Raw genomic sequence first — 144,179 nt, 5'->3', positions numbered from 1 at the left:
ATAGATCCCATGTGGTGCTATGACCATAATCTATATGATCTTAATACAACGAGCATGTTCCAATAGTAGTGACCAGGTATACATATATGTCATGGATGATTACTGGGGACCAAAAGATTAGAATAAGATTGGAAGGGATTTGGACTGGTGAGTATGCCCTTGCAAAGGCCATTATGCCTTTTCCACATCCTAGCAGAGAATACCCCTGACCCAACGCTTGGCCGTAGGAGGAAACGAAAAGCTCCTTCTGGTAGTTTTGACCCACATGTGTATATAGATGCCATTGGAGTCCCAAGGGGGGTGTCTAATAAATTTAAAGCCAGAGACCAAGTAAAGCAGGCTTCAAATCCCTGATTCCCATGATAACTGTTAATAAAAATGTAGATTAGATAAATTACATATACTACAACCAACAGAGGTTTGTGAATTACACCAGGGATGCCCTTCAAGGAATCGTTGACCAGCTAGCCCCTACATCCTACATGACATTCCAGAATAGAATGGCTCTGGACATGATTTTAGCAGAAAAAGGAGGTGTCTGTAAAATGATAGAAGGAACCGGAACATGTTGTATATATATTCCTGACAATGCTGGCTCGAATGGTAAGGTTACTCTGTCTATGAAGAAATTGGAAGATCTGTCAGTTGAGTTGAAAAAGAATTCAGGGATCACAGACTTGTGGGATCAATATTTCAGTTGGATGAGTGGGTGGCAAAAGATACTTGCCCAAATAGGGGTAACTGTACTAATAATTCTGATTCTCCTGGTCCTGGTTGTATGCTGTGTTATACCATGTGTGAGGAAATTGATGAGCAAAGCTGTAGACAACAGAACACCTACCTTCCTGAACCAGGAGCAAGAGGATCCCCACATGATAGATGAAGAAAAACCTTATACCCCATTACGGTCCCTCCTCGCCAATAGTAATCTCACAATTTTGTAGGGATAGCATCTGACTTCCTTATGTACAAAGTCTGTGGCAAGGGAGGTGATGAAATAGTCATCACTTGTCTAACGTACAGCATAAAAGAGTTCCAAGGTACATAAGGACAGATGAGCTAGGCTTTATAGGGACAGAGTAAAATAGTCATTTTAAGGGGGGACTGTGATGGATTTGGTAAAATGCCTATTTCGTTTCCTATTGAATATATATATATATATATATATATATATATATATATATATATATACGCTATTTCTATAAGTTTTATAAATATTTACTTTTATACTTTAATACATATGTTGTGTGAATATTTTCTGCCTGCTGGGCTTTGTGGTACTATAAGAAATCCTTGCTTAAGAAATGTCTGCTCACACACACAGACCCCCTCCCACCGTGTGATTTGGGAAACAAAGGAATGTTTTCCTATGAGATAAGGCCTGGAAGAAGATCACACCTATACCATGACGGAGATTGTTTTCGTGTGGAAATGACCAGTCAAAGACTAATATAATGCTTATGCTGTTGTCACATGACTCTCGCATCATTCTGCATATATAAGTTCACTTTCTCATTATAATAAACTAGAAGTGTTCATAGACTGAACTTGTGTGTCAGCGTGAGTCCCTTCCAATGTGCGCACATTTCAAAAGCTAGCGTCATAAATTAGGACAGGAACAGATAAGCACTGGATGATTAAGTCCATGACTAAAACACTACCTTTTACATACCAGGAGGTGCACTGCTGTTTCAAAAGGAATACCGGACAAAATGTACATTTTACATGGTATTGTTCAGGTACAACAAAGACTTGTAGATATCCCCTAAAACATAACAAAACTTTATTTTTTGTGTTTAGTCCACCTTTCAAGGGGCTTCAGCATGGATTTTTGTTGTGTGCTGAGAGTACCCAGGGACTTGGGGCTGAAAAGCGATATGATGCACTGGGTGAGATTCACTAAAACTGGAACCAATCAGCTTCCAGGTTTTTTTTTTTTTTTGTCAAAGCTTAATTCAACAAACTTTCCTTGATAGATGGGTAACCTGTCCCCCAACTAACCACTCACAAAATGCACGCCAAACCAAGGAGCCAGTGTCTTACATAAGCACTGACCTCACCAAAGATGGCCATGGAGGGTAAGCAGTGCACCAGCATCCGACAGCTATGTTCCTGATTACCACAGGAAGTCATAGAGAACAAGGTTCCCCTCAACTTCCTTCCCCTTCTGCATTGCTGCTCAAACCTAGCACCACCTACAGAGGAGAGTACAGACTGCACCTGCATACATACAGTTGTTGCATGCTTCCTAACCAGATGTCACATTGGGAGCAGCCACTGATTTCCTAATAGACAACTATGGGAATGCCTGCCCTGGGATGCATGGAACACCTGTGCATCCCCATGTGGCTAAACATGGCTCTGCACGAGGCATTGATTGAAACAGCCCATGTGAGGGACCTACAACACAGCCATACGTTTAGTTCTTGGCTAAACTACACAGCTACATGTCTAGTCCTGGGCCAACGTGCAGTAATTTTGTCTATTGTCACTTATATTTTACATTCACACGTTTATTATGTATTACCCTCCTAGTTTAGCTAGGGGGAGCTATATCCTAATGGTTAGGCAGGAGCTGAGTAGCAGCTTTGGTGTAATAGCCAGAGGGGTCACATTCTGGTCAGGGCTAAGAGGCTCTGCAGGCTAGCCCCTGTGGAATGTCCCCCTGCTCTGAGGCTTTTGGAGGAAGGCCTTGGAGGCAGTGGTGGATCTGAGGAGTGGCTGGCTGCAGTCTTGAGGGACCTCAGCAAACCCCTAACAGAAGGCTTGCCAAGGGGATGGGACTCCCTTGGAAGTATTGGAGCCTTCTCAGTAGCAGGAGTGAGGAGTCAGTTAGGAGGAGAGAAGTGTGGAGAGCAAGTTGTGAGGCAGAGAAAGGAGGCTGCCAGGAGGTCTAATGGGATGGGGCCTGTCTGCAAGCCTGAAGCTGGAAAGGAGGAAAGCTTGGAATTTACTGGCCCCCTGTGTGAGGACCACCTGTATAGCCGGGAAGGAGCAGCCCAGCTGATAGCCCTGGTAGCAGCAGCAAATCCGCAAGCGGTACAGAAAAGAATCTGAATAAGTGCACCTGCACCCCCTGGATATATAGGGGAAGGAGCAATTTGGTGGGAAACCAGATTAGCCCCCTACTAGTGACTGTTCACCTAATTAAAGGGACAGGTGCCAGATCCCCTGCTCAGGAAAACCTCCAGATTGCTGGGTGAAGAGAAACATTTAATCTAGGGTCTGGAGTGGTAGTTCCAGGAGGTTTGTCTTCAGTTATTGGTTCCCCTGGACATCCTATACCCCCTTACCCTATCCCAGTTCTAAATCCCCTCAATAAAAAAAAAAAAATAAAAATAAAAAAAGCTCAAGGATAGATTTACGACCTTGAATGCAAACTTGTGTGGAGAATGCAGATTACCTGGCAGTGCAGGACTATAGGGGGGCCCAATTCATCAGCAGCCCCTAAGGAGGTAGTGCTACAATTATTTTATTTCCCATAAACTGCATTTCCATTAATTCTCCTTTCTGGTGCTGAGATCAGAACTGAGAACATAATCTGGAAAAACAATTAACAAGATTAAGGAGCTTCAGTATGAACTTCAACAGTTCATTGTTCTGTGCATGCAGCGTGTAATTAATGTACTTAATGTAATCTATCATTAACATTCTGGATTTTCCTAGAGCAATTCCATGCATTATGGGTACACAGCATCAGGTGACTCTTTTCCATACATTAAGGCAATGTAATGAAACTTGCCTACTGTGTATAAACAGAATTTCCTCTTTGGATAGAAATCCTCCTACCCGACAGCTGGCATCGCCTGACACTGTGAGCCAGCCGGCCTGACTCAGTTGGTATTGATCAATGAACAGGATTAAAAAGGACATACAAATCAGAACAATACATTTTATGTGGGGATGGATTCTTCCATCAAGGAGTAGACTAAACTGGATATTTTTCCAGTCTTATGTATGAGGATTATGACTGTTTATGCAAATATCTGCACTCTAAAAGAACTTAAATGTAATCCATTGCAGTTTACTAGTCCTTAGATGTGGTGGCATCATTGGTGTTCTTTATCTTAGTTTGATTATATTTTCTGCAAGTACAGAAAATGACAGTTGATCCTGCCAGAAACCCAATGTGCTTTTAATTTCCTTTGCAGTGAACTTGTACTGTATTTTAAAGTGTAACTAAAAGCAATTTTTTTTTAATTTTGGATATAGTAAGGGAGGGTAAAACCCCTGTCATTTTCTTTTTTTTGCCATCTGTGACCATTGGGGTGATTTCCCTTCACTTCCTGTCCCATAGCCAAAACAGGAAGTGAGAGAAAATCCATCCAAAGTGAGAGAATCTTAGGGTGTCACCAGGGTCACCAGAACTAGTGTCCCCATTGGAAGATTACCACTTTTTTACTGATCTGATGTCAACCCAAAATTTGGGCTTTTCTTTTACTTTTACTTTTAAAGATAACAATAAACAGGACAAACAGAGAGGGTGAATCTCCCTAATGATGATTCAAACAGCAATAACATCTGACAGGTATTCTAATCCCTCTCTACCCTGTCCAAAACTAGAAACAAAATTGCCTTTAGTGACACTTTAACCGCTAGCCTACAGGGCACTTATACCCCCTTCCTGCCCAGGCCAATTTCCAGCTTTCAGCGCTGTTGCACTTTGAATGACAATTGCGCGGTCATGCAACACTGTACCCATATGAAATTTTTATCATTTTTTTGTGACAGATAGAGCTTTATTTTGGTGGTATTTAATCACCTCTGGGTTTTTTTTTTTTTCTTAAACAAACCAAAAACCACTGAAAAGTTTGAAAAAAAATTTATTTTTTTTTATTTTTTTGTTATAAAATTTTGTAAATAAGTGATTTTTCTCCTTCACTGATGAGCGCTAATGAGGCTGCAGTGATGGGCACTGATAGGCTGCAATCATGGACACTGATAGGTGGCACTGATGGGCACTGATGAGGAGGAACTTGTAGGTTGCACTGATGGGCATTCACAGGCATCACTGATGGGCACTGAAAGGCAGCACTGATACATGGCACTGATATATGGCACAGATAGGCGGCACTGATAGGCGGCACTGACTGGCACTGTTAGGCAGCACTGACTGGCACTGTTAGGTGGCACTGACTGGCACTGATAGGCGGCACTGACCGGCACTGATAGGCGGCACTGATGCGCACTGATAGGCGGCACTGATTGGCAGCACTGATAGGTGGCACTGATTGGCATTGATAGGTGGCACTGACTGGCACTGATGGGTGACAATGAAAGGCAGCTCAGATGGGCACTGATGTGGCATTGATGTGCACTGGTAGGCACGGATATGTGGCATTGATGTGGCACTGATGGGCACTGGCACGAGGCACTGATGGGGCTACACTAATCATCAGGGCACACTGATCATCAGTGCCCTGATGATCAGTGTACATGTCCCCTCCGCGGAAAGCCGATTACCGGCTCTCCTCTCCTTTCGAGCTGTCAGCGTGACAGCTCAAGAGGAGAGAAATGCTGATAACCGGTATTTCCCTGTTTACATGTGATCAGCTGAGATTGGACACAGCCCATATGACCGAGCCGACATCTTCGGCTCTTTCCGTGATCCGTGATCCGCTGTGTCCGAGGGACACAGCGCACCGCTGATCGCTGCATGCGCATGCACGGTGAGAATGGGAGGACATCATACGACGTCCTGCCAGAACGAGAGAACCACCTTGCATCCGTCATATTACTATATGGCGGGCGGGAGGTCTTTAAACAAAAAAGGAACTTTCTGAGCTATCATCCATGAACTGCAAAACAACTCATCTCTGTGTAATGGAGACGAGGAGGGGTGAATGTGTTCTGTAGTCCTGTTCTGGATTGAAAATACTGCTTGTCCATTGATACAGTGCAGTGAGTGAGAGTTGTCAACTTAAAGTGTTTGCAAAAGCTAAAGATTTTTTACCTTAATGCATTTTTTGCATTAGGGAAAAAAACAGGTGCATCTCCCCCCTGCTCCTCTAAATATTTACCTTAGCCCGATTTCAGTGCAGTACTGTGCCCAAGAGCAACAGCACTGCTCTCTATCTCTCACTCCTCACTGGACTCAGTGAGAGCAGGGGGCACCATTGGCTCCTGCTGCTGTCAATTAAAACCAGTGAGGAGGGAGCAGGGGGCGGAGCTGAGCTATGTTACATAGTTAATCTGACTGAAAAAAAGACAAAAGTGCATACAGTTAAAAAAAAAATTATAATCCTATACCCACAGTTGATCCAGAGGAAGGCAAAAAACCCAGCAAAATATGATCCAATTTGCTCCTGCAGGGGAAAAAAATCCTTCCTGATCCCCCAAGAGGCAATCGGATATTCCCTGAATAAATTTTACCTATAAATGTTAGTAACCAGTTATATTCTGTGTATCTAGAAAGGAATTCAGGCCTTTTTTAAAGCAATCCACAGAGCTGGCCAGAACTAACTCTTGAGGGAGTCTATTCCACATTTTCACAGCTCTTACTGTGAAGAAACCTTTCTGTATTTGGAGAATAAATTTCTTTTCCTCCACATGTAAAGAGTGCCCCCTTGTCCTCTATGATGACCCCTTAATCTTCTCTTCTCAAGACAGAATAAATTCAGTTCCTCTAATCTTTGTGTCAATGGACAGTTTGGGGGCAAGCCTGCACCAGTATCTCCCCCCAACAAGCGGCTTACTGGAGGGGTACTAGAAGGCAGGTGGAGCCAGAAGCACTGGCAGGGACCCCATAAGAGCAGGATCAAAGCTGCTCTTTGGAAAATGTTGCACAGAGCAGGTAAGTATAACATGTTTGTTATTTAAAAAAACAAATCCCTCCCAACATTTTTCGATCAAAAACCTGAAGGAGCCTGGCAGAAACAATGGCTGCATCCAATCAGATGCAGCTGCTGTTCAGGTATTTTGAATACAAGAGTATTCGTTTATCTGCACTGTATAGCATGAATGGAGGAATCTCTTTGATTTTTTCATTCAGCCTACAGAATTAATGAAGAAGCTAATAGAGTATGGCTAGCATTAAGGGAAGAAGTGTCAAAATGCAATCAATGCCATTGTCAAATGTATTCTTAAACTGGTTATATTATAAAGGATTTATATTGCAGCAACTGTTTGCACAGGGCTTTACAACATGAGCGCAGACAATACAGTTACAATAAATGTCAATACAGGAGGAATCGGAGGGCCCTGCTTGTTAGAGTTTACAATCTAAAAGGAAGGGTCAGGTGATACACAGGGTAATAAATGCAAGGGATGAGCTGATGGAGAAAGTGGAAATACAGTTGTTAGGAGGAGGAGAAATAGGCTTCTCTGAAGAGAAGGGTTTTCAGAGATTGCCTAAAAGTGGACAGTGTGGGAGATAGTCTGGCAGATTGGGTAGGGAGTTCCATAGGATGGGAGAGGCTCGGGAAAAGTCCTGGAGGGGAGCATGGGAGGAGGTAACAAGGGAGCTAGAGAGCAGAAGGTCTTGGGAGGAATAAATAGAATGATTTGGTTAGTATTTTGAGACTAGACTAGTGAGGTAGCTGGGATTGTGGATAGCTTTGTAAGTTATTGTTAGTATTTTGAATTTAATTAGTTGGGTGAGTGGCAGCCAATGAAGGAATTAGCAGAGAGGGGTACAGAACACTGAACGGTTGGTAAGGTGGATGAATCTGGTAGCAACATTCATGGTGGACGGAAGGGGGGATAACCTATGTAAATGTAATCTAATAAGGAAGGAGTTGCAGTAGTCGAGGCAAGAGATGACCAGAAAGTGAATTAGAAGCTTTGTGGTGTCATTGGTTAGGAAGGGGCATATTTTGGAGTTGTTGCGGAGGTTGAGACAACAAACTTTGGAAAGTGATTGGATGTGGGGTGAAAGGAGCATTCAAAGTCCAGGATTACACCTAGCACCCTAACATGTGGGGATGGGTTGATGGTTGTGCCATTGATCTTGACAGAGAAATCAGGGGAAAGGGCACATGGGAGAGTAAATATAGATTGAGGAAGTGGTGTGACATCCAGACTGATATGTCGGTCAGTAAAGTTGTGATGCATTAGGAGGCTGATGTTGTGAGCTCAGGGGCAGAGCGATAGATTTGGGTGCCATCAGCATAGAAATGGTGTTGGAAGCAAAGGGAGGCTATCAGCTGACCCAGAGAGTAGATGTAGATTGAGAACAGCAGATACCCAAGAACAGAAGCTTGGCGGACCCCAACAGAGAAAGAAAGAAGAGAGGAGGAAGTAAAAATGTCAGTGACAATGAAGCAATTCTACATTTATCAACATTTAAATCTCATTTGCCACATAGTTGCCAAATTAAACAGTGCATTGAGGTTGGCTTGTGAGTTGGAGACATCCTGTAAGGACGTTATTCCACTGCACAGCTTGGTGTCATCTGCAAAGCCTGAAATGGGATTTTTAATCCCAGACCCTATATCATTTATAAATATATTAAAAAGTAAGGGTCCAATACTGAACCTTGGGGTACACTACCAACAACCCTAGACCATTAAGAATATGAATCATTAACCACTATTGTCTGAATACAATCTTTTAGCCAGTTTTCCATCCATTTACATACGGATTTTTCCAAGCCTGTAGACTTTACATTAGCCATGTGTGGGGAACTGTGTCAAAAACATTTGCAAAATCCAAGCATACCACATCCATCGCCACCCCTCTGTCCAAGATTTTGCTCACCTCCTCATAAAAAGAAATCAGATTTGTTTGACAGCTTCTGTCTTTCATGAATCCATGCTGTCTGTTGCTTAAAGTATTTTTTTCCAACAAGAACTCATCTATGTGGTCTTTTATTAAACTCTCCAGTACCTTCCCAACTATAGAAGTTAAACTAACAGGTCTATAATTACTTGGTAAAGATTTTGGTCCCTTTTTAAATATTGGCACCACATTGGCCTTACGCTAATCCAGTGGTGCTATGCCAGTCATTAAAGAGTCCCTAAAAACTAAAACACCCGTGGGTGTATGAAATCCTGTCCAGGTGCTTTATTCACCTTTATTCTGTCTAAATATTTTTGGATCATATCAGTTGTGAGCCAATGTGGATCATCTGGAGCTATGTCAATACCATGCCCATTATGGACAAGAGCTCCCCCATGCTCCTTTGTATACACATAGCAGAAGAAGATATTTAATACATTTGCCTTCTCTTTGTCCCCAGTCACCCACTCTAGATTATTTTGTAAAAGGCCCACATGCTCGGACTGGACCTTTTTACTATTAATATATTTGAAAAATTTTGGGGGGTTTGTCCTGTTATCTTTTGTAATCTGTCATTATTTTTCAAATTTTGTGGCCTTGATTTCCTTTTTATATATTCTGGTATATTCTTTTAATGTTTAAACAAAGATAGTGTTTCTTCATTTTATATTTCATAAAAGCTCTTTTCATATTATTTATAGCTTTTTTAACTTTGGCCTTAAGCCACATAGGTTTGATTTTTAGCCTTTTAAACGTGTTGCCTATTGGAATATATTTTGCAGTGTGTTCACATACAGTCTTTTTTGAAGAACTCCAATTTCTGTGTTGTGTTAATCGATGCCAATATTCCTTCCCAGTCTAGGTCTTGGAGAGCAGCTCTCAGCCTTGGAAAATTAGCTCTCTTAAAGTTGAGTGTTTTTATTTTTCCTGTATGTGCTTGCTGTTTACAGCTAACAATAAATGAAATCATGTTATGATCACTGCTACCCAGATGTTTTCTTATATGGACATTAGTAATAAGCTCTGCATGGTTTGAGTTTACCAGGTCCAGCAGAGCATCATTCCTAGATGGGGCCTCTATGAACTGTACCATAAAATTGTCCTGTAGTAGGTTTTTTTTACCCTTTAACTGTTCCTGTAGTGCCATTACTCCAGTCAATTTCTGGATAGTTAAAATCTTCCAGTATTATCACTGTCCCAGTCCTTGCAGCCCTTTCGGTCTGTGCAAGGAGCTGAGTCTCCACCTCCTCATTAACACTGGGTGGCCTATAACAAACTCCAACAATTACCTTTGTAGTACACACCCCCATCTGCAGTTCCACCCATAATGCTTCAGTCTCATCGCACTCTCCATCAACTAGGTCCTCTTTTACACTCACTCTGAGATCACTTCTCATGTAGAGACATACACCACCACCTTTCCTATTTACTCTGTCTCTCCGAAAGAGAAAATATCCAGGAATATTAATATCCCAGTCATGTGAAGAATGAAGCCAAGATTCAGCAATACCAATTAAATTATAGTTCTCTTCATGCACCAAAGCTTCCAACTCACTTATTTTGCTTGGCAGACTTCTGGCACTGGTGAACGAACACTTTAATGCACTTACACCTTGTGCACATGTATTTTGCATATTTTTTATTTTCGTACAAATGGTACCAATTACAATGATTGTTTGTAACATAGGAACCTTCTTATCACCTGCCATAGCCCTACCCCCATTTCACCCACCAATAAGGACTGACCCCTGTCTGATTTGTCTGCCCCAATATAATCTAATTCACCCTCCCCATGGATCCTAGTTTAAATACTCATCCAGCCATCCCATAAACCTCTCCCCAACACAGCAGACCCCCTTCCATTTAGGTGCAAGCCAACTCTAGCATATAGATTGCACCCCAAAGAAAAGTCAGCTTAGTGCTGACTAGTGCTCTAGAAACCGAAATGGCACAGGTAATATTTCAAAGAATATCACCTTGGAGGTCCTTCCCTTCAACTTGCAGCCTAGCTCTTTAAATTGATTCTTAAGGAGCCTCCACCTTCCATGTATTCTGTGATTGGTTCCAACATGGACCAAGACAGCTGGGTCACACCCAGCACCTCTCAGTAATTTATCAACCTGGTCCACCACATGTCGAACCCTGGCACCAGGGAGACAGAAAACCATTTGGATGAAGTGATCCTGCCGACAAATTATTCTATCAGTCCTTCTGATTATAGAATCCCCTATTACTGCCAACTGTCTAGGCCTTCCTGCACTACCCTCACCACCCCTCGCAGATGGTCTGCGCTCCCGGCTGTTAGGGATAGCAGTGACATCCAGGGCTGCCACCCCTGAGCTTGCCACCCCCACATCTTCACCCAACTTGGCAAATCATGCTTGGAAGAAGTTTGGAAGAGCATGAAGAGTGGATTGAAAAAGGCGGTTCAACAGTTTCATGAGAAAGGTTTGAAAGTGTCGTTGGAGAAATTACAGTTTTACCAGAACTCAGTCACCTACCTGGGACATGTAGTCTCGGCAGAGGGAGTAGCAAGATTGAAGCTGTGACCACCTGGCCTTGACACAACAATGACACTGAATTGAGATAATTCCTGGGGTTCTGCTTGTTTTTCTGCTGCTTTGTGGAGGGGTTTGCCAAGACTGCTGTACCTCTCACAGAACTACTGAAGAATATTGAAGGAGAAACCAGTGGACCTGGTGGGGCCCCTCCATCATAGGGCCCATGGAGACCTCGTAATCCTATCAGTGCGCAGTGCACTCAACAGTGTGAACAGGCTGTCACGTACCTGATGGGAGACTGAAATGATGAGGTCGGCCTCACTTGTGTCACTAGCCCTGACCCTGCTGAAGTTGGAACAGAGGGAGTCTAGGGACCAGGGGGACAAGAGCGCCAGAGGTTTGCTTGCAGCTCTTGCAGATGATGACCTTGGTAGGCAGGATATCCTCTGATTTGGGTACTGTAGCAATAGACCAGGCAGGTACAATGGATTGCCAGATGCACAGCAGAGCCAGGTATTTAGCCAGGACACAGGACTGGAGCGGAGTCGTAGGATAGCCAGGGTCATAACAGTCAAGCAGCGCGGTACAAGATCAGGAGGAAAAGCCAAAGTCAGGATCAGAGCCGAAGTCAGGAACCGGGGGCAGGAGAGTACTCAGTTGGGTCAGGAACAAGCCGGGTCAGCAACAAGGAAACGAACAGGAGCAAGCAGGACACGGGGGGAGCTGAAGACCAGTCAGCACTGAATCTGGGCAGAAGCGCACCTTAAATAGCCCGTCTGGCGCCAATCTTCGCCGTGCGTGTGCACGTGTGCGTGCATGTGCACGATCGTGCATTCCTGCGCGCCTGCGCACAACCGGCAGTTCTTCTGCGGGATCTCTTTCACGCATGCGCATTCCCGATTGCGATTCTTCTTGCAGGAACTCTCTTACACAGGCTTTCATCAAGCTGAAGCAAAGCTTAACTCAGGCTCCAGTGTTGCCTTCCAAGCCTGATGAATTACACGTATATGCCAGTTGAGAGGGCCTTGGGGCTGTGTTGTATCAGGAACATGCTGGATTACTTCAGCCCACAGTGTTCATAAGGCACAGTTTTTCCTCTATGGAAAGGAGCTACCCTACTCACCAGCTGGAGTTCCTTGCTCTGAAGTGGGCAGTTGTGGATAAGCTGATAGATTACCTGTATGGGGCAGAGTTCTTGGTGAAGAACAACAACAATCCGCTGACTTATGTGCTAACCACTACCAAGTTAGACGCCACTGGCACCGGTGGCTGGCTTCTCTCTCCGGATTTTGTTTCAGTCTAAAATACCACCCCGGAGTGGGTGACCTATCTAGGAGATGCTCAATACTACTGTAATGTGTCACAGCTGAAGGGTGGGGGACTACTTCAACTCACTACAAGAGACTTGCAGGGAGCCCAGAAATAAGACCCACTCTGTCAGTTGACAAAGAGAGCTTTTTCGTCAGCACAGCCTAGTCTATTCTGGGTAGACGATCCCCCAGACTCCAAGGTCATCCATAGAGAGTGGGACAGATGGAAACTGAGGAATGGTGTTGTCTACCAAAGAGACCCCTTGGACCGAAGTGACGACATATGGCAACTCTTTTGCCTTTCCAGTTTAGGAGAACAGTGTTAAAATTTCTGCATGATGAGCATAGACATCTAGGACCAGAGAGGACATTCCTGTTGATGAGAGATTGCGTTGACTGGCCTTGAATGAAGTCGGAAGTAGAGGAATACTGCCGTACCTGCATAAGCTGTATACAGAGAAAAACCCTGCCCAAACAGGTCGCCTCGATGGGTCACCTTCAGAGTCAATTTGAGCAAAAAAAGAAATGACCCCCCTGGGACTTTTTCAGTAGAATCAGATATACAACAGAATTTAAAAAATATCAATCTTTATTCCAGAAGGTAATTAAAAACCCAATTGGGTCAATAAAATCATGCTACACTGAGCAGCTCATAACAAAGCAAACAGCATGTGTACAATATATCAACACAGATGGCCTGATATTCTGCGGTAGACCACAAAACCTGGCAGCAAAATCAGGTTCGGTCAGTGTCGGTGATCAACAGATAAACCCGATGAATTTCAGAACCATATTTCCTTCTTCAGGGGATAGTAGAGGTATGTCAGGTCTATAATGCAATCACAACAATACAGCAAAAAACATTATATATCCCATGTACAAAGATATGTCATAACAAAACATACAGACACGATTGATACTTAAAGGCACTTACATTCTATAATGCAAAAATGTTTGAACATTGAGAGAGCAATCACACAGGGCTGCAGGACTGCTGTTAGAAACCACAGGGCCCCATACAACCAACCTGATGGGCTTCCCCCCAAATAAACAATTTCCTAGGCTTCAGTTATGAATGAACACAATGAGTGATTGTTACCGACCACTCATTGTGTCCATTCAGTAAAGGCTGGTAAGGGTGACATATCTACCAGATGCTTCCCCCTACACTCCATCCTGAAGGATCCTACTGCGTGCTTGAATCTGCCAGTGGGAAGGAGAAGAGGGAAGTTGGCAGTGCTGCGGTGGTGGGGGCACATAGGAGGGCCGGGACAGAAGAGGGAATTGCATCATGCACAGATACTTACAGTATCTCTTTTGTGGCAGTCTGACCATACTCTCCTTTTCTTCTTATACTTATTCTGAAATTATTTTTTAGTTCTGTTAATTAAGCATTTATTGTAACTAGAGATGAGCGAATTTCTCAAAAATTCGATTCGGCTGATTCGGCGAATTCCAGTGTGAAATTCGATTCGATGCGAATTTCTTCGCTACGAAGATGACTTATAAAAAGGGTTTCTAGGCTTCAGAGAGCCTTTAAATTAGTGCAGAACACTGTACCTTTAATTTAAATGCCCTTGGAGATGAGGAAAGAGAAGGAGAAGGAGAAGGAGAAGGATGAGAAGAAGGAGAAGGATGAGAAGAAGGAGAAGGAGAAGGATGAGAAGAAGGAGAAGGATGAGAAGAAGGAGAAGGAGAAGGATGAGAAGAAGGAGAAGGAGAAGGATGAGGAGAAGGAGAAGAATGAGAAGAAGGAGAAGGATGAGAATAAGGAGAAGGAGAAGGATGAGAAGAAGGAGAAGGATGAGAAGAAGGAGAAGGATGAGAAGATGGAGAAGGAGAAGGATGAGAAGAAGGAGAAGGAGAAGGATGAGAAGAAGGAGAAGGAGAAGGATGAGAAGAAGGAGAAGGATGAGGAGAAGGAGAAGGATGAGAAGAAGGAGAAGGATGAGAAGAAGGAGAAGGATGAGAAGAAGGAGAAGGATGAGAAGAAGGAGAAGGAGAAGGATGAGAAGAAGGAGAAGGATGAGAAGAAGGAGAAGGAGAAGGAGAAGCAGAAGGAGAAGGATGAGAAGAAGGAAAAGGAGAAGGATGAGAAGATGGAGAAGGAGAAGGATGAGAAGAAGGAGAAGGAGAAGGATGAGAAGAAGGAGAAGGATGAGAAGATGGAGAAGGAGAAGGATGAGAAGAAGGAGAAGGAGAAGGATGAGAAGAAGGAGAAGGATGAAAAGAAGGAGAAGGAGAAGGATGAGAAGAAGGAGAAGGAGAAGGATGAGAAGAAGGAGAAGGATGAGAAGAAGGAGAAGGAGAAGGATGAGAAGAAGGAGAAGGAGAAGGATGAGAAGAAGGAGAAGGATGAGAAGAAGGAGAAGGATGAGAAGAAGGATGAGAAGAAGGATGAGAAGAAGGATGAGAAGAAGGAGAAGGATGAGAAGAAGGACAGTTCTGTGACAGTTTCTGTCTATTTCTGACAGTTCTGGGACATTCACTCCATACAGCTGTTTCAACCGCTGTATGGAGGGAATGTCATGGAACTGTCAGAAATAGACTATTAATGACAGTTCTGGGACTGTCCTTCCATGCAGCGGTTGAAACATTGTATGTATTTGTTTCCATAAATGGATCCATTTATGGAAACAAATAGATACAATGTTTCAACCGCTGTATGGAAGGACAGTCCCAGAACTGTCATTAATAGTCTATTTCTGACAGTTCTATGACATTCCCTCCATACAGCGGTTGAAACAGCTGTATGGAGTGAATGTCCCAGAACTGTCAGAAATAGACTATTTATGACAGTTCTGGGACTGTCCTTCCATACAGCGGTTGAAACATTGTATGTATTTGTTTCCATAAATGGATCCATTTATGGAAACAAATACATACAATGTTTCAACCGCTGTATGGAAGGACAGTCCCAGAACTGTCATTAATAGTCTATTTCTGACAGTTCCATGACATTCCCTCCATACAGCGGTTGAAACAGCTGTATGGAGTGATTGTCCCAGAACTGTCAGAAATAGTCTATTTCTGACAGTTCTGGGACATTCACTCCATACAGCTGTTTCAACCGCTGTATGGAGGGAATGTCATGGAACTGTCAGAAATAGACTATTAATGACAGTTCTGGGACTGTCCTTCCATACAGCGGTTGAAACATTGTATGTATTTGTTTCCATAAATGGATCCATTGTTTCCATAAATGGATCCATTTATGGAAACAAATAGATACAATGTTTCAACCGCTGTATGGAAGGACAGTCCCAGAACTGTCATTAATAGTCTATTTCTGACAGTTCTATGACATTCCCTCCATACAGCGGTTGAAACAGCTGTATGGAGTGAATGTCCCAGAACTGTCAGAAATAGACTATTTCTGACAGTTCTGGGACTGTCCTTCCATACAGCGGTTGAAACATTGTATGTATTTGTTTCCATAAATGGATCCATTTATGGAAACAAATACATACAATGTTTCAACCGCTGTATGGAAGGACAGTCCCAGAACTGTCATTAATAGTCTATTTCTGACAGTTCCATGACATTCCCTCCATACAGCGGTTGAAACAGCTGTATGGAGTGATTGTCCCAGAACTGTCAGAAATAGTCTATTTCTGACAGTTCTGGGACATTCACTCCATACAGCTGTTTCAACCGCTGTATGGAGGGAATGTCATGGAACTGTCAGAAATAGACTATTAATGACAGTTCTGGGACTGTCCTTCCATACAGCGGTTGAAACATTGTATGTATTTGTTTCCATAAATGGATCCATTTATGGAAACAAATACATACAATGTTTCAACCGCTGTATGGAAGGACAGTCCCAGAACTGTCATTAATAGTCTATTTCTGACAGTTCTATGACATTCCCTCCATACAGCGGTTGAAACAGCTGTATGGAGTGAATGTCCCAGAACTGTCAGAAATAGACTATTTATGACAGTTCTGGGACTGTCCTTCCATACAGCGGTTGAAACATTGTATCTATTTTTTTCCATAAATGACATTCTGCAAATACACTTAGAGGAGCGCTGCAGATACACTTTTTGCCGGCTTGGAATTAATCTTATTTTCATCCTACTTCTTCTTCTTCATCCTCATCCTCATAAGAAGAAAAAGAAGAAGTAGGATGAAAATAAGAATAATTACAAGCCGGCAAAAAGTGTATCTGCAGCGCTCCTCTAAGTGTATCTGCAGAATGTCATTTATGGAAAAAAATAGATACAATGTTTCAACCGCTGTATGGAGTGAATGTCCCAGAACTGTCATAAATAGTCTATTTCTGACAGTTCTGGGACATTCACTCCATACAGCTGTTTCAACCGCTGTATGGAGGGAATGTCATAGAACTGTCAGAAATAGACTATTAATGACAGTTCTGGGACTGTCCTTCCATACAGCGGTTGAAACATTGTATCTATTTGTTTCCATAAATGGATCCATTTATGGAAACAAATAGATACAATGTTTCAACCGCTGTATGGAAGGACAGTCCCAGAACTGTCATTAATAGTCTATTTCTGACAGTTCTATGACATTCCCTCCATACAGCGGTTGAAACAGCTGTATGGAGTGAATGTCCCAGAACTGTCAGAAATAGACTATTTCTGACAGTTCTGGGACTGTCCTTCCATACAGCGGTTGAAACATTGTATGTATTTGTTTCCATAAATGGATCCATTTATGGAAACAAATACATACAATGTTTCAACCGCTGTATGGAAGGACAGTCCCAGAACTGTCATTAATAGTCTATTTCTGACAGTTCCATGACATTCCCTCCATACAGCGGTTGAAACAGCTGTATGGAGTGATTGTCCCAGAACTGTCAGAAATAGTCTATTTCTGACAGTTCTGGGACATTCACTCCATACAGCTGTTTCAACCGCTGTATGGAGGGAATGTCATGGAACTGTCAGAAATAGACTATTAATGACAGTTCTGGGACTGTCCTTCCATACAGCGGTTGAAACATTGTATGTATTTGTTTCCATAAATGGATCCATTTATGGAAACAAATACATACAATGTTTCAACCGCTGTATGGAAGGACAGTCCCAGAACTGTCATTAATAGTCTATTTCTGACAGTTCTATGACATTCCCTCCATACAGCGGTTGAAACAGCTGTATGGAGTGAATGTCCCAGAACTGTCAGAAATAGACTATTTATGACAGTTCTGGGACTGTCCTTCCATACAGCGGTTGAAACATTGTATCTATTTTTTTCCATAAATGACATTCTGCAAATACACTTAGAGGAGCGCTGCAGATACACTTTTTGCCGGCTTGGAATTAATCTTATTTTCATCCTACTTCTTCTTCTTCATCCTCATCCTCATAAGAAGAAAAAGAAGAAGTAGGATGAAAATAAGAATAATTCCAAGCCGGCAAAAAGTGTATCTGCAGCGCTCCTCTAAGTGTATCTGCAGAATGTCATTTATGGAAAAAAATAGATACAATGTTTCAACCGCTGTATGGAGTGAATGTCCCAGAACTGTCATAAATAGTCTATTTCTGACAGTTCTGGGACATTCACTCCATACAGCTGTTTCAACCGCTGTATGGAGGGAATGTCATAGAACTGTCAGAAATAGACTATTAATGACAGTTCTGGGACTGTCCTTCCATACAGCGGTTGAAACATTGTATCTATTTGTTTCCATAAATGGATCCATTTATGGAAACAAATAGATACAATGTTTCAACCGCTGTATGGAAGGACAGTCCCAGAACTGTCATTAATAGTCTATTTCTGACAGTTCTATGACATTCCCTCCATACAGCGGTTGAAACAGCTGTATGGAGTGAATGTCCCAGAACTGTCAGAAATAGACTATTTCTGACAGTTCTGGGACTGTCCTTCCATACAGCGGTTGAAACATTGTATGTATTTGTTTCCATAAATGGATCCATTTATGGAAACAAATACATACAATGTTTCAACCGCTGTATGGAAGGACAGTCCCAGAACTGTCATTAATAGTCTATTTCTGACAGTTCCATGACATTCCCTCCATACAGCGGTTGAAACAGCTGTATGGAGTGATTGTCCCAGAACTGTCAGAAATAGTCTATTTCTGACAGTTCTGGGACATTCACTCCATACAGCTGTTTCAACCGCTGTATGGAGGGAATGTCATGGAACTGTCAGAAATAGACTATTAATGACAGTTCTGGGACTGTCCTTCCATACAGCGGTTGAAACATTGTATGTATTTGTTTCCATAAATGGATCCATTTATGGAAACAAATACATACAATGTTTCAACCGCTGTATGGAAGGACAGTCCCAGAACTGTCAGAAATAGTCTATTTCTGACAGTTCTGGGACATTCACTCCATACAGCTGTTTCAACCGCTGTATGGAGGGAATGTCATGGAACTGTCAGAAATAGACTATTAATGACAGTTCTGGGACTGTCCTTCCATACAGCGGTTGAAACATTGTATGTATTTGTTTCCATAAATGGATCCATTTATGGAAACAAATACATACAATGTTTCAACCGCTGTATGGAAGGACAGTCCCAGAACTGTCATTAATAGTCTATTTCTGACAGTTCTATGACATTCCCTCCATACAGCGGTTGAAACAGCTGTATGGAGTGAATGTCCCAGAACTGTCAGAAATAGACTATTTATGACAGTTCTGGGACTGTCCTTCCATACAGCGGTTGAAACATTGTATCTATTTTTTTCCATAAATGACATTCTGCAAATACACTTAGAGGAGCGCTGCAGATACACTTTTTGCCGGCTTGGAATTAATCTTATTTTCATCCTACTTCTTCTTCTTCATCCTCATCCTCATAAGAAGAAAAAGAAGAAGTAGGATGAAAATAAGAATAATTCCAAGCCGGCAAAAAGTGTATCTGCAGCGCTCCTCTAAGTGTATCTGCAGAATGTCATTTATGGAAAAAAATAGATACAATGTTTCAACCGCTGTATGGAGTGAATGTCCCAGAACTGTCATAAATAGTCTATTTCTGACAGTTCTGGGACATTCACTCCATACAGCTGTTTCAACCGCTGTATGGAGGGAATGTCATAGAACTGTCAGAAATAGACTATTAATGACAGTTCTGGGACTGTCCTTCCATACAGCGGTTGAAACATTGTATCTATTTGTTTCCATAAATGGATCCATTTATGGAAACAAATACATACAATGTTTCAACCGCTGTATGGAAGGACAGTCCCAGAACTGTCATTAATAGTCTATTTCTGACAGTTCTATGACATTCCCTCCATACAGCGGTTGAAACAGCTGTATGGAGTGAATGTCCCAGAACTGTCAGAAATAGACTATTTATGACAGTTCTGGGACTGTCCTTCCATACAGCGGTTGAAACATTGTATCTATTTTTTTCCATAAATGACATTCTGCAAATACACTTAGAGGAGCGCTGCAGATACACTTTTTGCCGGCTTGGAATTAATCTTATTTTCATCCTACTTCTTCTTCTTCATCCTCATCCTCATAAGAAGAAAAAGAAGAAGTAGGATGAAAATAAGAATAATTCCAAGCCGGCAAAAAGTGTATCTGCAGCGCTCCTCTAAGTGTATCTGCAGAATGTCATTTATGGAAAAAAATAGATACAATGTTTCAACCGCTGTATGGAGTGAATGTCCCAGAACTGTCATAAATAGTCTATTTCTGACAGTTCTGGGACATTCACTCCATACAGCTGTTTCAACCGCTGTATGGAGGGAATGTCATAGAACTGTCAGAAATAGACTATTAATGACAGTTCTGGGACTGTCCTTCCATACAGCGGTTGAAACATTGTATCTATTTGTTTCCATAAATGGATCCATTTATGGAAACAAATAGATACAATGTTTCAACCGCTGTATGGAAGGACAGTCCCAGAACTGTCATTAATAGTCTATTTCTGACAGTTCTATGACATTCCCTCCATACAGCGGTTGAAACAGCTGTATGGAGTGAATGTCCCAGAACTGTCAGAAATAGACTATTTCTGACAGTTCTGGGACTGTCCTTCCATACAGCGGTTGAAACATTGTATGTATTTGTTTCCATAAATGGATCCATTTATGGAAACAAATACATACAATGTTTCAACCGCTGTATGGAAGGACAGTCCCAGAACTGTCATTAATAGTCTATTTCTGACAGTTCCATGACATTCCCTCCATACAGCGGTTGAAACAGCTGTATGGAGTGATTGTCCCAGAACTGTCAGAAATAGTCTATTTCTGACAGTTCTGGGACATTCGCTCCATACAGCTGTTTCAACCGCTGTATGGAGGGAATGTCATGGAACTGTCAGAAATAGACTATTAATGACAGTTCTGGGACTGTCCTTCCATACAGCGGTTGAAACATTGTATGTATTTGTTTCCATAAATGGATCCATTTATGGAAACAAATACATACAATGTTTCAACCGCTGTATGGAAGGACAGTCCCAGAACTGTCAGAAATAGTCTATTTCTGACAGTTCTGGGACATTCACTCCATACAGCTGTTTCAACCGCTGTATGGAGGGAATGTCATGGAACTGTCAGAAATAGACTATTAATGACAGTTCTGGGACTGTCCTTCCATACAGCGGTTGAAACATTGTATGTATTTGTTTCCATAAATGGATCCATTTATGGAAACAAATACATACAATGTTTCAACCGCTGTATGGAAGGACAGTCCCAGAACTGTCATTAATAGTCTATTTCTGACAGTTCTATGACATTCCCTCCATACAGCGGTTGAAACAGCTGTATGGAGTGAATGTCCCAGAACTGTCAGAAATAGACTATTTATGACAGTTCTGGGACTGTCCTTCCATACAGCGGTTGAAACATTGTATCTATTTTTTTCCATAAATGACATTCTGCAAATACACTTAGAGGAGCGCTGCAGATACACTTTTTGCCGGCTTGGAATTAATCTTATTTTCATCCTACTTCTTCTTCTTCATCCTCATCCTCATAAGAAGAAAAAGAAGAAGTAGGATGAAAATAAGAATAATTCCAAGCCGGCAAAAAGTGTATCTGCAGCGCTCCTCTAAGTGTATCTGCAGAATGTCATTTATGGAAAAAAATAGATACAATGTTTCAACCGCTGTATGGAGTGAATGTCCCAGAACTGTCATAAATAGTCTATTTCTGACAGTTCTGGGACATTCACTCCATACAGCTGTTTCAACCGCTGTATGGAGGGAATGTCATAGAACTGTCAGAAATAGACTATTAATGACAGTTCTGGGACTGTCCTTCCATACAGCGGTTGAAACATTGTATCTATTTGTTTCCATAAATGGATCCATTTATGGAAACAAATAGATACAATGTTTCAACCGCTGTATGGAAGGACAGTCCCAGAACTGTCATTAATAGTCTATTTCTGACAGTTCTATGACATTCCCTCCATACAGCGGTTGAAACAGCTGTATGGAGTGAATGTCCCAGAACTGTCAGAAATAGACTATTTCTGACAGTTCTGGGACTGTCCTTCCATACAGCGGTTGAAACATTGTATGTATTTGTTTCCATAAATGGATCCATTTATGGAAACAAATACATACAATGTTTCAACCGCTGTATGGAAGGACAGTCCCAGAACTGTCATTAATAGTCTATTTCTGACAGTTCCATGACATTCCCTCCATACAGCGGTTGAAACAGCTGTATGGAGTGATTGTCCCAGAACTGTCAGAAATAGTCTATTTCTGACAGTTCTGGGACATTCACTCCATACAGCTGTTTCAACCGCTGTATGGAGGGAATGTCATGGAACTGTCAGAAATAGACTATTAATGACAGTTCTGGGACTGTCCTTCCATACAGCGGTTGAAACATTGTATGTATTTGTTTCCATAAATGGATCCATTTATGGAAACAAATACATACAATGTTTCAACCGCTGTATGGAAGGACAGTCCCAGAACTGTCATTAATAGTCTATTTCTGACAGTTCTATGACATTCCCTCCATACAGCGGTTGAAACAGCTGTATGGAGTGAATGTCCCAGAACTGTCAGAAATAGACTATTTATGACAGTTCTGGGACTGTCCTTCCATACAGCGGTTGAAACATTGTATCTATTTTTTTCCATAAATGACATTCTGCAAATACACTTAGAGGAGCGCTGCAGATACACTTTTTGCCGGCTTGGAATTAATCTTATTTTCATCCTACTTCTTCTTCTTCATCCTCATCCTCATAAGAAGAAAAAGAAGAAGTAGGATGAAAATAAGAATAATTCCAAGCCGGCAAAAAGTGTATCTGCAGCGCTCCTCTAAGTGTATCTGCAGAATGTCATTTATGGAAAAAAATAGATACAATGTTTCAACCGCTGTATGGAGTGAATGTCCCAGAACTGTCATAAATAGTCTATTTCTGACAGTTCTGGGACATTCACTCCATACAGCTGTTTCAACCGCTGTATGGAGGGAATGTCATGGAACTGTCAGAAATAGACTATTAATGACAGTTCTGGGACTGTCCTTCCATACAGCGGTTGAAACATTGTATGTATTTGTTTCCATAAATGGATCCATTTATGGAAACAAATACATACAATGTTTCAACCGCTGTATGGAAGGACAGTCCCAGAACTGTCATTAATAGTCTATTTCTGACAGTTCTATGACATTCCCTCCATACAGCGGTTGAAACAGCTGTATGGAGTGAATGTCCCAGAACTGTCGGAAATAGACTATTTATGACAGTTCTGGGACTGTCCTTCCATACAGCGGTTGAAACATTGTATCTATTTTTTTCCATAAATGACATTCTGCAAATACACTTAGAGGAGCGCTGCAGATACACTTTTTGCCGGCTTGGAATTAATCTTATTTTCATCCTACTTCTTCTTCTTCATCCTCATCCTCATAAGAAGAAAAAGAAGAAGTAGGATGAAAATAAGAATAATTCCAAGCCGGCAAAAAGTGTATCTGCAGCGCTCCTCTAAGTGTATCTGCAGAATGTCATTTATGGAAAAAAATAGATACAATGTTTCAACCGCTGTATGGAGTGAATGTCCCAGAACTGTCATAAATAGTCTATTTCTGACAGTTCTGGGACATTCACTCCATACAGCTGTTTCAACCGCTGTATGGAGGGAATGTCATAGAACTGTCAGAAATAGACTATTTATGACAGTTCTGGGATTGTCCTTCCATACAGCGGTTGAAACATTGTATGTATTTGTTTCCATAAATGGATCCATTTATGGAAACAAATACATACAATGTTTCAACCGCTGTATGGAAGGACAGTCCCAGAACTGTCATTAATAGTCTATTTCTGACAGTTCCATGACATTCCCTCCATACAGCGGTTGAAACAGCTGTATGGAGTGATTGTCCCAGAACTGTCAGAAATAGTCTATTTCTGACAGTTCTGGGACATTCACTCCATACAGCTGTTTCAACCGCTGTATGGAGGGAATGTCATGGAACTGTCAGAAATAGACTATTAATGACAGTTCTGGGACTGTCCTTCCATACAGCGGTTGAAACATTGTATGTATTTGTTTCCATAAATGGATCCATTTATGGAAACAAATACATACAATGTTTCAACCGCTGTATGGAAGGACAGTCCCAGAACTGTCATTAATAGTCTATTTCTGACAGTTCTATGACATTCCCTCCATACAGCGGTTGAAACAGCTGTATGGAGGTAATGTCCCAGAACTGTCAGAAATAGACTATTTCTGACAGTTCTGGGACATTCCCTCCATACAGCGGTTTCCGGCAAAAAGTGTATGTGCAGAGTTCCTCTATTCTGCAGATACACTTAGAGGAGCTCTGCAGATACACTTAGAGGAGCTCTGCACATACACTTTTTGCCGGCTTGGAATTATTCTTATTTTCATCCTACTTCTTCTTCTTCTTCTTCTTCTTCTTCATCCTCATCCTCATCCTCTTCTTCTTCTTCTGAGGATGAGGATGAGGATGAAGAAGAAGAAGAAGAAGAAGAAGTAGGATGAAAATAAGATTAATTCCAAGCCGGCAAAAAGTGTATGTGCAGAGCTCCTCTAAGTGTATCTGCAGAATAGAGGAACTCTGCACATACACTTTTTGCCGGCTTGCAATTATTCTTATTTTCATCCTACTTCTTCTTCTTCTTCTTCTTCTTCTTCATCCTCTTCTTCTTCTTCTGAGGATGAGGATAAAGAAGAAGAAGAAGAAGAAGAAGTAGGATGAAAATAAGATTAATTCCAAACAGGCAAAAAGTGTATGTGCAGAGCTCCTCTAAGTGTATCTGCAGAATAGAGGAACTCTGCACATACACTTTTTGCCGGCTTGGAATTATTCTTATTTTCATCCTACTGCTTCTTCTTCTTCTTCATCCTCATCCTCAGAAGAAGAGGATGAGGATGAGGATGAAGAAGAAGAAGAAGAAGAAGAAGTAGGATGAAAAGAAGAATAATTCCAAGCCGGCAAAAAGTGTATGTGCAGAGTTCCTCTATTTCTGACAGTTCTCTCACAGCTTCTTCACATGTACAGCGGTTGAAACATCTGTATCCTAAATGGAAACTAATAGATACAAATTGTATCTATTAGTTTCCATTTAGGATACAGATGTTTCAACCGCTGTACATGTGAAGAAGCTGTGAGAGAACTGTCAGAAATAGAGGAACTCTGCACATACACTTTTTGCCGGCTTGGAATTATTCTTCTTTTCATCCTACTTCTTCTTCTTCTTCTTCATCCTCATCCTCATCCTCTTCTTCTGAGGATGAAGATGAAGAAGAAGAAGAAGTAGGATGAAAAGAAGAATAATTCCAAGCCGGCAAAAAGTGTATGTGCAGAGTTCCTCTATTTCTGACAGTTCTCTCACAGCTTCTTCACATGAACAGTGGTTGAAACATCTGTATCCTAAATGTAAACTAATAGATACAATGTTTCAACCGCTAAACATGTGTTCCTTCTGTCAGAGAACTGTCAGAAATAGCGGAGCTCACTGCAGGGACACTTTTGCCGGCTGATCGGGAAATGTTCGATTCGCGCACCCGAAGTAGGCAAAATTTCGGTTTCGCCGCAAATCGAATATTTCCTGAAATTCGACTCGAATTCCGGTTCGCCTGGTTCGATTCGCTCATCTCTAATTGTAACCTTCATTATAGTGTCTGTGTTTACCATGGCAGTTGTTTGGCTGGGCTGTGCGGTAGTTTACTTATCCTACTACTGATTGGCCGCATTAATCTGTTAAAGATGAAAATTCTCCCCAAATTTACGTAACTCTTTTGCAACTATCCTTAGTGACTCCCTAAGTCTTATTTTGTTAAGTTGAACCGATTGTTTCTTTCCTTTCTTTGGGGACCCAAACCTCCCAGATATACATTCACTACCCTTACCAGACCTATGGATAGGGGGGATTGGCTATGTCGGACTGTACTTCCTTGCTGCTCAACTCGTCACTGTGCACTGGTGGTTACAGCCAGATCTTTCCAATACCTCTATTCTTGTGAAAGCGGCGATTTTACAGTCCTTGGAAGCTCTACAATCTCTAGTGTTCAGGAGTTCTAAATCACCCCATATTCTCACACCAACTATGCGTACCACTCTTCGGGCCTGGGAGGCGGGGCTTAGACTGGAATCTCTCCCCCCTAAAACTTTGTCCCCGCATACCCCACTGTGGTTAATTCCTTCTCTTTCCCATTTTGCTTCACTCCCAGACCCTCAACTTTGGGCTAAATACCATATTAAAACCTTGGAGAACATAATTCACTATATGCTGTTATATTATTTGCCAGTGCTAAAGGAGTTAATATATTGAGCTCAGTGTATAAATACCTTCTTTCTCATACCGACCAATTGCTTGAGAAAGGAGCGATATCGCACACCCCTGTGGTGTACTGTGCATGCTCCGAAATGTGTTGCATCACCTCTAGCCCAGGGCCACTTCCAGTTCTAGGTGTTGCGGTCCACGCTGTGCTCCACCATTTAGCGCCCGGTATCCATCTTCCACAGAGTGATCAAATGATCTCTTACTCCTTGTCAACCATGACTCACTGCCAGCCAGGAACCAGCTCTGCCTATACAATGTGCCTTGTTTGTGCTGGAGACTGCACTGGACTGACTGGATCAGTCACTGCTTGTAGGTGGGTGGTTGCATGGGTGGGTAGGGAGAAGTCCCTCCAGTCAGTTGTACCCAATGGTGGATATTGGCAGTAAACCCTCTTAGAGTTTGGGCTGGTGCATTTCTAGTACGGCCTTGAGGTCGTTTCTACATGTATATTTAGAATAGTAGAAAAGAGAGTGCCTGATGTCCAAAAGAATGCACTTTTGATGGTAGATTAGGAGGCATTTATTCAGAGTAACGACAAGTACATCAAGCCAACGCGTTTCGGGAGAAAAGACTCTCCCTTCTTCAGGGCTATTAAACAAATAGGAAAAATGTAGAGAGAGAAGCAAATATATGAGAAAAAAAGGAGGTATATTAAAACCCCCCATAAATAAATAAATAAATAAATATATATATATATATATATATATATATATATATATATATACCTGTGTATATATATTTAGCAAAATCTATCTATATATGTAAAAAGTTCCTGATCATGATCAAAATAAGCAAAATAGAAATAGAATCAATAGGAATGATAATAATGGCAATAGTAATCATTGAGCTGAGAGGAAATCTGCAGATAAACCCAGTCAAAATAAAATAAAAATATTTTGAATAGTGATAGTAATACCATAACACTAATAATAGTGATCATCAAGCCTAAATGACTCTGCAATGGAAATGTGTGAATAGGTCAGGTCTTAAGGGATATAAATCTGTGGGGCTGCATGACTGCTGCTGGTGTTGGGGAGCTGCATTTCATTGATGGTATCATGAATTCACAAATTGAAGTAGAAGATGCTACCATCACTCTTTGCCCTTGGTCATTGTGCACTTTTCCAACATGACTGATCCAAAACACACATCTAAGGATGAAAGTGATTCAGTGGCCAATTATGTCTCTTGATCTGTGTGTGCGTGCGTACTATTATTAGCATTGGTATCACTATTCAAAATATTTTTATTTTATTTTCTCAGCTCTCACCTCTCAGCTCAATGATCACAATTACCATTGCCATTATTATCATTAATACTGATTTTATTTCTATACTGATTATTTATATTCTGATTATTTTGAACATGATCAGGAACTCTTGATTTATATATATTTTTTGTAATTTTAATATATATATATATATTTTTAATTTTTTTGCAGTTGTAAGACATATTTTACCTTGGTATTTTTGCTTCCACATAATCGACATAATGTTCAAATTTTTTAATAATATATATATATATATATATATATATATATCTCCTAGATTGTAAGCTCCAAAGAGCAGGGCCTTCTATCCCTCTTGTATTGAACTGTATTGTTGCTGTATTGTCTGTATTTATATTGTAAAGCGCTGAGCAAACTGTTGGCGCTATATAAATCCTGTATAATAATATATATATGAGACTGCTTTTTTTAATATACATACTTTTTTTGTTTTTTTTTTTGTTTCTCATATATTTGTTTCCCTGTATGTTTTTAGTATTTTTTTTAACAGCCCTGACAGTCTTTTTCTCCTGAAATGCATTGGTTTGATGTACTTGTCGTTACTTTCAATAAATGCCTTCTAATCTACCATCAAAAGTGCATTCTTTTGGACATCGGGTGCTCTTTCTTTTCTACTATTCCAGTTATATGATGTGCCTTTCACCTACTTACATAATGTGAGTTGCCACTTGTAAGGCCCGCCTTTTTGTTGAGTACATTTGTGATACTACACTTAGAGGTGCTATTTCTGTTCCTGTCTCCCACTGGCGACATAGAAACCTACTGGCATTTGCTCACTATCAATCCGTGTGTGGGCCCTTTAGTATTTGATACACCAGCTATCACCTATAGGAGGGTCCCCTCAGTGGGTGACAGATTGGTCCATGGTGATTTTAGGGGGCTGGATAGAAGAGATGCATGCAAAAAGGTTGGGGACTTTTCCATGTGGTTCATGTGCCTATTGTAGCTTCATGGACATATGACGGCATATTCAGTTACCTAATGGCAAAACCTTTTTCCCAAAACATTTTGCTAACTGCAAAACCCCAGGGATTGTATATTTACTCACCTGCCATTGTGGATGTTTTTATGTCAGCAAGACTAAGCTGCCATTTTGGCGCCGGGTCTTCCGACATACCACTAGCATGCGCAGAAGTGACCCTGATCTGCTTCTAGACTGTCATGTGGCCTATGTTCATGGGGGAGCTTTTCCCAAGGTTCAGTTTTTGGCATTAGACCAAGTCCACCCCAGCTCCAGAGGGTGTGACTTGATCAAGTCCCTCCTACAACTGAAGCTGAGATGGATCTATGGCCTCGATCCCATTAATCCACCAGGCTTCAATGAGGGCTTTAATTTCAAACCATTTTTACCAGGGTTCCATTCTGGGGGCTGTGAAATAGATTTGTGATTACATCATTCATTTTTCCTTTGTTTTTCCTTTGAGTGCAATTTTATGTCTTTGGATATCTGTGTATGGTATATAATATGATTCTAACCAACAGGAGCTGCTGCGTCTTCTGTAACCACTAGGTATCACCGGTTGGAGTCGCAGTGACCTCACTGCCCACTGCCTGGCGCACACAGGCTCCATCCGGGGGAGCCGTCATTTGTTGGCTGTGTGTGTTTGCCAGTGGGAGGACTTCCGCCTTTCTTGTTCTCAGAGGGCTTGGGTGGGGGTCTCCCCCCCCCACACACACTTCCTGTGACTTTCGTTGGTGTCCCCCAGCAGCTCTGTTCCTTACTGACCTGGGAGGCCACAACCAATCATGTGTGTCAGCGGCTCTCTCTGCACTTGAAGTCATCCCATCATGGGCTGGATGTGGATGCCACTAGGCCGCTCTCCATCTAGAGCGGTCTCGTTTAGGCGCCATGACTGCTACATCTAGGGAGCTCTGATTGGCTGGTTAGGTGCTGCTTTGTTACTATTTAAATTAGATATTTTACTGAGATATCACTTGTTCTCTCTTTGGATGAGCACACTCTGGAATTGATGCAGTCCAGTACTACACCATTTGGTAAGCAGCACCCACGGCCACACTTGCAGTATCTATTTTGTGGCAGGCTGGCCATACTTCCCTTTTCTAATTATATGTATTCTACAATGATTTTTGTAGTTCTGTCATTAAGCATTTATTGTAACCTTCATTATGGTGCCTGTGGTTCTGAAACGTATCGGGTCTTTCTGATGATCACTAACACTGACCAAGCCTGATTGTGCTGGCAATTCTATACACATTTCTATACACATCTGTATTGATATATTGTACACATGCTGTATGTTTTGTTATGGGCTGCTCAGTGTAACATTTTTTTATTGACTCAATTGGGTTTTTAAATACATTTTATAATAAAAATTTATATGGTTTTGTATACTGTTGTGTATACTGTTGTATATCTGATTCTGCCAAAAAATTTCCATGGGGGTTATTTCTTCTTATGCAAATTGCTTTATGGGGATGTTGGCAGTAGTGTATGTCATTTTTGATACCACACCAAGTCTTAATTTTTTTACCTTCAAAGTCAAGGACCAATGGAGCTGGAGTGTATTGATTTCCTAAGTTTGGATCCAGATTCTAGTGGATGGGGCGAAGTCTTAGTGGTAACTGACCACTTCACTAGATACAATCAGGCATTCCCTATAAAAATCAACAGGCCTCCACAGTAGCCAACGTCCTAGTAGAGAGATTCTTTGTGCACTATGGAATTCCACAAATAATGCACTCAGATCAGGGCAGAGACTTTGAGAGCAAGCTGATCAGGGGACTGTTAACCCTGTTAACTACAGTTAAGTCAGCATGTCGCTGCAGTGGTGCATGCATACAACAGCACCAAAAACAACGCTACTGGCTATTCACCTTACCATTTAATGTTCATACGGGAGACAATATTACCTGTAGGTCTAGCCTTTGGTACAGCCCCTTATCACACTGCCTGTTCGTCACATCAGGGGTATTTGGAGAGGCTGAAACACTCGTTAGAGACAGCTTTTGAAAAAGCAAACAGGCTTCTAAGGTGGTGGAACAGAGGAACGAATGACACTATGACTCTAGAGTAAAATTGCAAGATTTGCAGCCAGGGGATCAAGAAACCCTTGAGTCCCAGGGAAACACAAAATTTCAGTCCACTGGAAGTCGCAGCCCTATGTCATCTGTCGGAAGTTACCAGACTTGACAGTCTATCAAATCCATCCAGAAGGGAGGAGAGGCCCGATAAAATCATGGCATCGGGAACCATCTTCTGCCCCTATGTGATTCTGCGCAGGTTCCACTTTCAACAGAAGACCCTCCCGCTGACGGGACTCGCCAACCCCGACCTTCCCCATCTCTTCCCCATCCTGCCCAGGCTTTAGAAGAGGAGGGGATCAGAGAGGAAGAGGGAGTAGAGGTAGGGATATATTGGCGGCTGATCCTATCCACCATCAGAGACAGTATTCTGGCACCATGCTCCAGTTCAATTCTGCCATTCCTCTACCAGGCCCAAACACTGATTTCCTTACCCTTCCTGAGCCAGACCTTGTAGAATTTGTTGAGCCAACCCATCAGTTATACTCAGACCCTAGTGACCTTCCTGAGCCTGAATCAGATTTTTCAGAATGTCTTGACATGGAGTCTGTGACTAGTGGAAACTCTGGGATTGTGATGCAGCAGGATGAGAGGGCCACCGAGGCAGAAGATGAAGCCAACTCTCAAGCTAAACCAAGAGAACGGAGAGAGATAAAGCCAAAAAAGACTGAGAGATAAAGCCCAAAAGACTGATTTATGCCACTCTGGGTAAGTGCTCAGAAAAGGCATTTCATGCTAGCCAAAGAACTCTCGAAACTCCTGTGCGTAGTACAGTGGAGTGTATCCTAGAGCCTGCAAGCCCTCTTGCTGGCACCATCAAGGAGGAAGTTCTTAAAACAATGACCCTTCTTCAAAATCAGAAAGAGTCTCCTAACCCTTGGTGGGAGTCCTTTTTGCTAAATTTACTTCATAACAAACACCGATTATTGTACCTCCTGATTAAGAAAGTCATATTTAGGGGTGGAGCCTGGACATGGCGGCTGAGGGGAGCGAGCGGCACTAGCTTTCGGCTAGGTCCCGCTTCCCGACCTCCCTAGTGACCCATAGAGAACGACTCACCGGAGCCTGGAGAGCGTGAAATGGAGCCCGGAGAGACGGAGATGGGAGCAGGACAGAGGCTGCAGTGACGCGCCGGCTCCTCCGGTGCCTCGTGAGAGAGGGATCTGGACGGCTGGGAGGAGAGGTGACGCGGAGGGGGAGTGTATGCAACCGCGGAGGATCTCTGGGAGAAGCCGGCCGGCCGTATGATGAGACAGGGAGACGCCGGCTTACTGTTATCGGCTCCCTGTCGCCCATAACCCCCGGCCTATTGCTGCATACAACCCCCGGCTTGTTACTGGCCATGTCTCCTGGCTTGCTGTTGCCTGCGGCCCCCGGCCAGTAGACTGTTCAATCCGGGGAGAACTGGGAGTATTAGGAGACTCGCCCTGCATCCCTGGGACGAAGCCCAGAGAGGAAAAACGAGGCACTACGTGGGAAGACCAGAGGAATCCCCCCTCAGGACATGTGAAGGCCCTCCACTTATGCTTGGAGCCACCGTCTTGTGAAGAGAAGGGTGAGTGAGAGCTTTGGGGGGTCTATTGTGCAGTGGACTATTGAATGACAGTGGGATCCAGGGGTCAAGGAGGAGAGAGGAGGATTCCCTGGGCTTAGAAGAGAAAAGTCCCAGGTGCCCCAGGAGAGCAAAATACAAGAATAATCTGCAAACCTGTTTGGAGCACAAACCATAAAGGAGAGGTATACCCCCATCTAGAGCATATAGGAGACAAATGATATATAGAGGATATGAAGAATAAAGGTCCTAAGGGAGCAGGGCTCAAAGGGTCTCAATCAGGCACGCTAAGGAAATTTACATCATATGGTAATACTACCCCAGAAAGGCCCCAAGGAGACAGTGCTAAAGGGGAAATGGACACTAGACCCGGAAATAGTCCTAGATTGTCATTGGGTAAGAACAGCAGTAGAAGCCAACAAATAGAGGATGGCTTGGGAAAAAAAGAGCTTGATGGTGAACTACAAGTACCGAATAAGAAGGAGATGACAGAAATGTTTCAAAGTTTGGAGAAAATGATAAAACGTGAAATGACAGTTATTCGAAACGACTTAGGGCATTTGCTGTCGAGAATGGAAGAAATAGAGGAGAGAGTTAAAACCCAGGACCAAACCATAGATAGTCTAAGGAAAAAAACAACTCATTTGGAGAAAATCCAGAAAAAATTACTCTATAGGATGGAAATTCAAGAAAATAAAGAAAGAAGGTGTAATCTCAGGATGCGAGGAATTCCAGAATCTGTAAAAGGGGAAACATTATATGAACTAGTTAATAAAATCTTAAACTCCATAAGAGGCAGTCCTGAAACAGAAGTGATTGAACTAGACGGAGTGTTCAGAACAGGAAAGTTTAAACAAGAGACTGAGAGGGACAGATCGAGAGATATCGTTGTTATGTTCCAGAAATTTGGGGTCAAAAATGAGATTTGGAAGAAGATCAAGGGAAGATCATTAATTAAGTATAAAGATTGGACTATTCAAATTTTTGCGGACTTAACATCAGAAACTCTATGGAGAAGGAGATCCCTGAAACCCCTGTTGGAGCAAATGAGAAAACAGAAAGTGCAATATAGATGGGGTACCTCGGTACCTCTAATTGGCTGGAAAAATGGGGTCACAGCATATCTGAGATCCCCGGACGAACTGAGAGATTTTTGCGATAGACTGGACTTGCAAAGAGTGGAGATAGCTGGGTGGGAAGAAGAAGAAAAAGGAGATACGGTTAATGCAAGAAAGGAGGACTGGCAGCGGGTCGGGGGGAGGGTGAGGGAGGTCCTGGGGTTGGGGGGAGGGAGAATTAAGTAAAATATACGCTTTGCTTCTTCTCTCTCTTTTCTCCTCACCCCCCCCCCCCTCGTATCCCCCCTGTAGAAGCGAAGGTCCCTCTGGAAGCTCCGGTTAAGGGGGGAAGTAAAGGTATTGTAGAGCCCAGTTGATAGAGAAAGGGGAGCTGGGGAGGTTGGAGGAGAGGTGAGCCGTCCATGGGCGGAGCTTACGCCCAATATTTTAAATCAACCGTGGAAACAGTTCCACAAATGATTTGTAGGCAGTTTATAAGCCTAAAAATGGGTAGGGGGAAAATAAGAGAGAGGGGGTGGGGGAGGGGGTGGGGGATAGGGGTTGGGGGGTTAATACTCTGCAAGACAGCTGGGCCTAATAGGAAGAGACGAATTAGAAGAAAGATAGACAGACTTATGAAGGATGGAAGAAATACAGTTTATAACATATAATGTGAATGGGTTGAATTGTCCTGGGAAAAGATTTAAGTTGTTTAAAGAGTTACATCACAGGGCAACGTCAGTGGTATTTTTACAGGAGACACACTTTGAGATAGAGTCAAACGTGAAACTAAAATCTAAATATTATCCAACATGGTATTACGCTGACTCTCCAATTAAAAGAGCAAAGGGGGTGGCAATAGGTTTGGCAAAGAATATGAGATTTGAGCTGGAAGAGAGAAAGACTGATCCGGAGGGCAGATTCCTATTTTTGAAAGGTAAACTACAGGGAATTGAGTGTACACTAGCCAATATTTATTGTCCCAACAAAAAACCGGAGATCTTTTTGAAGGGTCTGTTGAAAAAATTGAATGATTTTAAAAAAGGGCGTTTAATTATAGCAGGAGATTTAAATCTTTGTATGGACCCACAAAAGGATACAACCTCCCTTGTGCAGAGAGAGGGGGGTAGGTCTCTGAGAGCTTTGAAGAAGGTGATCCACGAGTACCAACTGGTGGACTCATGGAGAATAATGCATATGAAAGACAGAGACTATACCTTCTTCTCTAATGCACATGAGATATACTCGAGACTGGATTACTTTTTGATAGATCATCAATTCATTGAACTGTTGGTTAAAATAGAAATAGAGACAAGAACTTTCTCGGATCATGCCCCTGTCATAATGAAAATAGGATGGGGAAGAAGGTGGACGGGAGGCTTGGGATGGAGGTTGAATGAGGCTCTTCTCTTGGATGAGGATATTGTACAGAAGATCAGGGAAGAGATCAAAGTATATTTCAAGGAGAATGAGACAGAGGAAGTATCGACAGCTACAGTATGGGAAAGCCATAAGGTATATATAAGAGGAATCTTGATTGCGATGGGAGCAAGGAAGAAAAAAGAAAGAAGAGAGAGGGTTAGCGGACTCCTAAAGGAAATCCTGGACTTGGAGCAGATACATAAGAAGAAAATAACAATAGAAACAAGACAGAAGTTAAAGGATAAAAAAGACGAACTAGAGAGACTGATGGAAGAGGAGAGGAGAAGAGTATATAACAAAGTATTAAGTGAAAGATATAGATGGGGAGATAGACCAGGAAAATACTTAATGAGAGCCCTGAATAAAAAGAAAAACAGGAATTATATAGAAAAGATAAAAAGTCCTAAGGGGGAGCTGGTTCATTCAACTAAAGAAATTATTAAAGTATTCACGGAGTATTATAGAAAGTTATATAATATTGGCCATCAAGGTACTCCAAAAGAAACTAGAGAAGGTATTAACGAAAAAAGGATGATATATTTAAAAAATGCGGGATTACCTAAACTCAGTGAAACACAATTGAACTCCTTGGACGTGGAAATTTCCCAGGAAGAAATAGAAGCAGCATTAAGAAGTACAGGGGGGGGAAAAAGCCCTGGCCCGGATGGTTATACAGTTAAGTACTATAAAAAATTTAGTGAATCACTGTTACCGAAGCTGAAGAAGTATATGAACGACTTGGGAGGTGGGATGGAGGGGAGGAGGGAATCCCTTCAGGCCCATGTAGTTCTCATTCATAAGGAGGGAAAAGATCCTTCTCAGTGCTCTAGCTATAGACCAATTTCATTATTGAACACTGATACCAAGTTGTACGCAAAGGTTCTAGCAAACAGGCTGAAAGAACTAATGCCTGAATGGATCCATGGAGATCAGGTGGGCTTTGTCCCAGGGAGAGAGGGCAGAGACAACGGGTTGAGAACTTTAATGCTTATGCAGAAAAGTAGAAAAGGAAAAGCCCCGGTGGTGCTCCTGTCAATTGATGCCGAAAAGGCGTTTGATAGAGTGGACTGGGGCTTTATGATGGACAACTTGGAAGTGCTGGGGATCGGAGAGAGAATGCGGGAGTGGATAGGTATTTTATATAGGGAGCCCACTGCAATCATTACGGTAAATGGGGAGAGGTCGGAATACATTGAGATGTCCAACGGAACAAGACAGGGCTGCCCATTGTCCCCCCTGTTGTACGTTTTGACACTGGAACCCTTGTTGTCAATAATAAGGAATAGTGGAGCGGTAAAGGGAATCCAGATAGAAAATATAGAACATAAGGTAGCGGCCTTTGCGGACGACCTATTGTTCTATGTAGGCAACCCCCGAATAACATTACCAAGTATAATGAAGACCCTGAAGGAGTATGGTGAACTATCAAATCTAAAAATTAACCCAACAAAAACAGAGATCCTGAACATCAATATACCAAAGAGCGAAAAAGAAAAGTTACAAAAAGAATTCCCCTTTATATGGAGAGAAAAAGATATAAAATACCTAGGAATAAAACTGGCTACTTCTTATAAACAACTGTATAGATTAAACTATATTTCTTTGATAAACGAGACTAAAGATGAGTTAAAAAGATTAGAAGGAGGAAATCCATCATGGTTAGGACGTATAAACCTAGTTAAAATGGTAATTATACCTAAAATACTCTATAGATTTCAAATGGTCCCAATTAAACTCCCAGAGGCGTTTTTTAAGATAATGAGAAGAATGTTAACAAGATATATATGGAGGAATAAAAAACCAAGAATATCATACGAAACATTGAGCAGGACTAAAGAGAAAGGGGGAATGGGACTACCTGACGTCAAGAGATATTATAAAGCAGTAATTTTAGCAAGAATATATGACTGGACATTTAACCATAAGGGAAAAAGTTGGGTAAAAATAGAAAACGAACTGAGTGGAATTAGTTTGAGTAAGATGATATGGGTCCCAGCACAATATAGAAGAATTAAAGAAAACACAAGCACTTTCACTTTAAATGTTTTAAGGACATGGGATAATTTACATAAACACATGAAATGGGAATTCAACTCTATATTAATGCCACTTGCAAACACAGAGTTTTTTCCTCCAGGAAAGGAAGAGATATCAGGGAGATGGTTTAAAAAAGAAGATATCCAATTGAGAGATGTATTGGTAGAGGGGGAATTGAGAACATTTAAAGAATTAAAAGAGAGGGGGGGGGATATGTTTAATAGAATAGATGAGTGGAAATATCACCAATTAAAATGTTTCATTGGAAATCTCCCAAAACCTTTGAGATTAAAAAAGGAGTGGAATTTGTTTGAAAGGCTATTAGAAACACGTAGGGATGGGAAACACGGTGTTACAAAAATTTATAGGATCCTCACAGAATTAGACACGGACACAAAGTTAATTTTTATAACAAATTGGGAAAGAGATATGGAGGTGGTGATAGATGAAGATCAACAGAATAAGATATTTAGATTGGTACACGAGAGTGTTAGTATGAGAGACGTCGAGATCAACTATAAATGTCTGACACGATGGCATATTACACCGAGCACTGAGCACAAGATGAGTGGGGAGAATTCAAAAATGTGTTGGAGAGGATGTGGGGAGGAGGGCACGGTGTTCCACATATGGTGGCAATGTCCAAAAATTCAGGTTTTCTGGAAGACAATAGTTAAATTAATAGAAATAATAACTGGAAATGACATAGGGTTAGACCCAACCATGTGCCTCCTGCATAATGTTGAGACAACAGTAAAGAAATATAAAGAATCAGGCGTATGGTATTACCTAAGTGCTGCAAAAGGGTTGATACCTAAGTTTTGGCGGAAGACAGAGGTGCCGATGGAGGAGGATTGGATTAATAGGGTAAACCAGATTAGCAGAATGGAAAAATCATACTATATGCAGGAAGATAGGTTGGAAATATACTATTCGCGATGGGAAAAATGGGAAAAATCAGGAATGAAAGAGAAATATAGAAAATTTTAAACTAGGAAATTAATTAAAGTTAGTGGGTCTTGAGAGATTGGTGATCTTGCAGAGGGGAGGGAGGGGGTGGGGGGTAGAGGTGGGTTGGGAGGGGAGGGAAAGAAAAGAGGTAATTAGAAGGGGGCAAAGTAGAAATGTTTTGATTATTTGTACGTTTGGTCCTCTTCTTATGGAAATTTTGTAATACTATGAAAAACTAATAAATATTTAAATTAAAAAAAAAAAAAAATAAAAAAAAAAAAGAAAGTCATATTTAAACCAGTTGTATATATGTTATTTCAAACGCTGTTGGTTTGACTGTTAGTTCTTTGGAAATCAAAGACTTTAAGTGGGGGGAGTAGTAACACCCAGCATTAAAACTGGTTGTAGGATATTAAGTGAACGCAAGATGGCAGAGTTCTGCGGTTCAGTTATGCAGACTCTATTGAAGAAAAGCCTTGTTGAACCTGTGTGCTGGTAGCAGGACTTCTGCGCTCAGACAGACAGACTACATTTCCAAGAAGAGTTAACAGGAAGGAAGAGGCGGAGGACGGTTGTGTGGAGAAGGCCGTGCAGGACTCTGGAGATCTGGGCTGAGTCGGAGAGGGATTGCAGACCGCTGGTATCGCTGACAAGCTGTTAAGTTCAATTGTTTTTCTCAGTTTAGTACACCTTACACTACAGCTTATCACAATGAGGACCAGACTGTCCAGCCCATTCTGTATGGCGGCCTACTGCTTTAGTACCTCATTACCATCCCAAAATCACAGAACTTTGGCTACAGCATATGCACCCTGCAGACGGGATTACATTATTATCTCATTTCAAGTCTCTTTCAACTTCAAAGGAACCTGCCTCACCAGACTAGTTCACCATTAGGGGATCAGCCTCTGCTTAAGTCTGCTTCCACCCTTTTCTACAACCTTAGTTCATTTTAACCTTCATTCTTTGTGTTAAAGAGACTATACCCAAATTCAACATCACTCAGGGGGGGAAGCTTTCTGTGATTACACCATCTTGAGGGAATCTTGCTCTCCCACAAGGGAGGATCTAAACCATAATGTGTACCAACCAGGGCTCCATCAAGTGTGCAGAAAGTTTGGCACATTTATTTAAAGAGGTACAAAAGCGGAATACTGCTACTTTTTATGCTGACCTGGGCACTATGTGTCATTTTATGCTTAGCCCTTACTGTTTATCATTTTTTAACCTGAACTGTGTTACCACACTTGCCATTTTATTTGTATTTGCTTGGTTATCAACTTTACTGAGTGATAATACATTAAGACTACATTTAATAACTGGTTTGGTGCCTGCTTTTGGTATACCAATATTATTGGGTAACAGGAATTATTTGCTGTGCTTCACTGTGTTTACTTGCTTTTATACTCAGTGTCAGAGGGGTTGAGACCCTTTGGAAGGTCAAGGTAAAGAACAGAAGACCCATCCAATCCAGTGGCTCCTACAGGGGTAGCTCTACATGAGTTAGAGATCTGCAGTTGACCCTATTGGTGGCAGTCAGGTTGTGTTGCTTTTTTGTAAACTGGTATCCCAAGAAAACAACACAGAGGTACACATCACAGTATAGGGAGTCTGCCCTGTAGAAGCCTATGAGAGCTTACTGTGATAAAGAAGATCTCATCTAGAGAATGGAAACATGGCAGAAGGCCACAGCTGTTTTTCCAAGGTAACTTTTAGGGATGTTCACATAATCTTTAATCCCTCCCAAGACCTAACATAGCCCACTCTTGCCAATGCAAAATGTATATCGTCTCCAGCCCCAGAGACTTCCCTTATTGAGCTGTACAGAAATTTACTCCACAGACGCATCTTATTCAAATGGAGGTTTCACGATGGAGGTGGACAACAGATAATTATACATATGGAGGTAGGTTACTTTAGGTCTGGGGGGATGGAAGGCCAAAAAGATAAGTGCACTTTCTATGAAGTTACTAGATCACATTATTAGTATATCTTTTATATAAACCACCTAATATTTTCTGGTTTATTTCTCGTGTTTACAACCTTGACAGAGGTTATTGTTCCAAGCTGATACAGTCCAGTGCCTCTGGATCATAACCAGTGGAGACAATAGTTATTCAATTTACACAAAGCCGTCATTAAACCGATTTTACCTAGGGGAGAAAACTCTGTTATCATATGTTCACTTCAGGCACATTTCATATTGCTTTGTTGAAAGGTTATGACACCTCCTTCTTAGGGACCTCTAAACAATATGCTGCTCTCTATAGCATATTGATAGAAAATTAAAAGTGGAATATGCTTTCATTTCAATATTAAATAAAATAATCATCCAGATTATGTGGAACAAGGTATGCATTGGGGAGCATTAGAAAGTCATGCTAAATCATTTTTAAATGAATATAGATATGAGGGACTGAGGGAAGAAAATGTGACCTTCAAATGTGTCTCAATGAAAATTTTTATCTTAACACCTTCCAGCCCATCCTATTGTAATATGACGGCCAGGCGGGAGCCCTATTATCCTGGGAGGACGTCATACAAAGTCCTCTCAGGATTGCAACTCATGGGCATCCCACAGGCCACGCTGTCACCGGCTGTGTTCACCGGACATGACCAATGACAGATTATCGGTTAAGCCAGTACCATGTGATCGCTGTGACCAATCACATCAAAGCTGTGTTTCATGCCATTCACTGTATAATATTGTGGTGAGCTCTGTGATTGGCCAGTACAGACATGGCCAATCACAGCTAATCACAATAATACAAAACGGAATGAACCATTTTCATTCAGGAAAAATGGTAGCTTATAACTGTAAAATTCAGTTATAGGCAATCATAAAGTATAAAAAACAAATCCTTATAACTTCCTCAGAGCAGTAAAATGTTACAATGGTAACAATGTATTGCTCTGGTTACTGTATGTGAAAAACAAATTGTGAAAAAAAATGTAATACAAAAAAATTGGAAAAAAGTGTCCTTGAAATTTGTCCCAGTGTCCCAGTTATATGATGACTCTGTAAAAAAATTTGGTCCTTCATTTCAGGCCTGTTCTTTAGTGTTCGCTGAAGTGAGTTGAATCTGGATAAAGCTTCTTCATAATTGTTTGGAAGTCTGACTCTTGTAGCACGAAGAGGTAATGGTGCAACCCAGTTGTTAGGTTCATCTTTGAAGAATTAATTGTCTATTATCGTGATGAACTCTCATCTTCGACTGACAAGGCTAATCTGTTGTCATCATGTGTAGTACAACACAATGTGCTACCTAAGTTGTCCTCACAGGGGATGGGAGTAACATCAGATACCTGGATGATGTCAAGAGGCTTCTCCTTTGCTTCATAATTATGAGGAATTGCCTGAAGTGAGATGCGCGCCCATTTCTTAACACGTAAATTTTGAAGGAGTTGATCTCAGATGTCGTGCACATTCTATTTAAGCATACATCACCCACTATTATCCAGCATAGATCAAGTCTTTGTGCATATATGGGACTTCGTCAGATCCATTGCACAGCTGGCATACTTTATGTACTCTGACAATGTCTCTTCCCAGCAAGTCTAAGATTTAAGCATCCATCTCCATTGGAGGAATGTCAGTAACCAGGTGCCTTAATTGAGAATGGTGATACACAACTTCTGGAGCAGGAATTTCTTCCCTGTTTGGTATTTGGTCACACTCAACTAATGCCAGCAAGGGTATGCCCTTCTTTGCCTTTGCCTTGATATGGGAGACCATGAACCCATTGGCCCTTCTGCCACAGGTTCCTACACAATCAGAACAGGTGTTGAGAGTATATAGCCCTTTATGCCAGTGATTTCAAAGAATTAAAGTTTAACCTGGGATCTGTTGCTCTGCTCATCTACAGTATTTTGGCATACTGTACATCCTGGTAGCTTTCTCAGGTTGATTCTTCAGATATATTTTGTCTAGATATACCCTGGTACAGTATTTGTGACTTAATCCTTCTCCATGGATTTCAGTACATGAAGAAGAAACATTTGTTGTGGCTGGAACATGGCTTTGTTGCTCCCTGCCATGATTTGAAGCAGAGTTTGATGAAGATGGCTGCTGTGGATTGTCTGGAAGTGGAGCAGGATGGATAGCTGTAATGTGTTTGTCACTACTGCAGTCTGTGCACAACTTTACACTTTTTATCAAAATAGTCATAGGAAGCACCTACTGTATAGCATATTCCAGGTTTCTTGAGAATCTCTTTGCATTCCTGTACAGTCTTTGCCCTAAGCCCACAACGTTTCTTAAGAGGGTGAGGTTTTTTGTGAATAGGGTAAAGCGCTGAGCAAACTGTTGGCGTTATATAAATCCTGTATAATAATAATAGGGAACTGACGATTAGGATTTTTATCTCTATCACCCAAAGTGCTCTGGGGAGCAGGAGAGGGCACAGGAGGTGAGATGTCTGTCTTTTTAGCAGATACTGCTTTATTTAAGTCACTATGTTTAGCTACGTTGTTATCAAACCTTGATGATGATGAAGCAGTCAAGCTAGATTCACTGAAGCAGAAGCTGGGATCATTTCCTGTCCACTGATGAACCTTCAAAAATATATGAATGAAGAAAAATATACATTATAGTCTCTTTTATATTCTGAGCCCTATTGTGCTCATTTCTCTTGCAGGTTGTATGGCAGTTTAGATACCACTGGATTCACACAATGAGAGGTATCCAGATAGCTTAATTCAGGTAGACAAGGGTCTGCCTTTGCCAACTCTAGTTCCATGAGGAGGTCACTTAGTTTTTGAAGCTTGCGATGATCTTTGTTACCCAATTTTGGAAAGTTTTGCAGTCTCTTGAATAGAGCGCTTTCTATGGCTTCAGAGCTACCATAGGTTTGCTCAAGTCTTGCCCATGCATCAGCAAGACCTGCATTTGGGTAGTTAAGAAGCACCACTCTCAGTGTTTAACACAATCTGCAGTTTCTAGCCCCAGCCACTTTATGAGCAAATCATGTTCCTCTTTGGTAGTAAGGTTGAGATCAACACTAGCAGCTTTGAAGGTTGATCTCCAAGCCCTATAGTTCTCTGGACAGTCATCGAACCTTGAGAGGCTAATGTTAATTATACATCTGGCGAAGTTAGACAGATGTCAGACAGATCTCACTCTTTGGTGCCAAAGTAACTTGTGGGACCCCTTGGGTGTGAAAGATATCTGGTGAACAAGGGTGAGGTATACCAGGATAAAGGGACATTGCAATAGCATTTAGTTGTGATTTCATCTCTAAGGCTTTTGCTGGTTGTTTCTTGAACTGTGGGTTGTCACTGGGAGTCACCTTGTTGTTAGCAAAAGCTGATGTGGTTTGCTATGTAGATGCAATTGAGTTGGGGACTTGACGAGGCTCAGGCTTTTGCAGGTTGGAGGTCGCTGTGTTAAGAGTCCAAACAGTAGTGTTAGTGAGAGGTACAGGTGGTTCTGTATCATTGAAAACATTATTCCTTAGCACATATTCACTGGTGCGTTCAACTGGATCATACAGTTTTGCTGGAATAGACCAGTCTGAATTAATACTTTCTCCCATTACTTGTTCAAGGACCTTCAGCCTTGCTAGGGCAACTGCTTCATCCCTTTCCATTTGCAGAATCTTTATTTGGGATTCCACCTTTGCTTTGTGAACTGCCATCTCTGCTTGGTGAGCTGCCATCTCTGCTTGAAGAGATTTGCTTTGAGCTTCTATTTCAGCTTCCATACTGGCAAAGGAGCTTCATACTTTATTTGCTTCCAGACTTCTGCAGGCCTCTATTAGCTTGTTGCTTAATGTTGATCAGCTGGAGCGAGAGAATCTAGAAGAATGTGCTGTGTGCTTAGTAAATGTGGATTTATGAGATCTGGTCTCCTGCAGTTGAGCAATGCGGATTTCTACCTTACCATTGGAGATCTCTTTGCTGGTTTAGTGCATCTGTCTCAGTTATATCTGTCAAAGAACACTCTATATTAGAGTCCTTTAAGAAAGCTGTATATTTTGCAGACCACCGCTGGTAGAGTTTGTACACTGCAGATAGGCGATCTATAGAGTCTCTTAATTCAGCCAATTGATCATTAAAGCGCGGTAAAACTGCCATGCAGTACGTAGTTCTGTCCCATAGATCTGACAGATTGTTGGAGAACTCATCCTTAGAGCTTTCATAGTATTCTCTGAGTTTCTGCATTTGTTTTATTGAGTGTTTGGGTCTTACACTTTGCTCTGCAATATCTGCAGAATTCGCTCCCTGTACATCTGTGTGAGGCATGATGTATATGCATCAATTCAACGATAATAGAGTGCTCAGAGCCCTGTCTAGACATTTTTCAAGTTTTGCAGAAAATGGTTACTGTCTCTTTAAGAAGATGAACAGCAGCTTAGATAGGTGGGATAACACAGTTCAATGCAGAGAAACAGTTTTCAACATTCACAGGTGATGTTCAGTAAGCTTCTTCGACCATGTGCTTTCACAAGATGGCGAATGGCACTGAGCTTGACTGCGGATTGGACACATATACAGTTGCAAGAAAAAGTATGTGAACCCCTTGGGATTACGTGGAGTTTTGCATAAATTGGGCATAAAATGTGCTCTGAACGTCATCTAAGTCACAACAATAGAAGAACACAGTCTGCTGAACATAATACTACACAAACATTAGATGTTGCCATGGTTTAATTGCACATAGCATGTAAACATTCACAGTGCAGGGAGGAAAAAGTATGTGAACCTTTGGACTTAATAACTGGTTGACCCTCCTTTGGCAGCAATAACCTCAACCAAACGTTTCCTGTAGTTGCAGATCAGACCTGCACAACGATCTGGAGTAACTCTGGACCACTCTCTTCACAAAACTGTTTCAGTGTAGCAATATTCTTGGGATGTCTGGTGTGAATTGCTCTCTTAAGGTCATGCCACAGCATTTCAATCGGGTTGAGGTCAGGACTCTGACTGGGCCACTCCAGAAGGCGTATTCTGTGCTGTTGCAGCCATTGTTTTGTTGAATTACTTGTATGCTTTGGGTCATTGTCCTGTTGCATCACCCATCCTCTGCGGAGCTTCAGTTGGCGGACAGATGGTCGTACGTTTTCCTGCAAAATGTCTTGATAAACTCTGGAATTCATTTTCCCATCAATGACAACAATCCGTCCAGGCCCTGAGGCAGCAAAGCAGCCCCAAACCATGATGCTCCCTCCGCCATGTTTTACAGTGGGGATGAGGTTTTGATGTTGGTGTGCTGTGCCTTTTTTTCTCCACACATAGTGTTGTGTGTTCTTCCCAAACAACTCAATCTTGGTTTCATCTGTCCACAGTATATTTTGCCAGTAGTGCTGTGCAACATCCAGGTGCTCTTTTGCAAACTTCAAACGTGCTGCAATATTCTTTTTGGACAGCAATGGCTTCCTCCGTGGTGTCCTCCCATGTACTCCATTCTTGTTTAATGTTTCCCTTATTGTAGATGTGTCAACAAAAATGTTAGCATGTGCCAGAGATTTCTGTAGGTCTTTAGCTGACACTCTGGGATTCTTCTTTACCTCATGCAGCATTCTGCGCTGTGCTCTTGCAGTCATTTTTACAGGACGACCACGCCTAGGGAGAGTAGCAACAGTGCTAAACTTTCTCCATTTGTAGACAGTCTGTCTTACCGTGGACACATGAACATCAAGGCTTTTGGAGATACTTTTGTAACCCTTTCCAGCTTCATGCAAGTCAACAATTCTTGATCGTAGGTCTTCTGAGAGCTCTTTTCTGCGAGGTATGGTTCACATCAGACAGTGCTTCTTGAAACCAGTAAACGCAACACAGGTGTGTGTTTTTTAAGGGCAGGACAGCTGTCAGCAACACATCCAATATCATCACACTGATTGGAGTCAAGGTTGGCTCACTCCTGGCTCCAATTAGCTCTGGGAAAAGTCATTAGGCTAGGGCCTCACATACTTTTTCCTCCCTGCACTGTGAATGTTTACATGTTATGTGCAATTAAACCATGGCAACATATAACGTTTGTGTAGTATTATGTTCAGCAGACTGTGTTCTTCTATTGTTGTGACTTAGATGACGTTCAGAGCACATTTTATGCCCAATTCATGCAAAACTCCACGTAATCCCAAGGGGTTCACATACTTTTTCTTGCAACTGTATATACACAACAGGCTGTAAGAATTCTACCATGTTTTGACTATTCTGACTCCAACTCTATGGCTAGCATGTATAAGCAGATACAATCACTGTGGACAGTCTTTATCAGATAGCTGAACTCACCAAATACCCTTTTCTCAGCCATGAAGGTCTTTTATTGAATGCAGCTTGATTACAGCAGACAACAGGATGTAACAGATGAATGAAAGGATGGTATTTGCAAGTCAAAACATGGTAATGCATTCCCCCATGCGAGCAGATTAACATGTGGGTGTGAGACATGCAGCCATCTTATCCCAAAATGTATCTGCAAGAAGAAGAAAGACATGCATCATAAAATGGGAGGGAACACAGAAAAAGATGGTGCCATAACCAAAATGACTACAAGATGGCAGTATATTATCCAACTATACTGTGGTCAATACCACCACCCAAAAGGGGAAGTTCTGCTTTAAGGCCTCCTCCCCCTTTCTCTGTTAAGGATTGGTACCTTTGGGGAGCGGATACCCGAATTTGACATGTACCCACTCCTACTTCCACTGTGATTGCCTAGGCGAGCAGAAGCGGAAGCTCTCCTCTCCTCCTCCGCAGTCTTCTGGGACACGTGACAGGTCCCAGAGCACTGTGCGACCATTCACAATGCGCAGCTCCACTCGTGCATGCACAGCAGGCATGAGGCTGTGAAGCCGCATGCTGTCACAGCTGGGTGCCCACACTTAAGATGCCAGCTCCGGGGATGGGAACCTGGCTGCAGTGAAGTCACCGCTGGATCCTAGGACTGTTTTTTAAAAGTCAACAGCTAAAGTTTTTGTAGCTGCTGACTTTTATTTGTTTCACTGGAGATTGGAGCTCCGTTTTAAGGAAAATTAACTGTATAAATTATCAGTTCACAGTAATGTCAACATTAACCATGACTATGCATTGTATTATATTTTTACACAAGTGTAACAGCACACTTATGTTATTGTGTTGATGGTGGAAACCCCTGCATGAGCAATGGTTTGTTTTGTTGAACATTTTCTTTCTTTTTAATAAAAGTGGACCAACAAGCCCTAAAATGGCATAACTGGTGTAGCACCCTCCTAGATAGCTAGGGGGAGCTTGATCCTAATTGTTAGGCAGAGGCTAAGTAGCAGCCTGGTGCAACAGTCAGAGGGAGGTAAAATTGTGGTCAGGGCTGAGAGGCTCTGAAGACCAGCTCCTCTGGAACTTCACCCATGTAATAGGACGCTCCAAAATTAGAACTATTCACAACTAAAGACACCTAGCTGATCTCTTAATTGAGCTCTGTTGAAGTCTTGGATGAAAACAGACAGCAGCCTTTTCTTTAGCAACAAGTAGTCAGAAGTGAGCAAAGTCCTTTTAGCAGTAGTAGTGGTAGCAGGGCTGAGCTCCTCAGGTACAAGCCAGTTATGACAGATTGCGACAGACCAATGGTGACGTAGCTGAGCAAAGTCCTATGCAGTAGCAACAGTTAGACAAGCTCTTCATAACACCCACCGATGTTCCCTTTTCTCAGACCTATGCTGATTACCAAGCACCAGATGGGTAGCAAGCACAGAGAATCCTCAAGATCTCTCAATGTCTGTACTCACAAGGCCCAAGGACAGAATTGTAGCCTCCTTCCAATCAAAACCCTCCAGTGATACCAGACAGGTCTTTGGCAGACAGCTCCTCTCAGTCAGCTTACTGTATGGTCACTCCTCATAACTTCTGGCCCTCAGGTCACCCCACCTGATGCCCACATGGTAGCAAGTGCCAGGCGAGGCAGCCTGCTTCCAGACTGGCTTGGTGCAATCTTCTCCAGGAAAAACACTAAACCCATGTGCTCACACAACATAAATACCACTCCCAGCATGCAATGGGGCCACCCTCCCCTGCAATTGGCCAGGGCTGCATCCATATTCATGCTGCTCATTTGCCTAGTTCTCTCCCAGGTTCTGGAAGGCTCTAGTTGCTTTCAGAAGACAGGCAGGACTCAGAAGCACCAGAGCATCATGAGCAGACCTGAATAATCCATCACAGCACTCAGGTAAGCAGAGAACTCAACTAGATTTTCCTAACAGTCTCTCTGGTAATCTGAGAAACACCGCTTACAAACTTATCCTAACTATACAAATCCTAGCACCTACCTAGGAGGTGCTATATACACCATATTGCCAAAAGTATTGGGCCAGCCCTCCAAATCATTGCATTCAGGTGTTCCAATCCCCTCCATGGTCACAGGTGTATATAATCAAGCACCTAGGCATGCAGACTGCTTCTGCAAACATTTGTGAAAGAATGGGTCGCTCTCAGGAGCTCAGTGAATTCAAGCGTGGTACCGTGATAGGTTGCCACCTGTGCAATAAGTCCATCCGTGAAATTTCCTTGCTACTAAATATTCCACGGTCAACTGTTAGTGGTATTATAACAATGTGGAAGTAACTGGGAGCAACAGCAACTCAGCCACAAAGTGATAGGCCACGTAAAATGACAGAGCGGGGTCAGCACATGCTGAAACGCCCAGTGCGCAGAAATCGCCAACTGTCTGCAGAATCAATAGCTAAAGACCTCCACAGTTCCTTTGGCCTTCAGATTAGCACAACAACAGTGTGTAGTGAGCTTCATGGAATGGGTTTCCATGGCTGAGCAGCTGCATCCAAGTCTTATATCACCAAGTGCAATGCAAAGCATCGGATGCAGTGGTGTAAAGCACGCCGCAACTGGACTCTAGAGAGCAGTGGAGACGTGTTCTTTGGAGTGACAAATCACACTTCTCTGTCTGGCAATCCGATGGGCGTGAGTGGGTTTGGCGGTTGCCAGGAGAACGGTACTTGCCTGACTGCATTGTGCCAAGTGTAAAGTTTGGTGGAGTGTGTGACGGGAATCACTTTGGGTGGGGGGCCCATGGAACCCAGCTCACTTTGTAGAGGTGGGGAGACCCCTGTGTCAGCTCCCCATAGCCCCCTTATGTGTAAATCACCCTGTGCCTGTTAGGAGCAGGGGCGGACTAACCATTTGGAAACTCGGGCACTGTCTGAGGGCCCGGGGTCAGTAGGGGGCCCCATGAGATGCCCCTGGTACCTTTTTCATAGGCTTTTTTGAGTTTGGGCAAGGACACAGGGGCCCCATGATCCCCTATTGCCCGGGGGCCCCATGAGTTGTCAGTCCACCCCTGGTTAGGAGTATTATTATTATTATACAGTATTTATATAGTGCCAACAGTTTGCTCAGCGCTGTACATTATAATGGGAGACAGTACACAAGACAGTACAGTAACAATACAATACAATACACGACGGGTTCGAGGGCCCTGCTCATCGGAGCTTACAATCTAGGAATACAGGGTGATATATCCTAATATTGTGTGGGCTTTGTCTCAGACTGTGTAGACATGTTTAGGAAATAGGTGGGGTGGGGGTTGTTGATTGTTTAATGTTATGTGGCTGCATCCCATTGTTCTATTGTTTGTCTTGCTTGGGAGCAAACTATTATGGGATGTATGTGTTTATGTCTATTAGCTTAGTAGGGGGGTGTCTCCAGCAGCCCTCCCTCCTGATGGGACTGTCTGCTGTTGTGAAGTTTGAATACCTGTGTGTCTCTTGTTACTAAATGTAGATTGCCCCACCCTATGCCATTATGCAGGGAGGGGGGATTGTCCCCTGAGTGTATATATCTTGTATCTGTGTTCAAATAAATTAGTCTACCTCTGGCCTACTTCAAATCTGGTGTCGTCTGGATCTTGGGGTAGCAATAGCCAGATTCACTGGTCTCGTGTTCCAGAGCCTGAGAAGCAGCTTCTTGACAAAGATACCCAGTCGTGGGTGTCTGGTGTCCGTTACAGAGGGGGGGATTATGGTGTGGGGTTGTTTTTTAGGGGTTGGACTCTGCCCCTTAGTTCCAGTGAAGGGACCCCCTAAGGTGTCAGCATACCAAGACATTTTGGACAGATTCATGCTCCCAACTTTGTGAGAACAGTTTGGGGATGGCCTTTCTTGTTCCAACATGACTGCACACCAGTGCAGAAAGCAAAGTCTATAAAGACATGGATGAGCGAGTTTGGGATAGAGGAACTTGACTGGCCTGCACAGAGTCCTGACCTCAACCCGATAGAACACCTTTGGGATGAATTAGAGCAAAGACAGCGAGCCAGGGCTTCTCGTCCGACATCAGTGCCTGACTTAACAAATGCGCTTCTTTAAGAATGGTCAAACATTCCCATAGACACACTCCTAAACCTTGTGGACAGCCTTCCCAGAAGATTTGAAGCTGTTATAGTTGCAAAGGGTGGGCCAACTCAATATTGAACCCTATAGAATAAGACTGGGATGCCATCTGGGATCTGTAGATTAATAAACAGAAAAATACAAAATGAAACACTGTTTCTTTGTATGTTTCTGTATTCGGTTAAACCTTTGATTGTCCCAGATGTTAACCCCTTCCTGCCCAGTGTCATTAGTACAGTGTCACTGCGGTGTGATTAGCACTGATCACTGTATTAGTGTCACTGGGGATGTCAGTGGCAATTAGTCAGTTTACCCCCGATGTCAGAATGCCCATTGCAGTCCAGCTATAAGTCACTGAACGCCGCCATTACTAGTTTAAAAAAAAGAAATTTCAGTATATATACCGCCATTTGTAGACGCTATAACTTTCACGTAAACCAATAAATTTACACATATTGGGATTTTTTTTATTTAGCAAAGACGTAGCAGAATGCATTTTATCCTAAATGTATGACGAAATTTGATTTTTAAAAATTTTTTTTTACTGGATATGTTTTATAGCAAAAAGTCAAAAATATTTTTTATTTCAAAATTGGCGGTCTTTTTTTATTTATAGCGCAAAAAATAAAAACCGCATTGGTGATCAAATACCAACAAAAGAAAACTCTATTTGTGAGAAAAAAAGTACATAAATGTAATTTTTAGTGTTGCATGACCGCACAATTGTCAGTTAAAGTAACACAGTGCTGTACTGCAAAAAATGGCCTGGTCAGGAAGAAGGGTAAATCCTGTGGAGGGCAAGTGGTTAAAGTTCATATGCGCGTAAAGGCAGGCGTCTCAATACTTGTGGCAATATAGTGTATATTTCAATGATTAAATGTATATATCTATAAATTATATAATATATATATACTGTACATAAATATAACTATAAATAATATACATATTTATTTCTAATTGAAATATATCTATAAATAGCTCTATTTATAAATATCTATCTATAAATAGTATATACATGTATCTAAATATATCTATAAAATATAAATGTATCTATAAATTATATATATATATATATATATATATATAAAATATATGTACTGTATATATATATATATATTATATATATATCTTAAATCATTTTAATTATTAATGATTATTATTATTAAAAACATTGTGATTACTATACATCCATAGTCATTGCACAACACCATGGAATCCCAAAAATCGATTGTCGGTGCGATCACACACACACAGAGAACACAATCAGCACACGCACAGATCGCTCTGTAGTCTCCTTCAGATCTCTATGGACGTTCCTATAGGACGATGTCTCGTATTGAAATTGAACATCCCTGGTCCTATGGGAGGGTACGTCTGCATGGAAGGCGGGGTGTGGTGTGTGGAGGGCACGCCTACAGAAGGGCAGGGATTGGGCCGGGGGCGGCGTGTGGAGGTGGGGTTAGTACTGACGACTGGAGCCTGGTTTGTCATTTGCCATGGCTCGTCGCTGTAGCTGGTTGTACGGGATTGGTCGGCGTGCTGTGTATGGTGGAATTCTCAGCCTGCCAACCACAAGATGTCCGGGTGAGACTGGTTGGAGGGGGGATGTGCGTTGTATGTAGTAGACGTGGTGAGGGAGCTCTGTATACTGTACATGTAATGTCCGTCCTATGGCTTCAATATATGACACAGGAGGTCCGCTGTCTTCATTCCAGGACAGCCAGGCACAGCACATGTTCAGGAGGAGGTGTCCCTGTGTGTGTGGGCTAATTCCTGGCCATGTCCTGTCTGTGGGGCTCAGCCCACCGCACACATGTCAGGGCTCCTCCACCCAGGAGGTGTGTGTGCTGTGTTGTGTGTTCCTCCTGTTTTACATCAGCCCATTCATAGATGGATCAGTTGGATTTATAAAATCACCCCAAAAAGCATATACACTCCTGTGTGCAGGATGCTGATCATAGCCACTTGCCCCCCCCCCTTCCTTTTTGCGTTACGGTGCTGCTTTACTGTTAACTGACAATTGCGCAGTCATGCAACGCTGCACCCAGATTAAATTACGTCCTTTTTGTTCTCACAAATACAGCTTTCTTTCGGTGGTATTTGATCACCTGTCTGTTTTTTTTTTCTTTGGCACAAAAAGTGACCAACCGTTTTGAGAAAAAACAATATTTTTGACTTTTTGCTATAAAACTACTGCTATATGTCCAGTAAAAAAAGTTTTAAAAATCAAATTTCGTTATAAATTTAGACCAAAATGTATTCTGCGACATGTCTTTGCTAAAAAAAAAAAAAATCCCAATATGTGTAAATTTATTGGTTTACGTGAAGGTTATAGCGTTTACAAATGGCGGTATCTATACTGGGATTTTTTTTTTTTTAAACTAGTGATGGTGGCGATCAGTGACTTATAGCCGGGCTGTGGTGGGCATTCTGACACTGGGGGGGTGGCTAACTGCCACTGACATCCCAATGACACTAATACAGTGATCAGTGCTAATAAAAAAGTGCTGACACTGTACTAATGACACTTGGCAGGGAGGGGTTAACATCTGGGGCGATCAAAGGGTTAATTGTGTGCTGTTTTATTATTTATGTGTGTGTTGTACTGTGGAAGCACATTGCTTTGTATGGCTGTGCTATGCAGAGAAATACAAAACAATGTGCAGGAGCTGACAGGAGAGATCTGTATTGTTTACATACAGACTTCACCCTGTCAGTGATTCTCGGCGATTGCCGGTGGGGGATTAACGGCCGGGACCCGGTGATCGACAGCTGAATCTGCCAATGGCGGCGCGGGTAGGGTGCGTGCCCCCTACCCAGAAATGCAAAATCACCTACATATATTCCTAGATTGTAAGCTCAAACGAGCAGGGCCCTCTGTTTCCTCTTGTTCCAAATTGTATTGTAACTGTAATGTCTACCTTCATTTTGTAAAGTGCTGCACAAACTGTCGGCGCTCTATAAAGCCTGAATAATAATAATATACCAAATTGTATTGTAACTGTAATGTCTGCCTTCATTTTGTAAAGTGCTGTGCAAACTGTTGGCGCTATAAAAATTCTGTATTTATAATAATATACGTGATTTTGCGCAGCCCTGCTGCCCTGTAGCAGTATTTCTTCTATAGGGCAGCAGGCTAGCGGTTAAAAAAAATACAATTTCTTCATAAATTTAGGCCTAAATGTATTCTGCTACATGTCTTTGCTAAAACAAATCCCAATACGTGTATATTAACAATTTTACGCCCGGCCAGTAGCCGTATGGCGTCCGGAAAAATGCACTAGCTTTCCGGGAGGCCGCCATATGGCGTACTCCCGCACATGCGCGGTCTGTCACCGGCCATGTACCTCGGACACGGCCGATGACAGATCTGAGTATCTGCCCAGTTGCCGGTACCATGTGACCTGCTGTGACCAATCACAGCAGGTCACATGACAGTTGTATACAATGGATGGCTTCATTCATGCCATCCATTGTATACTAGTGTCTAGCTGTGAAAGGTCACAGCTAATCTTATGCACCTGTCATGTGATTAGCTGTGGCCAAATCACAGCTAAGCACAAAAAAAAAAAAAAAACCTGAATGAATCGATGTCATTCAGGTAAATGCTTGCTTATAGCAAAGAAATTCTTTGCTATAAGCAAATTGTGTAAAAAAAAAAACAACCAAAAAACAAAAAAAAAAACTGATCACTTCTCCAAAGTAGTACAATGTTACTATGGTAACGTACTACTTTGAACATAGTGAAATATGAAAAAAAAATCTTAATAAAAAAGAAAAAAAATGTTAAAAAAAAAATATTTTTTTTTTTCACACTGTCACCAGTTAGTGTCCCTGATCACCGCCATGCAAGTTATATGATGACGCTGTACTGCACTGGTGACAGTATGTAAAAAGAAAATAGTGGAAACATTTTTTTTTTTTCATTTTCCGAAAAATTATGACAAAAAAATACAACACCAAAAAACTCGCCATGCCTCTTATGAAGTACGTCGGACTGTCTACTTTGCAAAAAGGGGTCATTTGGGGGATATCTGTACAGTTCTGACATTCTTGGACCTCAAGAAATTAGATTGGCTGTCAGTACTTCAGGATTGATCAATATTCAGATCTATACCATAGTTTGTGAACTCTATAACTTTCCTAAAAACTGAAAAATACATCCTAATTTGGGTTATTTTCACCAAAGACATGTAGCAGAATACATCTCGGCCTAAATTTATGAAGAACAATTATTTATTTGTAAACTTTTATAACAGAAACAAAGAAAAACGTGTTTTTTTTTTCTAAATTTTCGGTCATTTTTTTGTTAATTTAGCAAAAAATAAAAACCCTGGCTGTGATTAAATACCACCAAAAGAATACTCTAGTTGTGTGAAGAAAATGATAAAATTTTAGTTTGGGTACAATGTTGTATGACCGCGCAATTGTCATTCAAAGTGTGAGAGCGCTGAAACCTGAAAAATGGCTTGGGCGGGAAGGGGGTAAAGGTGCCCGGTATTGAATTGGTTAATTGGCTTACGTGAAAGTTATAGCATCTACAAATGGTGGTATGTATACTAATGACACTGGGCAGGAAGGGGTTAACATCTGGGTCTCTCAAACGGTTAACTGTGTGCTGTGTGCTTTACATTGTGTTGTGTTTTACTTGGGAGACATGCTGCTTTGTATTTTTGTTGTGCAGAGAGATACAAAGCAGCATGTCCTTGGTGACAGGAGAGAGATCTGTGTTGTTTACACACAGATCTGTCCCCTCTCAGCCCTGCCAACGATCACCGAGTCCCGGCCAGGACCCAGTGATTCACATCCCCAGTAGCGGCACGGGTAGGGCAGCACATGCGCACACCTGCCCCCTACCCAGAAATGCGAAATCATGTATATTTTACATGATTTTGTGCAGCCCTGTTGCAGTACATCAGCCATGGGATGGCAGGGAACTGGTTAAGAATAAATAACGCCCACACATGACTGCACAGCACAGCATAAATTTGTTTGCTGAGGGAAAACACAATTTTGCCATGTGACTCTGCACTGGAGCTTTGTGAACAGAATCTGAACCGCTTCAAACCCAGGCTGGTTCTGACAGCTTCTCTCCGACATGTAAAAATCAGCAATTTTTTGTGCTAGAAAATTACTTAGAACCTCCAAACATTATATATATTTTAGTGCTTTTTGCAGAAACACACTACAGTCCATTTAACATGCTTTCCTATGGAATATTTTCACATCTATACTTTTTTTAGCTGCTGCATTTTTGGAAAAGGTGAGAGACTTTTTCAAAAGCAATGCTTTTGCTACAATAGAGTTCAATGGAGAAGCTGCTGATATGCATGGTAGTGTGTTTTTGACACGATTTGCACTTTTATTCTGCCCAGCCACTGAAAAATTCCACTTTAACAAAAAAAAAAGCTGAACAAAACGTGGTAAAAATGCATGTAGAAAAGCACTGCAAAACAGACAAAAAGCAAATGTGTGAACGGAGCCTAATAGCATGGGCTGTGACAGGTCCTCCTTATGGAGAGATCTGGGGTCTGTGAGACTCCATATCTCTCCTCTGGCCTCCAAAGGTGCAGATGAAACTGGTTTAATTAGATGCTTTAAAAGCCGGTAACAAGTTGTAAACAAACAAATCAAAACTGGAATCGAGAAATACCTTGACTCTTCCAGGTTCATACGCTATGGAGAAGATTGGAGGATGGATGTTCCTCCTTATTCTCTAGGAATCCCCAGCACTGTTGAATGATACTAGGATCATGGATGCAGCTATGGTCCTGGTATAACCGCTTTCTGACAAGGATGCCTATATACATCCTGCCATGCAGGAAGTGTTTAACCACTTCAGTACTGGGCCCTTTCACCCCTTCTTGCCCAGGCCAATTTTCAGCTTTCAGTGCTGTTGCACTTTGACAGTTGCACGGCCATGTGTATACCCAAACACAATTTTTAGCATTTTTTTTTAAACAGAGCTTTCTTTTGGTGGTATTTAATCAGCACTGGGTTTTTTATTTTTGATAAACAAACAAAAAAGACAGCAAATTAAAAAGTGAGTTTTTTCTTGGTTTCTGTTGTAAAATTTTGCAAATAATTTTTCTTCTTCACTGATGCGCTGATGGGGATGCGCTGATAGGCACTGATGAGCTGCACTGATAGACATTGATGAGCAGTGATAGGCATCACTGATGATCAGTGTCCCGATTGTCAGTTTGAACAATGTACTGACAGCCTTGCTGGTTATTGACTCTCCTTTCCTTACAGACATATCTGTAGTTAAAAACAAACTGTACAGGTCTGACTAACGTTGAATGGTGTCCTTGCTATAGGTGTAGGCCATTTATGTACCTTTTGAGACAGGGAAAAGACATTGAGGACAGAGCCCTCAATCTCAATTTCTGCAGCCTCAGCTGCACTGAATAAATGGATAGCAATAGCCCTGTACAGAGCTTCCTCTCCATTCGCAAACAGAGTTTACTACATTTCAGTTATGAGTGGACAATGTCAATGATTGGTATGGACCACTGACACTCCATTCAGAAAAGGAAGGGGCCGGTAAAGGACATATTTACTAGCTCCTTCTCCGATCTCCATTCTGACAGATCTGACAGATCCCCCACAGCAGCCATCAGAAGAGGGGAGGAGGGAACCCCGCACAGCTGCGGGGGACGAGGGGGCAGGAAAGAGCACAAGGGGGCTGGAGAGCAAGGAGGGGGGCCAGGAAAGGGCACGGGAGCTGGAAAACACATGGAGAACAGCATAAACAAAGCAGGATAGGAGGAGTTTCAGGGGCAGCTGCATATAGAGCAACGGATCTCTTCATGTTCCTCCTGTAGCTGCTGATTCCCCACTTCTCCTCCTTTCCCACCCGCAGGTATTCAGCAGCTGCAGGAGGAACCTGAAGAGACTCCTCGAAAGGTTCCTCTATGCAGCCACCCCCACTGCTCATCCTATCCAGGCATACAGGGGGGCCGCACGGGCCCACTGCAGCATAGGGCCAAGTAGCAATTGTGACTCCTGATGTACCTCCTGAAGCCTCACTGGAATACTCCCAGGGCGATGCTCCCAGGCCATACATTATACACTTTTCTTGTTCAATTTCCTTCAACTATGTAGTGTGAGGGCCTGCCTGATTGCATACAAATTGAAAATGTTTAGATTTTACCTTTTTTTTATAATTTTATTATTTTGGTAAATCTAAAGGAAAATTGTATAAGGAAATTGTATAATCTATGGCCAGCCTTTCTGTTCACCCCCAACATCAGTGAGCTGTTTCTCTGCTTCAAGCTCCCTCACATGCTCTTTCTCTCCCCTGATACAGGGGCATTTGACAGCTCACTCCTGTAATGGAGAAACATCCTGAGAGCTTTCCAGTCAGTCTTCAAGAGCTATGTAAGTGGGCTAAAACTATAGCAAGGCCATTATTCAACTTTACTCAGAGCTGCACAGTTTGGTTTTATTTACAGACCCCCCTTAACCTGCATAAACAGTTTTTTGGGTGCAGGTGAACCAATCCTAAAGTGGAACTCCAGCTAACACAAAGTATGTTTGAAAATACCCTCCCCCCCCTCCTGCTACATATACTAAGTAACCTGTATAAATAAAATGTGTATACCTACATATTTTCAGGATGGCCCAGTTATGTGATCTGGGGCCGCCAACAGCAGTTGGGAATTCTGGGATCCATGACATGGGAGACCATAGGCTGTCATGTCCCAGCCAATTTCATTCTCCCTCCTCTCCCCTGCAGCCACTATTCGGTGACACAGAGGAGCCAGTTCATGTGGCAAGAATGGGCTGAAAATAGGTGTTTAGATATTTTTTGGTTTGTACCCATAGTTGGGTCCAGAAACAATAGTGCACATTTTGCTTTTCTTTATCCTACCTAAATCACCCTGATCCGGCTATTTTGTCTTTCTTCTATGTAGTATATTCATGTTACACAGCTTTTTTTGTTATTGTTGACAATCTCCTCCTCTACTAAGGAGAAAGATACAGTGTATCATCAACAGGAGAAAGAACACAGGTGGGCTTTACATTGACTGATCATAGTGCATGTTCAATTGGTCCTTCCATCACCCATTCATTAGTCTGAGATCTGGAGCTGTCAGAGACAGCTTGGTTTCTGTGCTGGGAGCATTCTGTCCTGCACGTGCTTGGCACAAACATAGGTACACACATCTGAAGACCCACTTGAATGGGGCCACATACTGTATGTGAATTTGCTCAGCAGAAAGGGGTAAAGGTTCAGTACACATGGCAATTTTGACAAGTTGGGGCTCATTCACATAGCAGTCTAAAATGCCACATTTGGATGTGTATAGTTTTGTTTGCATTTATACACAGCACTATAGGAATCGATGGGGCCACACACATCTGAGTCTACAAACAAATATGTGCACCACACTTAGGGCTTATTTACACTTGCGATTGGGGGGGGAGTAAATCAGTTGCAGTTCAGCTGCATTTTTGCCATCCCTCAATTGCTCCCTCTGTTGGTGTAGAGACAGCGGCAGGGGGTGTCCACATGCCATTGTGGTTGCAACAAGAATTGTGCCCCCGTGTTGCACTTGTCGGGCTGTACTGCTCGCTGAGCTCAACCCATTCAGGTGAATGGGGCCACACTGCAACTGTGCATTATTGTGGTACAGTTGTCCGGTATTTAGGTGGTTAAAACAGGCGGTAAGGAGACAGTACAACACCAGCTCACCGCATATCTATTGCTCTTTTGAAGAGCAATTTGAACACAAATCACTGTTCAAACGGCATAACAGATGTAAACGAGGCCTTAGCAGCATATCAAAAAATACAGAGTGTCTGTGGCTGTATGTATCTGTAGATTCTGTGTGTGGAAAGTCAGTAGAAGAATTGTATACATTTACAAGTGACTACTTTAGGCCCCATTCATATCTGAGCATTTTGTGCAAAATCACACCTTTTTGCATACGTTTACAAAAAATGTGTGTTGTGGTGCCATTCATTATTAATGGCTCTCCAAACACAGCGAGCAGCCATGAAATGAATTGCCCTGTGCTTGTAGCACAAAAGTGCAAACACACAACATGCACATATTCACTAAACACGTAGATGTGACTGTGGCCTTAACCTGGCCACACACAGGTTTGATTCCAAAATAATTTTCTTTCGAAAATCTTTTCTAAGAATTTTTCGTTTGAATTTTGCACCATTAGTAGGCCACAGCAATGGCTGATTTTAGAGCTGCCATTGAATTTGAGTGATTAAGAATGTTGGAAATTTTTTGAAAAACAAACCAATTTCTAATCAGTGATGGGAGAATTGTGCGAGAAATGTAATCAAAAAAGAAACGAGCATGAGCTGTGACCTAGAAAGAACACAAATTCTTGTCCACAAAAATTATTTTCTGTAGCAAAATGAGGTGAAATAAAAGGCTTGGTTCTTGGATTTTCGAAATCAGTGGTGACGCCATCGGATTACACAGCACACAAAATTTCCTATTTTCTAAAGAAAATTTGTTAGGAATTCGACCCATGTATGGACTGTATTAGACATGGATTTCATGTGCTAGATCTGCTAGCCAGACTATAACAGAATATGCAAAAAGGAAATAAAGGCCGCAAAAATTGAAAACGAACGACAGATTGCAAAAGATAGCAGGACCAACCCCAAAGAATTCTTCAAATCTGTTAATAGTAAAAGTCTGAGTATGTAGGCCCTTTACAAAATAATCTAGAGTGGGTGACAAATTTATTAAATACCCTCTTCAGCTCTGTGTATAGAAAGGAGCATGGGGGTGCTCTTGTCCATAATGGGCATAGTATTGACACAGCTCCAGATGATCCACATTGGCTCACAATTGATATGATCCAGAAATATTTACACAGAATAAAGGTGAATAAAGCACCTGGACCGGATGGCATACACCCACGGGTCCTTAAAGAATTGAGCTCTGTCATTTCAAAGCCATTGTTTCTCATTTTTAGGGACTTTTTAATGACTGCCATAGTACCACTGGATTGGCATAAGGCCAATGTGGTGCCAATATTTAATAAGGGATCAAATTCTTTACCAAGTAATTATAGACCTGTTAGCTTAACATCTATAGTTTGGAAGATACTGGAGAGTTTAATAAAAGACTACATAGATGAGTTCTTTCTGGAAAAAAACATTTTAAACAGACTGCATGGATTCATAAAAGACAGAAGTTGTCAAACAAATTTGATCTTTTTATGAGGAGGTGAGCAAAACCTTGGACAGTGGGGTGGTGGATGTGGTATACTTGGATTTTTGCAAAAGTGTTTTGCACAGTTCTCCACACACGGCTAATGTGTAAGGTAAAGTCTACAGGCTTGGAAAAATCCATATGTAAATGAATGGAAAACTGGCTAAAAGATTGTATTTAAAGAGTAGTGGTTAATGATTCATACTCTGAATGGTCTAGGGTTGTCAGTGGTGTACCCCAAGGTTCAGTGTTGGGACCCTTACTTTTTAATATATTTATAAATGATATAAGGTCTGGGATTAAAAATCCCATTTCAGTCTTTGCAGATGACACCAAGCTGTGCAATGGAATAATGTCCTTACAGGATGTCTCCAATTTGCAAGCCAACCTCAATGCACTGTTTAATTGGGCAACTATGTGGCAAATGAGGTTTAATGTTGATAAATGTAAGGTTATGCACTTGGGGGCTAAGAATATGCATGCATCATACATACTAGGGGGAGTACAGCTGGGGGAATCAATGGTGGAGAAGGATCTGGTAGATCACAAGCTTAATAATGACATGCAATGCCAAACTGCAGTTTCTAAAGTGAGCAAAATCCTCTCTTGTATTAAAAGAGGTATAGACTCCAGAGAGAGAGATATCCTTTTACCCCTGTACAAATCATTAGTAAGACCTCATCTGGAATATGCAGTTCAGTTTTGGGCACCAATTCACAAAAAGAACATTGGGGAACTGGAGTTAGTACACAGAAGGGGAACTGGATAGGTCGTAGTTATTTAAGAGGTGTCAGGCGGCGGGAGCCTTCGTCGGGACCGGAGGTTGTTTGTTTTTTCGAGTCGGCAGTGGTGGCGTGATTGACGATGGATCTAAATTTATTTATTTTTTCAATAAAAGACTTATCAAGAATTTGTTGTTTTTTTTTTTATTTGCTTTTTACACCTTTTGGTGAATGCGTAGGCCATACTCATTCACATGGGGGGGGGGATAAAGGGGGCTTCCAGATTCCGATAAGCCCCCTGCCCTCAGAGCCCCACAACCACCAGCCAGGGTTGTGGGGAAGAGGCCCTTGTCCTCATCAACATGGGCCCACCCCCCTCCCCCCACATTTGCTTGGATAAGGGTCTGGTATATATTGGGAGGGGCATGCCGTTTTTTTATATTTTATTTTTTTTTATTTTGGTGTGGGGCTGTTTTTTCACTTTTTTTTTTTTTTTTTTTTTTTTGTTCTTGCCAGCAATGTTTTTTTCCTGGCCCTCTCCTTAACAGTTGCCCTGATCCTTAATGCTGCAGCTACTAAACGTTGCTTACACACTAGGCTAAACATTGCTAAACGCCGGCAAAGAACGCTAAAACATTAGCATTTTTGTCCAGTGTTTCTAAAGCAGTTTTTAACTTTTTTTGGTGTGCATCAGACCTTAGTCTTGGCTAGAGGGGATGGTTAGAACTCCTGTCACGTTTTACCCTTCACTTTCTGTCCTGAAATATTAAAGTCAAACACAGCAGATAGCATTTTCAGAAGTAGGTGAGCAATTGTAGCCTCCATATTGGTCTCATGGCAGGCATACTTTACTAAACCTGTGCTTTACCCATGTTCATATTAAAATGTTTTAGATAGGAAAGTAAAATAGGTTACTCTTGTTTAACCACTTCAAGTCCAGACACTTTTACCCTCTTCTTGTCCAGGCCAATTTTCAGCTTTCCGTGCTATCACAATTTGAATGACAGTTGCGTGGTCATGCAACACTGTACCCATATGAATTTTTTTAGCATTTTTTTTAGACTGATAAAGCTTTATTTTGGTGATATTTATTCACCACTGGGATTTTAATTTTTTTGCAATGTAAATGAAAGTCCAAAAATTCTGAAAAAATGTTTTTCTTATAACATTTTGCAAATAAATAATATTTTATCATAAATCTTGGCCAAAATGTATTCCGTTATCTTTGTAGTGAAAAAAAAAAAACCCAAATTAGTTTAAAACCAAAAATTTACAATTTTTAAACTTTTTTTTTTTTCTGTTTTTCTTATATTATTATTTTTACATACTGTCACCCTAGCAGTACAGTGTCACCATGGTGACACCGTACTACTTGTGGGGGGGTGATGATTTTTTTTATTTACACTGATTGCTTTTACAGCCTTTATGGGTGTAAAAGCAATCATTCCTCCTTCTCTCTGACTGCAATCTTGCAGCCATTGAGAACTAATGTGTGAGCTGTGATTGGTCACGGCTTGTCACATGGTACAAGGCTATTGTGAATAGCCTTGTAGCATGTGACCTCTGTGATCATTCACAGATTTCACGCGTAGTAAGCAATGATGTCAGAAGTGACATCTTGCTTACTACGCTGCATGTGATCACTGATTGGCCAATCAGTGATCACATGATCGGGACCTCGCACAGAGGTCCCGTACAGCGATCGGTGGTCCACTGTATCCGGAGGGACAGGGAGCGCGCACAAGCAGGGGCGGGGAGGCCGTTTTATAAACAGCCACCCGACCCTTCATTGCCACCGTCCGGCTGTTTATATACAATGGCTGGACAGAAGGTGGTTAAAGCACATTGGGGAACTGGAGACAGTGAAGAGAAGGGCAACCAAACTGATAAGAGGAGTGGAGGAGCTCAGCTATGAGGAAAGATTAGAGGAACTAAATTTATTCTCTCTTGAGAAGAGGAGATTAAGGGGGGATATGAGCAACATGTATAAATACATCAGTGGTTCATATAGTGAACTCGGTGTAGAGTTATTCACCCTGAGGTCATCACAGAGGACAAGGGGACACTTTACGTCTGGAGGAAAAGAAATTTTATCTCCAAACACGGAAAGGTTTCTTCACAGTGAGATCTGTGAAAATGTGGAATAGACTCCCCCAAGAGTTGGTTCTGGCCAGCTCAGTGGCTTGCTTTAAAAAAGGCCTGGATTCTTTCTTAGATACACAGAATATAACTGGATACTAACATTTATAGGTAAAGTTGATCCAGGGAATATCTGATTGCCTCTCGGGATCAGGAAGCAATTTTTTTTCCCAGCAGGAGCAAATTGGATCATGTTGTTGTTGTTTTTTTTTTTTTTTTTTTTTTTTTGTTTTTTTTTTTTTAAATGGGTGAACTGGATGAACTTTAGTTTTTTTTATTTTTTTTGGACCTTTTTATAAAATGAATGTGTCCATGAAAAGGCATCCAGTGTGTTTTTGTGGTTTTATTAGGAGATGGGGTTTTGAGTCTAAGCCAGATTTTTATTCGCTTTTTTTTTTTTTTTGTTAGAAATTCTCCATACTGGCGACTCCTCCATATACAGTATCTCACAGAAGTGAGTACACCCCTCCACATTTTTGTAAATATATTATATCTTTTCATGTGACAACAGTGAAGAAATGACACTTTGCTACAATGTAAAGTAGTGAGTGTACAGTTTGTATAACAGTGTAAATTTATGTAGCAGGGCGCATCGGTGAGAGATGCTGTGGAAGAATAGCAGCCAGTGGTGGATGGTGAATTGGAACACCGGTACTGAGCAGCACTTCTGGGAGTTGAAGCAAACTCTATGTGGAGGAAGATGAGACAGAAAGGCGCTTCTAAGTGCAGTATATCCAAGTTCAACTTTAATAAATGCTTGAGATAAGATGTTAAAGATGGCCGCCGCTCTTCCGGGACCGCTGGAGCACACGCTGGAATGCACTCCATCCAGGGAGCCACGGACCGGAAGTGACGAGAGCATGGAGCGGTGTCGCGTTTTGGAGCATACGCAGAGCTCCTTCTTCAAGAGTGATCTTAACTCCCTGGACGGCGTGCGCTCCAGCGGTCCCGGAAGAGCGGTGGCCATCTTTAACATCCTATCTTAAGCTCCCCCTGCAGCTGCTGGCTGGTATAGCGGCTCCTTGCTTAGTGGATAGAGCCCCTCAAATGACGGATTACTAAGAGCCTGTTTTATCCTGCCACACTGTAAGTGTTTTTAAGTTGAACTTGGATATGCTGCATTTAGAAGCGCCTTCCTGTCTCATCTTCATTATTGTCTAAACCAGTGGTGGGCAACCTTTTTTTTCAACTGAGCCAAATCTCGCCAAAACCATGATTGAAATTTATTTTGAGAGCCACATTTTTAAAACTGAAAATACATCTCCCATATAGTAATTCATCCCCCATAGTAATTCATCCCCCATATAGTAATTCATCCCCCGTAGTGTAATTCATCCCCCATAGTGTAATTCATCCCCCATAGTGTAATTCATCCCCCATAGTAATTCATCCCCCATAGTAATTCATCCCCCATAGTAATTCATCCCCCATATAGTAATTCATCCCCCATAGTAATTCATCCCCCATATAGTAATTCATCCCCCATAGCAATTCATCCCCCGTATAGTATTTCATCCCTCGTATAGTATTTCATCCCCCGTATAGTATTTCATCCCCCATATAGTATTTCATCCCTCATATAGTAATTCATCCCTCATATAGTATTTCATCCCCCATATAGTAATTCATCCCTCATATAGTATTTCATCCCTCATATAGTATTTCATCCCCCCATATAGTATTTCATCCCTCATATAGTATTTCATCCCCCCATATAGTATTTCATCCCTCATATAGTATTTCATCCCCCCATATAGTATTTCATCCCTCATATAGTAATTCATCCCTCATATAGTATTTCATCCCCCCATATAGTATTTCATCCCTCATATAGTATTTCATCCCTCATATAGTATTTCATCCCCCCATATAGTATTTCATCCCTCATAAAGTAATTCATCCCTCATATAGTAATTCATCCCCCATATAGTATTTCATCCCTCATATAGTATTTCATCCCCCCATATAGTATTTCATCCCTCATATAGTAATTCATCCCTCATATAGTATTTCATCCCCCCATATAGTATTTCATCCCCCCATATAGTATTTCATCCCCCCATATAGTATTTCATCCCTCATATAGTAATTCATCCCTCATATAGTAATTCATCCCTCATATAGTATTTCATCCCTCATATAGTATTTCATCCCCCCATATAGTATTTCATCCCTCATATAGTATTTCATCCCCCACAGTACTATTCCCCCCCCCCCCCCCCTTCTAGTAAGCCAAGTCCCCCGTGTCAATTCACTTACCTTTTGCGTTCCTCTCGCTGTCTTCCCGCGCCGTTCGGGTCTTCAGGGCGGACTGTGAGAGGAGCCTAGCTCCCCTCCCCTCACGTTCGGCACGCTGCCCCGCCTACACACATCCTGACAGCCACATGCGCAGGCCGGATTAAAAGGTCCGCGCGGACTTTTGGGGCTGCCAACCGAGAGGAGGCAGGGGAGCGGCCGACCGAGAGGAGGGAGGGGAGCAGGCGCCCGGCACACAGAAGAGCCGCATTAGACTGGGTAAAGAGCCGCATGTGGCTCGCGAGCCGCGGCTTGCCGACCACTGGTCTAAACCGCTGGCAAAAAAAGTGAGTACACCCCTAAGTGAGAATGTCCAAATTGGGCCCAATTAGCCATTTTCCCTCCCCGGTGTCATGTGACTCGTTAGTATTACAAGGTCTCAGGTGTGAATGGGGAGCAGGTGTGTTAAATTTGGTGTTATCGCTCTCACTCTCTCATACTGGTCACTGGAAGTTCAACATGGCACCTCATGGCAAAGACCTCTCTGAGGATCTGAAAAAAAAGAATTGTTGCTCTACATAAAGATGGCCTAGGCTATAAAAAGATTGCCAAGGCCCTGAAACTGAGCTGCAGCACAGTGGCCAAGAGCATACAGCGGTTTAACAGGACAGGATCCACTCAGAACAGGCCTCTCCATGGTTGACCAAAGAAGTTGAGTGCAAGTGCTCAGTGTCATATACAGAGGTTGTCTTAAGGAAATAAAGGTATGAGTGCTGCCAGCATTGCTGCAGAGGTTGAAGGGGTGGGGGGGTCAGCCTGTCAGTGCTTAGACCATACACCGCACACTGTATCAAATTAGTCTGCATGGCTGTCGTCCCAGAAGGAAGCCTCTTCTAAAGATGATGCACAAGAAAGCCCGCAAACATTTTTCTGAAGACAAGCAGACTAAGAACATTATATCAATGTGCAGCACTAATAAAAAGGTGTTATAATTATTATTGTTCTACTTCATGTTGCATTTGTTCCCATTATGCACATCACCTGTGTTTTAGGGACTTGAGTGCATTTATGGGTTCTGTCTTTTATTTTAGTTTATTTTGAGGAGTTGCATCAGAAAATGGCGTTGGTTTGGTCACATCCTCAGGCCTATATAAGGCATACACTGTTATGGCGTCGGCACTAGGTGGATCCCCTTTGAGAACGTGCGTGTGCACGAAACGCATCAGTGAGGAGCCAATGTGCTGATGTCACGCCGCCGTGTCCATGTGATGGTCTGGCGACCATCTTTGTAAGTGCTTTTTATTCATTGATGATTTTATGCTCCACGTGGTTGCTATCTTTTTAATAAAACATACTACACTATATGATACTGTCTCCGGGCTCGGTCTATCAGCTTGCCCTCTAGGAGGAATCCCTTTCCTTGGTTCACCGTGGGCTGCAGATGGAGACCTGGCTACTCCTACTTTTGATTGATCATTTGGCGTATCACTGGCTTCTAGAGAGATCCCACCTTCAACCGGGTCACCAGCAGGAGGAACAAGCAGGAGCACCCCTTAGTGTCATTCCGCTCTGCGCTTGCTTGCTACTTACTTCTGGTGAGTGCATTATGGTGGAGGTGCAGTGTAGAAGTCACTACATTTTGTTGATTTGATCACATCACTATTTTTGGGATTATTTATATTTAGAGCAGGGCTTGAAATTTCCGCTCGCCAATAGCGAGTGGAAATTATGGTAGGGGTGAGTGTGTCCCCAGGGCCGTCTTGCTGAGCAGGCTCGGAGCTCAGGCTGGATCTGTCATTGGCACTGGGAGCCGTCAGACTGCTCAATAGCTGAGCACAATGAAAGCAAAGCAAGGAGTTTTTATGGGGGGGTGTTTGTGTGTCTGTATGTACAATTGTACATGTATCTGTGTGTATGTACATGTGTCTGTACGTGTGTGTGTGTGTACGTGTCTCTGTGTGTACATGTTTGTGTGTGTGTACAGGTGTCTCTGTTTGTGTGTGTTTGTTGGTGGGGAGTAACTCTAAGGCCTGGCTAGTAGCTCAGGACTTCAAATTTTAAGCCCTGACTTAGAGGACTTATTTATTTCCATTGATTATAACACACATTTTTATTAGCGCTGTACATTGATATTATAGTGTTTTTGTTTTGGTGGAGACAGAGGGTTTGCCATGTTGTGCTAGCTGTTTTATTTTTTCCTTTTTTTTGCCTTGTGTTCACCATTTATTCTTTGATTAGATTAAAGACATGGATTACTGGAACCATGTCCTCTGGTCTGATGAGACCAAGATAAACTGATTTGGTTCAGATGGTGTCAAGCGTGTGCGGCGGCAACCAGGTGAGGAGTACAAAGACAAGTGTATCTTGCCTACAGTCAAGCATGGTGGTGGGAGTGTCATGGTCTGGGGCTACATGAGTGCTGCCGGCACTGGGGAGCTACAGTTCATTGAGGAAACCATGAATGCCAACATGTACTGTGACATACTGAAGCAGAGCATGATTTCCTCCCTGCGGAAACTGGACCGCAGGGCAGTATTCCAACATAACCCCAAACACACCTCCAAGATGACCACTGCCTTGCTAGAGGTGATGGACTGGCCAAGCATGTCTCCAGACCTAAACCCTATTGAGCATCTGTGGGGCATCCTCAAACAGAAGGTGGAGGAGAACAAGGTCTCTAACATCCACCAGCTCTGTGATGTCGTCATGGAGGAGTGGAAGAGGACTCCAGTGGCAACCTGTGAAGCTCTGGTGAACTCCGTACCCAAGAGGGTTAAGGCAGTGCTGGAAAATAATGGTGGCCACACAAAATATTGACACTTTGGGCCCAATTTGGACATTTCCACTTAGGGGTGGACTCACTTTTGTTGCCAGCGGTTTAGACATTAATGGCTGTGTGTTGAGTTATTTTGAGGGCACAGCAAATTTACACTGTTATACAAGCTGTACACTCACTGCTTTACATTGTAGCAAAGTGTCATTTCTGCAGTGTTGTCACATGAAAAGATAGAATAAAATATTTACAAAAATGTGAGGGGTGTACTCACTTCTGGAAGATACTGTACATATTTTTTTTTCTTTACTTTGTTGAGACTTTTAGGTTTTTTTAATTCTCTGCTCTGGTATTCTGCGTGCAGGAGACCTCATGGAGGATTGTTTTTCTGCAGTTAAATGAAGAATGTGATAATTAGCGACCTATTCTTAAAAAAAAAAAAAAAAAAAAAAAATCAGTTCTTTGCAACTTTACCAATATTTTAATACCAGACCTATAGTAGATGTAAACTAACTGGATGATTTAGTTTTCTAAAGCATTGTATAACATAAACATTTGCCTTTTTAATCTTTTAGAAAATGTTGAGGCTGATTGATTTAGAAAATTTCCATTCTGTAAATTTATAGTAGATTCATTTTATGTATCCATTCATGAAAAGTAAATTCCAGTTTATTCATGACTGCCATTTAGGAATGCACCAATACCTTTTTTGATCGGCGTGTATGAGTACCAACTCTTTCGGCCAAGTACTTGCCGATACCGAGTATTGATACTTTGCGGTGCGATTTACGTCAATACAAAATGCATGGACCCAAATTGCACCGAAAAGAATAGCGTGCGATTTGAACAGGAATGCTGTTCCTGTCCAAGTTGCATGTAGTTTCCCCACTGCTTCTGTGTGAACCCAGGGATGTATACCTTGGTGTCGGCCATTGGAGGATAGAGACAAATGCTCTGGATTCTCAGCTATAGGAAAGGAGAGAAAGCCACGGCAATGCTCCATATTCTCTGCTGTAGGAGAGAAGAGCAAGCCATCTGAAATCCCATAGCTTTCTCTCCTGTCAGTGCAGGAATGACAGTACAGGCTAGATGGCTTCTGATTGGTCAGCAGTGTGGTGGTACTGACCAATCAAATGCCATTTAGCCTGTACTGCCATTCCTGCAAGGACCAGAGAGAAAGATGCAGGGACTTCAAATCCCAGTGGCTTTCTCTCTTCCCCTACAGCTGAGAATCCGGAGCGTTTGCCTCCATCCTCCGATGGCCAACACCAGTGTATACATCTCCACATGCCCTTCTCTCCCACTCTCTGCTCAGCATGGGAATGGTGCAGGGAGGTTTCTCGCACCGCTTCTGTGTGAACTCGGGCTATGAAAAGCCTGGGTTCACATAGGAGCAATGGGAGAACCCGCATATAATTTGGACAGAAATAGCATTCATGTTCAAATCGCTTGCTATTCTTTGCGGTGCAATTTGTGTCCATACATTTTGTATTATCGGTTTTGGGTATTGGGAGCATTTTCACGTCTACTCGTGAAAATATTCATTATTGGCACCGACATCACATCCCTTCTGCACTTTGAATGGAGATTCCCAACTCTCTTCGTAAACCAACCCCACAGTTTTCACTTTTTTTCATCCTTGCAGCTCAGTGCTGCTGATCCCCCTACAGTCTCTTTGCAGGCACTTCCTGTTGATATGCACAAACTTCTCAGATTCTCAGAGGCAACATGTCATTGCTCATGAGCAGGGCTGCCTGATGGTGACAATGGTAGACTATGCTTGTGTAAAGAGCATCACGACATTCACCTATAGTCTCCACTGGAAGCGTATGTGATAGGGTGACAACACAGGATAGCAATTATGAAAACCATATAACAGGAAGTGCCTAAAGATGCAGTAAGGTATTTTAAAAAATGACTTTTAAAATGACGTTAACATAAAAAAAGTGTGGCTTTTTTTCTTTTTAAATAACAAACATGCTATACTTACCTGTACGCTGTAATTGAACAGAGCGGCCCCAATTCTCCTCTGGTCCCCCCGCTGACGTTCCTGGCTCCTTCTTTGTCCATTGCCTCCACAGGAAGCCACTTCCCATGGGGGCACTTGTGCATGCTCGCTCCTGAGCCCAGCTGCTGTGTCCATTGACACAGGGGGACAGCGCTCCCTCATCACTGGCTTTGATTGACAGCAGCGGGAGCCAGTGGCTTCTATTACCACAGCAAAGTCAGTGAGACACGGAAGTGAGGAGAGCGAAGAGCTGCAGACATGAACAGCGCTGAATTTAATGTGGGCTCAGGTAAGTAAAAAAGTTGGAGGGGAGGGCCCAAAACCAATACCTACACATTGCAAGGAATGAATTAAGGTAAAACATGTTTAGGTTTTATTGCCATTGCTTATATGAGATTTTAGTATTGGGTTTACATTTACTGTAATGTGCTAAAAGTCTCAGATTTCTTTTTAGTTTCCCAGTGCTATAAGTGATGTATATTTTCTATATTCCTACATCAAGGTCTGTGGAGAACACTGACCTCAGCAGCACACCCTTTACAGATCTGCATTGTTGGCAGTGGTCCTGCTGGATTTTACACCGCTCAACACCTGTTAAAGGTAAAAATGAACCGGGTATACATTTCTGTTTTAAAAATTTTTTAATAAAGGGATTTTACATAAGCACTGCAATGTAGGAGCACACATCATGGTATAGGGTACAAAACTGAAACCCAGGGCCAGGTGAATTAAGGTGTCTCATGTGATGGGCATGTGCAAGTCTCCTGTGATGGGTATGTGCAAGTCTCCTGTCAAAGCATAAATAGTAGATGTAGGTACTGGGAGGGGGCACAGTGTAGCCAAAATTCACTGGGGTCTGGTGAATATTAGGTTGCATGACCTCACAGATGCTCTTTTTGAATGGGCACACATTCCCATAGAAAGCCTCAAAATTCTTCTGTCCCAAAAGAGGGCATGGGGGAAAAGACTCAATTTCAATGCCCATTTTTTATTTTAAATAGTATTACCAACAAGCTCATAGATAAATGTGATGGTCACATGTCTGCACACTTTTAGCCAAAGAGTATATGAATGAAGCATGCTACTTGTGTTTGTCTTCATTCACATAAGAACAGCTGAAGGGAGCCCTGGGCATCTTCCAAGATTAAGATTACATTTTTGTGGGCTTACATTGTACACCTAATGCTTTTTTTAATTAGTTACAGTAGACTTCCAGAAATGCAGTACCTACAATTGTTTACCTTCTCCAGAACACTGACAAGCTAATCCTCTAACTTTGGTACTTTGAGTCTCTGACTTGGAGCAAGAATGCAGCAAAGGAAGTCTGAACTCCTGATCTGCATCCAGGTTAGTGATGCCTTTTAGAAGAAGTTAGTCTGCCAGGCAATTAGCATTTTCAGAAGAAGAGCACATTGCCAACCAGGGGCGGACTGACAACTCATGGGGCCCCTGTGTCCTTGCCCAAACTCAAAAAAGCCTATGAAAAAGGTACCAGGGGCATCTCATAGGGCCCCCTACTGACCCTGGGCCCTCGGGCAGTGCCGGAGTTTCCAAATGGTCAGTCCGCCCCTGTTGCCAACCTTATAGCCTTCTTAGAAGTCCCATTCATTGATTCCAATATTACCTGGTCTCCATGAATCAGAAGAACAAAAAAATCCATGTAAAAGCTTTATTGATAATAAAGCCATATGCTCATCAACATTCTGTATAATAAACTGCAGCGCGTCCTGCTGCCCGCCTTGATCCCTTTCCAGGGACATGGTTTGGTAATAGGAACAGTAGTTCCTTGTGTCCTTTGCCAGTGTAACACTAGGTTCACTTTATTGCATGTTGGGAATTTGCAGACAATTATGTGCATTCTGGGCATGTGAAAAAAAATGACACTGATCATTAGCAGATGCACAGGGTTGACAATAATTAATGGTTCTCCCCACTCATCCGCAAAACCGCCAGCACCATGCAGTTCCATATGGCCAAATTTTAAAAAAGGGACAGGGTAGCGCAGCCACACAGGTGTGAGCCTAGCTTTAGAGAGTGAACCGATCCTCGGTGCAAAGCAGACAACTCAGGAGAGATCAAGGCGGGCAGTAGAATGCTGACGGAGCACAATGCATGTTATTATACAGAACGTTGATGGCCATGTACGCTATGTAAGTGTGGTTTTATTTATAACATTACATGGATTTACACTATGTATGAATATTTTTTTGCTTATCTGGTGTATAGAGGCATACATATCCATACTAGGGCCACTTTAGACAGGAACCAATTAACCTATCAGCATGTCTTTGGAGTGTGGGAGGAAACCGGACTACCCGGAGGAAACCCACGCAGGGAGAGCATGCAGCTCCAGGCAGGTGGTGCCGTGGTTGGGATTCGAAAGAGAAAGAAGCAACTGAACACAACAATGAAATGGATGCTTTATGAGCTGGGTAACAGAAGAATAACACGGAAACACATTTTCCTGTGTGATTCCTGTGCGTTTCCCTGCTGTCCATTTTGACGGCCCATTCATTTAAATGTGTCACAAAGCACATCGGCATGCACAAAAAGTAGCGCATGCAACATTCTGTATAATAACCTGCAGAGTGTCCTGCTGCCCACCTCGATCTCTTTCCAGGGGCATGGTTTGGTAACGGGAGCAGTAGATCCTTGTGTCCTTTTTGCCAGTGTAAGGCTATGTTCACTTTATTGCGTGTTAGAAATTCGCAGATAATTGTGTGCATTCCGGGCATGTGAAAAAAAAGAGAAGCAACTGAGCACAAAAATGAAATGGATGCTTATGAGCTACTGTGTTACCATGCGATCTGGTGCCTGCAAATGCACTGCATTTCAGATATACAATTGGGGTGTTGCTAACAATGCATCGACACGCACAGCAAATCGCAAAAATGGTAGTGTATTTCGATGATGGTGCAGGAATCTGTCACAGAATGTGCCTTTCCTGCACTGTGTTCTGGTGTGAACTGGCCCTTTTTAAAGTTTGTACACTATAGTGGATGAAGGCTAAAATTGTTACTTCTGAAGAGTTTTTTCACACATTGTTACTTTTGTATATGGGTGAATTATGTTTCTCTTTCATTGTGCTTTTGGCACATTACTGTTTCAGGCTAGGTTCACATATGTGCGGGTGGTGCCACTGTGGATCCACACAAAAATCCATGCAGCTGCTCCACCTGCACAGAAGAATGTGGACCCGTGGGCGGGTGTCATTAATTCTAATGGCACGCCGCCGGCACTGGAAATCGCAACCACACTGGGAACAAAGGTTCCTGTGCAGGCTGTGTTTTCAGAAGACGTGCAGGGACTTCTTCCCTGCATGTTCCGGGGCATGGGAGTCCATTCACATGAATGGGCTCTCATGCCTGCGCAAAACGCGGACCGCAGGAACGCGGATATGTGAACCAGGGTTAGATAGTTGTAGGCACTACATCAGTGAGGTTTAATAAAATTTGTGATTCATAGGTGATAGTAATTGAGCGTGAAGTGGGGAAAGAGACATATGCTGTATATCTCTGCAATACTTGTACAGTGTTTAAATGGATAAAACGTGGGAAACTATACAAAACAATATATGTTCATATGCCAAAAATTTACTCATCTCCTAATTCCTGTAGTAATATTTCACCACTCCAAGCCTGTATGAAAATCCCTCGCCCCAAGAACTCTGGATCCCAACCAAATAGAGTGCAACCACACTCTATGAACACAGAAGGAAAGTAGGAGGATGAAAACCTACACTTCTAATGGTATGTTAGGCTCCATTCACACTAGGGCATTTCAAATTACAAGCAGAATCGCCACGATTCTGCCCGCAATCTGAAAACACGCTGTGAAAATGTGAAAACACGCAATCTCTTGTTCAGTTGCTGTTCATTTCAATGGCACCTGAAAACTCAATGTTTTTGCCACGATCGTGGCACGTTTTTCCTTTTTTTCGCTTAGAAAAATGCTCCGCAACCGTGGCAAAAATGCTGCGTTTTCGGGTGCCATTTTAAATGAATGACACCTTAACACGCGATCGAGCGGTTTCAGTTTCACATCTGAAATTGACTTGCAACACCCAAGTGTGAATGGAGCCTAAACTAGACCGAAAGGGCGCAAGTAAGAGAAGTTCATTGTTGGGGTTTACATACCCTTTAATGGTTAGTGAAGAGTTTTGGTGGCAGGCTGAATTGCTGGGCATTAGATTCTGAGTATCACAGTGTTAAAGTGGAATTGGTTCTATTTTAGGAGGTACCAAGTTAAGAACTCCTCTTGTTGTCCGTGTTTTTATTTCTCCCTGATACTAAGTTGGCTTGTCATGTGCTTGAGAAGACTTTAGTGCCCGCAGCATCGGAAAGATAAAAGGAGCTTTGTTGGAAAGGGCATGACTGTACCTTGCTTTGTCACATCTGAGATATGTTGGGCAGTATCTAATTAGTGCTGGTAGTATAGCTCCAGAAGCATTTGCAGGAAGGCAGATGCATATAAAGTGTTGGAATACCCTACTACATATATGTTGGATTTGACTGTATTGTACTTGTTCTTTCCTCCCCTCTGCATACCCTCCAGACTGGAAATGCTTTGTTGTCTTTGTAGTAGTATGTCTTGTTATCACTGATTACATTTGCAGCGTTGTTTTCTCTTTCAGCACCACTCACAAACAGTGGTGGATATATATGAGAAACTGCCGGTCCCTTTTGGCTTGGTCCGTTTTGGCGTAGCTCCAGATCACCCTGAAGTGAAGGTGAGTGGACACTTGGCAGTCTGTTGTACATGTGAAAAGGTAGACGGTAAAAAACAGATATCTATATAAAAAAAAATTTAAACTTAAAAATTCTGCACCATAGTATATGTGTGACTCCCTAACATAAAAGAATCAATAGAACATAAGCAGCCGCCTCAATATTGCAGGCAACAATACATCCAACAGTAAAACATAGTGGCTCTAGAGATATCTATAAACATGGGTGATCAATGTGTCTGAAATTGGTCTGCTTACTAGTGTAAAGGGAATCTAAATGCAGAAATTGATTGGATTGCAGCTTACCAGTCTTTAGATGTGATAGTTGCATTAGCTTTCTTTTTTCAGTCTTTTTTTTTTTCCCCTTTTTATTTTTCACTGGTAATCCTGCAAATAACACCGTTCCTGTCCCTTTGTGTCTATGCTTTTTTTTTTCTCCACTTATCTATGGAGGGAGATACAGTGATCATGCAGGCTGGACTTTTTCATTTCCATTACATGGTGGATTAACCGTTTCAATACTGTGCAATTTTACACCTTCCTGCCCAGGCCATTTTTCAGGTTTCAGCGCTCTCACACTTTGAATGACAATTGCGCGGTCATACAACATTGTACACAAACTAAAATTTTATAATTTTCTTCACACAACTAGAGCTTTCTTTTGGTGGTATTTAATCACCGCTGGGGTTTTTATTTTTTGCTAACAAAAAAAGACCAAAAATTTTGAAAAAAAAAACACATTTTTCTTTGTTTCTGTTATAAAAGTTTACAAATAAATAATTGTTCTTCATAAATTTAGGCCGAGATGTATTCTACTACATGTCTTTGGTGAAAATAACCCAAATTAGGATGTATTTTTTAGTTTGTAGGAAAGTTATAGAGTTCACAAACTATGGTATAGATCTGAATATTGATCAATCCTGAAGTACTGACGGCCAATCTAATTTCTTGAGGTCCAAGAATGTCAGAATAGTACAGATATCCCCAAATGACCCCTTTTTGCAGAGTAGACAGTCCGACGTACTTCATAAGAGGCATGGCGAGTTTTTTGAAGTTGTATTTTTTTGTCATAATTTTTCGTAAAATTAAAAAATTAAAAAAATTATTTTCACTATTTTTTTTTTTTAAATACTGTCACCAGTGCAGTACAGCGTCATCATATAATTGGCATGGCGGTGAACAGGGACACTGACTGGTGACAGTATGAAAAAAAAAATAAAAAAAAAAATATATATATATATATATATATATATATTATTATTATTATTATATATATTTTTTTTTTTTAATTACATTTTTTTAAAAAATTTTTTAAGATTTTTTTTCATATTTTACTATGACCAAAGTAGTACAATGTTACCATAGTAACATTGTACTACTTTGGATAAGTGATCAGTATTTTTTTTTTTTTTTTAACACAATTTGCTTATAGCAAAGAATTACTTTACTATAAGCAAGCATTTACCTGAATAAAATCGATTCATTCAGCTTTTTTTTTTTTTTTTTTTTGTGCTTAGCTGTGATTTGGTCACAGCTAATCACATGACATGTGCATGTGATTAGCTGTGACCATTCACAGCTAGGCACTAGTATACAATGGATGGCATCATGAATGAAGCCATCCATTGTATACAACTGTCATGTGACCTGCTGTGATTGGTCACAGCAGGTCACATGGTACCAGCAACGGGAGCCGGTACTCGGATCTGTCATCGGCCGTGTCCGAGGTGCACGGCCGGTGACAGATCGCACTGCTGCGCCGCTCTGCATTAGCGCAAACGGCGCATGTGTGGGAGCACGCCAAATGGCGTGCACCCGGAATGCAGGGACACATTTGAAGCCGCCAAACGGCCATTGGCCGGGCGGCTAATGGTTAATGGGACGAGCAATATCCACAAGCAAGATGAGATTCTTTGTGTTTTCTTTTCAGCTCACAGAAAGCAACACTGCCTTTCTTGCAGATTCAACAGGCATTTCCTGTACTTGCTGAAAATGTTCTTAGTCTGAAAAAATAAACCAATATAGGCTCCTCCTCTGAGGCTAGGTTCACACCTATGCAGTTTGCGCTTGATCCGTTTCTGCAGTGCTTTTTTGCACATGCGTTTTTGCCACGTTTTTGATGCGCTTCCCCCCCCCCAACTTGTTGCTGGGCAGATTAAAACGCATCAAACGCAATACATGCTTTTCTGCAGCGTCTCCATTGAAGTCTATACAACGCAAAACGCAACATTTTGCGCTTAAAGTCCCTGACCCCTTCCAAAAAAAGCACCGGGAGAAAACGCCCAGATGTGAACGTATCCATAGGAAATCATGGTAAATGGACTGTAGTGCGTTTCTGCAAAATGCAACGGAAAACGCTTAGGTGTGAACCTAGACTGGTGTGCTGCATGATAATAAATTTTTTTTTTCCAGGACCTGAAGAAAATGCAGCAAATCTGGGAATGCGCCCTGGGTGGGGGTGCAAACCTCATTCTCGCCTAAATGAGAAATAGGAAAGGCACTGTTATGCAGCACAAAAATGTAAGCGGGAGAGGGAGGCAGTACAAAATTAAAATTAACCCCTAAGTGCCAACGTCACACAAATATGCAGCCTCACAGAACTGGGCTTTTTTCCGTGGAGCTGCATATTTGCGTACCTGGTGTTGTTTTTTTTTTTTTTGCTGGGAGCGTGCCGCACAGCGCACTCCCAGCACAAAGACTGGAGTATCACTGAGGGCCCCAGGTCCCGTTCTTTCTGAATGGAGGAGAGAGATACATTGTATCTCTCTCTCCTTGCATAGAGAAAAAAAACTGTTTAAAAAAAAAAAAAAGATAAATATTAAAAAATAAAATAAAGAAAAAATACCTAGATCAAGGTTTGATCTAGTTCAGTGCCAGGGTTAGTGTTTGGGTCAAGGTCCGTGTCAAAGGTCAGGATTTTTTTTTTCTATTTATTTTTTTTAAATTGGTGTTCATGTCCGTGGGTTTTAGGTTAAAAAAAACAAAATGCGCACTATTGTTTCTGGGCTGTAGTACAGGTATGAACAACAAATAACATACACATATATGGTATTGCTGTGATCGCTAAAAGCTGGAAAATTTATTTTGGGTTGTTCTTTGGTGGTAGGGTATGGTAGTAACAAGAAACACACAGCTAAATTATTTTAGGGTGAAGTTTCACTTTAAACCCAGAAGACTAAGGTCATTCTGGAGTTGATGTACTAAAACTGCAGAGTGCAAAATCTGGTGCTGCTGTGCATGGTAGCCAATCGGCTTCTAACTTCAGCTTGTTCAACTAAGCTTTGACAAAAAAAAAATTGGATTGGCTTCTATGAAGAGCTGCACCAGATTTTGCACTCTCCAGTCTTAATAAATTAACCCTACAGTGATTGCCGGAGGTCAGACTCGCCCTCTGAAGGGGCATTTTTTACCCCCCGGTTTTCTTGTCACTGTAGTTGATTGACAGGAGCGGGAGCCAATGGCTTACGCTTCTATCAATCTGCCCAGTGAGGAGGGACACAAGAGAGCCACAGCTCCATGCATGGCGCTGGATCTTGATGGGGCTCAGGTAAGTATAAGGGGGGTGAGGGGGCCAGTTTGTGACACAGAAGGTTTTTTTACCTTAAAGCAATAGTAAACTCTCTATGAGAAACTAAAACAATGTGCGCCCCTGCAGGTTTAGGCCGTAATGTACTAATATGCACTGCATACTAGTACATTAGGAGAGACTTGCCTATAATCTGAGACCTCCAACGCTGGGCTGTCACAGCTCACAAAGAACCTCGGGCACTTCCATGTTAACCCAGTCCTACGTCTGGATTCCAAATCTTCAGCTGCCTGATTGGCCGGATTGCGGTGACATCACTCCCTCGCATGCGCACGGGAGTCACACTGCAGCGGCATGCAGAGCAGGCTGTAAATGCGGCCTAAGGTGCGCATGATCGGCTCACATCTCGTCGCTGGCTGGCAGGGGGGGCATTCATGACAGAAGAGACCTCTAGAGTGTCTTCTGTTATAAAAAAAATCCTGCTTATCAACAGATTTTTAAAGAACAGAGTTTACCATAGAATGCATTACGATAAAAAACCTTGAGGCTAAGAATCAGTTTAGGGGGGAAAAACTTGACACCTTTCAATAAACTGGAGAGAATGGTAAGGATTTAAGTAGAGAGTGAGAAAATGACAGAGGAGGAAAGGTAGATTGGGGGTGGAGGAGAAAAAGAAGGAAGGGGTTAAAGTAGGGCTTGACAAATTTTGGTTTGAATCTAGGAGCACGCTCTTACCTCAGAGTTATAATAAGGCTGGCTGGGAAGAGGTGGGATGAGAGAGAGGGGGGTGACATGGGGGGGGTGAGAGAAATGGGGAGTCGCCAGAGGCTTGGAGTATCACCAGTGGCCAAATGGCCAGTGAACCCCCAACAGAGACCTGGTGTTCTGCCTCCGTCCATGAAATTCTGTAGCCTCCATGCATCTCATGCTGTCCTTCATAAGAACCTGCCTCAATAAAACTTCCAGCCAATTTCGGCCCATGCTGTCCAGTATAGGAACCTGCCCAACTGAAACTTCCAGCCAATGACGGCCCGGCGATCTGCCCTCCCAGCCTTTAGCGGCAGGAGAGGGATCTAACTCTTCCTGCAGCTGTTGTGCTTTGGACTTGTGGCCTGGCAGGCTGCGCCCTTCTAAATGTTGTGCCCGTGGCAACCATACTGCCTGCCCCCCTACGCTACGTCACTGATTCAGACCAACAGTGATTGGGTGGGCGTCAAAAATGTAGCTTGACCGTACAAACTGCAAGCCTAAAGGAAGCCTTTGGTGATGCTTTATAAAGTGGTCTGTGCATTAGGGATTAACACTAGCAGTTAGGGAGCAGTAAAACCCCTCAGCTGAGCCACAGTTTTACCACCTCCCAGCCACTCCCCCTTTAGCTGCAGTCGTGGCCAGGAGTGTACACATGTGGCCACAATGCTTTGGTTCGTAATTGTGGCAGGAATTATAGGTCCTTACTTATTATTGGGGCCTTGCTAGTAAATTTCTTTTTCTAAAATAAATAAAAAGGGTCACTCCTTTTATCTTTAATCTCTTCCATGTTGTTCAGGTAGATCTCCATCTTTCAAAGGTTGCCTACCACTGGTATAGAGTAATTTTAAGAATGCATATTTTGAGTTATTTTTTCACTGTGTAGCTTTAGGGTGCTTTCACACGGGCGTTCCGGTTTTTCTTTGAAAAACCGTGACTGAACAGAGAAAACAAAAAACGGAAGAGTTTACGTTTACATCCGTTTTTGGTCCGTTTACATCCGTTGACATCCATTTTTCATCCACTCGTTTTTTTGTTTTTTTTTGTGCGGAAGAAAAATAAGGTTTTATTTCATTCAAAAAAAGGATGTTAACGGATGCGGACATTAAAAGATGTTCATCCGTTTACATCTGCAAGTCCATAGAAAGACATGGGGGTCCGTTTTTTCATCCGTAAACGGACAGATGAAAAATGGACATAAAAAATGGAACGCCAGTGTGAAAGGGGCCTTTAAAGTTTAAATACATCTTTTTAGATAGAGTGGGGAATCGTTAAGATCCCGACACAACAGGAAGCTAGATAAACCCTCTCACTTCAAAGGGTGGGGGTATCCCCTCTTAGACATTGGTCACCAGAAGCAGGTTTCCCTATTAGAAGATTTTCCCTCACCTCCTGTTTCTGAGACAAATTTTTGGATTTCTAATCACTTTCTGTAACAGAATCAATGATCACCAGAACCAATAGTGAATTGGAATCTTCTCAACAGAGACACAGACAGCAATAAAAAGGGTTTCCAGATTGTTGACATTTTATCAGAAGCTTAAAAAAGGTTTTGGCTTTTACATTTTACACTTGTCCTGTTCCATATTTTGTTATTGTATTAAACCAAGGCAGGTCATACATTGTGCAATTATAAAAATCTCTTGATTCCTCCATCAACACACTCCCTCCAGCTGCGTTATTGTATTCTGACAGTGGTAGGGTTCTCCGACATCAGAATACAATGATCACTGCTGGCAGCTATAGCCGCCAGCAGTGATTGAAGGAAAGAAAACCTGACAGGCTGTTTTGTACTGAAGTCAATCGATAGATCAACTTAAGGACAACTAGCCTGCCCTGAAGTCAATAGATCAACTTCAGGACAACTATCCTGCCCGTAGATGGATCGAAATTTGGCTGGTTTCTGCTGAACAGGGTGAGATTGATCTGTCTATGGCTGGCTTTAGAGATTTGTAAACTACCTGCTAGTTGTGGAAATTGAGGCTGGCCATACATTATACAATTTTCTTTAGATTTGCCAAGAACCATATAATAGGAGGTGAAACCTAAACAACGCTTTCATTTGTATCCAATCAGGCAGGCCCTTGCACTACAAAGTTGAAGGTAAATCTAAAAGAAATTGGACAGAAAATTGTATAGTGTATGGCCAGCCTTAATGCTGCATGCCTCTGCCTACTTGATTACCAGCTGTTGAGGCAAGATATCACTTAGGCTAGGTTCACACCTACGCAGGTTGCATTTGAGCTGTTTCTGCTTTGCATTTTTGCGCCTGCGTTGTTGATGCTTTTTTTTTTTTTTTTTTTGCTAGGCAGATTCAAAACGCATCAAAAACGCAATACATGCCTTTCTGCAGCGCTTCCATTGAAGTCTGTAGAACCAAAAAAACACAACTTTTTGCTTTAAAAAAAAAAGTCCCAGAGCCTTTCCAAAAAAACGCACTAGGTGAAAATGCACAGATGTGAACATGTCCCATAGGAAATCATGTTAAATGGACTGTACTGCGTTTCTGCAAAACGCTGCAGAAAATGCTTTGGTGTGAACCTAGGGTTACACAGGGAGTGCCTTGTTTCTCAGTAGGTCCACGGACTCAATATTATTATTATTATTATTATACAGTATTTATATAGTGCCAAATGGTATGCTCAGTGCTGTACAGTAGCAAGGGGGACAGAACATGAGACAAGACCGTAACAATACAATACACGAGGGGTTCGAGGGCCCTGCTCTTTCGAGCTTACAATCTAGGAGATCTTGCATTATGAGAAGTAGCAGTAAAGCACTCCGAGCCTCTGTATATACTACGCAAATGTTGCTGCCCCAGTGCATGTTTATGTGTAAGGCTCCATGTACGCAGGACTTCTGAATGATGGAAACTGACTGCTGGAAAACATAGGTTAAAAAAAAGTCTGTTTAGCCTCATTTGCATACCGCATTTATGCGTGTTTATGAGCGTTTGCGTTTTAGAAACTTTTTTTTAAGATCGCCACAGGAGACCTTCCAAAATGCCCAGAATGCACTGAAAAACAGTAACAAAATTAACTATTTCAGACATTTTGAGAGAAATAGAGAGCAAAAGCAAAGAGAGCAGTATGTGTTGAGATTAGATGTTGTGTTTTTTTTTTTTTTTTTTTGTGGTGTTTGGATGTGTTCCAGCTCATTTCTGTGCAGAAAGTATTGCAGCAGTGTCTAACATATTTTCTTTCATGCGATACCTCAAAGTATGGTATACCAGGTCCATCTGAGTACCGGGAAACCGCTTTGCACGCATTTTTCATGATGAAAAAAGGCTCTGGACATCATCTGGAAATGGAAGAGTTGAAGAAAAAATTCCAAATGCTTATAAACGCGGTTAGCCACGTTTACAAGCGTTTGAAATGCTGATAAAATCTACTCCTGAATGCAAATTTGGTGCATTCAAAAAAACGACTAAACTCATCTGCCTGTAAACGACATAGTGTACATGGACACATAGGAAAACATTAGGGAGCGTTCAGGGGCTGCTGAAAAAAAAAAAAGGAAAAGCTCCTAAACGTGAGTTTGTCAGCTGCAGTGTACATGGAGCCTAATTCCAAACTATGCATTCAAGCTTTCTAACAAACCTTGATACAATTATGTACGGTACCTCAGACTGACCTATTTTTGCATGTTTATTTAAATAACTGAAAAAAAAAATATACATTCTCTTTTAATCTCATTGAAGGAAATCTAGCATTGTGTGTCTCACCTTGAGCCACCCACAGATCTGATCTGATCTTCCTGGTATCCTGCCAGCAGTTCAGGGGTTTAAAGTAGATGAAAGGCTGTGTGTGAGAGATAAGAAAGAAGAGCCCTTGAATGTCTATATAGATAGGGTGGCCTTGCAGATAACAGACAGACCTTTCACAAGGACTTCTGTACAGAATTGAAGTCACTCACCATAACATAACATAACAGATCTATAGAGATTTCTAGCTGTGTCTGTATTCTGTGGATATGGATTTATGTGTTGTAGATGGTAAAGAACAAATCCAGGCAACAAGTACAAAGGTCAGCAACCTGCTAATTCTACATAGGTAGCCTTGCAGCTGGGAGAAAGGTATCTGAGTGTTCCTGAACCCAGCTCTTCTAGATTTAGGGAACCCTCTATTTCTTGTTCCCCTTCTCTCTCGTCGTCTCGGTCCTATTCTCTTGTAATCCTGGTCCCCCTGTTTCCCTCACTCGCTCATGTTATTCTGCTCTCTTGTTTTCACACTCTATTTTGTAATCTTGCTCTTTCACCTGCTCCCTCTCATTTCACTTGTTTACTCTTGTTCTCATTTTCTCACGCTTTCTCCTTTTTTTGCTCTAATTTGTTTACAGTCTCACATTCAGACTGGGTTCACACTGCTGCGGTGTGGAATTCGCAGCGTTTTCTGTTAGAATTCTGCACCGCATCAGTGTGAACCCAGTCTGAATGTGAGACTGTAAACAAATTAGAGCAAAAAAGGAGAAAGCATGAGAAAATGAGAACAAGAGTAAACAAGTGAAATAATGAGAGTGAGAGCAGAATCACTCCTCGAAATGGATTGCATAGGTGTGAATTCCTTTACGATCCAATTCTAGTGCGGACCAAAAAAAGGGTCCTGCACCTCTTTTATGCACCGAGCCGTACAAAACTGCACACAAATTGTGCGAATCACCTGCGATATATATCGCACCGCATATGTGAACCCAGCCTTACTGTCCCTGGCATTGTTGCTCACTCGTTTTCTTGCTCATTCATCTTCTCTCACTCTGTTAACTTTCCTCTCACCATCACATTACTTATCACGTTGATCTCTCTCACCGTTTTGCTTTCTCGCTCACTCGCCGTTTTGCTTTCTCTCTCGCTCACTCGTTGTTTTGCTTTCTCGCTCACTCGCCGTTTTGCTTTCTCTCTCGCTCACTCGCCGTTTTGCTTTCTCTCTCGCTCACTCGCCGTTTTGCTTTCTCTCTCGCTCACTCGCCGTTTTGCTTTCTCTCTCGCTCACTCGCCGTTTTGCTTTCTCTCTCGCTCACTCGCCGTTTTGCTTTCTCTCTCGCTCACTCGCCGTTTTGCTTTCTCTCTCGCTCACTCGCCGTTTTGCTTTCTCTCTCGCTCACTCGCCGTTTTGCTTTCTCTCTCGCTCACTCGCCGTTTTGCTTTCTCTCTCGCTCACTCGCCGTTTTGCTTTCTCTCTCGCTCACTCGCCGTTTTGCTTTCTCTCTCGCTCACTCGCCGTTTTGCTTTCTCTCTCGCTCACTCGCCGTTTTGCTTTCTCTCTCGCTCACTCGCCGTTTTGCTTTCTCTCTCGCTCACTCGCCGTTTTGCTTTCTCTCTCGCTCACTCGCCGTTTTGCTTTCTCTCTCGCTCACTCGCCGTTTTGCTTTCTCTCTCGCTCGCCGTTTCGCTTTCTTTCTTTCTCTGGCTCGCCATTTCGCTTTCTTTCTCTGGCTCGCCGTTTTGCTTTCTCTCTCTGGCTCGCCATTTCGCTTTCGCTCACTCGCTGCTTTGCTTTCTCTCTCGTGCTTGCCGCTTTGCTTTCTATCGGCGTTTCGCTCTCTTGCGCTTGTCGTTTCGCTCTCTCATTGTTTTGCTCTCTCTCGCTAGTCCTCTTTCGCTCGTCGTGCTTTCTCTCTCGCTTGTCGTTGTCTTGCTTTCTCTCTCGCTCGCCCTCTTCTTGCTTTCTCGCTCGTCCTCGTCTTGCTTTCTCGCTCGCTCGCTCGTCCTCGTCTTGCTTTCTCTCTCGCTCGTCCTCGTCTTGCTGTCTCTCTCGCTCGTCCTCGTCTTGCTTGCTGTCTCTCTCGCTCGTCCTCGTCTTGCTTGCTGTCTCTCTCGCTCGTCCTCGTCTTGCTTTCTCTTGCTCGTCATTCTCTTGCGCTTGTCGTTTCACTCTGTTTTGCTCTCTCTCGCTAGTCCTTTCACTTGCAATCTCTCACTTGTCATTTCATGCTCTTGCTCTCTCGTCGGTTTGCTTTCTTTCTTTGTCTTGTCTTTTCACTCTCTATCTCTTGTTCATCTTCTCTCTCGTGTGCTTGCTTGTCTTCTCTCTCTCATCTTTTTTTTACCCATTTTTTTTTTCTCCTCCTTGCTCATCTGCAGTCTCCTATGGTTCTCTATCTTTGTCTTCCACATTCCTTTTCTGTCTATCGCTCACTCATTCCATTTGGTGTATAGTTCTTATTGAAATGCTTGAGTCTTTTAGGAGCATATTCTACATTTCAAACGTAATGGAAATAGATATTCGGACTTCTAGGGTTACTTATTATAAACTGCCAAGCTTTTGGGGTACTTAGAAACATTATGTATTATAAAGGGAAATCTACTATAACACAGCATATAGCTATGCCTAGTTGATCTAGAGAATGGTTGTGCAAGTAAACTCTGTGCTCTGCAGGAATCTCAGGACTCACTTTTTTTTCTTTTTTTTTTTTTATAACTGAATTGCACCTTGAACCTCAGTTGTTGGTGTCCTATAGTAAACCTGACATTGTTTAAAGAAAATATAAGGTAGCCACACACTAATGAAGTATCCAGCATAAGGCTTCATATACACTAGCATTTTTTTTTAGCTCCTTGAAGCTGTTATTCACATATTTTTTTCTGCTCCTAGAAGCTAAATAGTGTTAGTATATTAGATTTTTAATGTACATATTTATTTTTATTTCTATTTTTGAATTTGGGTATGTATATATTTTTTAGATACTATATATCATCAGATATGATTTTGTTACAAAGCCTGATGGGTCCTTTGGGTATTTTGGAATTTGTATTCTAATGCATTGTCTTTTACATCTATTTGCTAATGTGTTATTCATTTTTGTACCACTAGATGGAGGTTTTTATATCTTTTTAGTGTTACTATATGCCATACTATTTTGCACCACTAGATGAAGGTTTTATACTGACGACACTGATTCTATTGATTTACGGTATGTTTTAAAAGATCTTTTTTAGTTAAATTTGTCACATAAGTTAAGGTTAGGGTTTAGTTACGTGTCCATGTTGTATTATTTTATTTTTGGGCAATTTAATGTATCGGTCCAGTTGCTATGGTGAGCTTCCTGCTATATCTAGATGTCAGTCACTCAGTCTCCTTTCCTTGACAAAGCCACATGCGTTGGTGGCATAATACTTGGGGCGGAGCTTAGTGACACCATTTCCAACATGCAGCCGTGGAAAGGAAGGCCGGTCCTCAAGAGTTGCGTTTTTTACAATCTGTTTTTGAGTGTTTTTATTGGTATTCAGCTTTTAATACAATAAACAGTATTACACTATTGGGGGCCCTTTGTTTTTCCTTCCCTGGGGGTCCCGGAGTGGAGGAGAGGAAGTGGAGGTGACATTTTTGGAGTGGAGGTTATAATACTGTTGGAGGACATATTCAGTGTGACCAGTTGCTGCAATCTGGAGTCCACTTATGGAACTACAACTAAGCACTTGTGACCTGTATTTAAATATATTGGTCCTGCAGGCCATCTTTTACATGTGGTGATGGTGTTTATCACACAATTGATTTCAGATCACTGGAGTATACTTGTTGGGTGAAGCACAGAATGAACTGGAGTACATTTGTCGGGTGAAGCACAGAATTAACCTTTTGGATCACCTACACATTATTTGTTATGAACTATTTAATGGACACTTTGATTTTTTTGGTTGTTTCATTAATATTCAGTGTATTTATGTAGGTGAGATGTTTTATTGAGTAGATCATTAGTGTGTGATATGTTGATATAGTTTTGAAGTATCCAGCATAAGGCTTCATACACACTAGCGTTTCTCTAAGCTCCTTGAAGCTGTTATTAGCATTTTCCTTTCTGCTCCTAGAAGTTAAATAGTGTAATCTTATGTGTCTATGCGCACTTCTTTTAGGCTATTAGCGATTTTGGAGCTTCAGTTTCAAAGAGCAGAAAAACAAATTTTTTGTAGAGTTTTTTTTTTAAGCATTTTTGCAGCAGCAAAGACCACTTTTTTTTTTTCTCCTCCTACATGTAAAACCGGTAATAAAACACTTTTGCTCCTAAATGCTTCTGAAACACTACTAAAAATGCTATTACCAGCGTTTTATATGTGTTTCCCAGCATTTTTTTAACTAAAAAAAAAAACCGGTGGTGTGCATGGAGCCTTAAAGGATACTAAAGCGTCATTGATATTTTATTTAATAAAAAAAAAAAGTTATACTTACCTGCTCTGTGCAGTAGTTTTGCACACAGCTGCCCCGATCCTCTTCTTTTTGGGTCCCCCGCCGGTGCTCCTGGCTTCTCCCCCTTTAGCAGTGCCCCCAGAGAAAGCTGCTTACCTTGGGGGCACTGCTACGTACTCGCTCCCAAGCCACTACTCTATGCATCCATAAGACATAAAGAACCATGGCTCGGCCCTACTCGGTCCTCATTGGCTCAGTGGCTGTGATTGACAGCTGTGGGAGCCAACACTGCTTTCTCAGCCAATGAGGAGGGAGAATCCTCATACAGCCAAGGCTATTGTGAACATTGCTGGATTGGAGGGAGCTCAGATAAGGCATGCTGAACATAAGTTGTTTTACCTTCATGAATAGAATGCATGAAGATGAAAAAACCTTGGGCCTTTAGAACCACTTTAAGGCTTCATTCCAGCAAAAGACCTTTGCCTTAGTCGCAGCCCAGGGGCCTCCCATGCTGATGCATTTCACCTTTCAATTCCAAAGCCGGCAATAGATGGATCGAATCTCGTCCGAGATTGCATCCATCTATGGTCAGATCGACTTGGGTACACCCAGCCTGTCAGAGTATTTACATGCATTTCCTGTTAGCGGCTATAGCTGCTAGCAGTAATCATCATGTTCTGCCAGCTGAGAAGGCTCCAGGTCAGCAAAACACAATGGAAGGTTTCCTCCATCAACACTGTGTTGATGGGGAAATCAAGTGAGTGAAAGTCAAATAATCTATGGGCTACTTTTAGTCTTGGACAGCTCTGCCACTGTACTTTGAATGGTGAATGTGCCTTCCTGCTGGCCTATTCCTGTAGTGATCAGCCTTAAAAAGTAAGCCCAACCAAAACTTTCTTAATTTTGGATAAGGGCTCATGTACACTGCAGCTGCTAAATTCACATTTAGGAGCTGTTCAGTGTTTTTTTTCAGCAGCCCCTGAATTCACCCTAATGTTTTCCTATGTGTCCATGTACACATCTTCGTTTACAGGAAGTTGAGTTTACAGTCGTTTTTTTTTAACGCAACAAACTTGCGTTCAGATGTCGCTTTTATCAGCGTTTCAAACGCAAAATGCTTGTAAACGCGGCAAATTGCGGTTATTAGCGTTTGCATTTTTTTTAACTCTTCCAGTTCCCAATTCTGTCCACAGCCTTTTTTCATCATGAAAAATGCATGCAAAGAGTTTAAAAGGTGCTCAAAACACTTAACACAGGATGTTCCTACCAAGCTTGTCACACCAATTCACACCTCAAACCTCTCCCACCCTTGGAAACAAAAGATATATGTTCAATTGTATAAATTAATTTATAGTGCCCTGCTCCTATTTGCAAAATCCTTAATTATAAATGATCTCACACTTATAAATACACTAAAAGGTGCTTAAGTTGATACATAAATAATATTATATAAAATTAATTACTGTGACTTATAAATAAATAAAAATAAATTCGAATATATTATAAATTAATCAAAATCATAACCTGTGGTAATCCATATCGTGTGTGATCAATCAATCAATATTAATCAAATTCATTAGTGGATGTGCAAAAATCAATATAGTGCATAATAAAAGTCTTTTATAGATATGTGCAAATGTGCAGGTGAATTCCTTTTTCCCTTCTCTCCAGGTGCCGTGTGATCTCAATATGCGCTCACCTTAATATTTGCCTAAATATATTTAGGCAAATAGACTTTTAATCCTTCCAGGATTGATGGGATAGTGCTCATATGCAAGATGTTCCAGGGATAATATAGATCTATTGAAATCCTCCTGTGCTCTCCTTTTTCTCCATGTGCAGCTGCTCATGCATGAGTATTAACAAGCTCTATGAGTATCTCCCATTTCCCCTCCTGGGGACACCTCTTCCTCGTATCCTCCTTTCACCAGTATGGGGAATATATATCAAATGAAACAAAGAAGAAAGACCATGGTGCCTTATCCTTGTATGAAAAAGTGATTTATTGCTGCCAGGTGCGGTGATACACAGCAGTATATGGCACTATTGTGGTACAGGTCAGCAGTGGATGTATATAAATCTGCCTTTGCCTCTCTGTCTGCCTCTGCTTCTGCTGGAATCGCCGAGCCTCTCCAATGCAACGTCGTGACGTCAGAGCCCCTCCCCTACGCGTATCGTCACAGGGTCACGTGACTTCATCAGGGGGAAAAAGATTCATATATGTTAATGACCATTCACACCTCAAATTCCTCATGTGGACCCCCTGGCTGGTGGCCTTCATGACTCACTCCAGCAGACACCTTCCCACCCTTGGAAACAAAAGAAATGTTAATGAGCAACTCACACCTAATTATCTCAACACTTACTGCTGTGTCTGCTTCTACTGTGTGTAATTCTCTGAAACCGTTTGAAATAGTTAATAATGTACCACTTTTCAGTGCATTCTGGGCATTTGGGAGGATTTCCTGTGCTTATCTTTAAAAAAATGTTTTAAATGCAAATGCACAAACGCGGCTAAACAGACGACTTTTTTTTTTTTTAACCTACATTTTCCAGCAGTCAGTTTCCATCTTTCAGAAGCGTCCCGTGTACATGGGGCCTAAAGTGGCAGGGGGAGGGGGAAAGTATTAAATGCCTAACGGGTTTTTACTGCTTTATGGGGGCCCCATTTGAGAAATCTTCCCTCACATGATGGGAATCTACCAACAGCTTTTCCCTACTCTACTAAATACTGTAACTGTTTGTCATGGAAAGATAAGTCAGGGTCACCCCTTGTCTCTGATCATTAATGTAATTACCAAGGCTATGTTTGGAATGTATGTGCTTTACAGTGTAAACTTTTTACCCCCTTCCTGTCCAGGGCAATTTTCAGCTTTCAGCGCTATCACACTTTGACAATTGCACGGTCATGCAACACTGTACCCATATGAATTTACCATTTTTTTGAGACAGATAAAGCTTTATTTTGGTGGTATTTATAAACCGCTGGGATTTTTATTTTTTTTTGCTATGTAAATGAAAACGTCCAAAAATTTTGAAAAGTGTTTTTTTTTTTTTGCAAATAAATATTTCATCATAAATCTTGGCCAAAATTTATTCCGTTCTCTTTTTAGTAAAAAAAATAAAATAAGCCAAATTTAGTTTATAACCAAAAATTATAATTTTTAAACTTTTTTTTTTCTACATTTTTATTTTATTTTTTTATAATAACATACTGTCACCCTAGCAGTACAGTGTCACCATGGTGACACTGTACTACTTGTGGGGGGTGATGATTTTTTTTTCGTTTTACACTGATTGCTTTTACACCCATATAGGATGTAAAAGCAATCATTTTTCTTTCTGTCTGCATTCTTGCAGCCATTGAGAACTACTGAGTGAGCTGTGATTGGTCACAGCTTGTCACATGGTACAAGGCTGTTGTGAATAGCCTTGTACCATGTGACCTCCTGTGATCATTCACAGATTTCACACGTAGTAAGCAATGATGTCAGAAGTGACATCTTGCTTACTACTTTGCATGTGATCACTGATTGGCCAATCAGTGATCACATGATCAGGACCTCGTACAGAGGTCCCATCCTACGATCGCTGTTTCACTGTATCTGGAGGACACAGTGGGCACCGGATCTCGGTGCTGCGCGCTCCTAGGGAGCGTGCACAAGCAGGTTGCGGGGAGGTCGTTTATAAACAGCCACCCGACCCTGCAGTGCCACTGTTCGGCCATTTATATACAACGGCCGGATGGGAGGTGGTTAAACTTGGCGCATAAAATGCAACAACTGAGAGCTTAGTGACAGGTGGATAACTAGGTGTTACATCATACCACTGGTCACACACTTTACCTGTCTCTGCATCCAGCTCCATGTTAGCTACACAACAAGTGGCCTACCTGACAAAAGTAGATTTTTCTGCGGCTGTGCCACGTTTGTTCGGACAATTAACGGCTTTAATACAACCATCTCTGTCCAGGGCTTCAAAATGCCAAGCCCCTTCTCCAAGTCCCTTCCCCAGCTCCCCCATCCCTACCTGAGATTCATCCAGATATGCCCGGACTAGAAGTGGTGCAAATAGAAGGGAATGAAAAGGACCCAGTGGCAGTGTTAGAAAAGCTTGCAGGAGATTGATCACCCCCAGATACCCCCAGATAAACCTGAAGTTGCAGCTTGCCAACTTGGATATGCTCACTTCTGCTTTTGTGCAAAAGCCTCATCATTGTCACACTTGATTCTTCTCAGACTTGCCTTGCCCCCTTAGGTACAAAGAAACCTACTAAAGCTAAAACTGCTAAAAATAAAAAGGGGCTTTATGGTTAAACTTTTAATGTCTTTAACGTCGTTTAATTCCTCCTCTCCTCCCTGCCTGTCTCCAGCAATACACCCGGGAACTAGCAGGGAGGGGAGAGAGACAAGCAATCATTGGGTGCTTGTCAGTAAAGGGGAGTGTCAGGCTCTTTTAAGCAAAGCAGATGTCTTTTGTGGAGGCACATGACACTCATTAGAGATGTCAAAGAGTCTTTACACGGAGCACTTAATCGCTCTACGCAGACTTCAATTTCAAAACATAATTTCAGCCCTTCCTTTTGGTGAAAGACTTGTCCCGCAAAGCCCACCAAATCTTCCCAAAGCCTTCCTCCAATGAAGGGACACTCTCACTTCTAAGAATGGTGGGATGTCTTTTACAGTATGCCTCTCTGTGGGTCACATAAGTCCCAAACCTTTGGGTTCAAATGGTGATTTCAGAATGTAGAAAATATAGTTCAGAAATCCCCATTACTGCTTTCTTCTCTCAAATCTGCCCAAGGACAGTCAGATTTGCAGAATGTCTTGAACCTTGTGCCAGTGCCTCAAAAAGACCGGTTCAAAATATTCTATTCTAACCTGTTTATGGTACCAATGCCCAACGGGGGTATACGTCCTATTCTGGACCTAAAATCCCTCAGCAAATAACTTTTTTTTTTATAATTCTAAAAATGCACATGGAATTTACAAGGTCCGTTATTTACCTTTTGAGACAGGTATGATAACAGGCATCTTGAATGTCTATGGATGCCAATCTTCATCTGCCAATTTATCCAATTTATCTGCATTTTCTGTACTATGCAGTGGCACACAGTCATTTCCAGTTTGTCCCACTGCCTTTTGACATACCCTGTGCTCTGAGTATTCACAAACGTCCTAGCACATTTTATTGCCCCACTGAGAACACAGGGCATCAAGAACACAGGTTATCCAGATGCCCTGCTGTCTGCAAATGTTCACAGGACAATTCAGATGTTCCAGGATTTTGATTGAGCTATCAATTTTCAAATACTGTATCTGCTCTCCCACACTCTGTTTGCCTGGAATATTTGGGTCTGGTTCTGGACAGACCTAGCAAAGTTTTTCATTGCAGAGAAGAACCTGCTCTCTCTCATAGCTCACACATACAGTTGTGTTCAAAATAATAGCAGTCAGACATCACTAACCTGATCAATCACTGTTTTTGGTAGAAATGATATTTCTACATGGCAAATAATTTACTAGCAGGTATAGTAGAGTAATAGAAATCCAACAGACCCAACAGTCATGACATGCATGCTGCTGATTCTATGTAATTGAATCACTAATTGAAAGGGGCATGTTCAATAGAATAGCAGTGTGGAGTTCTATTAGTGAGGTCATTCATTCTTTGAAAAACAGGTGCCAATTATTGCCCTTATTTAAGGAAGGAAGGCAGCAAATGTTGTACATGCTGGTTACAGTGCATTTCTCTCTGAAATTCTGAGGAAAATGGGTTGTTTCAGACATTGTTCAGAAGAACAGCGTACCTTGATTAAAAAGTTGATTGGAGAGGGGAAAACATATAAAGAAGTGCAGAAAATGATAGGCTGCTCAGCTAAAATGATGGTAAATACTTTAAAATGGCAACCAAAACCTGAAAGACGTGGAAGAAAGCGAAAAACTACCATTCGAATGGATAGAAGAATAGCCAAAATGGCAAGGACTCAGCCAACAATCAGCTCCAGGAAGTTCAAAGAAGATCTAAAGTTACCTGTGAGTACTGTTACAATTAGAAGACGCCTATGTGAAGCCAAGCTATCTACAAGAAGCCCCCGCAAAGTCCCACTGTTGAAAAAAAGACGTGTGCTGAAGAGGTTACAATTTGCCAAAGAGCACATTGACTGGCCTAAAGAGAAATGGCGCAACATTTTGTGGACTGATGAAAATAAGATTGTTCCTTTTGGGTCTAGTGGCCAGAGACAGTTTGTCTGACGACCCCCAAACACTGAATTTAAGCCACAGTACACTGTGAAGACAGTGAAGCATGGTTGCGCAAGAATTATGATATGGGGATGTTTCTCATACTACGGTGTTGGGCCTATTTATCGCATACCAGGGATCATGGATCAGTTTGAATACTTGAAGAGGTCATGCTGCCTTATGCTGAAGAGGAAATGCCCTTGAAATGGGTGTTCCAACAAGACAACGACCCCAAACACACCAGTTAACGTGCAACATCTTGGTTCCAGACCAACAAGATTGACATTATGGAGTGGCCAGCCCAATCCCCGAATCTTAATCCAATAGAAAACTTGTGGGGTGACATCAAAAATGCAGTTTCTGAGGCAAAACCAAGAAATAGAGAAGAACTGTGGAATGTAGTCCACTCAACCTGGGCTGGAATACCTGTTCACAGGTGCCAGAAGTTGGTTGACTCCATGCAACACAGATGTACAGCAGTTCTTAGAAACAGTGCTTATACAACTAAATATTAATGAAGTGATTGAAAGGAAAGCAAAATCTTCAAACATTTTTCAGTTTATATAGTGAATGTTTGAGTTTGTAAAGAATACAAACACTGCTATTTTTTTGAACAGTCTAATATTCACTTTTCTTCAATTTTTTTTTAGAGGAACAACACAAATTTTGATATTTTTCTTCATGTTTTGATTTGGAATAGAATGTGTAGTGTTCCCAATGCATTTGTGTGTTTGGAAATAAAAGCTATTAGAAGGATTTTTTTTCAACACACTGCTATTATTTTGAACACAACTGTAGGTCAAAGAGACTTCCCACAATGAGATTCTCCATGATGGATCTAGGCATTATGTTAGCCTCCTTCTAGGCTTTGCTTTTCACCCAATTTCATTTAAGATCTCTCCAGCGCAACATCTTGTAGATCTGGAACATATTCATCAATAAGAAGCCAAGCTTCCTATCAACGTCCTGGAGCTCAAAGCCATCAGGATGACTCTGCAACACTGGAACCCCCTTCTGCAAGTGCACCCTATCAGGGTGCAGTCAAACAGTTCCATGGCTGTGGTCTACATCAACCACCAAGAGGGCATCAGGAGATATGCAGCTTTTTGAAGGAAGTAAGACATCTCATGGATGAAGATACTGTCTAGCAATCTCTGTGGTACACATCCAAGAAATGGACAACTAGAAAGCATATTACCTCAGTTGCAACCTCCTGGATACCGGGGAATAGGCCCTCAACCCTGACATCTCCAACCTGATATGTCTGAGATGGGAGACCACGAATGTGAATATCCTGACCTCCAGATTCAGCAACAAACTTTTTTTTTTTTTTGTGGCCAGCACCTGGGACCCTCTAGCACTGCACTGGAAGACTTGACAGTTGTCTGGTTTCAGTTCAGGCTAATCTGTGCCTAAACCCCAGTGTGAATTCTACCTCATTTGCTCCACAAAACAGAGCAAGAGAAGTCAATGATTCTCATTGCATCAAACTGACCCGGAAAAACCTGGCACCAAGACGTACTGTAGTCCACTGTTTCTCAGTCAAATCACCCTTTAAAAGTCTGCATAATCTCAAGGCACCCCACTCTACAATGTAAAAACTAAATTAATACACTGCTCAAAAAAATTTAAAGGAACACTTTGAAAACACATCGGATCTCAATGGGGAAAAATATGCTAGATATCTATACTGATATGTACTGGGTAATGTGTTAGGAACATAAGGATGCCCCATCGTTTGATGGAAAGGAAAGTTATCAACCTACAGAAGACCAAATTCAAAGACACCCTGAAAATCAAAGTGAAAAATTGATGCAGCAGGCTAGTCCATTTTTTTGCTGAAATTTCATTGCAGCAGCTCAAAATGGTACTCAGTAGTTTGTATGGCCCCCACATGCTTGTATACATGCCTGACCGCATTGGGGCATACTCCTAATGAGACGACGGATGATGTCCCGGGGTCTTTTCTCCCAGATCTGGACCAGGGCATCGCAGCTTTGGATGGACCAAAACATGATATCCCAGAGCTGTTCTATTGAATTTAGGTCAGTCGAGCGTGGAGGCCATTCAATTATATAAATTCCTTCATTCTCCAGGAACTGCCTGCATACTCTTGCCACATGATGCCAGTCATTGTCATGCACCAGGAGGAACCCAGAACCCACTGCACCAGCGTAGGGTCTGACAATGGGTCCAAGGATTTCATACCGATACCTAATGGCAGTTGGGGGCATTGTTTAGCCTATAGAGGTATGTGCGTCCCTCCATGGATATGCCTCCCCAGACCATCCCTGACCCACCACCAAAGAGGTCTTGCTGACCGATATTACAGGCAGCATAACATTCTTCATGGATTCTCTAGACCCTTTCACATCTGTCACATGTGCTCAGGGTGAACCTGCTCTTATCTGTGAAAAGCAGTGGCGGACCTGCCAATTCTGGTGTTCAATGGCAAATGCCAATCAAGCTCTATGGTGCCGGGCAGTGAGCACAGGGCCCACTAGAGGACGTCAGGCTCTCAGGCTACCCTCATGAAGCCTGTTCTGATTGTTTGGTCAGAGACATTCACACCACCAGTGGCCTTCTGGAGGTCATTTTGTAGGGCTCTGGCAGTGCTCATCCTGTTCATCCTTGCACAATGGAGCAGATACCGGTCCTGCTGATGGCTTAAGGACTTTCTACGGCCCTGTCCAGCTCTCCTAAAGTTACTGCACAATAAAAAAACCTGTGGCTTTGTGTAACTAAAGTCAAGCTTGATCCACCTGCTGGCTTGTAGATACTCTTTTTTTTTTTTTTTTTTTTAGTATCTTTTTAGAATTTTTAGGCATTTTTCCAATCACCCCTGAAGGAACCCTGATTGGCAAAGGGTGATCTGGACTACTATGAGATGACCCCTGAACTCTTCACAACATGCCAAACCTACTGTCTCAAGCCCTCTTTTCTTTCCTGCTCCTTAGTCATTGGCTTTAATGGTGTGACTGTTAAAGCCCAGGTCTGAAGAGACAGAGGGTTGTCAGAGTTTTGCATATTGCACCTTGCATATTGGATTCTACCTTGATACAAGCTGTATACTGTGCTCATTGGATTCTACCTTGATATATGCTGGACTCTACTCCATGCAAGCTACATTTACGTGAGTGCACTTCTTGCTTATTTTCTTCATATGCCATTAAAAAGTAATACACTATGGAGATTGTGTTCTCTTTCTGTTCTATGGGCATATGATTTATGATACCTATGAGAGTGCTAAGCCGCCTACAGACCGGTCCATCTGATTTATAGAGTGGTTACTCTGAGGATCCAGAGGGATTTTTTGCTTTGTCGCCCTGCAGGGTCATGAAGTAGAGGTGAGAGGCCATTGCAGCCATTCCTTGGGGATCACATTGAGGGTGTTTTGACATCCACACTGTGCATGAACAGGAAGATCACTACACCAATTTATGGACTTTTAAGTCACTGTATATGTGATGTGTGATTCACATATTGTGGTGTTTTGATCCCTCAGCAGGGATTCACATCCGTGTTTGTTATTGTGTCCCATCAGGGCACTTGGGGGTCACGATTTATTATATCCCCATGTGGATTGGGGTCACTTTTGCTGTGTGATCACTGATCGGTCTGATTCTTAGACCTTTTCATATTTTATCTGTTTTATACACTGTATCACCCATGATTGTTTGTTTATTTTTCTACATTAGCGCTGCATCATTATTATGTATATGTAACAGAGTTTTGTATTCCTACCTTGCTAAAGGCAAGTTAAGAGACTTTCAGAAAGATCTATTGTACCTGGAAATGCTTCTTCGCCTCATGTAAACATTGGTACCTCCCAGAGATTACTCACAAGTGCCTCGAATTCTGGCCTTCCTAAAGTCAGGACTTGGACTTGAACAGAACTTGGCCTTGAGCACTCTAAAAGGACAGAATTCAGCCTATTCTATTCTTTTTGAAAAACTCTTGGCTTTGCTCTCTCTCGTCAATACATATATTCAAGGTGTATCTCACATCAGGTCCTATTTGCAGCACTCTGGGTTTCCTTGGGACCTCAAATCTGTCCTGCAGAAACCACCAATTCAACCCATCAGGGAGATCCCCTTAGATGGCCTTTTTGGTTGCTATCACACAGGCAAGATGTATCTGAGTTGGTTGCTCTCTTGTATGGAGCTATTCCACATTCTTCATAATGACAAGGTAGTCCTAAACCCAAGACCATCCCTTCTTCCTAAAGTGGCATCAATCTTCCACCTTAGTGAAAGGATAGTCCTGCCATCCTTATTTCCTGCTCCAATTCATCCAAAGGAAATTGCTCTTCATTGCCTGGACTTAGTCAGAGCCATAAGCTGGCCATGCATGGATCGAAGTTCATCAGTGACCAGCTGAATTTTGATCTTTGTATGGGCACTGTAGTTGTACAGAAGTCGATCCACCGATCGACTAGATTACTGTATTTTTATGCTTTTTTTTTTTTTTTTTCCTCCTGTGAGCTCACAGAGCTTTCCTTTTCCCCCTTGAGCAGAGCACATTATTTGCTGTCATATGCACTGCTCTATGCCCACTACAAATCCCATAGTTCATAGTCCATCTTGAGAGAAAATGAGAGTGGATGTGTTCCTATATGCACTGGGACCATGGAGAATTAATTTAGCCACCCTCTAACAGGAAGGGGGATCATAGCAGCAAAAAAGGAATCTGGTGGAGAGCAATAGAAGGGACTGTTAAAAATTAAGAATGCATACTTGAAGATAATTTTTTTTTTTAAACCAGAGTTTAAGGGCAGACTAAATGTAATCTGAAAAAGAATTCCTTTATAGCTTTTTCATGTTAAAAAATATAGTAGATTTAGTACATATGATTTTATGATAAAAATGTTTATTACCTGGGGGTATATTTTATAAAATATTTTTGAATAGCTATTTATTATGTGAAACTACATGTACATTTTGTTCTGTACAATTGCTGGAAAATTTGAATGTTAGTAGACTATTTTCTTTCCAAATCAGATGACTTTTATTCATAAGGATAGTGTCAATCAGGAAAATACAGCATTATGGCCACTAGATGGAGTTGATATCCATAGAAAATAGATACCTTTTTACTATGATTGTCAGGTCCCTCTAGTGGCCGTAATGCAGTAATTTCCAGATTCACACTTCTTATAAATGAAGAACATCTGTCAGGGAGAGAAAATAGGCTAGCAACATTCATCTGTGTCAGAATTAGCATGAATTTACATGCAGTGTTGCCTGATGAATGGTTCTGCAATTTATTTATAAATACACCCTTAAAGTGATTGTAAGGAGAATGTTTGTTTGTTTTTTCTTTAAATAACAAACGTTATACTTGCCTGCTCTGTGTAAAGGTTTTGCACAGAGCAGCCCTTATCCTCCTCTTCAGGTGTTCCCTGGCTGCATTCCTAGCTCCTCTTCCCTATTGAATGCCCCCATAGCAAGTTGCTTGCTGGGAGGACATTCTTGCGGGCTTGATCCCGAGTTGTGCTTTGTGTGTCCATTGACATACACAGCATGGCTCGGCCCCATCCCCGCTGTCTCCTCACAGGCTGTGGTTAACAGCAGAAGGAACCAATGGCTCCCGCTCCTGCCTTCATGTCCAGTGAGGGGTTAGAGAACTGGGAGAGCCGCTGCTCTTGTGCACAGGTTGGGGGGGAGTGGTAACTGCATGCAGGTTTTTTACCTTGATGAAGAGAATACATCAAGGTTAAAAACCTACCTTTTACAACCATTTTAAGTATTCCTCATCCAATAATAACCCCACTAACCGTACACATGTTACAGAAGTGGGTTGTCTTCTGTGGGGCCGCATATACATAATGCATATCTTTTTGAGCCCAGTACAGAACACTAATGATTGGGACCCAGGACTCCTGATTCTGGGTCACCTGAGCACTGTGATAGCCTCTGATTTGCTATCACAGTGATCAGTCACTGTGAGCCCACCCCTGTGTTTACTACTTCTTCTGAATGAAAGGAAAGATGCATTGCATCTTTCTCTTGCAGGAGAGAAAGATATACATAAACAGTGTATAAAAAAAGTGTAAAAAAAATTTAATAAATTAAATATAGAGGAAAAAAAAATAACAAGATCAAGGCTTGCCAGGGTTAGTGTTGGGGTCAGTATTGGGGTCAAAGGTCACGGTAGGCTTATTTTGTGTGGATTTAAAAAAAAAAAATGTTTAATCGGTGTCAGTTAGTGTCAGTGTGTTTTTTAGGCAGGATGCACACCATGGTTTCTGAACCTACTACAGGTACAAACAACAACTAATATACACATGTGGTATCGCTGTGATCGTCAGGAGCAGGAGAATTTATTTTGGGTTGTTCTTTGGTGGTAAATTATGGTAATAGCAAGAAATATACAGCTTTTTCTCAAAAGCTTTTTTTTGCTATTTTGAGTCCGTTTTCATTTGATAATAGAAAAAAAAATCCATTACCATTTACGACCAAAATGAAGGCCAATTTGTCCTGGAAATAAAAAAAAGTATAATCTGCCTAGATACACAAAGTAGCAAAATTGTGCTTACGCATTAACAATTGTTTCATCCTTAGGTGGGAAGGAGTTTTTGTAAAAGTCTGTATTGTTTATGAAACCTTCTGTATATGTATATTTGTCTCTGTCGCTGTTGCTGATTTTAGCCCAATTCCTGCCTCGTAAAGCCATTGTTGGTACATAGATGGGAGCTAAATGACTGCTACACTGTAGATAGGGATGCCAATTATATTATTTTTAAATGAACCTTGTCACCATTCCTTTCAACCAGAATCTTCCCATAAGATTTTACAGTATTTGTATTTAATGTTTATTGTACATCTTATTTTCCCAGTAAAAACCTACTTTGTGTTTGAGATCCAAAATCCCTGAGCTGCTGGGCTACATAATAGGTTATGTAGGAAGGGAGGGATGTAGGTAGAGAAGTTGGGCCAGCACAGAGATAACACTGTTCAACAGGTAAAAAGTTTTGGGCATAAAATTAGCTAATCTTACATAATTTTGGGGTGCTGAAAACGAAAATGACCCTAAAAAATGTTGATTGGCTCTAGTTTCCATGATATATTCACCCATCTAATGACGTAAGCCATTCAAAATTATGATGCAACTTCAGCTGCATATTGCGCAATTGATACTGGTGACCAATAGAAAATTGCATGTATACTGAGATGATGCAATATTAGCCTTTAATTGCATCACTTCACTGCATAAAAGCTGCAGTATCTGTAGCTGATTGTCGACAGCGTCTTTACATTTCGTTTTATGCTTATATAGGCTACTCAGTAATGCCTCGAACTTGTGTGAATAAAGCAGATAATTTCTGCTATATCTGCGGTGAAATAACTTTTATCTCACAAAAAAGGAGGATAACAGGAATGATTAAGAAAGCCTACAACTTGTATTTTGGCTGCAAGATAGGAGACCAGGACAAGAGCTGGGCACCACATATATGCTGCAATTCTTGTGGGACGGCACTGGAGCAATGGTTGAATGGACAAAAGGCATCTATGCCTTTCGCTGTGCCAATGATTTGGAGAGAGCCAACAGATCATGTTAGTAATTGTTACTTTTGTATGGTGCCTCCAATTGTAAAAGGGCTAAATAAGAAGAAAAAGTTATCTGTGCACTATCCAAATATTCCATCGGCAATACGTCCAATTCCTAAAGCACCAGAATCCTTCGTGGTTGAGTCAAGTGAGGAAGAACCTGAAGCTGTAGTCACGTGCAGTTGTAAGAGATAGCCCTTTCCTCGAATACAAGAGAAAAGCCAAGAGAAGCAAAACCGACACAAACTGAAGACAAAACTAGTGAGAATCCTAAGTATTAAAATGATTCAACTTAGCTTATGGCTATAATTTTTCTTGGTAATCCTATGCAATATATTATGCCATTTAGGCTTTGTTATGTAGTCAATATCACTTGCTTTATATTTGTGGAAAGACATCTATCTATATAATTATTGTGCATTATGTAGTCATTACGCCTATGGTAGAAAACTTTCCGTTTACAGAAAAACTAGAGCCAATTGACAAATTTCATTGTTATATTTGAACTCAGAATGTGAAATTCATTAAGAAATGGATCCTTTTGTTTCCAAAACTGGCAAAAAATAAAAATTTGTTGAACAGTGTAATTAGACACTCCCAGAAAAAGAAAGGGTTATGTTGTACAAGGGAAGAGGGACTACAGCAGGCCATACATGGGCCGAATTTCGAACTATTTTTCAATCAAAAACATTGTTCGTTTTGTAATCCAATGGTGCCACCAATGATTTTGAAAATCGGTAGTTTTTCACGAGTTTTCCAGGATGCCCAAAAAACGAAATGGAGAGGAACCACGAATATCGGCCAGTGCCACTGCCCCACTAACAGACCAAAAGTCGGCTGATTATTCTTAGGTCTGATTTTCGAATGAAAAATTGTTTGAAAATCGACCCATGTATGGCTGGCCTAAGAAACTGATTCTGCTGGTGTAGTTAATTGTGCTAGAAAGTTTAGCGGCACATTGCAAGTGAATAAAAAATAATATATGAAAAGGAGAGGAATGAAATATATATATATATATATATATATATATATATATATATATATTTTCTATTACATTTTCCTTGTTTTTACATGTTTTCGGTTCTGCATTTCAATACTGTCAAGACATGTCGATTTAAAGGATTTAGCAGAGGCACATCAACTCTCATACCATCAACTTTTGCTTTTTAAATTGTCGGTGAAGCTGTGCATGAAAAATTTCGCTGTTCTCAATACATGGGGTCACAGCAGAACACTCTGTATCTTCAGTTGGTTGCACATGAAGTAGTTCACAAGTTCCAATAAGCAAGATTGTACCTTGGAATATTAATCGTTTGGGCTAATCATGCTTCCAATTTAAGCTGGATTGATCATCATGGTCTCAATTATTATTTAATTTTTCACCAAAGACTAGTACAATTCTGCTTCTTGTTATTCATATTGAACTATGATGACAGAGGAAAGAATTTATTAATTCTAATTTGTCCATATACTTATACTTTCACACAATGTGTAGACTTACTCTGCTAGTATATTGGTTTGTGCTGAATACAAATGTGCTGCTGATGTATAGGAAAGTTGATCTGTGTAATGCAAGCTAACAAAAGATACACATAGTTAGAGGATTTGGCTCATCTTCTAGGTGGGAAGATGTTTATTTTTATCTTCGGGATGTTCCTTTAATTTGAGTGTGTTGGTGATCTAAATAAAAAGACAATGCTGTTATGCCTTTATATTTGTACCATCTGCTCAGACTGCAGAGCTCAGTGGGTGGTTTGAAATGAGTGAGCCGAATTCCTTGTGCATTTCTTTGTATTATATTTTTACATGGGAGACATCATATAAAAATCACTAAATTAGAGCACACAGATATTTAAAGCCTCTAGGTCCAGTCAATTTTTAGTTTTGGATAGAGTAAGGTTTACTTATTTTTTTTTGACTGAGACCCTATCAAGTAGATTTTCTCTTCCTGTCTATGCTACACCTGTACAAGAAATACGGTAAGCAGTTGTCTCGGGCAGAAAGACACACAGCATGAAGAAGTTGCCTGAAGTTCTAATCCTCCATCATGCTACTAAGAACTGTTTTTGTCTGTGTCCCTATAGGAAGAATTTGCCATCACTTCCTGTCCTGAAAGAATATATGTATATACAGTGGGGCAAAAAAGTATTTAGTCAGCCACCAATTGTGCAAGTTCTCCCACTTAAAAAGATGAGAGAGGCCTGTAATTGGCATCATAGGTAGACCTCAACTATGAGAGACAAAAATGAGAAAAAAAAATCCAGACAATCACATTGGCTGATTTGGAAAGAATTTATTTGCAAATTATGGTGGAAAATAAGTATTTGGTCAATATCAAAAGTTCATCTCAATACTTTGTTATATATCCTTTGTTGGCAATGACAGAGGTCAAACTTTTCCTGTAAGTCTTCACAAGGTTGGCACACACTGTTGCTGGTATGTTGGCCCTTTCCTCCATGCAGATCTCCTCTAGAGCAGTGATGTTTTGGGGCTGTCACTGGGCAACACGGACTTTCAACTCCCTCCAAAGGTTTTCTATGGGGTTGAGATCTGGAGACTGGCTAGGCCACTCCAGGACCTTGGAATGCTTCTTACAAAGCCACTCTTTCATTGCCCGGGCGGTATGTTTGGGATCATTGTCATGTTGGAAGACCCAGCCACGTTTCATCTTCAATGCCCTTGCTGATGGAAGGAGGTTTGCACTCAAAATCTCACGATACATGGCCCCATTCATTCTGTCCTGTACATGGATCAGTCGTCCTGGTCCCTTTGCGGAGAAACAGCCCCAAAGCATGATGTTGCCAACCCCATGCTTCACAGTAGGTATGGTGTTCTTTGGATGCAACTCAGCATTCTCTCTCCTCCAAACACGACTAGTTGTGTTTCTACAAAACAGTTCTATGTTGGTTTCATCTGACCATATGACATTCTCCCAATCCTCTTCCGGATCATCCAAATGCTCTCTAGCAAACTTCAGATGGGCCAGGACATGCACTGGCTTAAGCAGGGGGACACATCTGGCACTGCAGGATCTGAGTCCCTGGCGGCATAGTGTGTTACTGATGGTAGCCTTTGTTACATTGGTCCCAGCTCTCTGCAGGTCATTCACTAGGTCCCCCCGTGTGGTCCTGGGATTTTTGCTCACCGTTCTTGTGATCATTTTGACCCCACGGGGTGAGATCTTGCGTGGAGCCCCAGATCGAGGGAGATTATCAGTGGTCTTGTATGTCTTCCATTTTCTAATTATTGCTCCCACAGTTGATTTGTTCACACCAAGCTGCTTGCCTATTGCAGGTTCAGTCTTCCCAGCCTGGTGCAGGTCTTCAATTTTGTTTCTGGTGTCGTTCGACAGCGCTTTGGTTTTCACCATAGTGGAGTTTGGAGTGTGACTGAGGTTGTGGACAGGTGTCTTTTATACTGATAAGTTCAAACAGGTGCCATTGATACAGGTAATGAGTGCAGGACAGAGGTGCCTCTTAAAGAAGAAGGTACAGGTCTGTGGGAGCCAGAAATCTTGCTTGTTTGTAGGTGACCAAATACTTATTTTCCACCATAATTTGCAAATAAATTCTTTCCAAATCAGCCAATGTGATTGTCTGGATTTGTTTTCTCATTTTGTCTCTCCTAGTTGAGGTCTACCTATGATGCCAATTACAGGCCTCTCTCATCTTTTTAAGTGGGAGAACTTGCACAATTGGTGGCTGACTAAATACTTTTTTGCCCCACTGTAGGTGAGTGCTGGCAATGAACAAATGAATAAATATAGAGCTGCTAGCACACAAGGTATAGGTAATAGTCCCCACAAATATAAGATACAAAAGTGCAGTGCTAAAAAGACTACAAAAATATATTAAGTCAAGTGAACTGAAAGTGCAGGTAAAATGAAAGATAAAAAGGTCTGCAGAATAAATTGTGATAATAATGTCCGTGACCACAAGTGATAATCATCAAATAAGTGAGGCATATAAATGAAATGCAATAATAATGATAATGATTAGGTCTGTAAAATACATATATTAATGTCCGTAGGACCACAAGGTGCAGTAATCAAAGGTGCAAGATAACTGTGGTAGTAATCAAGTGAAGGAATCCACCACCTCTGTCATATGTAAACTCACCAGAAAGCTACTGGTAAATAGCATGTAGGTATATCACATCTGAAGACCAGGAGACAGCCAGGGGATCTAACACAAACTGCTCCAACGTAGGCGAAGATGGACTAGGGAAGATAGCTCACCACAGGAACACAGAAATCGTATATAGTGTAGTAATTTTATTGAAATACAAGGTAAAATATCCAATTTATAAAATCAGGTAAAAAGGAGTACCAAGATGGCCGCCACTCCATCCTTTCAGTGCACTTATATGGTACACTTGACTGTTCCACTTGATTTAATATATTTTTGTACTCTTTTTAGTGCTGTCCTGAAAGAAAGTCAGGGAAAGTATTCCCAGTACACAGACGACAATAAAAACCTAACAGAAGCTCTTAGTCTATTCAGAACAAAATAAGTTTTGTCTGGACTTGCAGAGCCCAGGAGAGTTCTCTCTGTGCATTTGTCCCTCCATAAGAGCCTGGGTGGTCAGGTAGTGATGGAGAAATTTCGTTAAGGTGAGCAGACCTTGGCAAAATCTTGTTTTGTGGAAAAAGCATTCATTTTGCTGATTTAAAACGCATGCTAGGCACAATACGAGTTTAATTTTTAAAACACAAATGCCATTGTCATTTAAAGCAGCTTATACTACAATATCGCTGCAAGAGACAAACACACATATGCAAACTGTAGAGCCCAATGTGGCTTCAAACCAGTGAACCTGCTGCTACTGTGGATCCCATAATCTTAATTGTATGATTTAAACCGATACGATCCTTTGGTCAGTGACAGCTGTTACTGGTAAATGGATTTACGATGACAGAACATATGTACTAATGGCTTCCGGGCGGTAGAGGGCAAATATCCATGTATCCTGGCACATAGGTGTGTGCAGCCTGTTGCATTAAGGTATGCACCCTAAACCCGTACAAATCAATGTATACAAACATGAACAGTGTCAGTAGGACAGTGGATGGTGTCAATTTGTTTATTTTTTAATTACTTTTTACAGTTTTATTATTTATTTTTTTTAAATATTATTTTTTTAACTTTTAGGAGCCCTGTTGGGGGGCTTTGGTGAAATATCAGGCCCCTAATGTCTCACTTTTGTGACAGACCGGGACTGAGGACAGAGATTACTCAATCCCTTTTTTTCCTGTAGCCTCAGCTGCACTAGACTGTGAATGTATGGGGAGTGTTCTGTGCTGAGTGGCTTCCTGTTCATTCACAAACTAAAGCATAGTAAACTGTGTTTAGTATGCTTCGGTTATGAATAGACACAATGAGTAATCATTACTGATCACTGATTGTTTTCATTCGGAAAAGGTTCAGGATAGAGAGCAGGGAATATATAATTTATCGGCCCCTTCCCTGCTCTCCATCCTGAAACATTCCTCGTAGCAGCTGGCAAGAGAAGAGAGAAGAAAAGCCAGTGGCACTGTGGGGGAGGGCAGCAGGGGGAATTGGCGCTGCAGGGGGTGATTAGGGTGTACCTAGGCATATCTCATGGGCATGCCTATACCTGCACATTAGAGGTGCCTGCATTGGTTGACTCTGCCATTAGTGCAAACTGGATACAGATTTTTGGGCAATTGCAGTGGCAACTGTCTGACATTTCATAAGTGGATAAGCATGCCAAGACCAATATGTAAAAGAGATGACCAACCTGAACCTCCCAGGTGCTGCAAGTATCTGTGAAGGCTTGTTCACAGGTGTGCCTATACTGCTGCCCCTCTGAAAAGTGATTCATGGTGAACCTTTTTTTTTTTTTTTTTTTTTTTTTTAGGCTGTTTCACAAGTAGTGAGGAGTCAATATGTTGTCTCCTCACTGCCTGTTTTACCCCCATTTTAGCAGGCGGAACTGTCTGACAAATGTGAAGGGGGGATAATAAATAAATATTTTGTGTGTGTATGTATATACTATAATATATAATATACATTGCTTCTTAGCATAAATGAATACACCCCCACAAATTTGTCAGAAAACCTTTTACTTTCAGAATCAACATTTTATATGGGTCACTATACTTCAAAATACTACCACAAATGTGGGCCATTGCAAACAAGATTTGTTAATTTGCACACGCAAAAAAGTATTTTTCCTAACAAATTGATGCAAGACTAAGTTGAAAAAATGAATACATCCCAATGAAAGTCTTAGGAGCAAAGCTAAATTTTAGACAAAATCATAATTAACAAGAATTCAACTATTGGTTAAACAGGTCTACAGCAGACAGTTGATTATAAAAGGGCGTTACTTAACAAAGAAAACCCCTTTTTATTTCATGCTGTCAGCAATGGCACCACATGGAAGAGAAATGTCACAAGGCCTGAAAAAGAAAATAATCTATTTACACAAGAAAGGTGAAGACTACAAGAAGATCAGCAATGCTTTACTTATCAGAATACTGTAACAGAAGTGATACAAAAATTTGACAAGGATGTAACTGCAACCATCTCACAGAGATGTCCAAGCTGTCCACAGATGTTAATCGCAATGCAAGTTCACTGCAGTTAGCTAAAGTAGTAGAAAGCCAAACTGGGGTGACTGACACAATACGGCATACACTGCAGAGGAATGGCATGCATGGGTGGCGTCCACGAAGGAAGCCTCTCCTAAAGCTCATGCACAAAAAAGCCCATCTAGAATTTGCCAGGGCCCATGTTGAAAAAGAAGACTGCTGGGACTCTGTACTCTGGAGTGATGAGACCAAGATAAATGTTTATGGAACTAATGACTTCAAAACTGTAAGGTGTCGCAAAGGTGAGGAGTACAAAGAAAAATGCATGGTGGCTGCAGTGAAACATGGTGGTGGCAATGTCCTTCAGTGGGGCTGAATGAGTGCTGCTGGTAGGTGGAAAGTCCCAGGTGAATTGAAGCACGGGGCAATACCTGTTGCTACAAGACTACCTGGAGAAATGCTGGATCAACAGGCTGTAACACGCGTTTATAGACCTTCAGAAATATAGATCTGATGTTTCTAGTGTGTGCGGAGTCTGATGGGTATTTGTATGTAATTGAAAGTGCATTGGTGATCCAAATTTAAAGATTGCTCCTTGCCTTCCTTTCATGTTGATCCTCTGGCTTTAATACCTTCTAAATCTGACCGGGAACAGGTATGCCTAAGAGTGAAGTTGGAACTCCTGATCTGCATATGTGTTCCCGGTCACTGAAAGTATTGATGTTAGGGAATCCACATAAAGCCCAGAAAATTTTTCCTTTAGAATGAAGTCGATATTAGCAGCTTTAAGGTGGCCATATGTATGTGGCTTTCATTCAGTAAAGTCCATTTATTCCAAAATCAAATGTTATAAGCAAATTAAATCTTTTAAATGACCTTCAAATGTTTTTAGAATTTCTGTTTGAATTTCTATCCATCTATGGCTAGCCTTAGTCTCCCATGTGAAATTTCTTTTCTTTTGAAAAGTAAACGTCCAAGCAGTTATTGAAAGTAACACTGTACCCGATAGCCACAGTGTTTTGTACTGCTAGAAATGGAATCAACTGCAATCATCCGGGCCCACTATATGATGGCAAACACAACTACAATTGCATGCACCTTTTTTTTGTCCTTCCTCCACTTCCTTTGTTGCTCATTTCTTTTTTAATTCTTACAGAATGTTATCAACACTTTTACACAGACAGCCCATTTGGAGCGCTGTAGTTTCCTTGGCAATGTGACTGTTGGGAGAGATGTAACTATAGAGGAACTACAGGAGGCATATCATGCTGTAGTCCTGGTGAGTGCTGAGAGACATTGGATAGCTGGATGTTTGGCTCTGTCTATCCATTGAGCCGTCTTTATCTTCGACAGAGCTATGGGGCAGAAGACAAGCGGCAGCTGGGGATTCCTGGAGAAGACCTTCCAGGAGTGTACTCTGCCAGGGACTTTGTGGGTTGGTACAACGGCCTTCCAGATAATAGACACGTGAGTGACCATTTTATATATAGATTTCTCTACCATTGTTGTCAAATGTAAATTTTTCACCAATGTGTGTCTTTAATAAACATCCTTATTGCTGTAGTTTGAAAGCATGTTCTGTCGTGATACCAAATGTAAAACATGCTATGTGATAAATTTAAGAGGAGGGCAATGCCATAATGTACTAGTATGCATCGCTTGCTAGCACAATATGAAAAACTTACCTTAAAACCAAGCCCTCAAGCTGGACACTGTCACCGCTGCAGAGGCTTACATCTTCACCCAGTCTTGCTTCCTGGTTTGCGGGCTTCAGGTCTTTGAATGGGGATGATGATGATGTCACTCCCGCGCATGCGCCCAGACGTCAGACATGGCACAGAGCCGTTTCTTCAGAGCACATGCGCCAGTGATGTCACCGGCTGCTTCAACAGTGAATATCTTCTAAGTGGTGGATGTTTAGGAGATATTTACTGTACCTACAGGTAAGCCTTACTATAGGCTTTCCTGCAGGCACAACTGAATAAAATGCATTTACTACCACTTTAAAGGCAGTGGGACCCATTGGACACCCAGTAAGAGCACAGTGGCAGCTGAAGACTGAAGAATAGAATTAGGACCGCAGTAAACAGCGGAGCGTTGACGTGGGCACTGTGGCTTCCACATATATTTGCAAATGTGTGCAACTAAACCCTCTGTTACATGGGATCAGTCTCTTAGATTGTAAGCTGTAACGAGTGGGGCCCTCTTATATCTCCTGTATTAAATTGTATTGTAATCGTACTGTCCGCCCTCATGTTGAAAAAGTGCTACATAAATTGTTAGCCGCTATATAAATCATGTATAATAATAACTAGTTTTTTGGCAGGCTAGCAGGTAAGTGTGCTAGGAAATTCTTGTTTGTTTAATGTGCATTATCCTTGCTGCAAAGGCTAGTTATAAATTGGGGTGGAGTGGCCATCTTTTTGTTTAACAATTTCGCTGATTTGGTGTGAGGACACATTGGATGCCTTTAGGTGCCTTGCTGGGCATCCAATGTGTTCCTGTGTCTTTTGAGGAGTGTGCTCCCTCCAGGCAAACCTGCCCTTAATTTATCCACTGCTATACAGTGCATCCAGAAAGTATTCACAGTGCTTAACTTTTGCCACATTTTGTTATGTTACAGCCTTATTCCAAAATGGATTAAATAAAATTTTTTCCTCAACATTCTACAAACAATACCCCATACTGACAATGTGAAAGAAGTTTGTTTTGAAATCTTTGCAATGTATTAACAGTAAAAAACACATGTACATAAGTATTCACAGCCTTTGCTCAATACTTTATTGAAGCACCTTTAACACCAATTACAGCCTCAGGTCGTTTTGAGTATGATGCTACAAGCTTTGCACACCTATTTTTGGGCAATTTCTCCCATTCTTCTTTGCAGTACCTCTCAAGCTCCCTCAGGTTGAATGGGGAGCGTCGGTGCACAGCCATTTTCAGACCTCTCCAGAGATGTTCAATCGGGTTCAAGTCTGGGCTCTGACTGGGCCACTCCAGGACATTCAGAGTTGGCCCGTAGCCAATCCTATGTTATGTGGGCTGTGTGCTTAGGGTCGTTGTCCTGTTGAAAGATGAACTGTCGGCCCAGTCTAAGGTCCAGAGCGCTCTAGAACAGGTTTTCATCAAGGATGTCTCTGTACATTGCTGCATTCATCTTTCCTTCGATCCTGACTAGTCTCCCAGTTCCTGCCGCTGAAAAACATCCCCACAGCATGATGCTGCCACCACCATGCTTCAATGTAGGGATGGTATTGGCCAGGTGGTGAGCTGTGCTTGGTTTCCTCCAGACATGATGCTTGGCATTCAGGCCAAAGAGTTCAATCTTTGTTTCCTCAGACCAGAGAGTTTTGTTTCTCATGGTCTGAGAGTCCCTCAGGTGCCTTTTGGCAAACTCCAGGTGGGCTGCCATTTGTCTTTTACTGAGGAGTGGCTTCCGTGTGGCCACTCTACCATACAGGCCTGATTGGTGGAGTGCTACAGAGATGGTTGTTCTTCTGGAAGGTTCTCCTCTCCACAGAGAAATGCTGGAGCTCTTTCAGAGTGACCATCAGGTGCTTGGTTACCTCCCTGGCTAAGGCCCTTCTCCCTCAATCACTCATTTTGGCCAGGCAACCCGCTCTAGGAAGATTCCTGGTGCTTCCAAACTTCTTCCATTTACAGATGATGGAGGCCACTGTGCTCATTGGGACCTTCAATGCTGCAGAAATTTTCTGTACCTTTCCCCAGATCTGTGCCTTGATACAATCCTGTCTTGGAGGTTTACAGACAATTCCTTGGGCTTCGTGGCTTGCTTTGTGCTCTGACATGCACTGTTAACTGTGGAACCTTATATAGACAGGTTTATGCCTTTCCTAATCATGTCCAATCAACTGAATTTCTCACAGGTGGACTCTAATCAAGTTGTGGAAACACTTCCAGGATGATGAGTGGGAACAGAATGCACCAGAGCTCAATTTTGAGTGTCATGGCGTAGGCTATGAATACCTACAGTGAAGGAAATAAGTATTTGATCCCCTGCTGATTTTGAATGTTTGCCCACTCACAAAGAAATGATCGGTCTAAAAATCGAATGGTAGGTGTATTGTAACACTGAGAGACAGAACAGCAACAAAAAATTCAAAAGAAATACATGTGTAACAAATGATGCACTGATTTGCATGTTCATGAGGGAAATAAGTATTTGATCCCCTTCACAAAACATGACTTTTTGGCCCACTCCTCTTGGCAGATCCTCTCCAAGTCATTAAGGTTTGGTGGCTGACGTTTGGCAACTTGAACTTTCAGCTCCCTCCACAGATTTTGCAATCGGATTAAGGTCTGGAGACTGGCTAGGCCACTCCAGGACCTTAATGTGCTTCTTCTTGAGCCACTCCTTTGTTGCCTTGACCGTGTGTTTTGGGTCATTGTCATGCTGGAACACCCATCCACAACCCATTTTCAATGCCCTGGCTGAGGGAAGAAGGTTCTCACCCAAGATTTGACGGTACATTGCCCCGTCCATCGTCCCTTTTGAGGCGGTGCAGTTTTCCTGTCCCCTTAGCAGAAAACACCCCCAAAGTAGAATGTTTCCACCACCATGTTTGACAGTTGGGATGGTGTTCTTGGGGTCATAGGCAGCATTCCTCCTCCTCCAAACGTGGAGAGTTGAGTTGATGCCAAAGAGCTCAATTGTGGTCTCATCTGACCACAACACCTTTAACCAGTCGTCCTCTGCATCATTCAGATGTTCAGTGGCAAACTTCAGATGGGCCTGGACATGTGCTTTCTTGAGCAGAGGGACCTTGCGGGCACTGCAGGATTTCAATCTGTGTCTGCGTAGTGTGTTACCAATTGTTTTCTTGGTGACTGTGGTTCCAGCTGCCTGAAGATCATTGACAAGATCCTCACTTGTAGTCCTCACTGTTCTCATGATCATTGACACTCCACGAGGTGAGATCTTGCATGGTGCACCAGATCTAGGGAGACTGACAGTTGTTTTGTGTTTCTTCCATTTGTAAATGATTGCACCAACTGTTGTCACCTTCTTACCAAGCTACTTGGCGATAGTTTTGTAGCCCAGTCCAGCCTTGTGTAGGTCTACAATCTTGTCCCTGACATCCTTGGACAGCTCTTTGGTCTTTGCCATGGTGGAGAGTTTGGAATCTGGTTGTTGTTTGATTGCTCCTGTGGACAGGTGTCTTTTTATACAGGTAACAAAATTAGATTAGCAGCACTCCCTTTAATAGACTGCTTCTAATCTCAGCTTGTTACCTGTATGAAAGACACCTGGTAGCCAGAAATCCTGCTGAATAATAGGGGATCAAATACTTATTTCCCTCATGAACATGCAAATCTGTGCATAATTTGTTAGACCTACATTTCTTTTGAAATTTATGTTGCTGTTCTGTCTCTGTGTAACAATACGCCTACCATTCGATTTTTAGACTGATCATTTCTTTGTGAGTGGGCAAACATTCAAAGTCAGCAGGGGTTCAAATACTTATTTCCTTCACTGTATGTACATGTTTGTTTTTTTTTTTTGTTTTTTTTTTTAATAACTTCCAAAGATTTCAAAACAAACTTCTTTCATGTTGTCATTATGGAGTATTGTTTGTAGAATGTAGAATGTTGAGGAAAAAAATGAATTTAATCCATTTTGGAATAACGCTGTAACATAACAAAATGTGGCAAAAGTTAAGCGCTGTGAATACTTTCTGGATGCACTGTATGTGCTCTATCTTGGAGACTCTCAAAAATATAGCGTTAGGATCGCAGTAAACAGAGGAACCTTTAGGTAGGCAACACAGTGCTTTCCCAATTCCTCCATTCTTAAAACTGTTTGTATACACAGAATACATAGTATTCTGTGAAAATAATGCAAAGTATTCTGTGATTAGGCAAGAGGGGTGGATGAATGCCAAGGCCTACCTTTTGTCCAATACAATTTTTACTTAAAGATGAATTGGAAAATTTTTACATAGTTACAATGGTCCAGCTTGGAATAGTGTAACTTTGTAGATCCCGTATCTTTCTGATGCCCCTTGAAGTTGGAAATCACAGTAGTAGACATTGCTACTTCACTGATCTCCATTTGCTTCTGGGTTCCGTGCTGAGAAGCTGGCCTGATGCATTGTGAATACAGGAGGTTGGCTGCTCAGAATGCTTTGCATTTTCTGAATAAAAGCAATGTGTTTTCTGACTGGACCCGGAAGCAATTGGAGATCACTGAAGTGGCGGTATTTACTAGTTATTTCCAGCTTCCAGGGGGATTGTCCTTGTATGGTATATGCATGATTACATTGGTCAAATCTGAACTAATGCAACTATGTATAACATGCCGATGCCTGGAACTCTTCTTAAAAGTCCTAGCTCATTTGATGAAAGATCATTTGAAATTCTACATTGCATTTACCATTGAAGGTACCAGAATTTCCATTTGTAAGTGCCCTTTTTGTGTCATAGTTATCACCAGATTTTAGCACGGAAACAGCAGTCATCCTTGGACATGGGAATGTTGCACTTGACATTGCAAGAATCTTGCTGTCACCATTAGATCTGTTAAAGGTAAGTGATGCCCTAATAGCTGCTCTTGAGTTTTTTTTTGTTTTTTTTTACTGCAGCTATGTGACTGGTCTCACCTCTGGCTTCTCATTTATTTGTGGGGTTTTTTTTTTTTTTTTAAATAGAAGACCGATATTACGCAGACTGCCCTTAAAGGCCTTTCTAACAGTCGTATCAAGAAGGTTTGGCTTGTTGGTCGTCGTGGACCTCTGCAGGTGGCATTTACCATTAAGGTACATTTCCAAAATTGTCACTGTTTTGACATTTGAAGCTTTGCTACAGAGCAGAATGTCTTTAGTTATAAACCAATAATTTAAAGTACAACTAAAGGCTCCTGTATGACAGTCTAAACAAGAACCAAATGCAGTTACTTTGTGATGTACAACCCCATAAAGTAAATAAAAAATATAATTCCTTCTTCATTGGCATCTCACACACCCCCCTGCCAGACACTGCAGCTCACAGTGGAAGCGTTTTGGGAAGTGAGGCAATGTCAATCCCGAAAAGAGTGGGCAGGTACTGATTTGAAATCTAGAGGCTTATGAATTAGCAATGGCAGTGCTGATATGCAGATATACTTATGTGCAACAGGATGTGTGTATTAGCTTCTGATATTCCTTACACTGTTAGTAGAATCCAATTTGCTCAGCAGTGGATTTGTCCTCTGAGCAGATCAAAGTGGGCAGATGATTGGTCTGTGTCCTCTCAGTATATACAGAGCAGACCCAGGCCGGTTATCCGTTTACGTCTGCCTGCCCTCCGATCCAATCGGATCTGCCTAGATGGAAGGGAGGAAGATCCCCTCCCTTTTTTTGTTTTTTAGCAGATTGGGTTGGGTTTAGGCAGATGTAAATTGACAGGCAAACCTGATCGGATCGCCAGTGTGAAAGGGGCATTACGGTGTCATTGTGCTGTATATAAACCACACAGGAAAAGTGTTTTCACTAATGTGTTAATGTTCTAGTGCAGTGGTGGGCAACCTTTTTTTTCAACTGAGCCAAATCTCGCCAAAACCACGATTGAAATTTTATTTTGAGAGCCACATTTTTAAAACTGAAAATACATCTCCCATATAGTAATTCATCCCCCATAGTAATTCATCCACCATAGTAATTCATCCCCCATAGTAATTCATCCCCCATAGTAATTCATCCCCCATATAGTAATTCATCCCCCATATAGTAATTCATCCACCATATAGTAATTCATCCCCCCTATAGTAATTCATCCCCCATAGTAATTCATCCCCCATATAGTAATTCATCCCCCATATAGTAATTCATCCCCCATATAGTAATTCATCCCCCATATAGTAATTCATCCCCCATATAGTAATTCATCCACCATATAGTAATTCATCCCCCCTATAGTAATTCATCCCCCATAGTAATTCATCCCCCATATAGTAATTCATCCCCCATATAGTAATTCATCCCCCATATAGTAATTCATCCCCCATATAGTAATTCATTCCCCATATTAATTCATTCCCCATATTAATTCATCCCCCATAGTAATTCATCCCCCATAGTAATTCATCCCCTATATAGTAATTCATCCCCCATAGTAATTCATCCCCCATAGTAATTCATCCCCCCTATAGTAATTCATCCCCCCTATAGTAATTCATCCCCCCATAGTAATTCATCCCCCCATAGTAATTCATCCCCCATAGTAATTCCTCCCCCATATAGTAATTCATCCCCCATATAGCAATTCATCCCCCATAGTAATTCATTCCCCATATAGTAATTCATCCCCCATAGTAATTCATCCCCCATAGTAATTCATCCCCCATATAGTAATTCAACCCCCATATAGTAATTCATCCCCCATATAGTAATTCAACCCCCATATAGTAAGTCCCCCCTGTGTCAATTCACTTACCTTTGCTCCGCGCGTTCCTCTCGCCGTGTTCCCGCGCCGTTCTGGTCTTCAGGGCGGACTGTGAGAGGAGAGGAGTTCGTCACGCTGCCCCGCCTACATCCTGGCTGCCCCGCCTACATCCTGACAGCTGCAGAGTCCTGACTTTTGGGGCGGCCGCCCAAGAGGAGGGAGGGGGGCGGCCGCCCGAGAGGAGGGAGGGGAGCGGGCGGCCGCCCGAGAGGAGGGAGGGGAGCGGGCGCCCGGCACACAGAAGAGCCGCATTTAAGTTTGTAAAGAGCCGCATGTGGCTCGCGAGCCGCGGCTTGCCGACCACTGTTCTAGTGTAATCTGGGCAGTGTATTTTAATACACAATGATCTACAATTTCATAGGTGTTTTTGTATAGATGCTTTTACAGTAAATGTAATTTAAGTACACCTACATGGATATTCAGACATGAATGCACAATCCAACCATAAAGGTATCGGCTGTGAGAGGAGAGGGGGGAAAAAATATCTTGATTTTGCAATGTTCAATACCTGACTGCTAGACCATTTATGTTCAAACATGGAGCTATATTCTTACATTTTTGCACTAGGGCATGAGGCTAGAGGTTTTATAATGTGTTAGTGTGAACACAAATTACTCATAGGTGCTTGGAGTGTGTTTTTTATTACATTTAAAATACAACTCCCTATCTTTCCCCCTCCTGCACTGAAATTAGACAAGTCAGTCCTTGCAATGGAATTTCACCCCCCACCTCCACCACCACTACCACTCCGGAACTCTCATCAGCAGAGTCCCTCCAGCTTTGGGACCCATCCCATGAAGCCTCCTCTAAGGTACTTCAGGCCCCAGTTGCATGCTTGCCTCAACTGCATGTTAATAGCCTTGCACTGTACATGATGCCGCTGAAGGACCGCCCGAAGCTTTGAGCATAAAAGAACAGCACTAGAGTCTGCCGGACCAAGAGAAAAGTTAAGAGAATTATGGGGTTTATTGAAAAAAAAAAAAAAAACAACCCCCCCCCCCCCAAAAAAAAAATATTATTCTCACCTAGGTGGGTGCAGCATCAATATGATTCATCTGTCTCCTGCTGACTCGACACCGAGAACTGAGTGATCAAACACTGCTGATCACTCAGTTCTCCCCTCTGCTCTGAATATTAGTCCTCTGCTCTGCCCTTCCAGGGCTGAGGAGGGGAGGGAGCGGCTGGCTCAGTCTCCCAGCAGTGCAGCTGAGAGGCTGAGGCAGCCCGTCGGTCCAGGCTTTTGGGTGGATTCCAACTATATGGTCAAGATCTTTTCAGAGCCTGGACCAGCTCTGTGACATCAGCTAAACCCCGCTGTTGGCTGAAAACAGGTCACAGGAGTGCAGAATGAACTGCACTTATGTGATCCACAGGAGAAGTACAGCCTGTTCTGTCTCTCCAATCTAAGCATTGATAGTGTGATCTCTGTAACTTACAGTTGTGATGAGATAACGATAACTTCAACCTCAGTTGGATACCACAGTCAGTGACTCAATGAGAATGACATCTTGTAGATCTTGTGAAGTTTATGCCATAAACTGAGAGAATCTTACAACAATGAACATTCGATAGGTCAAAAGAACATACTGTTTCTGCTCCATGCCATGAGGCTTGCTGCAAAGCATTTCTGGGAAAGGGGGAGGGCTATCTATGCAACATTAACTAAACCAAAGGAAAGGGAGGAGCAGAAACAAAATATAGAAAACTCTTAAAGGCATATGACAGTCAGTGTGACAGTCATGTGAAACATGACACAGCCAAAAAGCTTTCTTTAAAGTGGTTGTAAAGGCTCAAGGTTGTTTACCTTCATGCATTATATGCATAAAGGACAAAAAAACACTGTGTGCAGCAGTCTCCTCAGCTCCACCTTATACTAACCTGAGTCCCATGTTGATCCAGCAATGTGCGCGCAAGCCTCCGCTCTCACAGGTCTCTCCCTCCTCATTGGCTAAGATAGAAGTAAGAGCCATTGGCTCCCGCTACTGTCAGTCACAGCCAGTGAGGCAGTGTGAAACGGGGCTGTGCTGCTTATGTGTGTGATTGGACACACAGAGCAGAAGCTGCTTGATATGGGGGCAGTTGGCAGGAGGGAGAGGGGTCAGGGGCGCCAGCAGAGGACCAGAGAAGAGGAGGATCGGGGCTGGTCTGTGCAAAACCAGACACGGAGCAGGTAAGTATGACATGTTTGTTACAAAAAAAAAAAAAAAGTCTAAATTTACAATCACTTTTAGTATTACACCTTATCGCTACAATGAAACGAGCATTTAACCCTTACAGTACGGGGAGATCCCATTGTAATGGTATAGTTTTTCTAATTCCTGGAGTCCAGCTTTAAAAGACTCTCAGGCTTAAGTAGTAAAACCTACAAAGAGGAGCAAGCTAAAGCTCCCCATACTTGTTAAAATGCTGCTGTACAATCTTTTGTTCAATCAACCTTTGATTTGCCAAAACTATAGACACTAAGCTATATCCAATCTGTCTATATCCTATGAAGCAGGCCTTTGCACTACTTAGTTGTTGGGAGACTGTATAGTCAGATTGTAAGGTGTGTGTGGAGCTTAAATGTTAAGTACAGTACCCTTACCAACCAATCACAATCTAGAATCCAAAGATTACTGCACTTCTTACTTTGTTCCTTATGCTAATTGTTTTATATAAGTTAAGTACTTATGTGATTGATTTTTTTACCAGCAGATATGCATTATTCTGAACATATTGTTAAATGCTGCCTCTCCATGGTTGCTGCAGTGTCAGAAGAGGTAGATGGAGGTTGTAAATTTCAAATAGTTGCATTCACTTAAACATCCCACAAATGTCCCTGGTTAGATGACATTTGCAACACATTATTTTACACATTCATCTCCTTCTAAGACCTCGTACACAAGGACTTCAGCTTTTATAGGAGCAGTGTGCTCTAAATTATGTGGTTATGTCTAGGCTACTTATCATTCAGAGCTTGTGCTGTGCACAACCCTAGTGATGGCTCAGCTGTGATAGCCCTTGGCTACTAAATGCAAAGATGAGCTTACTACCTCTTTATTAAGCATGTCTAACCAAAATAAAACAGTGGGCTGAATGGAGTACAAGATATCTTATGGCCCCTGCTATATCTTCTAAGAGCCACACTTAATTCCAAGAAGATTGTACCATTTTGGTGGTTAAGGTTATTATATTTGCAATTTTAAACCTTTCATGCCAGTGAAATGGGTCAATAACCCTTTCACTGCCAGGTACTGTGCTCCACTTTTAAATTCAGGTTGTTTTTTGCAATTTTTCCATTGAATGGTGATGAATTATAAGAATGAATATATAAGTAAAAAATAATGAATATATGAATCATCATTTCTTTACGTGTATACAGGGATGTTGAATTTATATCGCCTGGGACCTGTAGTTTTTTTTATCCTTCAGCCCTGCGGTGGGCAAGCCGCAGGTTCACCTGTCAGGTGGAAGCATCCAGGCGACAGCGCTGCTGCCGAATGCTTCCACAAAGTGCCAGCCTCCGCTACGTTATGATATCACTTCCGGGTCCCTGATCAAAGATTTCCTGGCCATAGAGGCCAAGAAACAATGTAATGCAGTACACATCTCAGGGGAGGCATCCAGGGTGTTTTTAGCAGGACATGAAATTAAGGGAGCATTTGTTACTGATAAGGACACATTTAGTGATAATTACTTGACAGAGGGTTCATCCCCCCACCTATGTTTGCAGCACGTATCCCCCACTGGAGCGCTTTCTTATTACTTCCTGTCTTGAGTGGTAGAGAATTCGGACACAGACTGCAAATAAATGAATTGGGATACAGACTACAAATGAAAACACGAGAGAGGTTCTATTTCTTCTCCATTGTGGCCAAAACTTAAAAAAATGTTTTGCAAGGTATTGTACTTGAGATATGGAGCTGTAAAATTGCATGGGGCAGTGCAGCCTTTATCAGTCGAAGCCTCCTCCCAGTTTAAAGTGATTTTAAAGCCTTAAGGTTTTTTTTTACCTTTAATGCGTTCTATGCATTAAAGTAAAAAACCTTCTGTGTTGTAGGATCCCCACCTCCTTATACTTGCCTTGCCTGACCCAGATCTAGTGATGTGCACGAGAGCAGTGGCTCTCCCCGTAATCTCCCTCCTCACTGGGCAGACTGATAGCAGCGAGAGTCATTGGCTTCCACTGCTGTCAATCAAGTGCTGTGACAAGGGAGCAAAGGTAGAGGCCAAGCCGCCTGGTCTGTGTCAATAGATGCAGACAGGGCAGCTCTGAGCAAGCAAGGTTGAGTGCCGGACTCCTGACACCCTGACTGGGTGTCTCTGCCAAGAAGCTGCTTCCCAGGCTCTGGAACACGAGGCAAGTGAATATAGCAGTAGCTACCCCAAAGAACTAGACACCAGTTTTTGGAGTAAACAAGAAGAACTGCTTTATTAGAGAAACACACTGAATTTATACAGAAAACCATCAGATAAGGGCTAATCACATTCTCATAGACAATGCCCACCCCAGGCAATCCGGCGCCCACATAGGAATACATTATAAATAGGAAGCCATTTGTTACAATGATAGTTAATTCTGGATAACTTTTAAACAGAGTTCTCTGGGCAATGGTTCTCCTGCAGCCCCAAGTCCTTGACAGCCCCCATAGCAAGTGGCTTGCTGTGGGGACACTCACCGAAGAGGAGGTCTCAGGAGCTCCACTGGGGACCTGAGAAGAGGAGGATCGGGGCTGCTCTGTGCAAAACCATTACACAGAGGAGGTAAGTATTACATGCTTATTATTTTTATAAAAATCAAAGGTTTATTGTAGCTTTAAATCTTTAAATTGGCAGAAGGTCACATATGACCCAACAACACCAGTCTAATATTCCTACTTGACATGTAAATGTTTGCAATCAATATCCTTTAACGGTAAATAAACTAAAAACTTCTATGATTTTGTCTTGTCTTTTTTTTCAGGAGTTGCGAGAGATGATCCATCTTCCGGGTACCCGCCCTGTAAATGATCCTTCTGATTATCAGAATCTCACAGACTCTATAAAGGGTAAGAAGTATTGATCAACTGGGTCTGGTTATTTTTCCTGTGTTTCCTTCTTCCCACCATAACTAAAATCGCTCTGTAAGCTACTAGCACCAAAGTATGCAAAAGACAGAGGTCCACTCAGTTTACACGTCCTTCTTTCCACCCAGATCAAGTAACCTTCGTACATATGGTTTGGATCTATCCAGCCTCCCTCTCATGCTCCACCATTTGCGTGAGGCTCACAGAGGCCAGTGCTTATATGTAACTGTGTTTTTGTGGACTGACATTTAGAGCCTTTTTTGGGGGGTGAGGATACCAGAAACTAGGAATATAGCTGGCAGGAAAAGCAGATGCAGTAGGCTAAAGTTAAAATGAAAATTAAAGCTTTTTAATTAGATAGAGGATGTGCCCTTTGTATTCCAGTTCCAAATGTTTGTGGGGTTGAAGTGACTTTTAAAGTAAATATGCACTTTCTCTATTGTCCATTGATGCTCAGGACATTTACAAGAAAAGGGTGAACCTTGTCCTGCTAAGTACACATGCTAAGCAAAGGAATGGCCGCTGTGGGAGCGATAATAACCCCTAGGGATTGGTCAGTCGTCTTTCAGTACCCTGTGTACGTGTGTAGTAGCATAGGCCATGGTTATGAATAACCATGAATAAGGATTCCTGTGTCAATTTAATGGATGCCGAGAAAGGGTATTTATGCCAAGTACAAACTCCTGCTTTATCTCATGCAGGACGCAGTGACAGGTTTGCTTTAATGTTCCGTCTTCAGCAACACATGTTCACCATTCATTCACTAACCCACCTCTCCAACCGGCTGCCAGAATTTAAGACAAGACACTCGGTCTCTTTAATCAGAGCTTACACAGGGTTGAGAACTCTCTTCCCTTCCTTGTGTGACAGTGTTGGGCCAATCACTAGCACTGTCACATAAGAAAGGGGAAATAGGTCACATGCTCTTCCATACCAAGAAGTGCCTGATAAATTGTTTGCTCGCGGTAGTTAAGCCAAACACTAGTGCAGTGAAGGAAAGATGGGTATGTGCTGCTCAAGAGTGAACTTTACCTGCTTCCCTACCGCCTTACATATATGCTGTATACGGCCTCATAAGTAAGCAGTTAAACTGGGATCAGGGTTGAGGCTGCAAACCATGATCCTGATATCGTTTTTTTTAGTGCCAGCGATTCTTTCATGTAAAAGTAATCTGACTGGTTAAGCAGCCGCTGGATTGCATTTACAGGTGACTGTTCCCACCCTCCCTCCCGCCGCCTTTACTGGGCTCTCCCAAACGAATGGGGAGCCCTTGTAAGGATGCGATTAGCATTATCCAGCTCCTGGCACACAGTGAGAGGAACTGAATTTGTTCCTCCCCACTGTCTGACATCAGAAACCGGTGGTTACCAGCCAGTGAAGCAACTGATCAGACTGATCAGTGTCTAATAAGCTGCGTTGGAGGGCAAAAGAGAGATGGGGTGGTCTAATAGATCCCCCATCTCTCCATAAAGAGTACTTGTCATTGCCTTTTGCTGTCACAAGGGATGTTTACATTCCTTGTGACAGCAAATAAGTGTTAAAAACAAAAAGTTTTAAAGAAACAGTGTAAATATAAAAAAAGTAATGTAAAAAAAAAATATGAAGGCCCCCGCCCCCCTGTGCTCACGCTCAAATATGAATGCATGCGCCCATCCCACATGCATATGTAAACCGTGATCGCACTACACATGTGAGGTATCACTGCAAATGTTTTTAAAGTGTCACCTATGGATAATTTTAAAGTACTGCAGTTTGTCAGCGTTTCACAAGCGTGCACAATTTTAAAGCGTGAAATGTTTGGTATCTATCTACTCTGTGTAACATCGTCTTCTAGATTTTACAAGAAAAATTGGTATTATATTGTGTTCACTAAAATTCATTAAAGGATAAGTTCACTTTTCATAACATGTTACATGTTCAGGGTGTAACATGTTTCGAAATGACCGACCACTGCTCCCCCACCCCTCCCGCTCTGTTTTGACGGGCCTCATCACTCATTCATTCTTAGCGGCTATCAGCTTGTAGTTCTCAATGAACTACCACAGCTCTATGAGCGTTGTGGTAGTTCATTGATTATTCCTGTCAGTATCGGCTTGCCCGTACGAGGTCAAGCAAGCAGATACACGGACAGGTCTGCAGGAGTCCTGCATGGCATCAATGATCTGCTGATCGCTGGTGCAATGCTTTACAGGCTCCTACAACAAAAAATAATAAATGCACATTTTTTTACCTTCAAAAAATGTGCATTTAATATTTTTTGTTGAAAGGCGAAATTGTTTTTTAAAGTGCATCTTTCCTTAAAAATTTTCATTTGTAAAACCGCTGCACAACTATGAATTACAAAAACTGTAGCTGCTCACTTTTAATAAACACACACTTGCCTGTCCTGAGGTCCAGCGATGTGCTCACCTGTCCCTTCTCTCCTTCTCTTCACAGGGCCGGCATCTCAATTGTGGGCACCAGTCTGTGACAGCTTGTGGCTTCACAGCTGGGTCCCCACTGCGCATGCGCGAGTCGCGTTGCACATCCTAATTGGTCCAGCAGACTTCTGGGCTTTGTGAAGGTCCCCAGGAGACTGCGGGAGGAAGGAGGGGGGCAAACTTCCAGCTCACTTCACAGCGAACTGAGCCGGCAGTGGGAGTGGGTACCTGTCAAAACCAGGTACCCACTCCCTCACAAAAGGTGCCAAATATGGCAGTGGGGGGGGGGGCAAACAAGCGGAGCTTCCACTTTTGGGTGGAGCTCCGCTTTAATAAAAATTACCTGATTACCTCTGCTGCTTCGTGTCTTGCTAACATTCTATACTTGTCAAACTTACCTAACTTAGATCTTCCTCGGCCCAGAAAACGACTTACAGAACTGCTAATGAAGACCGTATTGGAGAATCCTGGAGAGAAAGAGGCTATCCAAAGATCCCAATGTGATCGCGAATGGGGCCTGCGCTTCCTCCGGAGTCCTGTGGCTGTTTTGCCTAGCGAAAATGGAAAAAAAGTGTCTGGTATTAGGCTGTCTGTCACAAAACTTGAGGTGTGGACTACTACTTTAATGTAATCTGGTCTTCAAACTATTGTAAGTTGTACAGGGGCTCATTCACATGGGCACAGAGGGTCATACACTGACAGAATTCAGCTTATTTCTGTGCTGTATAGCCAGCAGCCTGTCCAAATCAATGACAGGCTGACAAACGTTGCAGCTGTACACACATCTGAGTGGTTATATATGTTCAGGGAAGTTGAGGAGCCCTCGACATGCATTGTCTGTATCCAAGGCCGCTAAGTATATGTAGATTTGGTGAGCAAAGTGCAAGCGTACCCCAGGAACGCAACAATCTGTGGCACAAACATTCTATATAACTACTACTTTGAACAAAGACTAAAGCCTGTGCTTATTACTTGTGTCAGTTTTTCTTTTAATTGCTGGCTGCTTCAACTCATTCCCCTGTCCTGGTGTCCAAACACCATTCAGGGGGTGTTACCCCCACAAGAGACACAGACAGCCATAGAAAGAGAGTCACTTTTTTTTTGTCTGTTGCTTAATGAGCTGATAATAGCAGAACATATATGCTATATTTATTTATTTTTTCTTTGAGCTTCCATATGGCGCCCCCACTTCTTGTGCGCTCCTGTTTGACTATAATCTTGCATACAGCCATTCCCAGTGACACACACACACACACAACACTGCAAAGAGCCAAAGCTGCGTCTCTCCTGCACATAAAGGGTTTGTTCACTTTTTAAGGAAAAATTAAATGATACCCTACACCCCCTGGTCCCTTCTGTACTTGCGTCCATGAGTGATGAGTTCTCAATGCCCATACAGCAGTCCAGGGGTTTAAAATCCCCGTCGTTCTTCCCTTCTTTCTTGTAGCACTTCCAGAATGGATCAGAGCAATTCTGATTGGTTAGTGCTGGCATACAGAATTGATCTTATCTGTCCTGGAAGTGCTGCAGAAAGAAGAGGGAGAAGAGTGGGGCCTCTAAATCCCCAGACAACTGCACCGGCTGCATGGACACTGACAGCTCATCACCCACAAAGGTAAGTAAAATGGGGGCCTGGGTATGGGAAGGTTGGGGGTGGCGATAGACTGTTAATTTACCTTGTGAACTTATACTTTAAGGTTGTAGTTCTAAATGGGACTGCACACATAGTGGTGACTCTTGTGGGATTCTGTGGACCCTGGCAGGCACAGAGGAAATCCACATACCTGTAATTTGTCAGCTTGCCTAGGCGGCAGTGTAAAGAGGAAACTCCGATGAAGAAAATGTATAAAAACAGCAAGAGCATGTAGGTTCTGCTTTTAGCAGCTCCTTTAGAAAAATAATTGTATCACTTTTTAACTTTTTTCGATTTGTGTTTCTTAGGGTAATGGGGAGAATGCAGTTGCTGTTACTACAGGTAAAACAGAGGATATATCATGTGGGTTAATTCTCAGCAGCATTGGATACAGAAGTGTTCCTATCTCACCAAGTGTACCTTTCCTCCAGAAGAATGGGATTATACCAAACAGCATGGGCAGAGTGCAAGGTGCTCCAGGTTAGTGTTTTATAAGCATCATGACTTCTCATATGGTACCTTATTAACACGTCTTTCACCTGGTCTTATGGTCTGTATTTGCAGGACTTTACTGCAGCGGCTGGGTGAAGAGAGGGCCGACCGGTGTCATCGCTACAACAATGACGGACAGTTTTGACACAGCGCAGTCCTTGTTGGAAGACCTAAAATCAGGTGCTTTACATTGTTCAGAGACTCGATTTGGAGCCTCAGCAATCCGTGAGCTGCTTCTTCTCAGAGGTATGTGGAGGAAAAAATATACACCATGCTTATGATGGTGGCTCACAATTTCTGCTTGTGTCTGCCCGAAATTTATTTAGGCCCCCTGCACATGTGCAGAACATTTTTGCAGCCACTTTTAGGGGCGTCAGGTTTTTGGGGGTTTTTTTTGGTTTTTTTAAACTGCTTCCAAATGGCCCTCCATATTATCCTATGTGTACATGCACACATAGACTTTTAGATGCTTTTAGTAGCAGTAGTGTTTACCAGCAGTAAAAAAACCCAGGGCCAGTGCATCCAGCAGCAGCAGCATTTTGGCAGAAAAAAAGCTTATAGCAGTTAGCAGAGTTTTTTTTTTTTTTTTTTCATTGGTTAAGGAGAAAGCCAGGAAGCCGGCCGTGGTGTCCTTCACAACAGATGAGTCGTCAGCTGTCAGCGGGGTTCCCAGCTAAATGTAAAAAAAAAAAAAGTTAAAAAAACAGTGTGGGGGGTCTCCTCCTCATCCATACCAGTCCCTTTGGGTCTGGAATGGATTTTAAGGGGAACTCCACACCAAAATATAAAAAAGGAAACTGCATGGGGTCCCCTCCAAAATCCATACCAGACTTTTTTCCGAGTATGCAGCCTAGCAGGTCAGGAAAGGTGGGGGGGCTGGGGGGAAATGGACCGGAAGACCCTGCCCCCTTGTGACGTAACTGAGGAGACTGGGCATGCTGGGTCGGTGATGTCACAAGGCGATGAGGTCACTAGGATAGCTCGTAGTTATTTAAGAGGTGTCAAACGGCTGAGCTGCGAAACGGCGGGAGCCTTCGTCGGGACCGGAGGTTGTTTTTCCGGGTCGGCAGTGGTGGCATGATTGACGATGGATCTACATTTATTTATTTGTTTTTTCAATATAAGACTTATCAAGAATTAGTTGTGTTTTTATTTGCTTTTTACACCTTTTTGGTGAATGAGTAGGCCATACTCATTAACATGTAGGGGGATAAAGGGGGCTTCCAGATTCCGCTAAGCCCCCTGCCCTCAGAGCCCCACAACCACCAGCCAGGGTTGTGGGGAAGAGGCCCTTGTCCTCATCAACATGGGCCCTCCCCCTCCCCTTACCTTTGCTTGGATCAGGGTCTGGAATGTATTTGGGGGGCACGCTGTTTTTTTTTTTGTTTTTGTTTTTTTTTTTTATCTTTGTGGGGCTGTTTTTTTCACTTTTTTTTTTTTTTTTTGTTATTGCCAGCAATCTTTTTTTTCCTGGCCCTCTCCTTAACAGTTGCCCTGATCCTTAATGCTGCAGCTACTAAACGTTGCTTACACACTAGGCTAAACATTGCTAAACGCCGGCAAAGAACGCTAAAACATTAGCATTTTTGTCCAGTGTTTCTAAAGCAAATTTTAACTTTTTTGGTGTGCATCAGATCTTAGTCTTGGCTAGAGGGGATGGTTAGAACTCCTGTCACGTTTTACCCTTCACTTTCTGTCTGGAATTATTAAAGTAAAACACAGCAAGACAGAATGCATTTTCAGAAGGAGGTGAGCAATTGTAGCCTCCATGTTGGTCTCATAGCAGGCATACTTTACTGAATCTGTGCTTTACCCATGTTCATATTAAAGTGTTTTAGATAGGAAAGTAAAAGAGGTTACTCTTGTTTAAAGAACATTGGGGAACTGGAGAAAGTGCAGAGAATGGCAACCAAACTGATAAGAGGCATGGTGGAGGTCAGCTATGAGGAAAGATTAGAGGAACTGAATTCTCTTGAGAAGAGGAGATTAAGGGGTGATATGATCTCCATGTATAAATAAATCAGTGGTTCATATAGTGAACTCGGTGTAGAGTTATTCACCCTGAGGTCATCAGAGAGGACAAGGGGGCACTCTTTACATCTGGAGGAAAAGAGATTTGATTTCCAAATCCGGAAAGTTTTCTTCGCAGTAAGAGCTGTGAAAATGTGGAATAGACTCTGTGAAGAGTTGGTTCTGGCCAGCTTAGTGGATTGCTTTAAAAAAGTCCTGGATTCTTTCTTGGATACACAGAATATAACTGGATACTAACATTTATAGGTAAAGTTTATCCAGGGAATATCCAATTGCCTCTTGGGGGATCAGGAATTAATTTTTTTTCCCCTGCAGGAGCAAATTAGATCATGCTTTGCTGGGTTTTTTTTGCCTTCCTTTGGTTCAACTGTGGGTATAGGATTATAACTTTTTTTTTTAATTTTTGTTGTCTGTGTCCCTGTGGAGAGATTATCCTTCACACCCTGCTGTAGAGATGCAGCAGGAAGTGAGGGGAAACAAAGGTTTCCAGAACATTGGAAGGTTTACTGTCACCTCTTGTCTTGTGACAACTGTAAAATTTGGGATGTCCCAATACTTTGTGTATCCGTGACAGCAGAGAAATTAGTGTGGGTGAATCTCCCCAGCAGAGACCAAGACAGCAACAAATCTTTCAGGGGTTCTAGCTTGTGTCTAGCTTTCAATTTGAGCCAACAATGCAGAGCCCTCTGCTGCACTGATTTCCCAAGCATTGTTATAAACCCTGTCTGGTTTTTCTCTTCTGGACTACATGTCACGTATCATTTTTCCTTATCTCCATAACACCCATGATGTTAAAAGCTCACTGAACTTCTGGCAGGATCAACATGGTTTTCTCAATACCTGCACCATTTTTTTTAAAGAAACAGAACATGATCAAAATTTCATGTTTTGCCGCGTTGAAATGATTTTTATTTTTAATTGTTCAGACACACTGCAGCAACATACATTCCCTTCTCCACACTACAGCTCAATGCACTGCCTGGAGCAAAGAGAAATACCTGGTACCTCTAGGTATGGGGGAACGTGTAATTCCCATTGTTCCCATGTGACAGCTCTTGTGTCTGCAATTGGCTACTCAGGCACTCATCTGTCACATGGAGGTAATCAGCCCTGTGTAATCTCCAGGTCCCAATTTAGAAATTACACAGGGCTAACTGTACCTAACTCCCATCAGAAAAAAAATTGAAGGGAGGGAAGGTGTGCAGTTGTTGGATTTAAGGTGGAACTGTTGATTTCCCCTTCATAGACAGAACACAGGTTGGCTTTAGTCATAAAAAATCATTTGAGTTGATGGTAAACGGACAGAATTAACTTATTTTTAATAAGCAGAATTTTCTTGATGTAATTTAGTTACTATAAAAATATACCAAGCTATACACTTCTCCCTTGATTGCTTTATCTCTTTTTTTAACTTTTACTTCTTTACAAAATGAAACAAAGAGCTTTGTAGGAACTGTCTCTCTCCATGTAGGGATCCAGCCTGTGTCTTTCTCTGACTGGGAGAAGATAGATGCAGTAGAGAAAACCCGTGGAATGGAAGTAGGAAAACCTCGAGAAAAGATCTTGGACCCTGAGGAGATGTTACAGTTAGTTTGTCGGTGACGTGCGGAATGAATCACTATTATAGTGAGGAAGCTTTTATAATAACTGGCTTTTAAGATTTATGACTATGGAAAGGAATTGACTTTAGAACAACATTACCTCAATGATTTTTTTTTTTTTTTTTTGTAAATAGATTTCATACCTTCTATACCTTTCATCTTTGCATATTATTTGTCATTGTATCAATGTTATGCAATTAAAAAATTTTACTTTATTTGGATACGTAATGCAGTTTGCTTTCTAAGCACTTTCTACGCGCTATGTGCCTCTGGGAGCATTTACTTGTATTTGGAGGGGCTTGGGAGTGGCTGTCACCTAATATCTATGACTGGCTTTAGTGAAAGGTGAGAAATCACTGGAATCTGATGTCTGTGATGCATTCCAAATTAACCTGTATATGTATCCAGCTGCAGTCAGGTGGACATCAATAAGAGAAGCAACCATGAACAGTTTATATATGGACCACCCAGGGTAAGACCACTTTAATGCCTACATGTTTATATAAGAGAAATGATATCACAATTATAAAGGATTAAATAAGCCATTGTAATAGTAGGTAAAGAGAAGCCACAGACTACTTCCTTCTGCTGTTATCAAAGAACTGCAGTCTAAATGAAGAACATTGTTCTAATGCTACTGAAATAACATATACTGTACACAACCAATGAACAACAATGGGTCTATTTAATAAAAATTTGCTTTGAGAATGTCTCAACATTCGTGCAACCATAACAAATACCCTTACTGTTTGTAATATGTAGGTAATGGCTTCTTTGTTGCTTTTCACCAAGCAAATGTAACATTCCTTGGCATTTGATCCTAAGAGGAAAATAAATATAAGAGTGTTTGACCTTTAAGAGTTATCATTCAAAAATAGAGAAAATAGCCTAACACTAAAGGCTAGGAACATTTGACCAGCTGAGGAAACTTCTGCACTGTGTACAGTCTATGGAAATTACTGTGTGAACAGCTGATCAAACTTCCAACTGCCATGTAAAGTGACAGTTTAGCACTGGTTCTATAACTGCTGAATGTGACAGTTTTTCCTTCTCGTTTTTAGAGTCCTTGTACGCTGGCGTCCTAATAGCCAGTGATTAATCGCCGCCTCGCACATTCACATGTTAGCCAAGGATTCCCAACTGGCAGGTGAATGTAAACAGCAGGGATCATGTACAAAAAAAAAAAAAAAACGTATCGGGGCTTTTTAGGTCAAACTTGTTTCCTCAACATGGAAGGAGGAAACTTTTTGTCCCCATGTTGATGAGGACAAATGCCTCTTCCCCATCACCCCGGCCAGCAGTTGTGGGGGTCTGTGGGCAGGGGGCTTATTGCAATCTGGAAATCCCATTTAAAAGTAAGGGCGGCTTCCTGTTCCTGCTCCCCCCCCACCCCCATGTGAATGAGTATGGGGTACATAGTATCCCTACTCATTCACGAAAAAGTCAGTGGTAAATAAACACACTTTATGACAAGTCCTTTATTTAAAAGTACCATCAATCATGACATCCAGCAATTGCAGATCCATGTCAATTACAATATCTGAGAGCCGTTGACAAGGCAAAAACAAGCTACCAGCTGAGAGGACAGACCACCTCACTTGACTCCCACTGAATGTCATCTTCTGGTCCTCTGTTGTCATCAATATAAGCAACGGTGTGAAGCCTCTCTTGATGATGTCATTTCTGTCACCAGGTTTGTATGTATCAGTGGGTGGCGCTTTTTTTTTTTTTCCCATTTGACAGTTCAGTGGCTTTCGGGCATTGGTAATTGACTGACAGTGGACTTGCGTCATGGGGCATTTTTAAAAAATGAATTAATGGGACTTTGTTTTTTTTTCTCCTTTATTCTTTTTCTTTAATACCACTGCTAAATGTTTCACTTCACACTACAGCTGGAGGTTTGTCTGGAGTCATGTGAATGGTCTCTTCTCAATCAAGGAGTATCTTCTGCAGCATTATTCTGATAAAAATGTCTTCACTCAATCCCTCTACTGCATCATGACTGTGAATTTTGTGTACTCTGAGAAAAATAATGGGCTAGTTTTAATTGAAATTTGTTGGCCAAGGTGGAGGAGTTGCTGCAAATAGGTCATTTTTTAATTCTTTCACCTGTGCCTAATGTTTAGAGGAATAAATCAATAGCTACTATGGAAGCAATATTATGCCCTTCTGCAATGCCAGCTGAGCCAAGCACCATTTCATACATCTTTGTATACTGCAATCTGCTGAAAATATACTCATTACTTATACTACATAGTATATATGATTTTCATCACTTTATTCCTCCTTGTTCATGCACCCTTTTAAAAAAGTAAATTGCAAGAGCTGCCGAATTTGCTGATAAACAGGTTTCAGACACTGAGACCTTAATCCTTAAAAATGGTAGCAGACTCCACTTCTTTGCTTTTACCTACAGGTAAGCGTTTATAAAAGTTTACCTGTAGGTAAAATTAATGCCTCGCGTGCACAATTAAGGAGATATTTACATATTTCGCAGTCGGTGACGTCACCGGCACATGTGCACTGTGCTCTGAATTGAGGGCACAGTGAATGTGCTGTTAATTTGGAGTCTTGTGCTGTGCGCATGCATGGGAGTGACATCATTGCAGCTTGGCCATTTAAACAGCCGGAGCCCGTGAAACCAGAAGGTAGAATGGGTGAAGATGGAAGCCGTCAGCTGTGACAGCATGCTGCTGGTGGGCTTCATTTTACAGTTAAGTCTTTCATAATGTGCTAGAATGTGATTCTTACTGGCACATTATGATGTAAACTTGCAAGGGGACTAGAATTTTTTTTTTTTTTTTTTCTTAGACTTTACTACCATTTTAAAGCAATCTGTTTACATCAACTTTTCCTTTAGCAGCTTCTCTTGGCCTACACTAGAGGAAGCTGAAGACGAGATGAACTGCTTATTTACTTTAATACAAAGTTTGCCTTTCGTCTTCCCAGAGGTTCCAGTGTCCAAATTACCACTTGCAATTTACTTTATTTCTACCTGTCCCCAATCCTTGCTTAAATAAGGTAAAGCAATCCTTATAAGGTAAAACAAAAATTGTTGACTACAGAGCTCAGCAGAGACGTCGGGGTTGGAGGATGCAACCATATGGCAGGGAACACAAGCACCCAACCATTCCAGTAGTGTTGAATGCTCAAGAGTCCTATGGTAGCTGCAGCACTGGAATGAAGGACAGGAAGGAGACTCGGGCTGCCAGAAAGCTGAAAATAATAGGTTGTCTGCTCTCCAGCCTTCTCTGCACTTGGGTCTAGTTCAGAAATCATCTCAGGGAAAGGTTTTCCTTCCAGAAAAGAACATTTCTCTAGTCATGTTCCAGGACAGCACACCTGAGAGATGACTAGCTCCACCTGACAGGAAACACCATAAAAAAATAACAGTTTAAATTCCCCGCCCTTTCCTCCCCTCCTCAGTTTTTTTTATTGTGTTTCCCTGCAGCAGAACATTTATTTTCCTCTGACCGAAGGCCTGGACCTGGAAAGTCCCCCTTGGGAGGTGGACAGCAGAGCCAGAGAGGGCAGGCTGTAGCTGGGGTCACTTACCATCTCCAGGGGTTCCCAATGCAGTGGAATCCCCAGGCATTGGGGCGGAGTGCCTGGCATTCCTGGGACTAGCGTCCTTTTTTTTTCTGGGGCAGCTGGGAGGTCTGTCCAGGAGAGGACCGGGCTGCAAGGTGGCTCTCACAGATATGGAGATCGCTGGCCAGCATTTCTTGAGCAGTGCGCAGTTGGGTGAGGATGGAAGAGAAGGCAGTGGCTGCAGCTAGTGAGAAGGGCACGGGTGGGGAGTCTGACTCAGCTGGTGGGGGAGAGGCTGTAAGTCCTTACCCACTCCCCTACAGGTGTGCCTAGGGTGGGGGACCATTTAAATGGGCCCCTTGTTTTTCTTTTCCCTAGTGCCATGTGGAACAGCCCAAGAGAGCACCCACAAGACCCCTAAGGCTAAAGCCCCGCCCCACTCCAAACTGTGTGGTTATTGCAATGATACAGTTCCACAAGACTATACCAGACCCTTCTATTACAAATGTATCCACAAGTTATCAGGGAAAGAAACCTTGGCAGTTATGAAGGAATTTTGTTGGTGCAAACAATCCTTCAGGACTGCCCTGACATCTAGAGAGATAGATACTCCGTCCCCTAGCTGGAAGGGACTTGGGTGGGGAAGCAGTGCAGGGGTTTGGGCTCCTCATCCTCTCAGGTCCCTGAGGAGAAAGACCTGGAGGAGGTGGAGGTTTCTGACCAAAACTCCCTGGACCAGGGGGGAGAATTGGAAGGTAATAGCCAAGCTAGTGAGGAGTCTAGACCCGGTAGACACATTTTTGCAGCGGATGATATGGAGGGGCTCCTAAGGGCTATTTACACCTCAGAGGGCATCCCGGAACCGCCTATGCAAGCCTCACCTCAGGATATGATGTGTAGTGGGTTGGTGAAACTGCAAACTAGGGTACTACCCATACACCAAAATCTCTAAGATATTGTTTTGAGAGAATGGAAGGATCCCGAGAGGAAAGTCTTAAAATTAAAGACCTGGAAAAGACTACCCCTTTGGGGAAGAAGAGGAACAGAAATTCTTCAAGACCCCTACATTTAGATACCGCGCTGTCACAAATTTTTAAAAAGTTGGACCTGTCCCTTGAGGACTCGGGCAACATCAAAGATCAGATGGACCATGGGTCTGAGACACTGTTGTGTAGAGCCTGGGAGGCTAATGCAGCCACTATGGCCCCAGCCTTGGCATCCACTTGCATCGCTAGGTATACTGATGACAGGATGCATAGAGTTATTGAACATGTCTCTCGGGGTTCCAATAAAAAGGGGGAAGCCAAAATGGAAGAGTTGTTAGAAACCTGGAAGTGGTCAGCAAGGCAGTTGCCTATTTAGCAGACACTGCAGTAGAGATAGTCAAGACGTCAACTCAGCCCGGAGGGAGGTGTGGGTTAAGGCCTTGGACGGCAATCACACGTCAAGAGCCTGGCTCTGCGGTCTGTCCTTTTGAGGGTTCCTTGCTGTTTGGCTCAGGGTTGGACCAGGTGTTACCAAGGTCCGCGGAAAAGGGAAAGAATTTCCCTGTCAAAACTAAGAAGAAGGGTAAGACAAAAAAAACTTAGGAAGGACCCTCCCAAGAAGTGGGTCAGTAAAGGGAGACAGAAAGGGAGCATTCTTCTTTTTTTTTTTTTTTTCTTGCTCCAAACCCACCAGTAAGGATCCCCACTGACATAGATCCCAGGTTAGGCGGAAGGCTCTCCAGAAACCCTTGACATAACTTTCCGGTCTCAGGGAACCCCTGCTAAGGATGACTATATCTACAATTCATGATACATTAGTGTGATAGTCAGAGGTAAGAATGCTCTTTACACTTTGTAGTCATTGGGAAGAATTACCCCCTTACAGATTTCTAAAAAGATAAATGGTGTCAGTGGGAACTTACCAGAGAGGCAAAAATTGCTGATTGCTCCAGGAACCTCTAGCAACCTCCTGGAGGAAACCTAGGGTTCCCCGGAACCCTGGTTGATAAACTCTGATCTACGGGTTCTCACAGTAGCAAGTCCTGAGAGATCTGGAGAAAGTGATCCTCACCTTGGAATTCCTAGGGTGGATCGTCAATTGGGAAAGGTCCTCATTGACTCCCTCTCAGACCAAGCTGTTCCTGGGGTACGTAATGGACTCCAGGATCGAGAGGCTCTTCTTACCCAAAGAAAAGATCGACAAGGTAGTGGGGCCACTTCTGGGTTGATATTGGCTCCAAATTGTTCCCGGAGGGACATCATAAGCATAACAGCCTGTATAATGGCCGTGGAGTGGGCGCAGCTACATTCCAGGGAGCTTCAGTTTTTCTTTCTATCCTCGTGGGACAGGAAGACTGGTTAGCTGGAAGAGAGGATGTCATTCCTGCAGAATATCAAAGACTCACTAAGATGGTGGATCAAGACCCAGTATCTGGGGGGAGTAAGACCGTGGGTGCAGTGGGACCCAGTGAGGGTAACTACGGACACAAGCCAGTGGGGCTGGGGAGCTCATCTAGAGGACCTACAAGCTCAGGGCTTATGAGAGCCACATCTAAGGGGGACCTCCTCCAACTATAGGCAGTTGTTGGCAGTAGGTCAGGCCTTGGAAGTCCTTTGAAGACAGGATTGGGGGAAAAGAAGTCCAAGTTCTGTTGGACAATACGTTGACAGTAGCATACGTGAATCATCAGGGGGGCACCAGATACTGGAAACTCCTGGACCTAACTCAGGAGATTCTAGGATGGGCAGACAACAGAGTCCTTTTTGGTGTCAGCGGTCCACAAAAAGGGCTCGGACAACATGAAAGCAGGCTTTCTTAGCCACCAGTTAATCCACCAAGGAGAGTGGGAACTCAATCCCAAGGTCTTTTTGCAGTTAAATCAGGTCTTTGGCAACCCAGAAGTAGATCTATTTGCCAACAGGAAAGGGAGGCGTTATTTCTCCATGGCCTGGGAACAAGGGTCCGAGGGTCTAGACGCATTAGTACAGGAATGGGACTTCTGGCTGACCTATGCATCCCCCCCCCCCCCTCTGGCATTGATTCCGCGAGTGCTACAGAAGTTGAGCCGGTCAAGCTGCAGCTTGATCCTGCTAGTTCCACGGTGACCGAGAACAGCCTGTTTCTCCCCCACAACATCTCCCAGTTAGCCAACACTGCACCTCAATCTGGAGATTTTTCGGTGAATGGCCTTGCTTTTGAAAGGGAGATCCTTAAGAGAAGGGGGTGTTCTGAGAAGGTGATACTCTTCTTGGGCGGAAAGGGCTGGAGCACCAATTAAACAGATATGCCGAGCAGCCACATGGACATGCCAGAACACCTTTGTGAGACACTACAGAGTAGAGCTGTTGTCAACACAGGACCTGGCATTTGGCAGGAAGGTATCACAGGCAGTAGTCCCACCCTAAGGTAGGCCTGAGTTCCATGCTTATCGTTTTGGGTGTGGCGTCCAGGAAGTTGATTGAAGAAAGGTACCAGTTACACTTACTAGTAACAGTGTTTCTGAGAAATCTTCCAGGATGGCAGACCTACTTCCCACCCGTATCTGGTGTTGATTAAATTGAGGTAGAATACCTTTCGTGCATTGGGGTGCGGGAATACTCTTGCATAAACTGAGGAGGGGAGGAAAGGGTGGGGAATTTAAACTCTGTAAATTTTTGATTGGGTTTCCTGTCATGTGGAGCTAGTCATCTCAGATGTGCCGTCCTGGGAGAGTTCCCAGAAACACTGTTACCGGTAAGTGTTACTGATACTTTTTCTCTTAGAGCCCACGTTAAGAATTGAGGTCAAAGAGACACCCCGCAATGGATTTTCTATGAGAGTTCTAGGCCTCATGATAGCCTCCTTTTTTGAGGCAGTATCATTTGCCCAATTTCATTCAAGAACCCTCTGACACAATATCTTGTTGACCTGGAACAACTATCCTTCCCTGACCTACCCATGCTCCTGTCCAGCCAAGTGAGGAATTCCCTAACTCTGTGGATCTCAAGCTCAGCCCTAACAATAGGGAAGTCCTTCCTTCCTTATCACTAGAAAGTGATAACAGCATATGCCAGTCTTTCAGGCTGGGGTGGAGTGTTTCAGTCCCTCATAGTCCAGGCCACATGGTCACCTGTGGAAGCTGAGATCCCCATCAGAGCAGTTTGGTTGGCTCTGCAACAAACAACCACCTTCTCTGGGGACATCCAAGCAGGGTGCAGTCAGACAATGCCATGGGTGTGGAGTCTTGTAGCCTTGAAGGAAGCAAACCAGATAATCTCATGGACAGAAGCTCACTGTCCAGCGATCTCTGTGGTCCACACCCTAGGAGTGGGCAGTTGAAAAGTAGACTACCTCAGCCACCATCACATTGATCAATGGGAGTTGGCCCTTCACTCAGACTTCTTCAATCTAATATGTCAGAAATGGGGGACCACGGCTATCCTAGCCCGTGAAATCCTCAAAAAAAATTACCTCTGTTGGTAACCAGGGCCAAGGTCACATTTCAGGCTAATTTATGCCTTCCCTCCAGTACAAGTTCTACCTCTCCTGCTCAAAAACTGCAAGAGGGGGATCCGGTGATTCCCATTGTGCCAAACTGGCTCAGAAGAACCTGGTACATTGACTCACAACAGGCCAGATGTGTTGTCTCAGGGCCCTCTATTCCTTCCTTCTTCTCAGTCTCTGGCTTTAACGGCATGGCTGTTGAAGCTAGAGGTGTCTGGTAATCCTACCTTGTTTAAAGCAAGACAAGCTACTTCTAGAATCTACTATTGTACCTGGCAATAATTATTCCCATGGTGTAAATAAAGGCATATCAGTCTCCGATATTACTTTGTACCTCTCAATCTTACTTTCCTATAGTCTGGTCTTGACCAAAACGTAGCCTTAAGCATGCTGAAAGGACAGGTCTCATCTTTGCCCATTCTCCTTGAAAGACCTCTGGCTTCGCTTTCCCTTTTAAAAACCTTTTCTTCAAGGGATATCTTGCATTAACCACTTGACAACCGGGCTATAGCCGAATGATGGCTACAGCGTGGTTGTCCAGTTCTGGGAGGGCGTCGTAAGGTGGCAAGTGAGTATGTCCTTAAAAGCCTTGCCAGTATCCAGTCACCTGTAGGTATGAGCCTATAATCTGGGTCTAGGATTACTCAGCCTGTGTCCTGTACTGTACTCCAAAATATGGAATTTACAGATAAGTAAAAAATCCTCTTTTATCTGAAGATGAAAATAGCACAATACTTTTTTTTACATTTATTTTCTCTACTTGTCAGCTTAGGAGGGTATTTGTTTTAGGGGAAGATGTGAAGCAGAGGATGATAAAGCGTCTCCTCAGACTTGTCCTCACCACTTCATTTGTCACAGTCATTCAGTATCGATGTGCACCACATTACGGGGAAAGTCCAACTGTACAAAGCTTAACAGAGAGCAAGAAGAGTGTAATATTCTGAGTTGCTTTCAATCAAGACAGTAAATGGCAACAGAGGCCCAGAGGCTTTTACTGCCATCCTGCTTTCAGTACAGCAAGTCCCAAACACCACACAGATGATTGCTATGTAAAATGTGTAGCTCATTTTAGCAGACACTCCAGGCACTGTAAAGAGCACTTCAGAAATGAATCTCAGGGACCTGAAGATGACACTGCCTGTTGTGAGCACATGGCTCTTCTCTGCCAGTATCCTCTATTTGTCCTTCTACAGCATAGACTTTGTTTATCCATGTTCCCGTTCCTTTGGGTACAGTATATAGAGATAGGCATATGGCTCACTGGGTTCCAGTTTCTGTGTCTTTTAAGCAGTCATACAATAGTGATACAGGTACATGATCCTCACATGTTAATGGGACCATCTCCATTAGCCTGGGCGTGTAGTATCTCTTGTAGCTAAGAAACTACAAGCCTAGCAGGAATTCAATGAGCCGATAAAGCTGGTCATAATTCTTTAAGGGCAGTGACATACAGAGATGCAATCCATCTGCACACCAACTGTAATAGGTGAACAGACCGCTATAAATTTATATGTTGCATTTATTTTTATGCCAACAGCGAGGGGAAAGGATCAGGATACCAAGAAGGACTTGTCAGCTCCCCGGGAAGCAGTAGTGATCTGGACAGGTTTTGCATCAGATGCCAGCTTGTAACCAATCTGGTTATCTTTATAGAAACGTGAATTACTAACCGTTTATTACAAAGCAAAAGCTTTTTTTTTAATTAGTTTTGGATAGGGTTAGAAAGAGATGTACCCTCTGTCAAGATTTTATTGCTAGTAAAGAAAATATGGCATGGTGTTTGCAATATTACAACACAGCAGCTTCCCTAAACAGTAATATAAATTCCATTCAGTGACACTATCCATATGGAACTGTACTACAATGCACCTCTATCAGTAGCATTCTTAACTAAGTAAAGTGCATGTATCACTAAAGTGCATACATTAATAACATACAATATTTCAAATAAAACAATCACTGTGATGTATAGTGCATAAATATTGTAACAAATATTTTCTGTATATTGTACTGTATATCATCTTTGTGTTGAGTAGGGACCCATCTATTATGCATTCATGGCAATTGAAGTCTATTTTCTGAAACCGGAAACCGGAAGCTGACACATCAGCCCAGTTCCAGCTTAGCTTCCAGAAGAACACACCAGTGAAGGCTTCCCTCCTTCCTTGATAAACATGTGCCTGTAAGTTCTCTGATTGTATTGGTCAAAGTCACATGCATAGCTAGATCACATTTGAATGTATTCAATGTGATTTGTAGGTAGCTGTTTGCAAGAAATATATGTAGCGATGAGGGACATGTTGTAATTTCAGTTTATGTGATTGTATTGCAGTTTTACTTAACTATTCACAGATGTTACCTTCAGTTTTGGAATGAAACAACGCTGCTTCTGTCAGTTTTGTTAGCTAGAAAAAGCCATTAAAAGTATGCCAAGGACCTCACTTAGCTTAATCTCAAGAGATGGTAAAAATATATGTACAGGCTAATTTACCATCAGCCATTCTACCGCCGGCTCACCTGTAGAATAAATTGGTGTAATCCCAGTAACTCAGCAAAACATAGACCAAAAAACCTGGGCAAACAGAAGCCCAAAAAGGAAGTTAGAAGTGGGACCATTCAGCATATGTAGTAGAAAAAGTATACAGGTGAAACTCGAAAAATAAGAATATCGTGCAAAAGTTCATTTATTTCAGTAATGCAGCTTAAAAGGTGAAACTAATATATGCGATAGACTCATTACATGCAAAGCAAGATAGTTCAAGCCGTGATTTGTCATAATTGTGATTGATTATGGCTTACAGCTCATGAAAACCCCAAATCCACAATCTCAGAAAATTAGAATATTGTGAAAAGGTGCAATATTCTAGGCTCAAAGTGTACCACTCTAATCAGCTAATTAAGCCATAACACCTGCAAAGGGTTCCTGAGCCTTTAAATGGTCTCTGTCTGGTTCAGTAGGAATCACAATCATGGGAAAGACTGCTGACCTGACAGTTGTGCAGAAAACCATCATTGACACTCTCCATAAGGAGGGAAAGCCTCAAAAGGTAATTGCAAAAGAAGTTGGATGTTCCCAAAGTGCTGTATTAAAGCACATTAATAGAAAGTTATGTGGAAGGGAAAAGTGTGGAAGAAAAAGGTGCACAAGCAGCAGGGATGACCGCAGCCTGGAGATGATTGTCAGGAAAAGGCCATTCAAAAGTGTTGGAGACTTTCACAAGGAGTGGACTGAGGCTGGAGTCAGTGCATCAAGAGCCACCACACACAGACGGATCCTGGATATGGGCTTCAAATGTCGTATTCCTCTTGTCAAGCCGCTCCTGAACATCAAACAAAGTCAGAAGCGTCTTACCTGGGCTAAAGAAAAACAAACCTGGTCTATTGCTCAGTGGACCAAAGTCTTCTTTTCTGATGAGAGCAACTTTTGCATCTCATTTGGAAACCAAGGACCCAGAGTATGGAGGAAGAATGGAGAGGCACACACTGCAAGATGCTTGAAGTCCCATGTGAAGTTTCCACAGTTTGTGTTGATTTGGGGAGCCATGTCATCTGCTGGTGTTGGTCCACTGTGCTTCATTAAGTCCAGGGTCAACGCAGCCGTCTACCAGGAAATTTTGGAGCACTTCATGCTTCCTTACGCAGACGAGCTTTATGGGGATGCTGACTTCATTTTCCAGCAGGACTTGGTACCTGCCCACACTGCCGAAAGCACCAAAACCTGGTTCAATGACTGTGGGATTACTGTGCTTGATTGGCCAGCAAACTCGCCTGACCTGAACCCCATAGAGAATCTATGGAGCATTGCCAAGAGAAAGATGAGAGACATGAGACCGAACAATGCAGAAGAGCTGAAGGCTGCTATTGAAGCATCCTGGTCTTCCATAACACCTCAGCAGTGCCACAGGCTGATAGCTTCCATGCCACGCCGCATTGAGGCAGTAATTGCTGCAAAAGTGGCCCAAACCAAGTACTGAGTACATATGCATGCTTATACTTTTTAGAGGTCCGATATTGTTCTATGTACAATCCTTGTTTTATTGATTGCATGTAATATTCTAATTTTCTGAGATTGTGGATTTGGGGTTTTCATGAGCTGTAAGCCATAATCATCACAATTATGACAAATCACGGCTTGAACTATCTTGCTTTGCATGTAATGAGTCTATCTCATATATTAGTTTTACTTTTTAAGTTGCATTACTGAAATAAATGAACTTTTGCACAATATTCTAATTTTTTGAGTTTCACCTGTATAAAGTACTGACATGCGAAAAGAGCTTCAAAACCACTATCCCCTACCACACTATATACTAAAAAGAAATATTGTCTTGTCACCAAAGCACCTGCTCATCTAATCCACACACATTCATAAATATCAGATTGCACTGCCATGGTAAGCAAATGGTAGCTTGCAAGATCAGGTAAGGGAGTCAGGATCTAGGGATGTATTCAGTGGAAATCCACCATTAAGGTGGAGCTGCTGAGAAACACATGCAATACTCCTACTCCGTACCGTCTCTGCCAGGAGGTCATGAAAGACCCGTCTCTAATAATATAGGCTATAAGCAATCAGAGTCTCAAGTGAATCTGGAACTGAAAAAGAAGTCCTATTTGATTGGGTGAAATATGTTGGACTTCATATAATCATGCTGGTGATGTACGTGACGTCACTACGTACAGCAGCTATCCCCACTTGCACATACTCAATGGACATCTGTGGTGTATAATTTGGATAAACATGGACGTTATAGGTATGTACTGTCAGGGCAGGGGCCGAGGAACGGACAGGCAGGCCTAACAATGTAACGCACTGGTTGACGACAACCACCACCCACAGACCGAAGTCCCTCAGGGCGCGGAGTCTAAGTCCCAGGCTGCCCTTCACCAGGGCCCCTGATGGTGGGGATGGCCTTGACGCAGCCAGGAAACAGGTCGCGGCCCCCGAGACACCTCAGCTGCGGTAATGGCCGCCGCCAATGGCGTGTAGCTGGTGGAAGAGACAAAAGAGTAGTCAGACAGGCCGGGTCGACAACAACAGGACAAAACAGTATAGGACAGCAGACGAGAATCACAGGTCATGAGCCGGGTTCAGCAACAGAGGGTCAGATCAAAGGAGAATACAAAGAATAGTCGAGTCACAAGCCGAATCAGATACCAGGAGAGTCACGAGAGTCAGAACAGAGTAATAGCAACACAAAGACACAAGACACAAGTGCAAAGAGCATGTGCGGACCACAGGCTTATATGTCATCAGCCACACCCCTCTGGGGGATGGACCTCAGAGACCTGAAGGCATAAAAGGATTCCCACCATGCACAGCAGAAAACCAAGATGGACGCCAGCACATGGAGTAACATAACCTCAGGGAAAAGGTAGGACCTTGACATGTACACTTCAAAGCAAAATTTTATTTAAAAGATACCTACTTTATTACAATCTTATAACTTAACCGGTTCCCGCCCGGCCTATGGCACAGAGGCGGCCGGCAAAACAGCTCGTCCCTCACGCCCCCAGAGAGCGCCCCCATGGACACCGCTCATACCTGATGAGGGTAAACAGCCGATGAAATCGTCAGTTTATCCTGCATTTGGCTGTGTCCTATCACAGCCGATCACAAGTATAAACAAACAGAGGTAACTTGCTGTTACCGCTTCTCCTCACACACGGATCCTGTATGAGGAGAAGGGGAACAGTGAGTTACAGCTATCAGTATTGTGTACCACAATGCTGATTGCCTTCACATTGCCCATCAGTGTACCTGTCACAGCTGTCCATCAACCTACCTGTCGCCAGCCCATCAGCATTCCTGGAACCTGTTGCCAGTCCATCAGCGTACCTGTCATACAGCCGATCACGTACTTGCCAGCCCAGCCCATCAGTGTACCGGTCATACAGCCCACCACATACCTGTTAGCTCAGCCCATCGGTGTACCTGTTGTTGTACAGCCCATCACATACCTGCTAGCACAGCGCATCAGTGTACCTGTCGTGCAGCCTGTCAGCAGAGCCCATCAATGCCTGTCAGTGTACCTGTCATCAGCACAGCCTAATTGGAGTACCCATAACAGAGCCACCATCACTGCCGCCCATCAGCAGTGTACCCATCACAGTTGCCTGACATACTGCCAAGATGTCAAAAAAATATTACTCTAGTGAGGAGGCTTTCCAAATCCTCAGCATGACGGACTAGAGCAGCGGGGAGCTCTCACTGTCCGATTCCGATTTGGATTACGAGCCAATAGAAAGCAGTGGATCGGTGACCGAATCGGAAGAGGAAGCAGTCCCTCCTAAAAGAGTAAGATGCTCTGAAGACCAGGCAACCACGAGCAGCGCCAACGTACCAATGCCATTACACCCAAATGGTCAGTCAGCAAACGCCAACAGAGCTAGACCCTAGGATGACAGGCCCAGTACCAGCACTGGAATATCACGCCAGACCCCAAGAGTCAGGGCCCAAACATACCTCCCAGACGCTCTGGCAAACCGTCTGTGGCTGCCTTCCAGCTCAGGATTAGCTACAATACACCCTTTCACCGCACAACCAGGCGTGCAGCCCAACACAGAAAATTTTTCCTCAATTGATTTTTTTTATTTATTTTTCCCTGATAGTTTCCTAAAATCATTTGTGGATCAGACTAACCTATTTGCCCAACAATTTATCGCAGACAACCCCAATTCATACTATGCCTGTCCATTCAAGTGGAGACGGCTAACAGTAGAGGAGCTTAAATGGTTTTTGGGCCTTACGATCAACATGGGGCTTACAAAAAAAATGAATTACATTCATATTGGTCCACCCACCCCATCCATCACATTCCCATCTTTTCATCTGTAATGTCCAGGTCACGTTATGACATGATAATGCACTTCCTGCATTTCAGTGATAATTCCCAGTGCCCTCTCCGAGATCAGCCCAGGCTATGACAAACTGTATAAAATTCGCCCCCTAATTAATTTTTTTTCTAAAATATTTTCTGAACTTTATGTCCCTGACCAAAATATCTGTGTGGAT

At 42.2% G+C, this 144,179-nt stretch overlaps 1 protein-coding gene across 1 annotated transcript; it reads left to right on the top strand.

Annotated features, from left to right (window-relative positions):
• The first annotated feature begins 51,442 nt into the window (after positions 1-51,442).
• On the top strand, positions 51,443-129,381 carry FDXR (ferredoxin reductase). Its single transcript, XM_089654920.1, has 12 exons — positions 51,443-51,553; positions 70,541-70,638; positions 74,672-74,767; positions 108,662-108,784; positions 108,859-108,972; positions 113,950-114,051; positions 114,174-114,281; positions 120,887-120,971; positions 123,817-124,016; positions 125,351-125,522; positions 125,607-125,780; positions 129,037-129,381. The coding sequence occupies exons 1-12, from the start codon at positions 51,466-51,468 to the stop codon at positions 129,165-129,167; spliced, it is 1,491 nt and encodes a 496-aa protein (XP_089511046.1). The 5' UTR covers positions 51,443-51,465; the 3' UTR covers positions 129,168-129,381.
• The last annotated feature ends 14,798 nt before the right edge of the window (positions 129,382-144,179 follow it).

This window comes from Staurois parvus, unplaced genomic scaffold, assembly GCF_062004578.1.
Source record: "Staurois parvus isolate SC_StPar_1 unplaced genomic scaffold, SC_StPar_1.0 ptg000813l, whole genome shotgun sequence".
Lineage (NCBI taxonomy): Eukaryota > Metazoa > Chordata > Amphibia > Anura > Ranidae > Staurois > Staurois parvus.
The sequence above is the reverse complement of the archived record's forward strand: the minus strand, read 5'-3'. Positions and strand labels throughout refer to the sequence as shown.

Bases quoted from the DNA above. Each gene is read 5' to 3' on its own strand.
- FDXR (XM_089654920.1), top strand. From the start codon at position 51,466: ATGGCTCGTCGCTGTAGCTGGTTGTACGGGATTGGTCGGCGTGCTGTG. The intron at 51,554-70,540 runs GTGAGACTGGTT...TCCTACATCAAG, and splicing joins GCCAACCACAAGATGTCCGG to GTCTGTGGAGAACACTGACC. The intron at 114,052-114,173 runs GTAAGTGATGCC...TTTTTTAAATAG, and splicing joins CACCATTAGATCTGTTAAAG to AAGACCGATATTACGCAGAC.